General features: G+C 40.0%; 1 protein-coding gene across 3 annotated transcripts; it reads left to right on the top strand.

Moving 5' to 3' along the window:
- Window positions 1-48,951: 48,951 nt before the first annotated feature.
- On the top strand, window positions 48,952-134,171 carry Pls3 (plastin 3). 3 transcript variants are annotated; one of them, XM_048335760.1, is made up of 17 exons: window positions 48,952-49,072; window positions 91,325-91,407; window positions 92,565-92,645; window positions 105,636-105,799; window positions 112,929-113,058; window positions 114,239-114,371; window positions 117,444-117,525; window positions 118,550-118,715; window positions 121,169-121,311; window positions 125,009-125,104; window positions 126,558-126,753; window positions 128,545-128,623; window positions 129,664-129,778; window positions 129,998-130,131; window positions 130,988-131,111; window positions 131,326-131,450; window positions 133,869-134,171. In XM_048335760.1, exons 3-17 carry the CDS (start codon window positions 92,573-92,575, stop codon window positions 133,999-134,001), a joined length of 1,893 nt encoding a protein of 630 aa, XP_048191717.1. In that variant the 5' UTR covers window positions 48,952-49,072; window positions 91,325-91,407; window positions 92,565-92,572; the 3' UTR covers window positions 134,002-134,171. The 3 variants fall into 3 exon arrangements, with proteins under 3 accessions (XP_048191717.1, XP_048191719.1, XP_048191718.1); XM_048335762.1 differs by lacking the exon at window positions 48,952-49,072 and adding an exon at window positions 79,052-79,114; XM_048335761.1 differs by lacking the exon at window positions 48,952-49,072 and adding an exon at window positions 80,958-81,168.
- The last annotated feature ends 10,008 nt before the right edge of the window (window positions 134,172-144,179 follow it).

Here is a 144,179-nt window from a genome sequence, read left to right as displayed (position 1 = left end):
GAAGTGTGTCCAGGCCATGAGTTTAAAGCCCCAAGACCAACATACAGAAAAATGTCCTCTTTGAAGAACAAATAGCTTCCTGAACGGAACTTCCTTAACAAAGACCCAGAAATGCGACAAATCAAAGAAAGGATGGACAAATGGGACTGCATCAAACTGCAGAGCTTCTGCAGGGCAGAGGACATAGCTCGCAAGATGAACAGAAAGCCCACAGATTGGGAAAAGATCTTTACTGGACATACAACGGACAAAGGCCTCATATCTAAAATATATACAGAACTAAAAAAATTACATTCTTCCAAAACAAAACCGCAAAGAACCAATAGCCCCCTCATCAAGTGGGCTAAAGACTTACAAAGAGACTTCTCTGATGAGGAAATGAGAATGGCCAAGAGACATATGAAAAACCGCTCTACATCACTGGCCATAAAAGAAATGCAAATCAAAACAACATTGAGATTCCATCTCACCCCAGCAAGAATGTCATATATCAAGAAAACTAACAATAACAAATATTGGAGGGGATGTGGCCAAAAGGGAACCCTACTTCATTGTTGGTGGGAATGTAAACTGGTTCAGCCACTCTGGCAAGCAGTATGGAGATTCCTCAGAAGGCTAAACATAGAACTCCCCTATGACCCAGCAGCCCCACTTTTGGTCATCAACCCAAAAGACCACAAACAAGAACACAGTAAAGCCACCCGCACAACAATGTTCATCACAGCACAATTTGTCATAGCTAGAATTTGGAACCAACCCAGATGCCCCTCAGTAGACGAATGGATCAGGAAAATGTGGCACATATACACAATGGAATTTTATGCCTCTATCAGAAAGAATGACATTGCCCCATTAGTAAGGAAATGGAAGGACTTGGAAAAAATTATACTAAGTGAAGTGAGCCAGACCCAAAGAAACATGGACTCTATGGTCTCCCTCATAGGGAATAATTAGCACAGGTTTAGGCAAGTCACAGCAGAGCATCACAAGAGCCCAATAGCTATACCCTTATGAACACAAAAGATGATGCTAAGTGAGATGAACTCCATGTTATGGAAACGACGGTAATATCACTGTTGCAATTAATTTCAACATGCCATGTAAGACCGTAGCTTCTATTGTTGATGATCCTCTTGTATCCCCTTTCTGTGTACCTGCACTATCTGTGTATCTTATCTGAGTACATTGGAAACCGTGTATACAGGTATTGTTATGCCAACTCACGAAACGACCACCAAGAAGACCACCAATACTCAGACGTTCCAAAATGCAAAAGCAAGGCAAGGCTTTATTCAAATGGGCTGCTGCCCGGGCCTCGTCCTACCCACCGACACAGTGGAGGTTAGGAGGAAGCCCCGAGCTGCGATTGCACAGGGCTTATAAAGGCAAAAAACAAAGTTACAGCAATCAGGTGTTCAAGCAAGACCAAAAACAAAGTTACAGCAATCAGGTGTTCAAGCAAGCAAGATTAGGACACGGGTACAAATCTGATTGGCTCAGGGCTCAAGGCATTCTAGGGGCGGTTAGAGTTAAGCATTCCCAGGCGGTTAGAGTTCTTGACCGGCCGGGCCCTAATAAGCTTGCCCTGGGTTTCCTCATAGTTTAAACAGACAACAAAACGGGGGCTGCCTGAAAATGGGGTTTACTTTAACTCTTCATTCCCCCCTTCAGTATTAGAACTAGGAAACTGAAATGGAATACCAAAATCGAGAGACACAGGGTAAAAAAAAACAAACGATTACAAAAGCAATACTTGCAAAACTGTTTAGTGTAAATCTACTGAACAACTCATGGGGGGAAAGGGAAAGGGGGAGGGGGAGGGGGGAATGAGGGAGGAGGTAACAAACAGTACAAGAAATGTATCCAATGCCTAATGTATGAAACTGTAACCGCTCTGTATATCAGTTTGACAATAAAATTTTTTTTAAAGAAATTGAAAAAAAAAAAAAAGAACCTCACACTTTCCTGCCAGGGCTAGCTTTGAATCTTGATCCTCAGATCTTAGCCTTCTGAGTAGCTAGGATTACTCGAACCTAGCTTTTCTAAGTAGTTTTGACCTGAGGATAGTTGAATTTGTAGGCATGGGGCCTTCAGCACTGGAGGACCCATTGCTCAACAATGAGTACTGATTATCTTATATCCACATATTTCTTCAACGTGTCATTTTGAAAGTTGTTTCCTGATATTGTGATATATATATATATATATATATATATGCCCATTGGTATATTACACCTCAAAGGCATTGGGATAGACAACCATAATTTGTATATTTTAGAAATAAAGAAAACGGAAATAGTTCCTTCTATTTTCAAAAAAAAAGAAATAAAATTTCCCAATTCATAGGTTAAAAGTATTTGGAGGATGGGTTTGGGGGAGGTGATTAGGATTACTGGAGGTCATGACAGTTCGGGCTTCCATAATGGTATAGTAGCTTAATAACAAAAGAAGAGGGACCAAGCTAACTTATTTGCAGCTGGGTGCTGGTGGCTCATGCCTATAATCCTAGCTTCTCAGAAGGCTGAGATTTGAGCTTGTGGTTCCAAGCCAGCACCAAGAAGAAAAAAAAAACATTCTTGGTCTGTCTTTAACATGTGATGCACTCTGCCATGTTGATACAGCAAGAAGGCCTCAGCACATACTGTCACCATGCTCTAGGACTTCCCAACTTCCACAAAAGTGAAGTAAATAAATACATTACTCAGCCCTTGATATTTAGTTAAAGCCACAGAAAATGCCTTAAGAGGGAGGGGGAAAGGAGGAGGAGGGAGGAGGAGGGATGAGGAGGGAGGAGGGGGAGGAGGGGGAGGAGGGGGAGGAGGCAGAGGAGGGGGAGGGGGAGGGGGAGGAGGAGATTTAGCAGTGGGATAAATCTCTTTCCCAGGGTATTGACAAAGCTGTTGACCCTGAGTTTGTTGAGATGTTAGAATAAAGTTCTTTTCATTTTCTCTTGTTCTACTATGGAGCATGCAGACATGGTTTTAAGGGGGACTGGAGCAGCAGATAATATCTATGACAGATTATGCCTGGCTTAAAGTCTAACCAAACACCTTACACAGGTCCAGCTGCCCTTGAGTCAAGCTACTGATTGTTTTTTAGCTGTGGATGGTTCATTCAAGGGGGACTGAAGCAGCAGATAATATCTATGACAGATTATGCCTGGTTTAAAGTCTAACCAAACACTTTACACAGGTCCAGCTGCCCTTGAGTCAAGCTACTGATTGTTTTCAAGCTGTGGATGGTTCATTCCTAGGAGACGCCTTAGCTGACGTCCAATGTGCTCAGCCAGTTATGCCTGACTTCCTGAGTAAAACCCACCTAAGCTCAAGATCGGGTAATCTATTATGATGAAGTCATCAGAAGAAAGCAGCAGGCAGGAAATTGATGTCAGTGAAGAGTTTAGTGTATATGGTATTTACTGAATACCACATGTTTCACAACCTCTGTGTTAGTCAGCATTCTGTAGAGGCGACAAAATACCTGAGACAAACAATGTAAAAAATATGCAGACTCACTTTTCAGAGGTGTCATTCCATGGTTGCTTGGCTCCACTGCTTTCATTCTGTGACAACGTCAAAACATCATGATAGGAAGCATATAGTGGGAGCAAACCTGTTTACACATCAGGGAAGCTGGAGAACAGAAAGAAAAAATGAGGCAAAAATCTCCATAAGTCCTAATGACCCACTTCCTCCAACAAGGCCCCATCTCTGGAAGTACTACCACACTCTCAATACTGCCACCATCTTTCACACAAGATCCAACACATAACATCCTTACAAAACTGCCATGTCACACTCCTTTTGATGGTGAGAAATCTGATGGTTCAATTTGTCACAGAAACCATGTACATATCACCAGGTAGCCCAGGATGGCTTTGATAACCTGATTGTTGTGCCTCAGGGGCATTATTATAAGTATGCACCATTCTGCCCTGGTTTAGTCAGTTTTGCTTCAAAAGTAAAATGACACTAAAAAGCTATTTAGTAAACACTAAACAAAGAAATAGTTCTGTGTGTGTGACAGAGTCCTCATAAAAATACTTTACCTCAGTTAAATGCTTTGTTAGACACCTGAATAAGTGTTATTTTTACCTTGCACTCTCAGAATATTGTTTGTGCCAGTACTGAGACTTGAACTCAGGGCTTAGGTACTAATCCCTCAGCTTTTTGTGCTCAAAGCTAGTACTCTACCACTTAGCCAACAGGTATATTTCTGGCATTTCCTTAGTTTTTTTGTGATTAATTGGAGATAAGACTGTCATAGACTTTCCTGCCTGTGTTGGCTTCAAACTGCGATCCTCAGAGTTCAGCCTCCTGAGTAGCTAGGATTACAGGCCTGAGCCACTGGCACCTGGCTTAGAAGTATTTATTATTTTGTTTATTTAATTTATGTTATTTATTGAGCTAGTGATCTTGTTTACTTGTTTTGATTTACTAGATCTTGAACTCAAGAACTTAGCTTTTTTCCTAATAGCAGGTACTCCACAACATGAGCCATATCTCTAGCCTCTCATTTCGCTGGTTAACTGGAGATATAATCCGTTGGACTTTTCTGTCCAGGTTGGCTTAAAATAATGTTCCTCCAGAAAAGTCTTTTAAGTAGGTAGGATTACAGGCTTGAGTCATTACGCTCAGGTGAGGCTAATGTTTTATAAAATAAATTGTGTGGCCCAACACTGTATATCAACCTTTGCCTAAGCCAGTTCTCTTACCTCTTCAGGACAGTCTGGAAGCCTTTAGACCTTAGATAGCAAATTCCTATTATACCTAGTGCCCTTTTCCCAATAAATACACATTATCACAAGTAACAATGTGTTTTCACAAGCACTACTGAGCCTGAAAACAGCCTCAGATTCCTCAGTGTTTTCTCTTTTTTTTTAAGACTGCCATTATGGATTTGGTAAACTTGACATCACAAATGAAACATTTTTAGCATCACTAGCTGGAGAACTTCCATGGCACTCATTGTACAAGGCCACCTGCGTGAGAAAATTAAATGGCCAACCCAGCCTCTGCTCATCACAGTCAAGACCTGCATGCCAACAGTGTCATTTAGTACCCATGCCTGGAAAATTTGGTGTTATTCATGAGTGTACTAAGTTCCAGAGTCTTGGAATATTTGACCAATTTCAAGAATATCCTTGGGGAGGGGGGAGTCATGGAGCTTGAACTACAGGCACTGTCCCTGAGCTCTTTTGCTCAAGACTAGAACTCTGCCATTGAGCCACAGCTCCACTTCTGGTTTTCTGGTGGTTAACTGGAGATAAGTGTCTCATGGACTTTCCTGCCCTAGCTGGTTGATTTTGAACTATGATCCTCAGATCTCAGCCTCCTGAGTAGCTAGGATTAGACATATGAGCCACCAGTACCCAGTCTCAAGTATATCCTTGAAGAGTAACTGAGATTTATTTTTTCCCTATTTTAAACAGGCAATGATATATGTATGATGTTTTAGCTCTGTAAGTAGAAAGCTGTAGCAGGACTGTAAAGAATGGGGTTGGCCTTGCCAAATACAGGCAGTTGCTGAAGTGGTTACTGGCTCACACCTGGGGTGGCCACCAAAGTCAACCTGGGCTTCCAAGCATCTACATTATTGTGTGCCTTTCTGTCATAGAAATTTAAACATAATATCAAACCAAAAGCTATTTTCTACTTAGTGACATATTTTCATTGCTTACTCAGTTATATCTGTTGTGTATTAAAGAAAAATATGTGGCTAGGTGCCAGTGGCTCATACCTGTAATCCTAACTATTTAGGAGACTGAGATCTGAAGAATGCAGTTTGAAGGCAGCCCCAGTAGGAAAGTCTGATACTCTTATCTCCAGTTAACCAGAAAAACCCATAAGGTGAGCTGTGGCTCAAGTGGTAGAGTGCTAACCTTGAACACAATAGCTCAAGGGCACTGCCCAGGCCCTGAGTTCAAGCTCCAGGACTGGTATAAGAAATAGAGAGAGGAAGGAGTGGAGAGGAAAATGATGAAGAAGAAGGAGGAGGGGGAGGATTAAGAGAGAGAGGGGGTGGAGGGGGATGAGGAGGAGCAAGGAAGGAAGGAAGGGAGGGGAGGGAGGGAAGGAAGGGAAGGGAAGGGAAGGGAAGGAAGGGAAGGGAAGGGAAGGGAAGGGAAGGGAAGGGAAGGGAAGGGAAGGGAAGGGAAGGGAAGGGAAGGGAGGGACGGGAAGGGAAGGAGGGAAGGAGGGAAGGAGGGAAGGAAAGGGAAGGAAGAAAGAAAGTAAAAAGGAGAAACAATGAAGGAAAGAAAGACTCCTGAACTAATTTTCCCCCCAAAGAGGAGGGAGGGGGTGGAGGGGGTGAGGAGGAAGAAGAAAGGAAGGAAAGAAGGAAGGGAGGGAGGGAGGGAGGGAAGGAGGGAGGGAGGGAGGGAGGGAGGGAGGGAGGGAGGGGAAAGGAAGGGAAGGAGGGAGAAAGTAAAAAGGAGAAACAATGAAGGAAAGAAAGACTCCTGACCTAATTTTCCCCCCAAAGAGAAATTCAGTGCTAAATGATTCATACCACCATATTCCTCCGGGCAATTCTGATGTGTACAACTTGGTTAAAATCGATGAAGCCTGAAGAATGATATGTCAAGTGTCCTGGAGGAAGATCACAGGAAAGCGTGATGAACCAGTTTTCAGGCTCATTAAATAAGAATGCTCACCTGCCCCTCACCTGTGACCTGTGCTTGTACCTCAGTGGAAAAATGCTTGAGGTCTTGAGTTAGACCCCAGTCATTGAAGAGACAACAGTGATTGGGGTGGGAGGCTTCCTTGGGCCTCTAAGACAGACATCAGTTAGGGCAACAACAAAGCTCCTCATACAAAAAAAAGAACAATCCTCCAGGTATCTTGTAATCATAATCTGACATATTGAATTCCCCCCTCCTTTTTTTTAAAACAAGTGCTTAAAGGTAATAAAAATATAAATAAATACAAATAATAGTGGGTTTTTTTTCCCAGTCCTGGGACTTGAACTCAGGGCTTGAGCACTGTCCCTGGCTTCTTTTTGCTCAAGACTAACACTCTACCACTTGAGCCACAGCTCCACTTCTGGCTTTTTCTATATATGTGGTGGTGAACCCAGGGCTTCGTGTATACAATGCAAGCAGTCTACCACTAGGCCATATTCTCAGCTCCTGGTTGTTTTTGTTTTTTAAAGAAAAATCAAAAGGCATCCTGACCTTCTCCCTACTGTCACAGACAGTACTGCTTTAAATAAGGATGTGTCAAACAGCTGGTCAAACAGAAAATGGAAGAGCTGGGGCCTGTGGAAGAGAAAGGGTTCAGCGTATATGACGACAAAGTCTGGCAGCCACATAGCTGACCAATACAGCTGACAAGCCACTCTCTTGCTTTCTGTCCTCTTCATCACAGGAATTAATTTCCTCAGGATCTTCTCCAATCCTATTATTCTTGCCTAATACACAGACGAAAACTACAAAAGTGAACCCAGGTGCCACATCTCAGGGATTTACAAAAAGAAAAAAAGATGACTGCTTACTGAATTTCCTATTTTTGTAATGATATTTCACATTCTGTTGACGACTGAGTCAACGCAAAGCAGTTAGTTGTCTTCAGGGAATGGTCTCTAAGGACTTTGAACTCCCTATCCAAGGCTGTTACAGCTCAGAGCTCATTCTTATAAAATAGGCATGAAGAAACAAGGAAGTCAGATTTCACAGGTGGAAATATGGGATGTGATTTGAAAAATCAGTCTGAATAGTGGTGGTGCTTAGGATCTGCTTGTAAGACAGGGAAAAAGGAGTACGGGGTAGGGGCTAGGGCTGTGTGCGGCTCAGTACTATAGCCTGTTGCCAATTCTGAGGTAGGAAAACCACTTTAGTCCATGAGTTTAAGGCCAACCTAGGCAACATAGAAAAATGTATTTCAAAAATAAAACTGTTTCTGGGCACTGAGCGCTCACACCTGTAATCCTAGCTACTCAAGAAGCTGGAATCTGAGGATCACGGTTCAAATCCAGCCAGGCTTTCACCTGTGAGACTCTAATCTGTAAGCACAAAAAAGTCAGAAGTAGAGGTGTGGCTCAAGTGGTAGAGTGGTAGCCTTAAACAAAAAAGCTCAGAAACAGTGCCCAGGCTCTGAGTTCAAACCCCTGAACTAGCACAAAAATACAAGTAATAAATAAAATAAAATTGGAGGGCATAAAACTAAAATGGTCAACAATAACGTGGTTTTATCTGTTTTCTGTATGTGACAGTAATAAAAGTATCTACCTCATAGAGTCTGATAATATACGGAAACGATTTAACATGATGCATTACAAATGCCTAAGTAGGGTTACCTATTACGGTCAGTGTATGAATTATAATACTGACTGCTTTGATTTTTAGCATGTTTTGTGAAAATACATTTAAAACTATTTCAACACAATGAAGAAGGTAACCCTATAATTTATATGTAATCCCATTGCATATATTTAGGGTTCAAATACCAGAATGCTGAAAATGCACAATGTTCATTCATGTGGCTGTTTGGGAAAAAAATGCCTCTCACACATAACACTTTATGGGTTAAAAGTTTTTCCCGGGGCTGGGGATATGGCCTAGTGGCAAGAGTGCTTGCCTCGTATACATGAAGCCCTGGGTTTGATTCCCCAGCACCACATGTATAGAAAACGGCCAGAAGTGGCATTGTGGCTCAAGTGGCAGAGTGCTAGCCTTGAGCAAAAGGAAGCCAGGGATGGTGCTCAGGCCCTGAGTCCAAGGCCCAGGACTGGCAAAAAAAAAAGTCTTTCACATACATGTTTGCTTAACACAATTACTCTCATTAGAGAATTCGATAGAATTTTCCAATTGTGTAATGAAGCTGCAATTCAAAACTGAGTTTGGATCCTTATTTCACCTCAGGCTATATTACTGTTTTGTAGAATTCACTATACTTATTGGATATCTCAAGCAGGTATATTTTAGAAAAGCTTTAAGTGCACAAAGGAATATCTAAGAGTCTGTATCATACATGTATGGAGAAATTTATAAGACTTAAGGTAAATGGTGGAATAGGCATAAGAGAACACCCATGTGCTCAAAGCTTGAAGGAAATGTAGGGCTTTCCTGTGGAAGGCCCAGACTGGAAATTTCATCATCCAAGCTCTAAAACCTCAGTGGTCAGAGATAAACAGGGACTTAAGACAAACCATATTTAAGTAAGATCATTACCTGTAACAAAATTACGAAAGGTGCTACATATGGGGGACTTCAAAAATCCTTGGTGAAAGGGATTTTCATTTCATGCTGAAAGCTGTTCTTTTTCTATCATTCAAACCACTTCAGGAGCCATTTGCTTTGCCACTGAGTAAGATTGTTTTCCTCTCCTTTTAATGCAATGAAATTGTCCAAGGTTAAAGCTCATTATAAAATAGAAATGCAGGAGTAGCATTAGGTCCACTTTAAATTTGTCACTGTAGAAATCATTTCACACACACACACAAAATGAAGCTGTTTACCCACTGAAAACTCTGAAGAGACCTTGACACATTTCAAGATTCAAAAACATTAGCATGAGGCTGGGGATAGAGCTCAGTGTTAGTTGAGTGTTTGCATATCACATACAAGGCACAGGGTCCAATCCTTAGAAATATATACAACTTTAGTAACTCTTCAGAGTCACTAAAAACTTGCAATTAAAGCAAAGGATTTCACATTTCTTGAACTTTTCACTATTCAAAATGGTTCCAGTTGTGAGAACATAGTTACAATGATGGTCTCTTTATGTACATATCACTATGAAATCATTTACCAGTTAATGGGGCTGTAACCACAAGTAAATTTTTTACTAGTGGATATAATATGTAGGCAAGTAGATTAGATTAGATGCTGGAATTAATGGGAAAAAGAAAGAGAAGGATGGTTGTCCAGAACATTATGTTGTTTTATATGTAACATTACACAGTACATCACTGTCTATTCATTTAGTTCGTTGCAGTGATCCATTTTCAGTCAGCCCTCTCAATGCCTATAGCTAGGACTATAGGCATGAGCCACCAGACTAGATGTTCATTTTTCTACATGTCCTAAATGATAAACACCAGAACTAGAACATGAGTCATCACCTATTAAGTACTAAGTTTTATAAAGAAAGAGACTGGCCAACTGTTGGGGGACAACTAGCTCTTTAGTTTCTCTGATGAAGAGGTTTACTCCAGTTGTAATTGGTTACTGCAAAAAAATATATAAGGATTTCCATTGTATACAACTTTCTGATTTTAAAAATAATAAAGCTAACAACTAGAAGCCAGTTGTGGTAGCCTGTACCTGTAATCCTAGCACACAAGACGTAGCAACGGGAAGATCCCACACAGCTACAGGAAGATCCTGAAAATGAAGCCAGCCTGAGTTACATACTAAGACTTTCTCTCATGAAAACAAACCAAAGTTACAATTAGTTAAATGCTCTCATTGAGCACAAGTGCTCTCTCTGTGCTACCTTATATTAGAAGAGAGAATTAACATCACAGCAACAATGATTCTTACAAACATTGAACATAAAAATCTGTGTTTTGCAATTTGTCATTGCTAAAATATGGAACCAACCCAGATGCCGCTCAGTAGACGAATGGATCAGGAAAATGTGGTAGATGTATACAATGGAATTCTTCGCCTCTATCAGAAAGAATGGAATTGCCCCATTTGTAAGGAAATGGAAGGACTTGGAAAAAATCATTCTAAGTGAAGTGAGCAAAACCCAAAGAAACATGGACTCGATGGTTTCCCTCATAGGGAATAATTAGTACATGTTTAGGTTTGTCATAGCAGAAGATCACAATGGGCCAATAGCTATGCCCTTATGAACACATAAGATGATGCCAAGTGAAATGAACTTCAAGTTATGGAAACAAGTGGTATATTATTGTTGTAACTATTTTCTTTTTTTATTTAATTTATTTATTAATTGAACAAAATTTTTTGACAAGGTGTTGTGCACAAAGGGTACAGTTACATAGTAGGGCAGTGTGTACATTTCTTGTGATATCTCACACCCTGTTTTTCTAACCCTTCTCTAGGTCAGGTAGACATATATGCAATATACAATGTATCAAGAACATATACAGTAGCCACGTGGCCACGCCCAAGAAAGTTCGCCTAGGGCTTTAAATGTAATGTCGGTATTAGACAATATGTCGACAGTAGTTTTATATGAACGTACATACAGAGCTTTTGAGCTATTGTATTCCCCTGAGAGGTCAATTTTTGACCTTTACATGTTGAGTAATTGTTTGGTTTTAGTTACATAATGTTGGGTCGCTGCCCCAATCCTGTGGGGAATACTATTTGACAAGCAATTTTTGGTTTCACAGACTTGGTCTCTACTATCTCTCCATCTCCCTTTGTTAACAGTCATATATCAGGGAGATCATGCCCCTTTGTTTTCTGTGTTCTAGGCTTGTCTCACTCAACATTATTTGTTCGAGTTCTGACCACTTCCCTGCGAATAACAATATTTCACCATTCCTAATCGCTATGTAGTATTCCATTGTGTATAAGTACCATATTTTTTGGATCCATTCGTCTGTGGAGGGGCATCTGGGTTGTTTCCATATTTTGGCTATTGTGAATTGTGCCGCGATAAACATGGAAGTACAAATGTCTTTTTGATATCTTGGGGTTTGCTGTTTAGGATAGATGCCTAGGAGTGGTATGGCTGGGTCATAGGGTAGGTCTATGTTGAGCTTTTTGAAAAACCTCCATACTGTTCTCCAAAGTGGTTGTACTAATTTGCACTCCCACCAACAATAGAGAAGGGTTCCTCTTTCCCCGCACCCCCTCCAGCATTTGCTGTTGCCTGAGTTCAGGGTATAGGCCATTCTAACTGGGGTGAGGTAGTATCTCAGGGTTGTTTTTATTTGCATTTCCTTTACTACCAGGGATGTTGAGCATTTCCTCATGAGTTTCTTTGCCATTTTTCTTGTGAAGTCTCTCTTTAGCTCCTTTGCCCATTTCCTAATAGGTTTATTGGGCTTGGAGGGGCTTAGTTTTTTGAGTTCTCTGTAAATGACAGATATCAGGCCTTTGTCTGTTGCTGTGCTGGTAAATATCCTCTCCCATATGGTTGGCTATCTTTCTATTTTGGTGGCTATGTCCTTACCTGTGCAGAAACTTTTTAATTTGTAGTAGTCCCATTTGTTGAGTCTTTCCCCTATTTGTTGTGCCCCTGGGACTATACTCAGGAAGTTCCTTCCTGTACCTATAAGTTCTAGCGTCTTTCCTACTCTGTCCTTCAGTAGTTTCAAGGATTCAGGTCTGATATTGAGGTCCTTGATCCATTTTGAGTTGATCTTGGTGCATGGGGATAGGCTTGGGTCTACTTTGAGTTTTCTGCATATGGCTGCCCAGTTCTCCCAGCACCAGTAGTTGAAGAGGCTATGTTTATTCCATTGTATGTCTTTAGCTCCTTTGTCGAATATCAGCTGGCTGTAAGAGTGCGGTTTTATTTCTGGATCTTCACTTCTAATCCAATGGTCTTCCGATCTGTTTTTATACCAATACCTGTTTATGCCAATATCTGTTTTTGTTATGATGGCCCTGTAGTAGAGCTTGAAGTCTGGTATTGTGATACCTCCTGCACAGCTTTTTTTGCCTAGAATTGCTTTGGCTATTCTAGGTCTTTTGCTGTTCCATATGAAATTTATGGATTGGTTTCTCTATTTCAGTGAAGAATGTGGCTGGGATTTTGATAGGGATTGCATTGAATTTGTATAACAATTTGGGCAATATGGCCATTTTCACTATATTGATTCTGCCTACCCATGAGCATGGGAGGTCTTTCCATCTCCTTGTGTCTCCTTTGCTTTCCCTTAGTAGATTTTTATAGTTTTCATTAAATAGGTCCGTCACATCCTTGGATAAATTGAACCCTAGGTACTTTATTCTTTTTTTGGCTACTGTAAATGGAATTGTTTCCATATTTCCTTTTCTTTTTTTTTTTTTTTGGCCAGTCCTGGGGCTTGGACTCAGGGCCTGAGCATTGTCCCTGGCTTCTTTTTGCTCAAGGCTAGCACTCTGCCACTGAGCCACAGCGTTACTTCTGGCTTTTATCTATATATGTGGTGCTGAGGAATCGAACCCAGGGCTTCATGTATATGAGGCGAGCACTTTACCACTAGGCCATATTCCCAGCCCCTCCATAATTTCCTTTTCTGTTTGTATATTGCTGGTGTACAGAAAAGCTGCTGAATTTTGTGGATTGATTTTGTAGCCTGCCACTTTGCCAAATTGGTTTATTAGGTGTAGGAGTTTGGGTACTGAGTTTTTTGGGTCCTTCAGATATAAGATCATGTCATCTGCCAATAGGGATAACTTGATTTCTTCCTTGCTGATGTGGATCCCTTTGATGTCCTCCTCTTGCCTTATTGCTATGGCTAGGGATTCCAGCACTATGTTGAAAAGAAGTGGGGAGAGTGGGCATCCTTGTCTTGTTCCTGAGTTTAGGGGGAATTATTTAAGTTTCTCTCCATTTAATATGATATTAGCAGTTGGTCTGTTGTATATGGCTTTTATTGTTTTGAGGAATGTTCCATCTATTCCTGTTCTCTCCAAAGCTTTTAAGAGGTATGGATGTTGTATTTTGTCAAAGGCTTTTTGGGCATCGACTGAGATAACAATGTAATTCGTAATTTTAGATCTGTTTATGTGGTGAATTACGTTGATTGATTTACGGATGTTGAACCATCCCTGTGACTGTGGAATGAAGCCTACTTGGTCATGATGTATAATTTTCTTGATCAGATTCTGGATCCTGTTAGCTAATATTTTATTGAGGAGCTTTGCATCTGTGTTCATTAGTGATATTGGTCTGTAGTTCTCTTTTTTTGTTGGGTCTTTACCTGGTTTGGGAATGAGTATGATATTAGCTTCGTAGAATGAGTTTGGGATTTCTCCCTCTGTTTCTATTTCACAGAAGAGTTTGAGGAGTATTGGTATTAGCTGATCACTAAAGGTTTTGTAGAATTCGTTGGTGAATCCATCTGGGCCTGGGCTTTTCTTTGTTGGGAGGTTCTTGATTACCTCCTGTATCTCACTGTAAGTTATTGGTTTGTTTAGTTGATTTATTTATTCTTGGTTCATTTTGGGCAGTTTGTACTTCTCTAAGAATTGATCCATTTCTGTAAAATTATTGTGTTTTTCTGAGTAGAGGTTTTGGAAATAGCTCCTTATGATTGAAGATCGTGTGTACTTGTTGTAATTTTTCCGGTGGAGTCCTTGATTTTACGTATATGAGTCTCTTCTCTTCTTTTTTTTTGTAAGTCTTGCTAGGGCTCTGTCAATTTTATTTATTTTCTCAAAGAACCAGCTTTTAGTCTTATTTATTTGTTGAATGGTCTTTCTATTTTCAATCAGATTTATCTCTTCTTTAATCTTTGTGATCTCTCTCCTCCTAGTCGTTTTAGATTCTGTCATTTCTTGTTTCTCCAGTTGTTTTAGTTTCATTGTGAGGTTATTCACCTGCTCTGCTTCCATTATTTTAATGTGAGTGCTGAGGGCAATGATCTTGCCCCTCAGTACTGCCTTAGCTATGTCCCCATAGGTTTCTTTGTGATGTGTTTTCGTTGTCATTGTGGCTTATGAATTCATTGATTTCATCTTTAATTTGGTCTGTGGCCCAGGTTTTGGATAGCAGTGTGGGGGTTAGCCTCCAAGAGTGTGTATAGCCTCTGTGGTCTCCTTTGTTATTGAGGGTTACCTTTAATCCACTGTGATCAGATATAATACATGGGATGACGTCAATACTTTTGTATTTGCTGAGGTTCTTTGTGTGGGCTATGACGTGGTCTATTTTGGAATATGATCCATGGGCTGCTGAGAAGAAGGTATATTGGGTCTCTGTAGGGTGGAAGATTCTGTATAGATCTGTCAGATCCATTTGGGATATGGTGTTACTTAGGTCCTCAGCTCCCTTGTTGATCCTCTGGGTGTTAGATCTGTCTCTTGGAGAGAGTGGGGTATTAAGGTCACCCACTATGATTGTGTTTGCGTCTATCTTGTTCTGTAATTCTGTGAGAATTTGCTTGACATATGTAGGGCCTCTTTTGTTCGGTGCGTATACATTTATCACCGTGATGTCTTGATTCTGGATTTTTCCTTGTATTAGTATGTAGTGTCCTTCTTTGTCTTTTTGAGTTGATTTTAATGAAATGTCCAGCTTGTCTGAGATCAGGTTGGCTACACCTGCCGTTTTGGTAGGTGCGTTTGCTTGGTAGATCTTGCTCCATCCTTTCATTTGGAGCCTGTTTTTGTCTCTTGCTGTAAGGTAGATCTCTTGTAGGCAGCAGATGTCAACTTTTTGTTTGAGGATCCATCCTGCCAGTCTGCTCCTCTTTATCAGAGAGTTTAAACCATTTATATTTAAAGAGATCAAGGATAAGAGTGTTTTTTCTCCTTCCATTTTCTTGTTGGGCTGTTTTTTCCTCTTTTTTTTTTTCTTGGCTTTAGTGAGCTGTTCTTTCTGTTGGTCTTTGGCTATTGTAGTTTCTTTCTGTTTCTGTCTATGTGTGGAGATTCTCCAGCTCTGTGTAGGTTTTCGGCTCCTCTTTTTTACTTCTTTGTGTTTTCCTGTGTATCTCCACTGCTTCTGGCTGCTGGTTTTGCTGGGTTCTTGATGGGGTATTGGGTGTTGGAGTTCCCAGCTCGCTATTCAGTTGGAGCGAGTCAGGGTGCCTCCCTACTGTGACTGCGCCATCTTCAATCCGTTGTAACTATTTTCAACATGCCATGTGAAACGGTGCCTTTTTTTTTCTTTTTGTTTTCCTCTTGTATTCCCTTCCTGTGGTTTTACACCTGCTATCACTGTACCCTGGATACTGTATATATGTGCATTAGAACTAGGGAAGGGAAAGGGAATACCAAAATCGAGAGACAAAGGATTAAAAGACAAACCATTCCCAAAGCAATACTTAAATGTAAGCCAACTGTACAATTCATGGGGGGAGAGGAAAAAGGGAAGCGAGAGGGGGGAATGAGGGAGGAAGTAACAAGTTGGATAAGAAATGTACTCACTGCCTTACATATGAAACTGTAACCCCTCTGTACTTCACTTTGACAATAAAGAAGAAAAAAAATCTGTGATTTGTTTTAAACAGTATTTGACCTATTTTGCTGGGTTGAAAAAGTCAAATCTCTCTTAACACCAGTACCATTTTTTGGCCTCAAATTAGTCCAGTTTTTTAAGGGTTGAGCGTTAGTTCCATTACTGTGAGGAAGACCTGAGATAATCAACTTACAAGAAAAAAGGTTTATTTTACCTCAAAGAAATGGAAGTTCCATTCAGTGCTCAGTCTGCTGCTTTGGGGCCTGTGTTGAGGCAGAACAACATGGTAGGGAGCATATTTTAGAGTAAGTGACTCATCACCTTAAGCTGGGTGCTGGTGGCTCATGCCTGTAAACCTAGCCTCTCAGGAGGCTCAGATCTGAGGATGGTGGTTTGAAGCCAGCCCCAAGAAATAAAGCCCAGGAGATTCTTATCTCCAATAGACACCAAAAACAAACAAACAAAAAAACAGAAATGGAGCTGTGGCTCAAGGTGTTAGAGCATTACCCTTGACCAAAAGAGCTCGGGGACAGCACCAAGGTCCTGAGTTCAACTCTCATGACCGAATGACAAATAAGTAAGTAAATAAATAAATAAATAAACTGTTTGCTTTATAAAGCCATCCAGGAGGCAAATAGAAGCAGAGATTGTGTCATCTCCTAGAGGTTCAACTATTCCTAGTAGTATTACAGACTGAGAACCAAGCCTTTACCACGTCTTTAAAATGTGAAAAGGGTGTGTTTCGGCTTCTGCAGTGGGAAAGAATAAATGTGCAATCACTTGTTCATGCATTTTTTTAACCTGCTGAAAGAAGTGAAAATTGAACTTGCCCTGAAATGTAACAAGTAAAGTAAGCTTCTGAGTTATATTCTGATACATGACATTTTCTAAGGACAGGGGGATTCCATGTGTGCTCTTCCTATTTGCTTTGGGTGTTCTCTAACTTTTCAATTAAAGTGCATTTGCTTTTGACTCAGTCCTTTCCCTTTCTGCTTGGGTCCAATCCCCACCAAATTCTGGCAAGTACTTCATATTAAGAAGAGAAGCATGGCCTAGCATTTATAGATGAGGTACTTGTGTGTAAATGACTCAACCCAGATAAGCAAATGAAGAGCAGTTGGACCAGCACAAAAAGGGGGCCTACAAGGAGCTTTTTAGACACTTGTTTTGCAGAGAAGTGTGGGGTTTAAGAGTAATTCATTTATGAAATAAATGGTCTTTTTCACATAAGATCTTTGAAGGAATTCAAAGAAATCTTGTAAGCTGAGCAGACATTCAGGATTGAGAAAAGATTGAAACCCAAGGGCTAGAAGCAAACTTGTTTTCTATAAATTAACCAGCCTGTTGGAGTGTTATATCATCAACCCATGTTCTTTAAGGTTAAGATGATAAAATTATGTAAAAAAATTGCTGTTTCTCTCAAATTTGAATTTCACTAGACAGTCTATAATTTTATTTGCTAATCTGTCCGGCCTCATATAGTGTCCTACTATCATATCACTTCAAATTCTAACAAGTTTTATAATTTAACATTCTTTATTTTTGTCAGTCATGGGGCTTAAACCCAGGGCCTGGGCATTGTCCCTGAGTTCATTTTGTTCAAGGCTAGAGCTTTACCACTTTGAGCCACAACACCACTTCCAAATGAACGTGGTTAATTAGAGATAAAACTCTCAGACTTTCCTTCCCCTGGCTTTGAACCACAGTACTTAGATCTCAGCCTCCTGAGTAGTTAGGATTGCAGGTGTGAGCCATCAGTTCCCTGCTCAAAATTTCACATTCTTTAAAGAACAAAGTTTTTGTATAACTGCGTGGAGGGGAAAAAAAATTGTGCCTTTCCTTGATTACATTTTAAAAGGGAAACTGGGCTGGGTGTAGTGGCACACAGGAGATCCCAAGGCTGGAGGCCAGCTGGGAAAAGAGAAATTAGTGAGATCCCATCCCAACTAACCAGTTGAGTCTAATGGGTCATGTCTGTCATTCAAGTTATGAAGGGGACACAGATAAAAGTATCTCCGTAGGAGAATAATCCCAGGCAAAAAGCTGACACTCCATCTGAAAAATAACAAGATTTTTTTTTAAAGAATCTGTGGCTCCAAACCCCAACAACACCAAAAAATGCCAAGAATATTTTTCCATGCTTTTCTAAGTGTTCAGGACAGAAATAATGTGATTTACAGAAAAATTCAATAGGTTTGTACATTTTTCAGTCCAGTCTTTCTATACTTTTTGTTTGTTTTGTCAGTCATGGGGCTTGAACTCATGGCCTGGTCTTTGTCCCTGAGTTCTTTTCATTGAAGGCTAATGTTTTACCACTTTGAGCTCCACTTCCAATGTTTTGGTAGTTTATTGGATATAAGAGTCTCACAGACTTTCCTGCCCAGACTGGCTTTGAACTGCAGTCCTCAGAACTCAGCCTCCAGAGTAGTTACGATTACAGGCATGAGTCACTGGCGCCTGGCTTCTTTGTATTTATTACTAGACATCTGTTACTATGAGCTTGGGCAAAGGGGGCTAATTCAAGACCATGCTGTTGCTGTTGCAACTGTGTGGACAATGCAGACTCTGTATGTGCTTTGCATGTGCTAAGCAACAGAGGGTTAACCTCTCTTTCAATGTTGCCACTCAAATGGATGTTTACCATCTAAAGTACAGGGTACAGAGGGAGGAGAAAGGCCACCAGGTCATTACGCTTTGGTGGCATAAGACCTATAATTTTTTATCCTATTCAATGCCAATAACCCATTTATTAAAGAACAAAATTGGAAATTCTCCACTTAACTCTTCAGTTTCATTTCATTTCTACAACCTAAGGAAAAGAAAGAAGACCTTACACAAGGAACACTACAACTGTGGTGCCCAGAGGCTGCTGTTATTCATCCACACTGCATTCATTGTTGACACAATTGAATTGCATTTCTGCTCTATACTGACTTGAAAGATTTTTTTTCAATCTTATTGCAGAAGGAAACTGACATCTCATTTGATGAGTGATTAAAGGAAACTAATTACATGAAGTTTTCAGCCTGGAGCAATCTGTCCCTTCTCTGAAGACACATTACATTTCCTTGTATATGTACCCTCATTCGCCCCTTGATCTGATGTATTTTCCCAAAGAAGAGTGTTACTTATTTATTGATTTTATTTATTTATTTTGGGGTGCTTGTGATGAGACCCAGGGCCTTGTACATGCTAGACAAGCACTCCCCCACTGAAATATAGCCTCAGCTCAACTTATTTACTCTTCACAATTTCTTAGTTAAATAAATGAATGGATGGATGGATGATTAGTTTTAATTTTGTTCTATTAAATATGATCAGAGGTGTTCAAAGATGTGTGTAAACAAACATCTCACAAAGGGAGCCTTGTCAATAAATAAAGAAGTTTTAAGTTAAAATTTTAAAACAGGGATGATAAATCACTCTTGGAGCTATGTGTATTTTTCAGTGGTACAGCATATGATAAACCTGTGGAAGGCCCTGGGCTCCATCCCGGGAAGGAAGGAAGGGAAGGGAAGGGAAGGGAAGGGAAGGGAAGGGAAGGGAAGGGAAGGGAAGGGAAGAAGGGAAGGGAAGAAGGGAAGGGAAGGGAAGGGAAGGGAAGGGAAGGGAAGGGAAGGGAAGGGAAGGGAAGGGAAGGGAAGGGAAGGGAAGGGAAGGGAAGGGAAGGGAAGGGAAGGGAAGGGAAGGGAAGGGAAGGGAAGGGAGAAGGGAGGGAAGGGGGAAAGGTAGGGAAGGGAAGGGGGAAGGGAAGGGAAGGGAAGGGGGAAGGGAAGGGAAGGGAAGGGAAGGGAGAAGGGAAGGGAAAGGAGAAGGGAAGGGAAGGGAGAAGGAAAGGGAAGGGAAGGGAAGGGAAGGGAAGAGAAGGGAAGGGAAGGGAAGGGAGAAAGGAAGGGAAGGGAAGAAGGGAAGGGAAGGAAGGAAAGGAAGCGGAAAGGAAAGGAAAGGAGGGAGACTTTTGCATATCTGCCAGTTGACTTGAATGTGACCCAAAATGAAAGACACTGGATAGAAAAGTTGCTCTGATACAGGGCATTGGTTTCTCAGGCCTGTAATCCTAACTACTCAGGAGGCTGAGATCTGAGGATCATGGTTTGAAACCAACCTGGACAGGAAAGTCTGAGACACTCTTCTCCCCAGTTAATCACGCCTGATGTGGAGCTATGGCTCAAGTGGTAGAGTACTAGCTTTGAGCACAAAAGTTCAGACACTGGGCTGGAAATATGGCCTAGTGGCAAGAGTGCTTGCCTCTCATACATGCAGCCCTGGGGTCAATTCCCCAGCACCACATATACAGAAAACGGCCAGAAGTGGCGCTGTGGCTCAAGTGGCAGAGTGCTAGCCTTGAGCAAAAAGAAGCCAGGGACAGTGCTCAGGCCCTGAGTCCAAGCCTCAGGACTGGCAACAACAACAAAAAAAGCTCAGGCACAGTGCCCAGGCCGCGAATTCAAGCCCCACAACCAGCCTCCCCCCAACACACAAATTGGAATGAGGGAAGAGGAGATATGGGGAAAGAAAAATTCACCTTGACTGCAACAACAGGAACAATAATGTATAATGTGAACTATAAAGGAAGAGGGCACAAAAAAGTAGATTATTTTAGAGATTCTTCTCAGAGTAGAAGACTCAGGGAGTCCACATTATATTTAGGAGGACCAAGGATAGAATTTTAGGTTAGAAAAATGTCCTCCATTCCAGATTAAGGGCTCCTTCCTTCTAAATAAAAGGTAGATGAAGGGAAAGACTAAAACTACCAAGGAGGAATTGAGGATCCTTTAGGATCCAGCCTAAATGAATGCACATAAGCACTCATTTTGTTTTCTTTGTATTTCATTAGTTGGCTGAAAATGAACAGCAGGCACTTGCTATATACTAGTCACTGTGCTAAGTTCTTTTTCTATTTTCTCTTATTTAATCCTCAAGTAACTGTGCAGGTGAAAACCTTCCCTGCAAAAAAGACAAGAAAGGAAAAAATAATGTGTGCTTCTTCTAAGGAGAATAGCCCACCAAATATAGGCCATCCCTCCTCTCTTTCTTCTCTATTTCACTACTTCAAGTCCTTCTGGGGGTGTTATTTCTTGCTCTAAATTCTGCAGTTGTCAACAAAGAGTCATTGGTACCTGGTACCACATTTCCTAGGTGCTGAATTCACTCAGGTGAATGAGTACCTGTTAACCCCAGCTGAGGTGGCAGGATCATTTTAAATCTATTGAGTTATGATTGTATTAGAACACAAGAACATTAAGTTAGTACAACTCCCTTTCTGATTAATGTACTAGTAATCTTGCACTGGCTTCAGACTGGCCCTCTTCCACAGACTGACAAACTGGTTTCAGACCTTTAACCTCAAGTCCTCAAATGTTTGCTCTTTGTCCTTTTGTCCTTTTTCTCCATGGATCCATTGCTTAAACTTCTCCGTTGTCCTAATGTAGAAGTTCCCAAATTTGGGGGTAACTCTGAATCATCTGTGATGCTTGGGATCTGGGTTGGTAGGTTTATACAAGCAATCTAGATGATTATTACATATGGAATGCAAAGAATACTCTTGAAGAAATGCTGTTGTAGCTTTTCAGAAGTAATGCTACTATCTGATCATCCTCAAAGTGAAAATGCTGAGTGTTCTTCAGTTTGAGTATTGCTAGACCTTCAATTACACACATAAAATAAATTATGATTCAATTAACAATGCTGTTCATTGCAATAAGATGTCAGTATCACAAGCCTTTACAGAAGACTAAGAATCTTTCCACACATGGTCCTCTTTAAAAGAAATTACACTTGCATTGCCTTAATAATCAACCCTTACAAATCTACCAAAAAAATATTTCAAAGGTACAAAGTGTAGCTGTAGATGTATTTTCAGCAGTGTAGGAAAAAACACATCATCTTAAAGTTTATAAGCCTGATTAATCAAAACAGCAAAAAAAATCTATATTGAATATGAATGGGATTTTTAAATATGTAACCAATGGGATAAATCACACATGCAAAATCAATAGCACTGGACTACACAAAAAAAGGAAAGAAATGGTTTGCAGGGATGGCTCAAATGATAGAGCATTTGCCTACCAAATGTGAGACCCTAAGATCAAACTCCAGTACCACCCAAAAAAATAAAACTTGGGGGAAAAATGAAGCTCAAAAGCCATTATTAGCTGGATGCCAATAGCTCATATCTATAATCCTAGCTATTAATGAAACTAAGGTCTGAAGGTTGCAGTTTGAAGTCAGCCTGAGCAAGAAAGTCTGTGAGACTTTTATCTCCAGTTAACCACCAAAAATCCAGAAGTGGAGTTGTGGCTAAAGTGGTACAGCACTAGCCCTGAGCTAAAGCTCAGGGGCGATGCCCAGGCCCTGAGTTCAAACTTCAGGTCATACACACATACACACACATTATTTTTTTATTTGCTTTATTGTTTTAGAGGTGATATACAAAGGGGTTACATTGACATAAGTCAGGTAATACATACATTTCCTTTCATACAGTATCATCTGTTCATTCATTCTCTCCCATTCCCTCCCTCCCTTCTCCACCCTCAAGTTGTGTAGTTCACTTTCATCAATGTCCAGTGAGCTCCATGGCTACACTTTTTCACCCCTTTTCCTTAGATTCTACACAGTCACTATTAAACAAGAAATTCTAATGGACAACACACAAACCAGGAAAATACTTGTAGTGAACATTAAAACTATGTCAGACAAAATATAAAAAGCACACAAAATCAAAAAGGCAATATGCAGAGAAAAATGAATATGAGGCATATGTTGTGATACTGAGAATTGAATCCAGTTCCTCATGCGTGCTAGGGACATACTTTACTGCTTCAGCTACAACAAAGCCTTTTGTTTTGTGTTAGTACTCAGACGTGAACACAGAGCCTTGCAGTATTAGCATTTTCACTCAAGGCTAGCACTCGACCACTGGAGCCAAAGCTCTACTTCTGGCTTTTTTCCTAGTTAATTGGAGAGAAGATTATTGCCTGAGGTAGCATTGAATCTAACCTACATTATCAAATCTCAGCCTCCTGAGTAGCTGGACTACATGCATGAGCCACAAGTACTAATTTCCTTTTTTATTAATAAATATTTTTTAAAGAAAAGTCTTGCTGCCATGTGTAACTGTAGCTTCTATTATTGATGATCTTCTTGTATCACCTTCCTGTGGTTGTACCTACACTATCTCTGTATCTTATCTGAGTATATTCGAAACCGTGTATACTGGTATTAGAACTAGGAAATTGAAAGGGAATACCAAAATCGAGAGACACAGGGTAAAAAAAGACAAACAACTACAAAAGCAATACTTGCAAAACTGTTTGGTGTAAATGACTGAACAACTCATGGGGAGAGGGAAAGAGGGAGGGGGAGGGGGAATGAGGGACGAGGTAACAAACAGTACAAGAAATGTATCCAGGGGCTGGGAATATGGCCTAGTGGCAAGAGTGCTTGCCTCCTACACATGAAGCTCTTGGTTCGATTCCCCAGCACCACATATATGGAAAACGGCCAGAAGGGGCGCTGTGGCTCAGGTGGCAGAGTGCTAGCCTTGAGCGGGAAGAAGCCAGGGATGGTGCTCAGGCCCTGAGTCCAAGGCCCAGGACTGGCCAAAAAAAAAAAAAAAAAAAAAAAAGAAAAAAGAAATGTATCGGGGCTGGGGATATGGCCTAGTGGCGAGAGAGCTTGCCTTGTAAACATGAGGCCCTGGGTTCGATTCCCCAGCACCACATATACAGAAAATGGCCAGAAGTGGCGCTGTGGCTCAAGTGGCAGAGGGCTAGCCTTGAGCAAAAAGGAAGCCAGCGACAGTGCTCAGGCCCTGAGTCCAAGGCCCAGGACTGGCCAAAAAAAAAAAAAAAAAGAAATGTATCCAATGCCTAATGTATGAAATTGTAACCTCTCTGTAATTCAGTTTGATAATAAAAACTTAAAATAAAAAAAAGAAAAGTCTTGCTAATTTTCTCAGGTTGGTCTCATACTCTTGATCCTCTTGACTCCACCTTCCAAGTCACTGGAATTACAAGTATGAACCTCCATGCCCAGTTTATATTTTTTTAATGTTCAGCATTTAAAACACCAGAGAGACATACATTTTGTCAATCATATTAAGAACTGCTAAATAACTATTTTGTAGATAGTGCAGTAAAATGGACTGATGATAAGTATGTAAACTGGTATATATTTAAGCAATAAAATATTATAACATTTTTTGAAAAATACATAATCACACCTAGTAAGTTACATTGGAGGAATCCAGTCTAATGAAATAGCTAATACTTCAGACAAAAAGTTAAGTGTAGGATTATTTTAAGAGGGAAAAATTAGCATTGAACTAAAGAATAAACAAAAATGGTATAGCCACAGATCATAAAGTTATATAACAATTTTTTGGCAGTCCTGGGCTTGAACTCAAGGCTTAGACACTATCCCTGAGTTTTTTCAGCTTGAGGCTAATGCTCTGCCACTTGAGCCATAGCTCCACTTCTAGGGAGTTTTTTTGGTGATTAACTGAAGGTAAGAGTCTCACACTTTCCTGCCCAGATTGATTTTGAACTGAGATCCTCAGATTTCAGCTTCCTGATTAGCTAGAACCTGGCTGTTAAATTGCCATTTAATGTGGTATTTTGAAATATTTAATGGAACTTAAAAGTGTTTTAATGTAGAGGCATGACCCCAGTGGAAGTACATCTGCCTAGCAAGTATGACACTCTGAGTCAAAAACCTAGTGCCACACACACAAAATTCAAATGTAAGAACGCTTTAAAAAGCCAGATACTGCATTTTATATGTAATATTATCCTAATTTTCTTTGTAAGCTATTTTTACATTCACATAAAAACTGGGAATAAATATATCAAGATGCTAACAGCTGTTATCTCGGTATACATATTTTTATTTTCCTTTCAGTACTTTGTTAGTGCTAACAATGACCATATGCTACTTTTATAATGAAAAAATGCACTGAAAGGTACTTCAAAAGTCTCTCTGTAAACATAAGGGGAAAAAAGGAAACGTTGTCAACTTAATTAATTTATAGTTTGCAAGTGACAGAGAACACTCACCATTTGTTTCTGTAGAAGGCACTGGAATTCACTTGTGGAATGTCCATGACCTTACAGTCTCAAGACAACTGCTTATCTGTCTCCCAAATTGAAAGAGGAGGATGTAGAGAAAAGACAAAGGTCTCTGGGAACAGATGTCTGAAGGGAGATTAAACAATTATCAGTATAAAATAATGGAAATTTTTACCAAGGATACTTAGTCTAACTTTTTTCTAGTTTAGAATTCTTGAACCAAACTGTTCCTCCTTTGTACAAACTGTTACACCAGTTGATCAACTTAAGCAATACCATTAATACTTCGGAGTCTTTTTGAAGAGAATAGACAGTTGGGGATAAGCCCCATGAATGTTAGGCAAATGCTCTGTCACTGACATATGTTCTGAGCCCCCATGAGTCCTTTGTGTGTGCTGGACCTGGAGCTTGAATTAAGGGCCTCGGCAATGTCCCTGGGCTTCTTTTATTCAAGGTTAGTGCTCTACCACTTGAGCCACTTCTAGCTTTTTCTGAGTAGTTTATTGGAAATAAGAGTCTCATCTACTTTCCTGCCTGGGCTGGCTTCCAACTATGATCCTCAGATCTCAGCCTCCTGAGTAATTAGCATTATAGGCAAGAGCCATTGGTCCCCAGTTCCCATGAGTTTTTTAAATTTAATAGCAACAATTTGTCTACAATATTTTAAATTGTTATCATATGATATGATATGAAATGTTATCATAATGTCTTATTCCCTTCTTGAAAGTTGGATGCTTGGTTAAGGGTTAATTTTGAGAATCAAAAGAAAGAAAAGGAAGCTGGATGCTGGTGATTCATGACTATAATCTTGGCAAATCAGGAGATTGAGATCTGACAATCATGCTTCAAAGCCAGACCAAGCAGGCAATTCCACAGGAATTCTATCTCCAATTAACCACCAAAAATCTGGAACTGAACCTCAGAGACAACACCCAGGCCCTGAGTTCAAGCCCATGGACCAATGCATGCACATCATGCTAGGCTACTTGACCTACCTCATCAAAGACCACTTTCTTTAATTAATTAATTTCTTTATTTATTTATTGTCAAAGTGATGTACAGAGGGGTTACAGTTTCATACGTAAGGCAGCGAGTACATTTCTTATCAAACTTGTTACCTCCTCCTTCATTTTTCTCCCACCTTTCCCACTCCCCAAAGACCAATTTTGCCTGAGAAAATACCAACAAATGTTAGTCATGTATCCATATTAATTTTGTAATTGATACAGGAACTGAGAACACAGAAATAACTCTAGTACATCGTTTGCTAACAAAATACTGAACTAAAACCAAAATTAGTTCATCTTGATATCAGCACAAAAATGGCCATATTGGAGGTTGTTAGTTAAACAAAATACTTTGGGTAAAAGGAAGGTAGAAGCAAGGTTTATCCCTCAGTTCCATAAGAGGGTATTAATTGGCTCCCATATTCAGAGTAGGAAATTTGACTTGGTGAGTGTAGTCCCTTCCATACTTAATAGGATGCAGGTCATTGTTAAGGAACTCACCTAACAGGCTTGAAGCCAGAGGCCTATCCTCAGCAAAACGAAAAACAAAAGCAAAAGCAGAGACTGACTGCCTATAGGGAAAGGCTATAGTGTAAATTATCTGTGAAGCCTGTGTAAGGGGAGATGGTAGTGGTGATGAAGGATCACTCAAATAACAGAAAGGAATGGGTGAAAGACCTAAAGGAGATAACTTGGTCTGTTATAATTCAGTACACATTTATTGAGCCGGGCATTGTGTAGGTGCGACAAATACCCAGAAAGAAGGCCTTGCCTAAATCATTGCAAGGTCACATAGGGATAGACCTGTGAATCCAAAAGTATAGTCAAAAGCTGAGTGGCGAAGGCTAAACATAGAGCTCCCCTATGATCCATCAGCCCCACTTTTGGGCATCTACCCAAAAGACCACAAACAAGAACACACTAAAGCCACCAGCACAACAATGTTCATCGCAGCACAATTTGTCATAGCTGGAATTTGGAACCAACGCAGATGCCCCTCAGTAGATGAATGGATCAGGAAAATGTGGTACATATACACAATGGAATTTTATGCCTCTATCAGAAAAAATGACATTGCCCCATTCGTAAGGCAATGGAAGGTCTTGGAAAAAATTTTACTAAGTGAAGTGAGCCAGACCCAAAGAAACATGGACTCTATGGTCCCCCTCATAGGGAATAATTAGCACAGGTTTAGGCTAGTCACAGCAGAGGATCACAAGAGCCCAAGAGCCCCTATGAACACATAAGATGATGCTAAGTGAAATGAACTCCATGTTATGGAAACGACGGTCATATCACTGTTGTAATTACTATCAACATGCGATTTGAAACCACAGCTTCAATTATTGATGATCCTCTTGTATCCCCTTCCTATGGTTGTACCTGCACTATCTGTGTATCTTATCTGAGTACATTGGAAACCGTGAATACTGGTATTAGAACTAGGAAATAGAAAGCGAATACCAAAATCGAGAGACACAGGGTAAAAAAAAGACAAACGACTACAAAAGCAATACTTACAAAACTGTTTGGTATAATGAACTGAACAACTCATGGAGAAAGGGAAAGGGGGGGAGGGGGGAATGAGGGACGAGGTAGCAAACAGTACAAGAAATGTATCCAATGCCTAACCTATGAAAGTGTAACTTCTCTGTACCTCAGTTTGACAATAAAAATTTAACAAAAAAAAAGCTGAGTGCGACAATAGCTCAATAGCTATGTAAGAATGATCATAGAAGATGATGCTGAGTGAAATGAACTCCAAAATATCTAAACAAGAGGTTTTTTTATTATTGTTTTTATTTTTAATGTACTATGTGAAATGTTTTTTTTTCTTTCCTATGGTTTATCCCCTGTTGTTACCATATTTGATTTCAGTACCCAGGGTATTATTTATATATTTATCTGAATTAGGGAAGGAGAACATCAAAATGGTGAGACAAAGGATAAACCAATGCAATGGAATCTATAATTCAGGACTTAGGAGTAGGGTGGAAAAGCACAGTGGAATATCTTAAATATTCTATTTTGCACAGTAAGTTTACATATCTGATCATTTGCATTTGGCTTCAGTAAAGGAGAATAGTTCCTTTTTTTGTGCCTTCCAAGAGGATCCTGAATCAGTTACACTAACAGGAATTTTAAAGTTTTGTTGTTCCCACATTTTAAAAATTAGCATTAGTTCACTATATACTGGGGGGGGGGGGTCATTTTGAGATGTCCATACATGCATACTACGTACCCTGATCAAACTCATCTCTCCATCACTCTCCCTTATCCTCCTTCCCAAACCAATCTCCACAAGCTTCACTGATGCATTTTCACAACACTACGTGATATATTTTTGACCATAATCACACTCCTTCACCTTCTCTGTTCATCCTCTTCACTCCAATTAGTACTCACACCCTGGATAGGACCTGTTTTAAATTCCTGTCATTATTTTTTAAGTATATGCTAATTATTCAAAAGAGTTTCACAATGCTATTGCTCACAAGCCCAGAGCTTTTTTAAAAGTCTTTTTTAAAAATTATAATAATGAAGTTGAAGGGATTAAAAACAAGAAGGAATTAAAGTGACACTCGCTAACCAGTCATTTTTACTTTTAAGTAATTTAAAATATGAAACATGAATATTCATCACTTAACGTCTCACAGAAAGTGTTTCAATTGAGTTGTTCTTAGTACAAACTAACAGTCATGCCTAGGATGAGTATTAAACCTTCATGGATGTAAGTACAATGGTCTGTTTTAGAAGATCAGAAAAGTAGAATTTGTATTTGAAGGATTGACCCCCATCCTATTGCCTCAGGGGCATACAGGCACCAAGCAAAACCTCAGGTACAGGTGAATTTGCTTTGATATGCAGGCAGGGCAATTTACCTAGGCCCTGCTGTAAACAATCCATTGTGGGCCCAAGGAAAAGCCACCAACTTCCTAGACCTAGTGGTGCTTTCAGTAACCTCTGCCTCCTTGCTCAAACCCTGTATAAGCCTGGTCCCAAATTCACCCCCAACCCTGTGAGAAGGTCTGTGCCCCTCTCTGTTCCTCAATAAACAGTCATCTGTTCACGATTTTTCCCTTCTCCTCCATTTTCCTAACAGTATTGAGATTGAAAAATGTTACTTTTAAGTTTGTTAATGCTTAATCCCCATACAGTATACAACCATTGTCATGAGCTTAATAGTTTTTAATGGAAATAACTGAAGACAGAAATTAACTATGAATATTTTATATAATCTTTGTTTTGTGTGTGTATGCAAGTCCTGGGGCTTGAAATCACGGCCCACGCATTGTCCTTGAGCTTATTTTTGCTCAAGGCTAGCACTCTACCACTTAAGTCACAGCTCTAATTTTGGCTTTTCAGTGGTTAATTGGAGGTAAAAGTTTCACAAACTCTCCTGCCCAGGTTGGCTTCAGATCTCAGCCTCCTGAGTAGCTAGGACTATAGGCATGAACTATTAGTGTCCATCTTACTAAATCTTTTTTTATGGCAGGGCAATACTGGGGTTTGTACTTAGAGCTTTGGGTGCTCTAGGGCTTGAGCCATGCTTTCAGACATTTTTGTTGTAGTTATTTTTTAGATAAGGTCTTTCTTTTTACACAAAAACATTGGACTACCAGCCTCTGATTTATAGATCTTATAGTGGCTATAACGACATATGTGCATGGCCAGCTTTGTGTGTTGATGTAGTCTCACAAACTGTTTTGCCCCAACTGGCTTGGAACCCCAGTCCTCCTAATCTTCACCTTCTTTGTAGATGGGATAAAGTTGGGAGCTACGACTTACCTTCAAATAGTCTTTAAGATAAAAAATTGTTAACGGTTATACATTTCTTAAACTTGCATATTTTATGCATATTGTTATAAACTATATACCAATTATCCTTTTAGAAATGAAAATGCATTTCTAATTATTAATAAAATGTTATAAGACATTTGGAAATACTACAGCATTATGGATAAGCAATGAGTCCAATTTAATGACTGTGCATTGAAGGCTTGCTTGGCTATTCCAAACCTTCAGAGGTTTTCTTTCCTCCACAAAAAATTTGAGTAGATATAAATATTAATGAAGGTATTGAATTATTTTTGAAAAAAATATAGTTAATTTAAAATGGAAAATAAAGTATAGGAAATTTAATATTCTTAATTAATTCTGAGCAAATAGTTACATGCTTTACTATTTTTAGCATTGCAAGCCAAATTTCAAAGAAGAATACTAGGGAATTTGTTCTAATTTGCACAATCATTCTGTGTATCTGGGGGTGGGCACCTCCAGGATATAAACATAAGATATCAGAGCTAGGGAAAGCTGGTACATATGGGTCAGTACAAAAGCAGGCAGGGAATTTGGTCAATATGGCTTCCAGATGGTAGGATAAGTTGATAAACCAAAACCTGTCTGAGAACAAAATGGGGGCAGACATGTACAAATGAATGAGGCAGCAAAAAGGACAAAAAAAATGAGAAAATATGAATGGAGCAGTTTATCTTTGGTACCACAACCTTACAGAAAACAGAAAGATGACCCAACAATAAAAAGCCAGGGAACTGATGGCTCACAGCTGTAAACCTAGCTATTCAGAAGCCTGAGATCTGAAGATCATTGTGTAAAACCAGCCCGGGCAGGAAAATCTGAGACTTTTTTTTTTTTTTTTTTTTTTGCCAGTCCTGGGCCTTGGACTCAGGACCTGAGCACTGTCCCTGGCTTCTTTTTGCTCAAGGCTAGCACTCTGCCACTTGAGCCACAGCGCCACTTCTGGCCATTTTCTGTATATGTGGTGCTGGGGAATTGAACCCAGGGCCTCATGTATACGAGGCAAGCACTCTTGCCACTAGGCCATATCCCCAGCCCCCCTGAGACTTTTTTTAATCGATTGTGGAGCTTCAAATCAAGGCTTGGCACTGTCCCTGAACTTTTTTAAATAAAGGATGGTACTCTACTACTTTGAGCCACAGCGCCATTTCTGGTTTTTCTGGTGATTCACTGGAAATAGAGTCTCACGGACTTTCCTGTGCAAGCTGGCTTTGAACCACAATCCTCAGATCTCAGCCTCCTAGCATTATAAGCATGAGCCACTAGAGCCCAACTTCATGAGATTCTTACCTCCAATAAACTACTGCAACAAGCTGGAAGTGGAGCTGTGGCTCAAATGGTAGAGCACTACCCAAGGCCAGCACACACACACACACACACACACACACACACACACACACACACACACAGAGCTATCAAATTCTCACTATTTAACTCAAGGCCAAGTTCTGTAAGGAGGATGACCCTAGAAGACGGCCAAAATGGTCTATGCCACAGACTGTCTTTCTCTACCATATTTCCTTTCTAATAAGCCTTCCACACATACTTACTTACATTTACATCTTGCCTGAAGTCTTTTGCCAGATGCAAGGTCCGAGTTTGTTTAGCAGCCTTATATGTCCTGGTAACATATTTAGTACATTGGTTGGGAAGTTAGGGATCAAGTATACATTTTTTGACATGGACACATAGATGATTATAGTATTTGGAGTTAAAGGAAGTACTGTATGTTGCAGCAGTAGCTTAGTGGCAATGTGCTTGTCTGGCAATGTTGGTGCTCTGGGTTCAATACCCAGCACCATAGAAATAATAAAGCAACTACTGCTTATCCTTAATGGTTTGTGTTCTATACTTATGCCCTGGGTGGTATTTCTATTCTGTAAAAGTTGAAATTTACACTAATCCAGTGATTCTGTGCAAGTATGTGTATGTGTGTGTGTGTGCGTGTGTGTGCGCACACATGTACATGCTGATATTGAGGCTTGCACTTAGGGCCTCCAGTCCTTTCTTGGGTTTTTCTGCTCAGGGCTAGTGCTCTAGCACTTGAGCTACAGCTCCATTTCCAGCTTTTTTCTGGCTAATAACTAATAAGAGTTCCATGGACTTTTCCTTTCGGGCTGGCTTCAAACTATAATCTTCAGATCTCAACTTCCTAAGTAGCTATGATTATAGGCATAAGTTACCAGTGCCCAGCCAATTCTATCATTTTAACAAATAGTACTGAAGAGGAACTTAAAAGGAAGGAAATAAAAGGAGAATTAAGAACTCAATGTAGGGGCTGGGGATATGGCCTAGTGGCAAGAGTGCCTGCCTCATATACATGAGGCCCTGGGTTCGATTCCCAAGCACCACATATACAGAAAATGGCCAGAAGGGGCGCTGTGGCTCAAGTGGCAGAGTGCTAGCCTTGAGCAAGAAGAAGGCCAGGGACAGTGCTCAGGCCCTGAGTCCAAGCCCCAGGATTGGCCAAAAAAAAAAAAAAAAAGAACTCAATGTAGTTTAGCACTGGTGGCATATGACTGTAGTCCTAGCTACTCAGGAGACTGACATTTGAGGATTGCAGTCCCATCCCAGCCTGGACAGGAAAGTCTGTAAGACAGACTCATCTCCAATTATCCACCACAAATCTGGAAATGGAGCTGTGGTTCAAGTGGTATAGTGCTAGCCTTGAACACAAAAGCTCAGGGACAGTGCCGAGGCCTTGAGTTCAAGTCCCAGGACCAACACACACACACACACACACACACACACACACACACACACACTCACATGCACTCTACCAGGGACACTGTCTCAAAACTTTCTGCAGAGCTGCTGTTCAGGTTTCTCTTGCCTGGCTTACTTTTCTAGTCCTTATCTTGAATTACATCCTTTAATTCTTGGAATTTACATTTCCTTTGCTGACACTACTTGTGTTTTTACACTCAGGCTTCCCCTTCTCTTTCTTTTGTTTGTTGAGCTCACTTTGTTGCCCAGGATGGTCTCTAACTCCCCTAGCTCCTCACCTGGAGCTATCCTCCAGCTTTAGCCTCCCCAGACCCCTAGAGCTGTGACTGGCAAGCTCTTACCACACATCTAGACAGTCCCTCACAGTTTATTTCCCTTCTATAAGAAATCAACAGGGGCTGGGAATATGGCCTAGTGGCAAGAGTGCTTGCCTCTTACACATGGAGCTCTGGGTTCGATTCCCCAGCACCACATATATGGAAAACGGCCAGAAGGGGCGCTGTGGCTCAGGTGGCAGAGTGCTAGCCTTGAGCGGGAAGAAGCCAGGGATGGTGCTCAGGCCCTGAGTCCAAGGCCCAGGACTGGCCAAAAAAAAAAAAAAATCAACAGTTGGAGGTGAGGTTTACCCACTTACATGACATACATTAGGTCATTGTCAGGGGAGGCATCACCCTTAAAATTAATAGAAAATAATAATTCTCAAAAATGCTACCAGTTAAAGTAACTTTATAACAATACTTGGAAAGAAGTAAAAGGTTAGGGCAAACCATTGTGTTCTTGGAGGCCTGTTTTACTAGTCTATAAAATGAGAGAGATGGTTGTAACAGTAAATCTAATATAACAATCCCATTGCATTATCAAATTATTTTATTCATTGAATGTGATTTTTTCAGGAGTCTCTGTATTAAATAAGATGAAAAGCCAGGCTCGTTCCTGTAACCCTAGTTACTCGGGAGGCTGAGATCTGAGGATTGTGGTGTGAAACTAGGCCTAGGCAGAAAAAGTCTCTAAGACTCTTGTCCCCAACTAACTACCAAAAAGACAGTTGTGGAGCTATGGCTGAAGTGGTAGAGCACTAGCCTTGAGCAAAAAAAAAAAACTAAGTGACAGTGCCTGGGCCTTAAGTTCAAGCCCCAGTATTAGCACAATAATAGATAAATTAAATTAAATTAAAGTATCAGCCTTATGCTTTAGAGGTTTTTCTTATAAACGATTTTATTTTATGGTGTTGGGATTTGAATTGAGGAATCTGCACTTGCTTGACTGGCTTGGATGCACTCTGTCGCTTGAGCTAGTTTTTTGACTGGTTATTTTGAAAATAAGAACTTTTCTGCCTTGACAGGCTTCAGACCTCAGATTGTCCCATAGCTCCGCCTCCTGCATAGATATGATTACAGGTGTAAGCCACTGGCATCTTGCCAAACATCTATTTTCAAATATATTCAATTTTCTTAAAACTTCTTCTTTATAATTTATGTGATCCATAATTCAGTGTTCATCGGGTAGGACAATTTGGGCTTGTAGCAGAACGTTTCCTGAAAATTTTTTTAAATCATGCCTCTGTGTATATTCTGTCAATTGAACAGTTGAAAATCTGTGATTTTGTATTTCTAGCAAATGACTGTTTTGTACTAGTATTCTAGCACTTGTATAGCATGCAAGAAGCACTGAGTTCAATCCCCATCACCTCCAAACAACAAACCAGTAACTGATTTGACAAAATCTTTACCTGAGATTATTCTAAAATTATACAGAACACAATCTGAAAATAAAACATTCCTTGTTTTTAGTCCTTTTATTGTTTCTTTCTGTACTGGTACTGTGGCTTGAACTCAGGGCCTGGAAATTATCCCTGAGCTTTTTGTCTCAAGGTTAGTTTTCTACCACTTGAACTACAGCTCCATTTCCAGCTTCTAATGGCTAATTGGAGATAAAGAGTTTCACAGACATTTCCTGTCCAGGATAGCTTCAAATTGAGATGCCCAGATCTCAGCCTCCTGAGTAGCTAGGATTATAGGCTTGAGCCAATAATACTTAACAAAATTGACGGTTTCATTTGATGAAAAGCAAACATCGTGGGTAGAATTATGAGAAAATAAATGCACTCTATTATAAACAGTGAATAGTGTATTACCCATCAATGTGTGCTCTTCACCTGTTTTGTGTTGTTATAACAACATACTTTTGTCTGGGTAATTTATAAATAACAGAAAATTATTACTCATCATTCTAAAGTCTGAGAAGTTTAATATTAAGGCACCAGTAGATTCCAAGGTAGGTCTTGGGAATGCCATTAAGGAAGGCTCTACCCTTATGACCTAATCACCTCCCAAACTTTCTATCACCTGACCAGGTTTCATCATATAAATTTGGTTATCAGGCACATTGGACTGATGATAACTGTTTTCTGTAGTGCTCATTTTCCATGGTGTTTACATGTGTGCTTATTTCTTAGTACAAAAATAGTGTTTCCTACCAAATCCTCCATCTCTAATCACATCCCATAGTGTCAGACATGAGAGACAGAGTCATCTCCTCCCCCAGTACACCCCAGTTCTAACATCATTAACCAAAATGATCTTGAGCAAAAGTTTCTGATTCTGCAAGCATTATTTTTCTCACCTGGAAAATGGGAAGAATTTTGCCATTCATGGGAGAGTTAATTGTATTAAATGAGGTAGCATATACGAAGTTCTAGGAACCATGTCACCTAGAAGCAAGTAGTGATAGCAGTTGTCATTTACAGTTCGTCTACAATACCATTTCACTGTTATGATTACATTCAATCTTGGAAAGTCAAAAAGGAAAGAGTAGATAGCCAGCTGTCGGTTGTTTTAGTAGTGAAGAGTATGAAGCCCTGAAATTATGAGAGTGCTCTTTTCTATTTTAATTTGTTCAAACCTTCAGCCATGAGCTACTTTGTAGCTGAATGTTGTATTTTTCAGTACAGCACTATCTAGGTAAGCCAAGCCTGGGGTGAAATAAGTGGAAAAATCTAGACAGGACTTGGGTACACTACAGGCTTTAGGCCCCATCTATTGCTGCCTGTGTGTGAATGATGTTTTATTGGCATAATATCAGGCCCAATTACTTATTTATTTTCTATGAATATTTCCATATGACCACAACAGAAGTTGCAATACAGACAGTGTGGTCTTTATGCAAAATATACTTACTACACACAGACTGGGGTTGTAGCTCAGTTGTGGAGTACTATCTTAGCATGCTCCAGGCACTGGTTTTGCTTTGATTTGATCCATAGCACCACTGGGGGGAAAATATGGTTCAGTCCTTTACAAACTTTGATGACTCCTGACTTAAATATTCCTCATTTTGATCTTATTTTACCTGATGTTCTTCCCAGAGGACTCCTAAATCATATTTTTAATGTTGAGCCACAGCCAAGTAACAGTGGCTCATTCCTGTAACCCTAGCTACTCAGAAGGCTGAGATCTGAAGAATGCAATCCAAAGCTAGCCCGGAAAGGAAAATCCATGAGACACTTATTTCAAATTAATTACCAAAAGATTGGAAGTAGAGATGTGACTCAAGTGGTAGAACACTAGCCTTGAGGAAAAAAACAACAACAAACACCTCAGGGACAGTGCCCAAGCCCTGAGTTCAAATCTCAGGACAGGCACAAACACAATAAAATGTTTGTCCAGAGTCAGGAACAATGGCTCATTCTATATTCTCTAGAAACTGATATGTAGGATCATGGTTGGAAGCCAGACAAGGCAGAAAAGTCTGGGACACTCTTAAATATCAAAAAGCCAAGCTGAAGACATGGTTCTAACGATAGAGCAGTAGTGGAGAACATTTGAGACTCCTGTGTTCAAATGCCTAGTATTGGGAAAGAATAAAGCTTAGTTAGGCTTAGTTGTAGTCCTGCTCTATTCCACCCACTATTTGGCATTTTGCCTATCCTAGTGCTACTCAGAGAGTAAAAGGAGTCTTCTTTGAGTGGCTAGCTTTGTGCTATTTGTGCCCTTGTTCATGTGACCCAGTGGCATTGATAAACGAGTAAAAAGCATTCTTGGTGACCAGTCTTTTAGATCAAATGTCCATGTACCTTTACAATTGAAAGTTAGAAAAAAAGGTTACATGATTTTGGTAAATAGATCCAGAAAATGTGGTATATATAGACAATGGAATTCTATGCCTCTATCAGAAAGAATGATGCTGCCCCATTCATAAGGAAATGGAAAGGCTTGAAAAACATCATACTAAGTGAAGTGAGCCAGACCCAAAGAAACATGGACTCTATGGTTTCCCTCATAGGGAATAATAGTCCAAGCAGAAGTTCACAATAGCTCAATAGCTATGTACATATGAACACATAAGATGAATTTCAAGTTATAGAAACAAGTGGTATATCATTGTTGTAATTATTTTCAACATGCCGGGTGAAACTTTACCTTTTTTTTTTCTTTTTCCCTCGTAATCCCTTCCTGTGGTTTTACCCTTAATATCATTGTATATGATTTTAGTATGCTGGATATTGTATATATGTGCATTGGATGTAGGGTAGGGAAAAGGGAATACAAAAATTGAGAGACAAAGGATAAAAAGACAAACCAATGCAACAGCAATACCTACAAAACCATATAGTGTAAACCAACTGTACAACTCATGGCTGGAGAGGGAAATGGGGAGGGGGAGGGGGGAAATGAGGGAAGAGGTAACAAGTTGGATAAGAAATGTACTCACTGCCTTACATATGAAACTGTAACCCCGTTGAACTTCACTTTGACAATAAAGAAAAAAAATTACAGGATTTAAATAGACAAATTGTCAAATCTTTTTTAAGAGAACAGAAGCAGCAATATGTCATCATGTGCTATCCTGTTTCTTTAAGATTTTTTGAGTTTAATGCTGCAATTTCCAATCCTTTCTCTACTTGTTCCTTAGCTTTTTGTTCCTGGTGCTAAACATCCTAGTTCTGTCATTCTGCCTCCTCTCTGTCTGTTTCTCTCTGTTTCTCTGTCTCTTTGTGTCTCTGTCTGTCTGTCGCTCTGTTTCTCTTCCCCTTCTCCTGTGTCCAGTGCTGGGGACCAAACCCTAAACTATATCCCAGCCCTTATCACTCTCTCTCTCTTTTACAAAAAATATAACAATTTTGTTCACATAAAATTCAAATATTTACATTGATGCATTTAAATAGTACACTTCAATGCCTATTCTAGTCAATTTGTAAAGTTGTGTAACCACACAATTTACTTCAGGTTTTTCAACACCTCTAAAAAGGAAGCCCACTCCCCATTAGCAGTAGCTTCCTATTTTCTTCCTACCATCCACCTCACCAGCTCCTAGCAACCACTAATTTCCCTTTTTGTTCATTTCATATAAATAGAATCATTCAATTCATGGTCTTTTGTAATTGGCTTCTTTCCATTTGTATAATGCTTTCAAGGTTTATTCATGTTATAACACTGTGGATCTCTTTTTAAAGTTGCATTTTGCATACTTAGCAGACACAGACGCAAATATTTAACAATGAGCATTCTTGAAAGAACTGTGATCATGTTTTAAAATGTGATTTTGTACTTTCTTCCTGTCTCTCTGTCTCTGTCATACACACATACTTACATATACATTCAAGCATTGCAAATCACATATAATAGATGGGATATATCTGTTTCTGTAGGAACCTGATTTATGGTGTAGAGAATCATGGCATGGTGTGAAATGTGTTTTCCAATTTATACAGAAGTATCTGGAGTGTATCTTTTGCAGAACTTTCTCATCAGAAACCACCAATGTCTAAAATTACATTCTGTTGAAAATTTAAGTTGAATATTTCAGCAAAAAAGAATGGTTCATAATCCAAATACCCCAAAATGATTAAATTAAGACATGTGTTTGATGTAGTGCACTCATTCTGGTGGGCTACAGGCATGTTTATCTGATCCAAGAGCAAACTGTGATGTATGCCGATGAGTTATACAGATTTCATGGGGTAGTATATTAATAAGGCTGTATCTAAGATAACTTGTGTCAGTGGCTGGTAGCTTACGTCTGTAATCCTAACTATTCAGGAGGCTGAGCTCTTAGGATTGTGGTTCAAAGCCAGCCTAAGCAGAAGAGTTCATGAGACTTATCTCCAGAAACTACTAGAAAAGCACAACTGGTGTTGTAGTTCAAAGTGGTAGAACATTAGCATTGAGCATTAAAGCTCAGGGACAGCATCCAGGCCCTGAGTTGAAACCCCAGGACCAACACAAAAATAATTAATTAATTAAAGTAACTGGCAATTTTTCTGTATCCAAAAGCAAGCCTTTCTGCAACTTATACTTCACATTTTTAATCTCTAAATATATAACAAATAGTACCTCTTTTGCTCATGCTGAGTAGTACTGGGGCTTGAACTCAGGGCTTCACACTCTAGCTTAGCATTTTTTTGCTCAATTACTTGAACTCTAACACTTGAGCCACACTTTCACTTACAGAAGTCTCTCAGATTTGTCAAGCCCAGGCTATCTTCCAACCAGAACTGAGATCTTAGCCATTTGAGTTGATAGGATTGCAGACCTGAGTTACTGGTGTCAGTTTAGCCCCTTCCCCATGATACCCATAGGAGATCAGTTACAGGCACCTATAGATACTAATATCAGTGACTGTTCAAGTCCTTTGTATAAAATGGTGTGGCATTTGCATAGAGCTTCTGTGTCGCTTCCTGTGTACTTTCTATCTACTCCATGTCTCATAATACTAAATACAATGTGTACTAGGTAAATAGTTATATTGTTTGGGAAATAATGACCAAAAGCAAGTTTATACACATTCAGTGAAAGTTATACATATTGCTTAAAAATTATAATTTTTTTAAATATATTTTCCAGGGGGGATTGGAGGGAAGGGAATGGTAAGAGAAAAATGAGGGAGGGGGTAGCAAGTGAGACAAGAAATGTACTCAGTACCTTACGTATGTAACTCTGACCCCTCTGTACATCACCTTGACAATAAAATTAAATTCAAAAATACATAAATAAATTTAATTGGAAAAAAATATTTTCCATAGCTTGTTCCATAAGGTTAGACAAGGAGATGGCCAGAGGATGGAAGGCTTTTCCTTTTGAAATGGATTAGAGAGCTCCATCTTCTTAAGAAGGCTGTTTGCAGGGTACTTTAACTTCAGGCAAATCCTCAGCTTTTGTTTTGTAGATTCTAAGTGAGAGCCCAGAAAGAAATGCCAATCTTCCTTTTGTTTTCTTCCCAGGAATGTTTTCCCCCCCTTTCTATTTAGCCTTTGAACATTTTACTCTTCAAGTGTCCTTGAGGCCCAGGGCACACAGGGTGCCCTCTGGGATGGCTCCAAATCCCATCACTGGCCTTGTTTTCACAATCCCTGAAGCACCCTACACATTCCACTCTAGTTCTTTGCTTCTGATTTTGTTTGCATTAATTTTGCTATTAACATTACACTTAATTCCTCCGTGTGTTGATACTGTGTGTTTTCTATACTGCTTATGATAATTTAATGCTAAAACATCACAGACACTTAAAAGACTCCCAATTCCTTAAGAAAGGTTGACAGTCCACTAAAATAAACACTGGTATTGTAAAGAGATGGTGGAAGGAAGGGAAGTGGGTTAGATGAATGAAGAGAAGGGGGGGAATGAATTTATAAAAAAAATTCAAGGCATATCCTACTAAATTTAAAAGAAAATGAGGGAAGGGATGGGGTTGGGAGGGATAGGGGAGAATGATGAAAGTGGTGTCATTTATTGATCACAATGTCTTGTACAGTACTCACAAATTGCTTGGTTGAACATCAATACATTTTGTAAGCCCAATAGGCCCCTCTTCCATAGCTTGCCATGCTCCTTTCCTAAGCAACTCTAGGCCCATTTCTCTAGGACAGTAAATAATTAGCCCCTATGTCCCTTTACCTTGAGATAGCACTCCTTTGGAGCAACTATAGCCATACAAGGCAGCAAGATCCCCTAAAACTTACAGGCCATATAGGTCACCTGAGATGGCACTCCTTTGGGGCAGCTATTAACCTTATAAGGCAACAAGATCTCCGAAACCTCCAGACTCTATAAAGGTCACCTAACACAATAGCCGGCACTTCTCACTTCTCTCTGGTGAGAAGGGGTCTTGCTGGTTCCTTTGCTGGCGATAAACCTTTCCTTTGTTCTTTTGTACCTGGATGTCTGGGTGGTTCCGGCAAATCTGTACAAATTCAGAAACATTGAAATCATTCCTTGCATTCTCTCAGACCACAGTGGAATAAAATTAGATCTCAAAAAAAAAAAAAAAACCACCATAGAAAATCCTGCAACTTGTGGAGACTGAACAACATATTGCTGAACTGCCAGTGGGTCATTGAAGAAATCAGAACAGTAACTCAAAATTTATGGCATTTAACCAAAATGAGCACAGAAAATACCAGCTCCTTTGGGACACAGCAAAGGCAGTACTCAGAGGAAAAATTATAGCTCTGAGCACCTACATCAACAAACTGGAGAAATCTCAATCCAACAAGTTAATGAAGCGCCTTAAGCTCCTTGAAAAAGAGCAACAAGCCAAACCCCAAGCCAATACACGGAAACAAATAATTAAAATTAAATCAGAATTAAATGACTTAGAGTCTAAAAAAAAAAACATGAGAGAATCAACAAAACAGAGTTGGTTCTTTGAAAAAATTAACAAAATCAACAGACCCCCTAGCAAATCTGACCAAAAACCAAAGATAGCACACCCAAACAAACAAGATCAGAAATGAGACTAGAAACATCACAACAAAAATAACCAAGATTCAGGATATAAGGGAATATTTTTCAAACCTATATGCTAACAAATTTGCAAATCTCGACAAAATGGACGAATTCCTAGCAAAAACCGTTATTTCCAAACTTAATCAAGAAGATTTAAACCTACTAAACAGACCCATATCAAGCAATGAAATAGAAACTACAATAAGAGAGCTCCCATCCAAGAAAAGCCCAGGACCAGATGGATTCACAGCAGAATTCTTTACAGCTTTCAAGACAGAACTAAAACCAATATTTCTCAAACTCTTCAGTGAAATTGAAAGTGAAAGTTCACTACCAAACACATTCTATGATGCCATTATAACACTTATACCAATACCAGAGAGAGACTCATCAAGGAAGGAGAACTATAGACCAATTTCTTTGATGAACATTGATGCAAATTTTCTCAACAAAATTCTGACCAACTGACTTCCACAAGTCATCAAAAAAATCATACACCATGATCAAAGTGGATTCATCCCAGGGATGCAAAGCTGGTTCAATATATGCAAGTTAATTAACGTAATTTACCACATTAATAGGAACAAGGTCAAGAATCACATAATTATTTTCTTAGACACGGAAAAAGTGTTTGATAAAATCCAGCACCCATTTATGATGAAAGCTTTGGAGAAACTAGGATTCCAAGGAACATTCCTGAATATAAATAATAAAGGCTGTCTATGTCAAACCTACAGTTAGCATTATACCTAATGGCGAAAAGTTAAAGCCATTTCATTTAAAATCAGGAGCAAGACAAGGAGGTCCGCTCTTTCCACTCCTCTTCAGCATAGTACTAGAATTCCTAGCCAGAGCAATAAGGCAAGAGGCAAATATAAAGGGGATCCAAATAGTGAAAGATGAAGTAAAACTCTCTTTGCAGGTGATACGATCCTGTATTTAAAGAACCCGATAGACTCTACTCCCAAGTTACTTGAGCTGATACAAAGCTTTGGCAAAGTAGCAGGATATAAAATAAATCCTCAAAAATCAATGGCTTTTCTGTATGCCAACAATGCAAAGAAAAGGAAAGTAACTGCTTTTGCGATAGCCTCAAAAAACATAAAATATTTAGTATTAGCCTTAACCAAAGAAGTGAAAGACCTTTATGATGAGATCTTTAAAAACCTGAAAAAGGAAATTAAAGCAGAACTAAGGAAATGGAAAAACCTCCCACGCTCCTGGGTTGAGAGGATTAACATCATGAAAATAGCAATATTGCCAAAGGCAATCTCCAAATTCAATGCAATACCCATCAATATCCCAATACCATTCTCTAATTAAATATAGAAAGCAATCCAGGAATTCATATAGAACAATAAAAGGCTCTGAATAGCAAAAACAATCCTGAGTAGAAAGAACAGTGCTGGAGGAATTCCAATACCAAATTTCAACCTGTATTACAAAGCTATAGTAATAATATAAAAAAAAAGAACAGCTTGGTATTGGCACAAGAACAGGCCTGAGAACCAATGGAATAGAACTGAAGAACCAGAAATGAACCCACAGGCCTGTGGCTACTTAATCTTCGATTAAGGAGCTAAAAAATAAAATGGAAGAATGACAGCCCCTTCAACAAATAGTGCTGGCAAAACTGGTTCGACACCTGCAACAAACTAAAACTAGATCCTTCCTTATATATCACCCCGTACCAGAATGAATTCCAAACGGATGAAAGACCTGGAGGTAAAATCAGATACCCCGAAAACACTACAAGAAGGAATAGGAGAAGAACTTGGGTTCCTTGACACAGGTTGAAACTTTCTTTAAAAAGGCCAGAAACACAACAAATCAAAGAAAAGTTGGACAAATGGGATTGCATCGAACTCCAGAGCTTCTGCACTGGCAAAGGACATAGCTTGCAAGATAAATAGAAAGCCCACAGATATCTAAAATATATGTAGAACTAAAAAAATTAAATTCATCCAAAACAAATCCTCAAAGAACCAACAGCCCCCTCAAAAAATAGGCTAAAGACCTAAAAAGAGACTTCTTTGAAGAGGAAATGAGAATGGCCAAGACACAAATGAAGAACTGCTCAAAATCACTATCCATAAAATAAATGCAAATTAAAACAACACTGAGATTCCACCTCATGCCATTAAGAATGGTCATTATCAAGAAAACTAATAACGGGGCTGGGAATATAGCCTAGTGGCAAGAGTGCTTGCCTCCTACACATGAAGCTCTAGGTTCGATTCCCCAGCACCACATATATGGAAAACGGCCAGAAGGGGCACTGTGGCTCAGGTGGCAGAGTACTAGCCTTGAACGGGAAGAAGCCAGGGATGGTGCTCACTCAGGCCCTGAGTCCAAGGCCCAGGACTGGCCAAAAAAAAAAAAAAAAGAAAACTAATAACAACAGATGCTGGAGGGGATGTGGCCAAAAGGGAACCCTACTACACTGTTGGTGGGAATATAAACTGGTTCAACCACTGTGGAAAGCAGTATGGAGGTTCCTCAAAAGGCTAAACATAGAGATCCCCTATGACCCAGCAGCCCCACTTTTGGGCTACCCAAAAGATTACAAGCAAGACCACACCAAAGCCACCAGCACAACAATGTTCATCGCAATACAGTTTGTCATTGCCCAAGTATGGAACCAACCCAGAAGCCACTCAGTAGATGAGGATCAAGAAAATGTGGTACATATACACAATGGATTTCTATGCCTCTATCAGAAAGAATGACATTGCCCCATTCGTAAGGAAATGGAAGGACTTGGAAAAGTGAAATGAGCCAGACCCAAAGAAACATAGACTCTATGGTTTCTCTCATTGGGAATAATTAGTACACATCTAGGATAATCCTAGCAGAAAATCACAGTAGCTCAATAGCTATGCCCATATGAACACACAAGATGATGCTAAGTGAAATGAAGTCCAAGCTATAGAAACAAGTGGTTTATCATTGTTGATATTTTCAACATACCATGTGAAATTATGCCCTTTTTCGTCTTTCTTTCCCATGGTTTTACCCCTGATACCACTGTAACTGATTGTGGTGCTCTGGATATTGTATATATGTGTATTGGAATGAGGGAAGGGAAAGGGAATATAAAAGGACAAATGATAAAACAACAAACCAATGCAACAGCGATACTTACAAAACTATATGGTGTAAACCAACTGTACAAATAATGGGGGGAGGGAAATGAGACGGGGGAGGCGGGGGAAAATGAGGGAGGAGGTAACACGTTGGATAAGAAATGTACGCACTGCTTTGTGTGTGAAACAGTAACCCCTGTGTACATCACTTTAACAATAAAGAAATGGAAAAAAATTAAATGAATTAGAAAACTGAATTAGAGTTGGGCTCATGCTTGTAAATCCGTCTATTCAAGAGGCTGAGATCTGAGGATGATGGTGCAAAGGCAGTCCAGTAAGGAAAGTATGAGAGACTCTTATCACCAATGATTTATTAATAATGGCAAAAGTAGAGGTGTGGCTTAGGTGGTAGAGCTCTAACCTTGAGCAAAAGCAGCTCAGGGACAGCACCCAGGCCCTGAGTTTAAGTCCCTGGACTGGCACTGAAAAAAAGAAAAGAAAATTGATTTAGTGTTGAATTGATCAGGATTCTTTTAAGATGTTCCTTCTATTGTATAAAGTTTGGGAACCAAATCATATTTTAATAAACTATAAAAACATGAGTTTAATATTTTTTGTCAACCATGGGTCTTAAACTCAAGGCCTGGGTGCTATTCCTGATCCCTTTTGCCCAAGGCTAACACTCTGCCACTTTGAGCCATCAGTGCCTGGTGATTTTAATTTTTTCTTTTTTTCCTTTTTAGCTCTTGTGATTACATTTACATTTTTCTAGACTCCAGGGTTTATGTTTGTTATATTTTTCCTTATTTATTGTAAAGATGATGAACAGGGGAATTACAGTTACATAAGTAGGGTGATGAGTATGTTTCTTTTTGTACACTGTTACCCTCTCCTTCATTTTCTCCCGCTTTCCCCTCCCCACTCCTCTTCCCCCCATTTTATACATAGGATTACTGCTAGCAGCTTGAAATCCAAATGCTATAGACTCCTGAATGCTGGGATTACAGGCCTGCATAATAGTGTTTGTGTGTGTGTGTGCGCGCGCGTGCGTGTGTGTTGGTGCTTAACCTTGAACTCAAAGCCTGGGCCCTGTCCCTGAGCTTTTTCCACTTAAGGCTAGTGTTCTATCACTTTGAGTCACAACTCTACTTCTGGTTTGCTGATGGTTAATCAGCAATAAGAGTCTCATGGACTTTCCTGACCAGAGTGTTTGAATTGCCATTCTCAGATCTCAGCCTCATGAGTAGCAAGGATTACAAGGCATGAGCCACCAGCCCTGGGCTAATGCTTGGTTTTAAAATGACATGTTTAACAGTGGATAAAAAGAATACTGACAACCTACTCTAGGAAAATTTCAAGAAAAATTCAGACAATATATATGTCATAACCCCTGGACTAGACAGTGCAGAATTTGGGAAAAGCAGAAAAAAAGGTGGGGACAAAAAAATTGAGATGTGTATATGGGAAGGAAGAAGGCCAGATAAGCTAGACGGGGATAAATCCTAAAGGAAAATATGGACACTCATATAAAGTTCAATGAGGACAGGAAGAAGTAAGCAGTGCTGTCAAAAGTCTGTGATATTGATTTTAAGTTATTTATTTCAAAGTTATGCTGAGTTGAAAATTGTAGATGGAAGGAAAATGTCAGGGAAAGACCTATATATAGCTTTTTATTGCCATTGTTTTTACAAGAATAGGCCTATAAAATAACCATTAAGTCCACAAACATTTACTGAACTGAACTTGTCTGTGATAGGCAGTCTGCAAAGCTCTATGAAGATGAATCCCAACCTACCAACTCCAGAAGCAGCTGGCGGGGGTGGGGGGGGGGGTGGGGGGGAACCCTGAAGATCATCCTTGCAGGCTTATTTACATAGATAATAAATAGACTGTCAACTTTGCTAGCCTTGTGAGAGATTCCACACAGGTAGAATCTCAAAGCAAGAATCCCAAGGCAGACAAATATTTCTGTGAAAGATTACAAAGAAACTGCAGTCTCAATGGAGTTTGAAGCCTGAGATCCTTTCAAGGAAAAATGCTAAATTTTGAAAAGACCTTTCAGATTAGAAGTAATAACACAGTAGCTTAGTTACATCACATTGACTATCTCAGTAAAAAGGAGTTTTACCTGCATGATCCTGCTGATCTTGTTCAATAGGGATCTAGACCAGAACTGAAATAGGGGCTTCTATGCTTCAGGCACATTTTATCTGTTGGAAATTTACTGAGATCTAAGAAACCAGGTTGTTACCTTGAAGCTTTGAAGGATGTATAAAATGACATTTGGCGAAATCCCTCCTCCCTTTTTTCCCCATGTGTGTGGTGCTGGTGATGGACCCTAGTCTACCAGTGAGCTACATTCCCAGCCCATTTGACTGAATTCTGACATACTCACTAGTGTCAGAAAGAGGTACATGTAAATAATATACATAAAGGATTGTTATAGTTTTAATTATTTTAATTCTAGAACTTGTGAGCTGTAGTGGTGCATGTCTATAATCCCAGGCACACAGGAAGTGGAGGTGGATCTCAATTCAGGCAAAAAGTTTGAGGCCTTGCCTGAAGAATAAAGTAAAGCAAGAAGGGCTGGGGTATGCATACGTGGTATAGCCAAAAGCAAGGTTTTGAGTTAAAATTCCAATACTGCTCTCCTACAAAAATTCTAGAATTTAAAAAAGAAACTAAAAAGCAATGCTAAGTTAAATGAGACAAATATACCTACACTGGAAAACCCTTTATGCTATTAAGTCTACAATTTAAGTTTCAAAGAAAGTGGGAGCTCATCAGTAGTGACTGACACTAAAAAAAAAGGATAGAAAACCAAAGGATCATATTTAACGTGTAAAGGATTTTTTTTAAGAATTCCTCTGACCACACTAAGTGTTAAGCTAGTTATTTTAAGCCAGAAATCTCATTATATCCTACTGTAGATGTGCTGAAAACACTGCATGCTCAACTCAATCCCAACATATTCAAGTCAGGATTTTTGTGTTGACCCAAACCTGACCTAGTACAAAATTTCTCCTAGCAGAAATTTAATGTTTTGGAAAGTATGATTGCCCTCTTACTTCATTTTCACCTTCCTGTGCCTTTCACAAGTTCTGCCAGTTGATTAATCATTAATTAATATTTAACAAGTCTTTTTCCAAGAGCCAAATCATCCTCTTGGTAGTCTAGCATTTAGCCAGTATACGAACTCCCCCATTTCTCATTTGAGAAGTCCTAGCATTCACAATAGGTCAATTTTTCTAAGGAAACTCACAGCCACAGATGAAGTAGGGGCTCCTTTATAAGACAATTCAATTTAAGACTACCTTAATTTAGCATTTTCCTGGTGTGTGTACAAATGGGATTTAACCTAACCAATTTTACAACTATCCCCAAACATACATTTTCCTGAATAAAAATGGTTGAGTGGAACAGAAAAGTGCTTAGAACTTTTTGCTTCTCCAGCTTTTCTACAAGCCAATCTCTTTACCAGATCTTGGAGAATATCTCCAACTTGGGCTCTCCAGCTGATTTTTGAAGCTAGGATGAGCCAAAGGATTGGAATGCAGATATGGAGGAGAAAACTGCGAGTCAGCTAAGAGTTGGAGGCAAGATGGTAGACAGTGGGGCTAAAATGGAACTCTGAGGAGCTAGAGCATGTCCCCAGGTCACTGACTGCCTAAAGGAGACTGGTGAGAATTGAGAGCCAGTTTCCAGTTAAACAAGTAGAACAGTCACTCCCACCTCCACCTCTCACCCCTCGCCCCAAGGACAAAGCTATCAAACAGGTGATTTCAGTAGGCAATTTATTTGGTTCGAGGCCAAAAACACGAGAGACTTGCTGGGTTTATTGAACTATTTTGGCTTTGTGAAGAAAGGGATGAGCTGGGGTGTGGTGGAAGATGCACATGCCTAATCTAGCACCTGAGAGGCAGAAGGCGGAGAATCCGGAGTTTCAAGCCAGCCCAGGAGTACACAGTGAGACAGTCTTTGAGAACAAACAAAAACTAAGAAAGCGTTAGTAGCTGAGGTTTCCCTCCACGTGGTTTGGCACCTGGGCTGATCAGAGCAGATGAAACCAGCACTGAGCCTTTCATTTCGGAGATTCTCCTCCCTCCCCCTTCCAGGGAGAGGGAGGCGCTGCACCTCCTCCCGCCCTAGACTTAAATAGATGAAGCTCAAACTTGTTAGGACATTTCCATCTTTTTTTTTTTTTATTGTTGGTGTTTTGTTTTCTGAACGTGTACTCCAAGCTAAGCACTGTGAACTTACTTAGGCCACGTAGAGAGGGCAGAATAAGGGTCTGGAGACTGGACAACAGCTAGCACTCGTGTACAATTCCCATCCCGCCAAAGTGCCCATCCCAGTGCCTGTTCCCTTACTTAGCTCCCCACCCAGTTGATGTGACAGGCTCACCGCCCAATCCCCTTTCTGGTTCCCAGGCGGACGGCTAGCACCACCGGAGCCAATGGCGGCGGCCGAAGGGCCAAGGGGGGCTGGAGGGAGGGAACGCTCGCTTTAGAACCACAGCCGCAGAGACTGCGAGGAGCAGAAGTTGTCTGAGTGCGAGGTGGGCGGCTGTGGGGGCCAGACCCGGGATCTCGGCGACTTTACGTAAGTGTTCGGTAGCGCTGGCGAGACTGAATGGAGCGGGTTTCCTGGGCATGGGAAGGAGTGCATTTTCGGCAGAGCATCTCCCGGAACCTCTGCCGGAACGTGCCTTGGACCAGTGAAGACGGGGGGGGGGGGGGGGGGTTGTGCAAGGCGGGGAAGGGGGGGGGGTTGGGAGAGATTTCAGGGTGCCCTGGTGATCTTTCGTAAGAAGGATGTGTGGGAGTGATTGAGGGTTCCCCATTACCCTCTTCGGCCCCTACTTATTGTGTTAAGTCACTTTAGAAGATGGTGTTTTTTTCTCTCTCTAGTTACTTTTAACTTGTTGCCCACCTCGGACTGGAGACATTGACGCCCACCTTTGCCCTTATGCCAGTTCTGAGCGCCGAGGTCCCCGAACTGGAAAACCAAGTGCCTAACTTCCCTTTGCTGTCCTTTTCCACCTACTGCCATTCCCCCTCCCTCTGGCCGCCGCCGGACTCAGGAAATCCCGGAGCCGGCAGCGGGGCGACGCCTCCAGCTCCCGCTGCTTTGGCTGCGGTTGACCTGGGCGTTAAGCCGCCGACCCCAGGGTTCCAAACGGGGCGGAGCCGGGCAGGGCTGCTGGAGCGCCTGGGTATGAACCTAGCTCTCCCTGCCTGCCTTAGGCCGGCTTCCCTCCCGGCCATTGCCTGGGGCGTCTCGATCGCCCAGAGTCGCCCTCCCTATGAGTAAGCACTTTTTTTCCCCTTGTATATCCGAACATCTCTGGCCCAGCTAGGCAGTACCTTTCCGTTCTCCTCTTCCCCCAGAGGCACGCCGCTGCCCAGCTTCCTTCTTTGCCTCCTTAGGCTTTGCAGTCCAAGCGCGAGGTCAGGGGTGTAGCACCCGAAAGATCCTTGGACGGCAGGCATCCTGGGACACTGAGCCCCAAGGGGCGGCGGGAGCAGATTAGGGTCGCCCCTTCCCCAGCACAGCTGCACTTGTCGATGTTTACTTTTCTCCCCTTACAGTTCTTAAGCTCTCTAACCAGAGGCCCTGAGATGCTGACCACCCCGGCCCTGGCTTCTTGCCAGTTCCCTAGTAGTTGCCGCTGACACAGTAGTGTTCCTGCGGGTTGTGATCCCCACCCCAGGTCGTCCCCTGGCCCTCAACCAAACTTCACCCTAATGAAAAGCTGAGGTGGGGTTAGTACTCTGTGACACTTACCATCTATGAGGCAGTTTCTTGTGACGCATCTGAGCGTGTACCGCATCCCTGGGGGTGTGGAAACTTGAACTAAGTTGGGAGAAGCAGTCTGAAACCATGCCTGGCCTGGTCGGAAGGATAAGGGGGAAAGATTCCTAAGGTTGGTCACTATGGTTAGAAGACGTGGAGGAAATGGGGGGAAAACCCAACTACTGAGCAGTAAACTGGGTTGTCACTATGATTTAGGAGCCTAAATTTCATCCTAGAGTTGCAGTTTCCAGTAAATTACAAGTAAGTGGTCGGCAGCTACCCCACATTGGCTTATTAGCCTGATGAGCCTCAAAGTCTCTTAACGTCCCCAGGGTAATGGTCCCATGATTTCTTTTGACAATAAAACTGGGCCATCATAGCTGAGGACCATATTTCGAAGATTACTTCTACCAAAAAGATTACCTCTACCAAAAAGACGTGTAACTCAAGTAGCCCCCTTCCCTCCTGGGAGTTCTATTTGGATTTAAATGTGAATTTGGACTTCTGATTTTATCCCAAATAAAAACAGGAGTGGGTTTTTTAAGTAGGCACTTGAAATAATGTTGAGACATAGATCTCTCCCCTTGCAACCACATTATGGCTTTAGCGAAAAAAATCTGATTATTTTCTAGGAAAGTCAACCTTTTACTCCTACCCCATTTCCTTCAGTTTTACCTAAGTCATATCCCATAAGATAATTCATAAGTAATAAGCACCATCTATATTCATTGACATAGTGTTTAATTTTAAATGAACCATTCTCTACTGTGGCCATCTATTTAAAATGGTGGATAATCCTTGGTTTAGAATAAACAATTGTGGATTGGAATTAATTGGTTTAGAAATAGTGCAGAAACAGTTTACACTAAAATTTGACCAATAAAGTTAGTTGGGTTTGCTGGCCTGAGGTTTCATTACAGTAATGAGAGGCTTTAAAGCAACTATCCCATATTGTCTGTCCATGTGGGCCAACTTAAGGTCACTGTTGGGGGGGGAAACGTGGCAGTGTTGCTATTTAAATAGCTATTTGCATAAATTGCACAGTATAAAAACAAGCAGAGACAACTCAGGTCAGGAGTTTAAAACCATTCCTTATTTGTAAATGTACATCTAATTGATAGATATTTATTCCTTTTTTGTACATCGAATTGATAGATATTTATTCCTTTTTTCTGAGTGTGTGCCGGTCCTGGAGCTTAAATTTAGGGCCTGTCTTTTTTGTTGGTTAATTTGAGATAGAGTCTTATAGACTTTCCTATCCAGGCTGCCTTTGAAGCCTTTCCTGCCTGACTACCTTCAAACCTTGATCCTCAGATCGCAGCTTCCCCGATAATTAAGATTAGAGGTGTGAGCCACCGATGCTCAGAAAGATATTTATTCTATAAAATGGGGCACAAGCAATAACATTGAATTTGGGATATTTAAAAGGTTTTGGCTTTGACTTTTTTCCTCCTCTCATGCTTTTTTGTTTTGTTGCAGCAGCCACTGAATGACATTAGCACTTAATTTTCTTCTGGGCCTGAGTTTCTAAGCCTGAAAACTAGAACTTGTATAAAGTGCACTCTGGTGGCACAGATTAGCTGGAAGTAGATTTAAGCAGCACCTGAACAACTGGAGTTAACTGCATGGTAGATAGACCCCCCTAGTGGAAGTGAGATGACAGTATAATTTTAGATTGAACTAATAAGTGTGTACTGTTAAATAAATAAAATAAAAATAAGAGGGATACTATTACCCAACTGAGTTGCAATAATAGGCAGCTCAGTTCGTTGTAAAATGTTAGATCAAACAAGTCAAAACAGAATCCCCACTAGGGTTTAGTCTACAGTAGTTCATTGTTAAGTTCATATCCATGCATTTAAAAATCACTCTCACTATTGCTGACTTCATTTTGTAGTGGCAACCATCTAAATAATCTCAATTTTTTGTAATTAAAATGAGGAGGTTGTGAGTTTGATTCTTAATTTCTACTTTTAGACTCTTTTCTTTACCTGGGTGAAAAGTAAAATAAATTACACCCTGCCTGATGTAATACAATCAATCTTGAAGTCTAAGTTCCAGTTGCAATGCTGCTTTTTAGAGTCTAATTGCTAAAAATGACGAGTTCTATGACACTCAGAGTAGAAGGGTTAGTAATACCCATTGAGTAATATTTTGAGTGAGATTAAGTCTCTTTTACCAATGGTTACACACACATTAGACTTGACCATGGCTGTTTAAACTGGCAGAATGTCAGTATCCAAGGCACTATCAGAACCCCAATGAAATTTTGCTCCTAGGCAAACAGTGTGACTTGGTGAAAAGAAAACGCAGCTTGGCCATGGTGCTTAAGCACTGAAGTGATTATGTTTGGTAATAGTAACAGGAGAAAAGAAGCAAGTCCACTAATTATTATTCCATGTTGTTTTAGGTGTCACTTGAACTTGGCTTTTTACAAAGTTTGCCTATATTTCTCTGAGCACATAGGATAAAGATGTAAATTTACTTCTCTATTTGATATAACCTGAACTAGATAGAATGTATATAGCAAACTTTTCTTGTTTGGCTCCAATTCTAAGAATAGCTTGCATAAAATGAGATTTGAAAATGAATGTCTCTTAATACAGGACACTTTGGGTATCTGTTTTTAGAATTATTGTATACTTTCTCATATGGTAGTTTCTCTTTTTGGGAAAAGTAATGTAGTGGGGCAGCTTTGATCTGTGAGAATAAGAACACTAAGATTAGGGCCCAGCTGGGTGATGTTTTGAGTCTGCATAATTATTGCAGAGTGATGTACCATGTAATATACGCTCAATGTGGTGGAGGATTCAAAAGCTTTTTGGATACATTACAATGTTGAGTGTTCTTTTAGATAGCCCTGTTCATGACGGGCTGTTTTCAGTTATAAGAGCTTTGGTTAATTTTATGGAAATTGTCTCATCATGCAATCAATTTTAGGAGATGGTCTCATAGTTGGATTAATTTATTGTAGTTACAGATGTGAGAAAATTTCATATTTGATAGTGAATTAAAAAATTATTGTCAAAACACCTCAGGGGGGACAGGGGGAGGGGGAGGGGGGTATGAGGGACAAGGTAACAAACAGTACAAGAAATGTATCCAATGCCTAACGTGTGAAACTGTAACCTCTCTGTACATCAGTTTTATAATAAAAACTTAAAAAAATTCTAACTTAAAATAAAAAAAATTATTGTCAAGATGATGTACAGAGGAGCTACAGTTACATACTTAAGGTAGTGAATATATATGTATATATATATATATATATATACATTTCTTGTCATACCCATTACTCCCTTCCTCATTTTTCTCCTGCCGTCCCTTCCCCCAACCCCCCGTGCTTTCATCATTTTTAAAAAATCTTCCCCTTGATGGAAATTGTCATTCTAGTCTACAATGCTTATGACCACTATGATTATTAACAATAAAACATTTCCTTCCAGATCGGGTGATATATACATATACATTTCTTTTTTTTTTGCTTAGTGTAATCTGTTCCTTCTTTTTCTCTCATTTCTTCCCTCCGCCTTGCTGCCCTTGAGTTGCTTAGTTTGCTCTCGTCAGTGTCCATTGCAGCTGTTGGCCCCCCTGTACTGTATTTTTTTTCACACGTTTTCCATTCATTCTATGACCTCTTCCCAGCTTCCTTCTTGATAGTGAATTTTAACATATTCTTAGCACTCGAAAGAAAAATAGTATAAATTGTTTTACAGGCAAAGAAGTATCGCTATTATATGAAAATGAAAATACAGAGGGAAGAATATGTTGGATGTGGGCTCAGAGGATTCTGTACATGATTGCCACTGACTCAGAGTTTGACCACCTTGAGAAAATCACCTACAATTATTCCACACATAACTAACATTGAGTGTGTACATGTGCCACATACCAAGCATTTTATAAATGAGGAACTCATTTATAAAATGAAACTGGTACAAGGAGTTAGGCTGGCTGGATTTTCCTTTTTAAAAATACTTATAATCTGGAATTTGAGTCAGGACTCAAGGAATACGGCCCTAGCCTAGTAAGCATGAAGACCTAAATTCAAGTTCCATTACCTCAAAAAAAAATCTGGTTGCTTTCTGTTGTATTAATTAGTTGATTTACCACAGCTTTTGTTTTGTGGTGCTGGGAATAGAACCCAGGACTTCACAAAAGCTAGGCAGGTGCTGTACCACTCAGCTTATTTCCTCAGTCAGTCACTGATTTTCCAAATGTTAATGCAACTGTATGTGCCTTGATTCCAAGTACATAATTTTTCAGGAAGGCAACCCCACCTCCCAATGGCTTCTTCTAGGCCTAATGTTAGCTCTGTCAAATACACAGACACCTTTTATATCTTTTGTTAAAAAGGATTTTTGAGGCATTAAATTTGTTTTATAATATGAGAAAGCATAACTTTTCTCTTCAAAGCTTAGAAATGTTTTTGATGACAAGGAGAGAGTGGTGTTTATTGGAAAAGGCAACAGGCCTGGAATTCGAGGTCTTTTAGTCCTCTGCAGGCTGGCCAGATGGGTGATTTTTCAGTAAATCACTGAGGTTCTCTGGTCATATCTGGGGCTTGCTTTATTTTTAAGCCATCTGTTTCTAATCTACTCATTTCATAGGCATGCTGAAAGGAAAAGTGAGTGATATGAAGCTTTGGCTCTTTAGCTGACAGGTGTTACATGAATTCAACATACTGAGCTGTACATTATAGCTACACTGAGGTTTTAATAGGACTTCTCAGAGGAGCTAGGGCATAGCTCAGTGGTAGAGAACTTGCCTAGCATGCATCAGGCCCGGGGTTCCATCCTCAGCATAGAGAAGGAAAAAAAGGAAGAGATTATTTAAATCTTACCATATTTTGGGGGGAAGGGAAAAAATAAATCTTACCATATTTTTACTTGTCTGTAAAGGTTCTCTAGCCATCTAATTTTACAAGCAAAAATGAAAGAAAGCCAGACATAATGTAATGAAAACTAAGAGGTAACAAGAGAATAAAAACCTCGACGTAATACTTTCTTATTTTTCTTTCCTCATATTTTATAACCTGTTAAAGTCATTAATTTCATGGGTTTTCTCCCATCTTGGCTAAGTCCTGAGTGATAGTTTGTTCTTTACTGGAAATCATTAGAGTCTATCGGTGTATCCAACAGGAGGCTTTATCTAAAAATGCTCATGAATACTCAGGTGTTTCCCAAGATGTAGGTATGGAAAACACTTCGTAAAGAGACAATCAGTAAATGTTCTATGACACCAGTATTAGAAACAGTGGGAAGTGAATGCAGATTTTCCTTTGAAAAATAAACATACTGGACTTAGATAACTTCTGAGGAAATTTTCAGCCTTTACTGAGAAATTATTAACTTGGAATTAATCTGCAGTATTTATTGTCATCTTGCTGATAATGTGATGATTATAAAACTATTTTGTTTAATGTGCTTTTTTTGTCGGTCATGGGGCTTGAACTCGGGGCCTTGGCGCTGTCCCTAACCTATTTTACTCAGGCTAAGGCTCTGCCACTTTGAGCCACAGCTCTGCTTCGAGTTATTGTGTGGTTAATTGGAGATAAGTGTCTCATGAGGACTTTTCATCCCTGGCTGGCTTCAAACAGCAATCCTTAGATCTCAGCCTCTTGAGTAGCTAAGATTACTGGAGTAAGCCACCAGCACCCAGCTTTACTGTTTTTTACATTGTTAGTTAAAATTCTGTGTGATAAAATTTATTTGTGAAATGATAGCAGATAATTAAAATGAAATAAACAGAAAACCCTGAACTAAGACTTTTGTAAATAGAACTTTGATTTCCTAAGCTATGTTATATATACAGACACACAAACGTAAACATACACACATTCATGTTTATTTATATAATTTGTATTATACACTGAAATTTTAAAAGTTTTAGTTTTTATAAAATAAATGGTAGAGCAGTATGATCTATTTGAATGTTCATGACATAATCTACATAATAAGCTCTAATTACATTGTATTGTACTAAGATTTGGCATTGTGCAATTGACACATGAAAAACTGTATTGTTTGATGTGTCTACTGCCCCCCATCCCTGCCCCAGCACCTGTTTTTTTCGGTTATTACATTGAGAACATGTTTGAGTATTTTGGAAAATGTTTTCAAAAATCACTGTATGATATACTAAATGTTGGCTATATGATTTTTTTTACTAATTTCATATTGTTGGACAAATAAATTCTTTCCAGATCTTATTGATCCTGCTTCAGTGAACATCTCTGGGATGTTGGATCATGCTGGGCCCTGGTGGCTCACGCCTATAATCCTAGCTACTTTTGAGGCTGAAATCTGAAAATCTCCGTTCACAGCCACCTTGGGGAGGGAAATCTGCAAGATTCATATCTCCAGCCAAAAGTGGAGCTGTGGCTCAGAGTAGTAGAGCATGAGCCTTGAGTAAAAGAGCTCAGGGACAGTGCCCAGGTCAGGCCCTAAAACTGACAAAAAAATGTTGAATTACATATGACTTTAAACTGGACTAGCTTAGATGAAGTATATGTTTCAGAACTATCTTGACTTATTCTAATCTGGTTAACAGGTGCAAAACAGGATGAGGTTGGATTGGGTGGACAATCCTAGGAAGTTTGACTTTTGGAAAAGAATAGGGGAAGGGAGACAGATTTGTTGTCAAATAGCCTTTAGATTTCAAGTTGCTATAAAACTCAAGAATACGAAAATTATTTATGTCTGTAAAAACCATCCAAAAGACACTTCAAAAAAACCTGCACTTGGTTCTATGACTGGTGAGGGGCTCTCTTATTTCAAGCTATTGATCTGCTCAATTACTTTGATATCATTTAGTAAACTTTGAGCTAAACTAAAAGTTTTCTATTTCATTCAGATTGCTGCATAATAGATCTGGAAAAAACTGATACAGCCACTTCCTTTGTGCCTATACACTTTGTGCACATTCAGCAACTAACATGTGGCTTAAAAAATGTTTTGTATATTTCAATGGTTTGTTATGCATTGAATAACTAAACCTGAACTTCTCTCATGCAGCTTCATGGACTTTTCCATGGTGTTTCTCTCCTCCTCCTGGTTTACTAATGTACTGATCTGGACAGTCCATGATGACCAGGAAGCGGCATGAAAGGGTTGCCTTTCATGAAATATATTCTCATTGCTTCCTTTTTCTTGCCCCATCACCTCCTTCTCTTCCCTCCTGCCCTGCCTTTCCTCTCGTCCCCTGCTTTTCTTCCCTCCCATTTTCCTTCTTTTCCTAGTCCTCCTCCTTGCCCTCTCTACCATCACTGCCACTGCCGCCGCCTCCTCCTTCTCCTCCTCCTCCTCACGGGTTGGGGGGTGGTGGGCTCTTTTGTATGTACTTTTTCATAGCATAGATTTTTAACATAAAATATGAGTTGTGATGGCTTTGCCATTTCAAACCTCTGTGGGAGGTTTCTTAACTCACCACACCTCAACTTTCACATGTATAAAATGGGAATAATACCACTTTTCAGTCTTATTTCTAGAACTAAATTTATAAACTAACTGTAGTAGATGTTCAATAAATGTTTCCACTTATGCACCATTTAATGTCCTTAATTTCCTTTGTCAGATCTCTCTATCCATTTTCCTTTAACCCTTTTTTCCCTGTGTGACCTTCAAAATTCAAAAGAATGCTTTAATTTTAGTTTTATTTAAGGACTTTATTGCTTTTTACTGGGACTATGTAGAGGATTTCAGCAGTCTGTTTGAGGAGCTTTGCTTAGCTCAGAAACCTGGTTATCATTTATTTTATTATTTTGTGAGGAGATTCCAATGAACACTCTAAAGAACTCGCATTCAAAGGAAAATTGGAAGCATGGCTCCTAATAAGTTGCAGATGCCATTATAAACACATTGCTCCTCACAAATACAGCTTAAACAGGATGAAAGGTATAATTACTATTGATGCTCAATTTTCTGGGCAGGGTAGGTGGTAGTCTCAAGTTTTCTAGTGTTTCCACAATAATAGAAATGGTAGGAATGTGAATGGTACAGAGTTTGCTTTTGACAAAAATAGTAGAAACAGGCAAAAATTGATCAGTGAAAACTTTAAATGCTGAGAAGAAAGGGGGTTATAAGTAAAATATTTTTTCAAGATGATGTACAGGGTTTAGGAATGGGTGAATTCAAACCATATTTTTTGCCAGTCTTGGAGCTTCAGGGCCTGGGCACTGTCCCTGAGCTGCCTTTTCAAGGCTAGCGCTCTACCACTTGAGCCACGGTACCACTTCCAGCTTTTTCTGAGTAATTTATTGGAAATAAGAGTCTCACGGACTTTCCTGCTCAGGCTGGCTTCAAACTGTGATCCTTGGATCTCAGCTTCCTGAGTAGCTAGTATTACAGGTGTGAGCCACAAGTACCTGGTCCATGCTAATGTTAGATTTACAATTTCTATATTTTCCTCTAGTGGACATTTTTTTTTCTAGTGGACATTTTTTAAAGCAAAGTTCAGGAAATGATGAAGGATAGTGATACATGCAACAAATTTTAAAGTAGTTTGTGGATCTCCAGTTTAAATTGTGAGCCATTTTTGTAATAAAGTTCTAAAATTTATCATATAAAATAATTTTAAATTGTTTTATAATTTAAAAATAGGCTCATTTTCCTGAAGTGTAGATGATATATTGACAGATTCACATTCAAAAAATATAAGCCATACATTTGACAGCTTATCCTAAATTAAAGTGTTCCAGGTTTGCTTGGACCTCAGGAAAAAAAGCAAGCTAAAATGTTTGGAGGTAGAACTGGCAGGAGAAAACACTCCCAGTCTATAGCTTTGTATAAGTATGAATGGAAGTTGGATATGTCAAATGAGTAGTTTCAAACATGTATTATTTAAAAGAAGGCTGTAGGCCATTGACAAATAAACTCAAGAAACCTTCAAAACGTTGTGCCCAGATTTCTAATGTATATATTGAAGTAGTATTAATTGCAAACAGAATAGTATTTAGCCAAGAAGGTGAGGACCACTGCTGAGACTTACATATGAATGTTTTCATCATACATTCAGCTAACAAAGTTTTTAGTGAAATGCTATGTACCAGTAGTTCATGCCTGTAATCCTAGCTACTGAGGAGGCTGAGATCTAAAAGTCCATGAGATTCTTTTTCTTTTTAAAAATTTATTGTCAAAGTGATGTACAGTTATATATGTAAGGTAGTGAGTACATTTGTTGTCAAATTTGTTACCTCCTCCCTCATTTTTCTCCCACCTTTCCTCCTCCCCAATCCCCCCCACAAGTTGTACAATTAGTTTATAACATATTGTCTTGGAAGTATTGCTGTTGCATTGGTTAGCCTTTTACCCTTTGTCACTCTTTGCAAAAGGTTTGCCATAGCTTCCTGAGAAAGGAAAGACAGTGATGTTTTGTCTTTGGTGCAAAATCTTCATGGAAATAGGAATTTAGAAGCTAATACATTCCAGGTACTGTACTATCATCTTGATACCCTAATTCTATCCTTCTGGGTTTTTTTCTTTTCTTTTGTTTTTTTTGTTGGTCGTGGGGCTTGAACTCTGGGCCTGGGAGCTGTCCCTGAGCTCTTCAGCTCTAGGCTAGCACTCTACCACTTCCCTATCCTAATTCTTTTTTTTTTCCTACTTTTTTTTTGGTCTGTCTCTCCTTTGCAAAGAATTGGCTTTTCCCTTGTCTTCCAATTGTCATCCTGGAAGTCTTATCTTCCAGCTCTCCTCAGGGTTGATCTATTTTTTTCTTTTTTTTTTTCAACTTTTTATTAACAAACTGATGTACAGAGAGGTAACAGGGCTGGGGATATGGCCTACTGGCAAGAGTGCTTGCCTCGTATACTTGAAGCCCTGGGTTCGATTCCCCAGTACCACGTATATAGAAAATGGCCAGAAGTGGCGCTGTGACTCAAGTGGCAGAGTGCTAGCCTTGAGCAAAAAGAAGCCAGGGACAGTGCTCAGGCCCTGAGTCCAAGGCCCAGGACTGGCCAAAAAAAAAAAAAAAGACTTTTCAGAGAGGTTACAGTTTCATATGTTAGGCATTGTATACATTTCTTGTACTGTTTGTTACCTTGTCCCTCATACCCCCCTCCCTCCTCCCCCTTTCCCTTCCCCCCCTGAGGTGTTCAGTTCACTTACACCAAACAGTTTTGCAAGTACTGCTTTTGTAGTTGTTTGTCTTTTTTTACCCTGTGTCTCTCAATTTTGGTATTCCCTTTCAATTTCCTACTTCTAATACCAGTATAGACGGTTTCCAATATACTCAGATAAGATTACAGAGATAGTGTAGGTACAACCACAGGAAGGTGATACAAGAACATCATCAATAATAGAAGCTACAGATACAGATGGGACGTTAAAAGTAGTTACAACTGTGATATAACAATCGTTTCCATAACATGGAGTTCATTTCACTTAGCATCATCTTAGGTGTTCATAAGGGTATAGATATTGGGCTCTTGTGATGCTCTGCTATGACTTGCCTAAACCTGTACTAATTATTCCCAATAAGGGAGACCATAGAGTCCATGTTTCTTTGGGTCTGGCTCACTTCACTTAGTATAATTTTTTCCAAGTCCTTCCATTTCCTTACAAATGGGGCAATGTCATTCTTTCTGATAGAGGCATAAAATTCCATTGTGTATATGTACCACATTTTCCTGATCCATTCGTCTACTGAGGGGCATCTGGGTTGGTTCCAGAGTCTAGCTATGACAAATTGTGCTGCGATGAACACTGTTGTGCTGGTGGCTTTACTGTGATTTTGTTTGTGGTTTTTTTGGATAGATACACAAAAGTGGGGTTGCTAGGTCATAGGGGAGTTCTATATTTAGCCTTTTGAGGAATCTCTGAACCGCTTGCCAGAGAGGCTGAACCAGTTTACATTCCCACCAACAATGAAGTAGGGTTCCCTTTTGGCCACATCCCCTCCAACAATTGTTATTGTTAGTTTTCTTGATATATGACATTCTTACTGGGGTGAGATGGAATCTCAATGTTGTTTTGATTTAAATTTCTTTTATTGCCAGTGATGTAGAGCACTTTTTCATATGTCTCTTGGCCATTCTCAATTCCTCATCAGAGAAGTCTCTTTGTAAGTCTTTAGCCCACTTGATGAGGGGGCTATCGGTTCTTTGCGGTTTTGTTTTGGAAGAAGGTAATTTTTTTAGTTCTGCATATATTTTAGATATGAGGCCTTTGTCCATTGAATGGCCGGTATAGATCTTCTCCCAGTCTGTGGGCTTTCTGTTTATCTTGCGAGCTATGTCGTTTGTGGTGCAGAAGCTCTGCAGTTTCATGCAGTCCCATTTGTCCAACCTTTCTTTGATTTGCAGCCTTTCTAGGTCTTTGTTAAGGAAGTTCTATCCTGCGCCAAGGAGCCCAAGTGTTTCTCCTACTCCTTCCTTCAGTGTTTCCAGGGTGTCTTTTGATTTCGAGGTCTTTAATCCATTTGGAATTGATTTTGGTGCAGGGTGATATATAAGGATCTAGTTTTAGTTTGCTGCATGCGTTGAACCAGTTTTGCCAGCACCATTTGTTAAAGAGGCTATCTTTCTGCCAAACTATTATTTTAGCTCCTTTATCAAAGATTAAGTAGGCATAGTTCTGTGGGTTCGTTTCTGGGTCTTCAATTATGTTCCACTGGTCTTCAGGCCTGTTCTGGTGCCAATATCAAGCTGTTTTTATTACTATAGCTTTATAATACAGCTTGAAGTTGGGTATTGTAATTCCTCCAGCACTGTTCTTTCTTCTTAGGATTGTTTTTGCTATTCTAGTTCTTTTATTGTTCCATATGAATTGCTGGATTGCTTCCTCTATTTCATTAAAAAATGGTGTTGGGATATTAATGGGTATTGCATTAAATTTGTAGATAGCCTTTGGCAATATTGCCATTTTGATTATATTAATCCTCCCAATCCAGGAACATGGGAGGTTTATCCATTTCCTTAGTTCTGACTTAATTTCGTTTTTAAAGCTTTTAAAGTTCTCATCGTAGAGGTCTTTCACTTCTTTGGTTAAGGTTATTCCTAGGTATTTTATGTTTCTGGGGGCTATTACAAAAGGAGTTGCTTTCCTGATTTCAGCCTTGGTCATCGGGTCGTTACCATAGAGAAAGGCCGTTGATTTTTGAGGGTTTATTTTATATCCTGCCACTTTGCCAAAGTTTTGGATCAGCTCTAGTAGCTTGGGGGTAGAGTCAATGGGGTTCTTTAGGTATAGGATCATGTCATCTGCGAAGAGAGAAAGTTTAACTTCATCTTTTCCTATTTGGATCCCCTTTATATTTTCTTCTTGCCTAATTGCTCTGGCTAGGAATTCTAGTACTATGTTGAAGAACAGGGGACAGAGTGGACATCCCTGTCTGGTTCCTGATTTTTCACCATTTAGAGTTATGCTTGCTGTTGGTTTGTCATAAACTGCCTTGATTATATTCAGGAATATTCCCTGGAATCCCAGTTTCTCCAAGGCTTTTAGCATAAATGGGTGCTGGATTTTATCTAACACTTTTTCCGCATCCAGAGATAAAACCATGTGGTTCTTTACCTTACTCCGGTTGATGTGGTGGATTACATTAATTGGCTTGTGTATATTAAACCGAATCTGCATTCCTGGGATGAATCCAGCTTGATCGTGGTGTATGATTTTTTTGATGACCTGTTTTTTTTGTTTTGTTTTGTTTTTGCCAGTCCTGGGGCTTAAACTCAGGGCCTGAGCACTGTCCCTGGCTTCTTTTTGCTCAAGGCTAGTACTCTGTCACTTGAGCCACAGGGCCACTTCTGGCCATTTTCTGCATATGTGGTGCTGGGGAATTGAACCCAGTGCCTCATGTATACAAGAGAAGCACTCTTGACCCTAGGCCATATCCCCAGCCCCTCCATGAGATTCTTATCTCCAATCAAGCACCAAAAAGCCAGAAGCTGCTCAGGTGGTAGAGCTCTAGCCTTGAGTAAAAGGCACAGAGAGTGGCCAGGTCCTGAGTTCAAGTCCAAGGACTTGTACACAAATGCTACAGTGGAGAAAATGAATTTAAATGTGGTATTTTTCCTTTTTCTTTTTTTTCTTTTTATTTATTTATTTATTTCTTTATTTTTGGCCAGTCCTGGGCCTTGAATTCAGCGCCTGAGCACTGTCCCTGGCTTCCTTTTGCTCAAGGATAGCACTCTGCCACTTGAGCCACAGCGCCACTTCTGGCCATTTTCTGTATATGTGATGCTGAAGAATCGAACCCAGGGCTTCATGTATAGGAGGCGAGCACTCTTGCCACTAGGCCATATCCCCAGCTAAATGTGGTATTTTTTCTTAACATAAAGTAATTTCTAAATTTAAAACTTTTTTGCCAGTCCTGGGGCTTGGACTCAGGGCCTGAGCACTGTCCCTGGCTTTTTTTAGCTCAAGGCTAGTACTCTACCACTTGAGCCACAGCACCGCTTTGGCTTTTTCTGTGTATGTGATGCTGAGGAATCGAACCCAGGGCTTCATGCATGCTAGGTAAGCACTTTACCACTAAGCCACATTCCCAGCCCCCAAATTTAAACCTTTTGTAGACAAAGACATTCATTTGTAACCCAACGTAATCAAATCTAAACTAAGAACAAATCACATTTAAACATTGTTATTTCTTTGCAATAATGACTGCATTCTAAAAACGAGCCCACTATGAGTTAATTTTACTTAAATAGAACATTGCTCAGCATATAAATGAAGGTCAGCAGACACCAGTGTCTTGGAATAAAATAGCCTTTTGGCAAGAAAATGAGCCACACCCCATTGAGTTTTTGCAAAAATAAAATTCTTTCCAGCTTTACCAAATTGTACATGTTGTGCACAGCATGTACTTCTGCAGTAGTTGGTTCTGCAGCTGTGGAAACATCTATGAATGCAGAAGCCACAAAACAGCCATTTACCATCACCTGAACATCCAGCTCTGAGACTTCGTATAGTCATTTCTTGAGCTTTATCTGAATCACCAGAAATGGCAAGAAACTACAAATATAGTTGATGCCTTGATTTCCTGGTTGAACTTCATATTTGTCACAGATACTAAATTGGACTGTAAAACCTGAGATTTCCAATGTGACGATTTTTTTTATCTGACAAGAGGGGACCTCAGCAATGTACTATCTCTGTTATACGTGGTTCTCTTCAAGGGCAGTAATAAATTTTGGCCATAAACCTCTGCAAAGAGCTGTTAGGGAATGAGGAAATTAACCCCTCTATGCTCCTACTTTCTTCACAGTGTGCCAGACCACAGCAGGTCTAAATCTCCTTATACATAAGTCATCCTTCCATATGCAGAGGCTATTGGTTCCAGGAACTCCCTGAATTACCAAGAGTCATGGATGTTAAAGTTCCCTAAGGAACTTAAAACTGGGTTATATTTGCATATAATCTACTTATATTCTTCCATGTACTTTGTTTTATGTGCTGTTGAGGATGGAACCCAGGGTCTAGTGGGTACTAAACATATAGCTGCATTCTCAAACCAATCCCATAGAATTTAGTCATCTGTAGATTATTTAATACATAGTACAATGTAAAAGCTATCTAAATAGTTGGTATACACTGTATAGTTTGAGAAATAGTGGCAATCAAAGTGTACCTGTTCGGTGCAGCCAGTTTTTTGTGAATATATTCTGCTGATTTTTTAACCTAACCATAGATGTGGAGTCCTTGTATACAGAAGGCCAAATATATATTTGAAAAAATGAAAATGAATGGTCATGACTCATCCTTTCTGATAAAGATTAATTGACTTTTTTGGGAGCAAAAATATAAGAATGAGGAATTATCCAATAGCCATAGAAAAAAATGAATCCAGTTTCAACTACAGCATCATTGCCCTCAGATCTCCCTATCTAGCATCACTACAGCCCATATTCTGCCATTTATCTTCTGAGCTCAACCCACAGAAAAGTTCCTGGAGCTAGACAATTTACTGTTACTGAAAGTTAGAACAAACAACACCGTCTCTGAAAGAAAGGAGAGGTGCCCCTTGAGAGAGGAAGGTGGGCAGTAAAGTCCATGAGACATATGCACACTAAATTACCAAAAGCCACAAAGTGCTGTGGCTCAAGTGGTAGAGTGCTAGGCTTTAGCAAAAGGAGCTTGGGCAGCACTCAGGCCCTCAGGTCAAATCCCAAGACGCGCGCGCACACACACACGCGGTGGGCGGGGGGAGGACTGGATGTCAGTGCATTTCCTGGTGACCTATTTAGAACTTCCTATACAATTACTTCATTCCTTTCACGGGTCTTTGTTAAATTGTCTCCAATATGTCTGCCACACTAAGATAAATAAAACAATGTGCTACCATTTGATGAACTCAATGCAGTCACTGATTTTACAGATGAAGCAACTGAGGCCTGATTTTGATTTATCCTAGCATACAGTGTTCAAGGCCATTGGTGAAGGAGACAGTCTCCATTACTGGAGAACCTGATTTTAGTAATAGACCTAATATACCACTATTCTGTCTGTATATGTAAATATTACAGCCAGGATCCAATATTGTTTACTAGCAATGTTTCTTCCTCTTTGAATCAGTTTATCCTAACTAATATTTTCTTTCACCTGTTAACAAGATGGCAGTAGACATGCCATGTCATTAATATCTCCAAAATTCAGCATCTGGCAGCTCTTCCCAAGCTAATCGAAATGCATTAGCAATAGCAGTGCAGTGAGTAGGAAACTATTTTTCTAGGTCATATCTTTAATCTGGAGAGCTGGTGCTCTAACAAAACTGAAGCCCTAACACTGATATTAAAGCATTTCCTATACAGTAACATATCCAAAAGATTGGCAGAACTTGAATTCTAATATGTTGAAAATATATTAAAAGGTTTTACCATTCCTGATTTCTTCTAAATTAGATTTTATTACGCTCTCAACAGTCAATTAGTGTGTGTGTGTTCATGCACGTGCGTGTGCGAGCGTGCGCGCTATGTTGGCTGGAACTCAGGGCCTGGGCACTGTCCCTTAGCCTTTTCACACAAGGCTGGCACTCTACCACTTGAGCCACAGCTCTCCTTGTAGCTCTTTGGTAGTTAATTGGGGATAAGAGTCTCAGAAACTTACTGCCAGGGCTGGCTTGGAACCACAATTCTCAGACTTCAGCTTCCTGAAGAGCTAATATTGCAGTTATGTGCCTGGCTCAGAAGTTTTTAAATGAAAATATTTTATATTCTCAGGCTTCAATTATTCTACAGAATCAAATCTTAAACACTACAAAAATATTGAGTAAATTCCTTGATTTAACAGAAAACTTGGAAATTTACTGTCAGGTTAAAAACAAAAAAGGCTCCTTGGCTAAAAACTGGAGAAACTCTACCTGTTGCTTTGCAGCAAAGGAACATGAAACATTATGGTTTCATTTCTGTCTTCTTTTCTCAAGATAAAGCTTTTCTGGCTTTTTTGTTTAATGATTTGGGGTGGAAGGCACAAAACAATAAACCTTCTGATCCTTTTTTCCCAGCCTGTTTATATTCAAAAATGACTTTTATTATAATTAATAAAATAGATCATTCTTGGCTGGTATCAGAAATATGGAATTGGTTGGTTTGGTTTACAGAAGAGAAATAGAAAAAAATCACAGTCCATATATACTTCCCTGAGTATAGGCAGCAGAATTATTTTTCTATGGTGAAAACTTCCCTAAGTTATATAGCATATGCCTAGTAGTTTCATCACAGTCATAAGCTTCCTCCACTTACTCCTAACTCTGCTTAGGTAATAGATACAGTAAATGTGAATTGTACTTTGTAATGAAAAAAACATGTAATGGAGAATGTGAAGCCTGGAGTGGTGTTGGATACCTTAATCCCAGGCACATAGGCTGAAGCAGGAAGGTCACAAGTTTGATACCAGCCTGAACTATATAGTGGAGATACTATCTCAAGAAGAAAGAAAATACTGTGGATTGGAATATAGATCTTGGTGAACTACTCGCCTGAGCATGTGTCCTGGATTTGGTTCCCAGCACTGCAAATAACAACTACAAAAAGAATACAGTACTCATCATGAACAGTTAACCGTTTGTTTGTTTTGTTTATCCTGATCCTGGGGCTTGAACTCGGGGCCTGGGTTCTGTCTCTGAGCCTCTTAGTGTTCAAGGCTAGTCCTCTACAACTTGAGCCACAGCTCCACATATGGTTTTTGAGTGGGCAATTGGAGGTAAGACTCTCATGGAGACTTAGCTGCCTGGGCTGACTTCCAACCATGTTCCTCAGACCTCAGCCTCCTGAGTAGCTAAGGATTAGCAGGTGTGAGCCACGAGCCACACCTGGATTTATTTGGATTTTTATACTTACTTTATTCTATTTTTGACAGAGTTGGGGAGATGGTACCTAGACATTCGCATATGCTAGGCAAGTGCTCCATCACTGAGCAAACCCCCTAGCTCTTTTTCTATTTTGTGAACTCATTCTCCTCCTCCTCCTCCTCCTCCTCCTCCTCCTCCTCCTCCTCCTCCTCCTCCTCCTCCTCCTCCTCCTCCTCCTCCTCCTCCTCCTCCTCCTCCTCCTCTCCTCCTCCTCCCCCTCCCCCCCCCCTCCCCCTTCCCCTCCCCCTCCCCCTCCCTCTCCTCTTCATCCACCACCTTCTTTTTGGAAGTACTGGAGTTTGAACTCAAGGGCCTTGTTCTTGATTAGGAAGATGCTAACCATTTGATCTATTCCACTTTTAGGTTCTTTTTTAGATAGGCTCTTCTGATTTTGCCTAGGGGTCTGCCACTGACACTGATTCTTTTCACTATGCCTGCTAGTAGCTGGAATAACCCTATTTGTTTGTCAACATGGAGTCTTTTTATTTTTTTGCCTGGGCTGGCCTTGAACTGTAATTCTTCTGATGTCTGTAATCCTGCTCCAGAACTGTAATCCTCCTCCCAAATATCTAGGATGTAGGATTACAGTTGTGAGATACATATTCAGCCTATAACTCATTTTTTTCCTGTCACATTTTTTTCTTATTTATTATCAAAGTGATATACAAAGAGGTTACAGTTTCATATGTTAGGCCTTGGGTACATTTCTTGTACTGTTTGTTACCTCCTCCCTCATTCCCCCCTCCTCCCTCCCCCTTTCCCTCTCCCCCCATGAGTTGTTCAGTTGGTTTACACCAAATGGTTTTCCAAGTATTGCTTTTAGAGTCATTTGTCTTTTTATCCTTTGTCTCTCGATTTTGGTATTCCCTTTCACTTTCCTACTTCTAATACCTGTATATACAGTATCCAGTGTACTCAGTGTACTCAGATAAGGTACAACCACAGGAAGGGGATACAAAAGGATCATCAACAATAGAAGCTACAGTTTCACATGGCATGTTGAAAGTAATTACAACAGTGATATAACAGTCGTGTCCATAACATGGAGTTCATTTCACTTAGCATCATCTTATGCATTCATAAGGGGATAGCTATTAGGCTCTTGTGATCCTCTACTGTGACTAGCCTAAACCTATGCTAATTATTCCCTATGAGGGAGACCATAGAGTCCATGTTTCTTTGGGTCTGGCTCACTTCACTTAGTATAATTTTTTTCCAAGTCCTTCCATTTCCTTACTAATGGGGCAACGTCATTCTTTTTGATAGAGGCATAAAATTCTGTTTTGCATATGTACCACATTTTCCTGATCCATTCGTCTACTGAGGGGCATCTGGGTTGGTTCCATATTTTAGCTATGACAAATTGTGCTGCAAGGAACATTGTTGTGCTGGTGGCTTTAGTGTGTTCTTGTTTGTGGTCTTTTGGGTAGATGCCCAAACGTGGGGCTGCTGGGTCATAGGGGAGCTATATGTTTAGCCTTCTGAGGACTCTCCATACCATTTTCCAGAGTGGCTGAACTCAGGACATTACACTTGATAAGTAGGTAGCCATGCCTGCAGCCTCTTTTTTGCTCCGTTTGTTTTTGAGAGAGGCTCTAGATTAGACTATGAACTTTATTTATAGTCCATACCATTGCTGAATGTGGCAACCATGCACCAATATGCCCATCCATTTCTGTAGATATAGAATCTTGTGATTTTTTTTTTGCGTGGGCTGTCCTGGAACCTCAATTCTCCTGACACTAGCCTCCCAAATAGCTTATAGATGTGAGTCACTGGTGCCCAGGTATAAGTTGATTTTGAAACCAGTGAATTCTCAGAGCCAGTGAACCTGAAATGGTCTATCCCATCTGGAGGAATGAGCTAAAGACTTAATTTAGCCAATTTCTGACTTGAAAAGCTGGGATGGGGACAGGTTGGTTACAACTGCATGGCTGACTTTTTGTTAACAATGTGATTTTATCACATGAAAACCACAAAATCCCTTTGACTAGTGGCAAAATTCATTTTAATTACTCCCTTTAGTTGTACCAAGTTGCCAAATAAAATATCAACTGAGCAAGAATGGTCAGTTACATCCCAGTGTGTTAATCTGAGCAAGCATAGTGTTACATTTATACATGCTACTCTATCTTCCAAGAAATTCAAAGCATATCAGCAAAAATAAAGCAAGTAAAATTTGTAAGGTCTTCCCCTTAAATTTGAGTGATAAGGGCATATAACCACTTTAGGAGACCAAGATATTTTTGCAGCCAATCTTATGGATAAATCTACATTGTGTTCAAGACTCTGTGTTGGGCCAAATTTAACAATGACCATTATGTGTAGAAAATAGCAACCATTGTTGCTGAACTAAACTCTCTGGAGATTTAACAAAAGTGAATTAAGCTAACAAAACCTTCATGGCAGCATAACCAAAATAAATTGACCAGAGAAGAGTGGGCTAGAAATAGGACCGTAGAATTGATGAATTAATTATACCTGGTGAAGCAATCCTAATCTCTATGTAAAGCTGAAAGCTGCTTGTCAGAATGAGTAGTTCCCAGAGTGTGCATACACTTGGATTTCTCAGAGAGACATATTTGTGGATGCACCTAATAAATATTCAGGAGATGCCAAGTGGGCCCGTGAAGGACTAACCTCCACTGAACAGAAGTGAATTTGTGTTTCCTGCATGTGTACATATTTGCAAGAATTCCATGGAGAATTAGACACCTAGTAAGGTTCTTGAAGTGAATATTGGCAATCTTTAGGATGTTTTATTAGAAAATCAGGCAACAATTTTTCTCTATAAATTTGCAATAACAGCAGAAGTCAGAAAATATTTTCACATGCAAATAGAGCTGAAGCACCTCCTGGGTACATTTAACACTTTGAGGTGATGGCAGCATCGGGTAACAAGTAGAAACCTGAGCTTCAAGTTATGCTTTGTTGGAGTTAGTCATTTAAAGGGGATTTGCTATGTCTTCCTAAGAACTGACAAGGTTAATCTTGCACTAGGGCAAGCCCACAGGAAATGCTACAGTGGTCCTTTCTTTTGAAAGTTGCTTTTGTTGTTCTTGGTGAGGTGAAATACTAGTCATTTTAATGTTTGGAAACTAAAGCAGTAGTATATTGGCAGCTTAAATAAGATTTTTTCTTTTCCTTTTTTGTGGGGCAAGTTTGAATTTGTTGAGTGCTTAATTTTTTGCCAGGAATTGTCTTAAATGCTAAAAATACATGGCTAGAGGAAACAAAATCACTGCCCTTGTATAGTGTGATAAATCTTTAAACTATAGAGGACTTTAAACCCCGTTGGTGGTATCATTCAGCTTTTAAAGACCTTCATTGAAAGAGTCTTGAGAAGTCTTGCACATTTTCAATGATTTCAATAGGGAGAAATCAGTCAGGCTCTAGTGGCTCATGTCTGTAATCCTAGCTACTCAGGAGGCTGAGATCTGAGGGTTGCAGTTCAAATCCAGGCAGGGCAGGAAAACCCATGAGACTTATTTTCAATTAACCACTAAGTAGCTGGAGTAGGAGGTGGAGTTGTGGCTCAAGTGGGAGAGCACCTGGCTTCAGCACAAAAGCTCAGGGACAGTGCCTAGTGCCTGGGCCCTCAGTTCAAGCCCGGAGACCAGCACCTCCCCTCCTCCAAAAAATAGGGACAAATGAATAAATGGTATGGAATGCCGAGCAAGAAATTAGAAGCTTATCATGTTTTCTTCTTTCTTATATTTCATGAATCCGTGTTGATGCTTAGACTGCTTGAGTAGCTGAGAAATGTTTCAGTTTAACTTTTGGGTTTATCTTTAGAATAGCCTGAATTTCTATGGAGGAGTGGAGGGACATAGAGAACAGATGAATGCAAAATCACAGACGTTGGTAAATGGACCTTCTGTCTTGTGAAGAATGATAAAAATCTTTACATGTATTTCATGCTCACTATGGAAAATGGGCATATGGCTTGGTTATTTTTTGCCTGTGTGAGTAGTACAAGAGCTGACTCAAAGGAGATGACATAGAGGTTCCTACCCTAAAGTGAAATCTGATGACGGGCTGTGGTGGAAAAATGATGTGGTCATGGCCATGTTTGCTCACATCTCTTAATTCATTTCCTTTTATAGAGGAAAAACCAAAGAAAGCCTCACTACTTTATTATTTTTAAGTTACCTTTTAAATTTTTCTTGCTCATACCATTTCCTCCCTTTTCTTAAAATTCCATTATAATGATTCACAGGTCAATTGGCTCAGGTTGTGCCTTTTTACAGTCCAAGCAAGTATCATACCCATTTCAAGGAGTTAGTATCACTAATCTATATTCATCATACGAACATCTATGAGCATACCCACTTTGAGTAAGGGGAAAGGCATGTTTCATATTTCTTCTGTATCCTTATGTCATCCAGTCATGCCTTTTGTAAACCATGCTCAACCAGTATTACCTATTGGATGAATATAAGCCAGGAATTTTGGTTTTGCTTTCCAGAATACAAAATACATTCATAGAAAATTTAAAAGCTTATTTTTATAGAAATGTTTAAACATATGTAAAGTAAAATAGTTTAATGAAGCTCCTAGTTTCATGTGTATGTGTGTATGTGTGTGTGTGTGTGTGTGTGTGTGTGTGTGTGTGTACTTTCACTTTTAAATATTCTTGGTTGCTTTGTACAAGAGAAGGGAAATTCTTGCTGCTTACTAAAGAAAAATCTGGTTTGCTATATACAAGCTGCATATCAAGTTATTTTGTAACACATTTTTCTATGTGCCTGTCCTAGGATTGAATTCAGGACCTGGCCTTTGTCCTTGAGCTCAAGGCTAGCATTTTACCTCTTGAGCCACAGCTCCACTTCCAGATTTTTGGTGTGATTGATTGGAGAGTATTTCTCAAGGACTTTCCTGTCTTGGCTATCTTTGAACCACAATCCTCAGATCTCAGCCTCCTGATTATCTATGATTACAGGCCTGTACCACTGACACCTGACTGTTGGAAAGCTCTTTGAGAACTTTAGATCCTACTTCCCCCCAAAATTGAGTTGCTGCTAAGGTAGCAGGGTTGTTGTTTTTCTTGTCATATCCCTTCCTTTCCTCCTCTCTCCATTTCTCTTCCCCTGGCCCACCTATTCCTGTTCCCTCATCCCTTCCTTTCTTTGGGTGCTCATCCTGGGGTTTGAACTCAGGGCCTGGGCACTGTCCCTGAGCTTCTTTTGCTCAAGAGTACTGCTCTGCTACTTTGAGCCACAGCTCCGCTTCCAGTTTTCTGATGGTTTATTGGAGATACGAGTGTTAAGGACTTTCTTGCCTGGGCTGGCTTCAAACTGCGATCCTCAGATCTCAGCCTCCTGAGTAGCTAGGATTATAGGCATGAGCCACTGGTACCTGGCTACGCATTCATTTTTTAAATGAGACCTTCAGAATAGAAAGGTGTAGAACATATGAGTTATTTCTTTGTGTGTTTTATTAGCTACGAACTGAGCCCAGATGTCTTCTGTTAAATCATTCCCTGCCCTGTGTGTTTTTCAGTTAATGATTTTGGGGGAAGTCATACTTCAAATTGTTTTTGAAGTCATTTATGGTGACACATGCTTGTAATTGCAGCACTCAAGACGATAGAGGCAGGAGGATCTTGAGTTAGAAGCCAGCATAGGCTACGTAGTAAGACCCTGTGTCAAAAGAGAAAAAGTCCTCAATTTATTTCAAACTTTTGTTTTTCATGATGAAAAGCACCCCCAAGTACATAATTTAAAGTCAGTAAAATTCCTAATTACTTTAAAATTTTGAACTGGGTGCTGGTGGCTATGCCTATGATCCTAACTACTCAGCAGGCTGAGATCTGAGGATAATGGTCTGAAGCCAGCTTGGAAAGTCTGGGAGAGTCTTATATCCAAATAACAACCCAAAACTCAGAAGTAGAGCTGTGGCTCAAGTGGTAGAATGTGAACCTTGCGCAAAAAAATCTCAGGGACAGAGCCCAGACCCTGAGTTTAACCCCTAGGATTGGCACAAAATAAAATTGCAGGACTTGGGGTGTAGCACAGTGGTAGAGTGTTTGCCTAGTGTTTGCCCATCACCAGCATTATAAACAAAAGAAAAGAAAAACAGAAACCAGATCTACTTGCTTGTTGAGATTGACACATTTATGCAACATGAAGTCCGTGTACCTAATACTGCTTCTAGTTTAACTTTCCTAAACTTTCCAATATGATTCAGAATTTTACCAGCAGCTGCCTGCCTGTTAACTTGGCAGTTCTTTTAGTTTTTACATCCCTGTGTTTGCTTTCTTTTTTATTTTTTATTTTGGCAGTACTAGGGACTCAACTCAGTGCGTTGCACTTGCTAGACAGGTGTCCTACCATTTGAGCCATGCCCGCCCCCAGTCCATTATTTTTTTGCTGGTCCTAGGGCTTGGACTATGAACCTGGAAACTGTTCCTGAGCTTCTTATGCTCAAGGCCAATGCTCTACCACTTGAGCCACAGCACCACTTCAGGCTTTTTTGATACTTCGTTAGAGGTAAGAGTCTCAGGGACTTTCTTGCTCGGGCTGGCTTTGAACTGAGATCCTCAGATCTCAGCCTTCTGAGTAGCTAAGATTACAGGTGTGAGCCACAAGGGCCTGGCAACAATCTGTTTTTTGAGACAGGGTCGTGCTGTGTAGCCCAGACTTGTCTTGTGCTTGGGATCTTCCTGCCTTAGCCTCCCGAGTGCTAGAATTATAGGCGTGCACCATTGTACCTGGGTAATTCCCTGTGATTTGATGGCTCATCCTCTGTGAGTGTAACGCTTTTTTTTTTTTTCAAATGAAATCACAAACTTGGGTAAAATCCTATTTGAGGAAAAGGAAAATAGAGCATGTTATCAAGGTGCAAGCACATTGACACAGGCCTCTAATATAGCTGTCACATGGAAGTAGTATATCTAGCATTAAAAGTTGGAAAAGCCCTAAAAAAATATTAAGTCTAGATCTTGTGTTCTAACTGCATGTTACACTGATCCCCATATAAAACTCTCAGAAGACTGCTTTGGGTATATGTCTTTTCATTCTACCCTAAGGGGTGTGTGCATCCATAGGTATAGGTGTGTGTGTGTGTGTGTGTGTGTGTGTGTGTGTGTATTTTCTGGGTTTGTTTGTAATACGAGAGAGAGAGAGAACACGCTTGATTCCCATTGTTTTTCTTTCGTTTGCAGTCATCATGATGAATTTCTTTTTTTTCTTATTTATTGTTAAAGTGATGTACAGAGAGGTTACAGTTTCATATGTTAGGCCTTGGGTACATTTCTTGTACTGTTTGTTACCTCCTCCCTCATTCCCCACTTCCCCCATCATGATGAATTTCTAAAGCAGCACAGATGCTGTCTTCGTTCTATTACCTGCTTGTAAAACATAAAACTTATTTCACAATCCTTGCCACCATCTTCTATTCCCGAGCCAATTTTCATTAACTATAATAAAAACAGATTCTGTTCACACATGGAATCACAGCCACATGGGTTCACACACATACAAGTGCAGGCATACTTCTCTTCCTTGCACCCACACATATTCCAGATATGGTCAGAATAAGCCAGGGATGAAAATTTGTATACTACTGATGAGCAAGAGCTTTCTATTTTTTTTCTCTGTCATGGAGCTTGAACTCAGGGCCAGCCTGGGCACTCTCCTTGAGCTCTTTTGCTCAAGGCTAGCACTCTACCACTATGAGCCCCAATGCTACTTCCAGTTTTTGAGTGGTTAACTGCAGGTCAGAGTCTCATGGGGACTTTTCTGCCCAGGCTGGCTTCAAACCGCAGTCCTCAGATCTCAAGCTCCTCTGAGTAGCTAGCATTACAGGTGTGAGCCACCAGCACCTGGCTAGAAAGAGCTTCCTTCTCCTTTTTCATTTTTTTTAGGAAATATCCTACCCGACATTTAAAGTAAAAGATGCAACTTTTGTTTTCCTTTTTAATTAATGTTTTCTTGACTTTTGTAATGCCCAGGATGGAATCCAGGTATTCTTGCATGTCAAACGTGTACATGGATGTACATACCTCTTATTGTAGAAAGGGAAGACACATACCCAAAACAGTTCCGTGAGAGTTTTACATGTTAGAACACAAGATATAAATTTGTATTTTTTAGTGTTTATCCAACTTTTAATGGTAGATATACTCTCCATGTGAGCTATAACCTCAGCCTCAAAATTATGTGTTAAGGAGAATAACCATTTTTAGAACTTTGACTACAATGTTGTTCAGTTGGAAACAATATTCATTGAAATCAATGAAGAAATTTTAAAAATCTGTAACTTGGTGTTGCTATTTTCCTCTTACCAAACATTTGTCTTTAGCCAAAGGCCAGTGGCATACTCCTTGCGATCCTAGCTACTCAGGAGGCAGAGATCTAAGGACTGTGGTTTGAAGCCAGTCTGCATGGGCAGGAAACTCCATAAGAGACATCTCCACAGTTAACCACCAAAAAGCTGAAGGTGGAGCTGTGGCTCAAGTGGTAGAGTGCTAGCCTTAAGCAATAAAGCTCAGTTACAGTACCCAGGACCTGAGTTCAAGCCCCAGTACACACACTCTCTCTCTCTCTCTCTCTCTCTCTCTCTCTCTCTCTCTCTCTCTCTCTCTCTCTCTCTCACACACACACACACACACACACACACACACACACACACACACTATTAGCCTTTGAGGCCAGAATTTGGTGGTTCATAAACCCTAGTTATTCAGGAGGCTGAGACCTGAGGATCACATTTTTGGGCTAGTCAAAACACAAATCTGAAAGACTCTTATCTCCAATTAACCAACAACAACAAAAGAGAACTGGAATCATGGCAAGTGATAGAACCTCATCTGTGAGCCAAAAAGTCCAACAAGAGCCAGAAGCCCTGAATTCAAGCCTGGATACTGGTGTGCATGTACACACACACACACACACACACACACACACACACACACACTTTGAGTTTGGAAAGCTTTGTCTTCAGACAGACTGCAGGCAGACAGTGCTGCGGCTTGTTTCTAAAATGGAGAAATTGAGAACATCAAAGAGTCTCCATTGGCATAGTGAATCAGAAGCAAAGTCAGATGGAAAATGTGTCCTTTGGCTCCTGCTCCTGTGTTCTTTTCGTTCTGCATCGTGGAGCTCTCTGATATCTCATGCAGATATTGAGATGGATGTGATAAATGAAAGCGCTGGACGTGGTCAGTGATGAACATAAAAGAACATGGTCTGCTTCTTAATGAGAACTGTTCAGTTTGATCCTCTTTATGACTGAAGGCGCTATTACCTCCTTATGTTGGAAGTCAGTGATCATAAGATCACCTGTTTTTATGATCGCCTGATTTGGGGTTATTTAAAGGTCTGGAGTGTACTGTTTCTCTCACTTTCTTTGATTCTCCTGAGGTAAGTAGAGCCGACTGTAGTATGTATGTTTGGATGTTTGTTTCTGTGCTAGTACTGGGGCTTGAATTTGGGGCTTCATGCTCCCCTTGGCTTTTTTTCACTCAAGGCTGTTGTTCTTAACACTTGAACAATACCTCTACTTCTAGCTTTTTGCTGGTTAATTGGAGATAACCGTCTCATGAACTTTTCTACTCAGGTTGTCTTCAAACCACAACTCTCAGCTCTCAGCCTTCAGAGTAGCTGGGATTACAGGTATGAGCCACTGCTTCTTGGCCTTTTTTATTTGTTTATGCCGTACTGGGGCTCACACGTTTTTAGCTTTTTTGCTCTTTTTGCTCAAGGCTGGCGCTCTGCCACTTGATCCAAAGCTCCATTTCGGGCTTTTTGCTGGTTAATTGGAGTCTCATGGGCTTTACTGCCTGGGCTGGCTTCAAATCTTGGTCTTCTGAAATCAGTTTCCTGAGTAGCTAACATTACAAGTGTGAGCCGCCAGTACCTGGCCCGTTTACTAATTTGCTCTGTGTTAGTATAGAAATGGTATTCTCAACCTAGCCCAGTACTATTAATTTTTTTCTGTTCTTTCCCATAAATGGCACTCATAATAAAACAATTGTTTCATTTAGCAGTTCATTGATTAGATTTCCCAGAGCAGTTTAAAAGCAAATTTTAATAATAAGAGTAGTTTAATAGCCAGGCTTTTGCCTGTAATCTCAGCTACTCAGGAGGCTGAGATCTGAGGATTGTTGTTCGAAGCCAGCCCAGGCAGAAAAGTCCCAGTGCGACTTTTATCTCCAATTAACCACTAAACAAAAAGCAGAAAGCACTGAGTGGTGCTGCAGCTCAAGTGGTAGAGCACTAGCTTTGAACCCAAAGAGGCTCAGGCCCCAAGTTCAAGTCCTCCAACTGACAAAAAGAAGAGGAGCAGTTATAGCCAGTGTCAGTGGCTAACACCTGTAATCCTAGCTACTTAGGAAGCTGAGATCTGAGTATCAGGGTTGGAAGCCAGCCCAGGCAGGAAAATTCATGAGACTCTTTATCTCCAATTAACCACCAGAAAAACTGGAAGTGGAGCTGTGGCTTAAAGTGGTAGAGCACTAGAGTTGGACACAAAAGCTCAGGGACAGCGCTCAGGCCCTGAGTTCTAGCTCCACGACTGTCCAAAGAAGAAGAGCAGTTATCTCATCTAGTGCTTACCTTATACAGGCTCTGAAGTAAATTAATGGTCTATGGCAGATCATTAAAGCTTTCTAATAATGTATAAAATAATTGTTGTTATATTGAGCATAGTTATCATTATTACTATTATTTTCAGTGTCCTGTATAGAATCCAGTATCCCATGCATGCTAGGTAAGTATTGTTCCACTGAGTCACATCTTTGGCTCACCCTAGATAAGAAAAAGAGGCAGTAGAGTTGAAGCAACTTGCCCAAAGACATATATAGAGCATAGTAAATTGTAGAGCCAGGTTTGTGAACCAAGCTTATAAAGGTGATATACAGGGGAGTTACCGTTACATAAGTCAGATAAAAAGTACATTTCTTTTTGGACAATGTCACTCCTTCCCTCCCTCCTTTTCTCCCAGTTTTTCCTTAGCTTACATATCAACAGAAAGGAAAAAAAAGTATGTAATGTAAATAAACATTCCCTTCACTAGGCTTTGGACTACAAATATTATGTGTCATTCAAAATGAATAATAGAGAACATAGCGATCTGAGACAAATAATTTGCCTTTCTGAGTAATGTGCTTGTCTATGGATGGGTGACTTCGACACTGGGGAGAAGCTGTTCCACGCATTCTAAAATAAGCAGGTTACTTGGCTACTGCTCAAACTCTAAATAGGTATATAGGTTGTAGCTATTTGACCTGAACCAACTTTTAAATTCCTTTGAGTCCTTGTAGGGTTTGAAAAGTGGAGCTGAAATGGAAAAAAAAAAGGTTTTCTCTAAATACTGTGTATGTTAGAATTTATTAAATCCCTAGCAAAGGAGTGCAAGGCGGACAGGAAGACGATCCGTAAGTATTGTATCATTCTTTTGTCAGGGTGTTCTGTTTCACTAGCAGGAAGTGTTGTGACTTGTTCTCTAAAGATGCAATTGTAAGAAGAATGTTGGGTTTCCAGATTTCAAGTTCTGGGCGTGGAGAAGGTTCTATTAGCCCAGCGAGAAAGGAAACAGGTTTACTCCTGTCGCAGAAGGGTAACTATTTTAATATTATTTTGTTAGGCTGTAACTTTTAGATTACTAAATATTTAAGCCGAATTTTACTTTGAGAAGCTTAATTCCTACTATTTATTTGGGTAAACATTTGGAGTCACCTTCTAAATGTTATTCATCCAAGTAGAATCAAATTTGTTTTCAGAAAAATGTTTGAAGTTTTGAGTTAACCTGTTTAGTGTTTGTTTTGGTTTTTTATTCCTCCCTTTATTTTGTAAATGCCGTAGGCACTTTGCTCTTTTTAAAAATTTATTTTGGTGTCCTAGTTACATAGCCATACTTATCCAGTTAGATACTCCAAGGTTTAAGTAATAGAAATTATTAATGTTTAGAAAGAGGAGAAGAGAGAAGGCAGGATTTCAGAAGCCTTTGATCTTTGTTGATTTTTTTTTTTTTTAGTGACAGAAACAGAGGTGGCTGTCCTGCTGGAGCATGCCATGATTACATTAGTTTTTCTGCTCTTACAAAGTAACTTATGTCAAACAGTTGTCCTGATGTTAATAATTTACAAAATACAGGAAAGTCTTTGGTGATGAGATTTAGGTGACATTCCTGTGACAAGGCAATGACAATGACTTCCAGTGCTCATTGATCAAGCAGGGCTTTCTATTGTTCAAAGTAGATAACTGGATGTTTTTAGTTCTCCAGATTTTTGTCGGCACAAAGGAAGTATTGCTAGTTCATAGAATAAATCTGAATTCTGAGTTAAGTATTACCTGAGATTTCTTTTCTTTTTGTGCCAGTACTGGGGCTTGGATTTGGGACCTCCACACAGAGTTTTTTTTTGTTTTGGGGTTTGTTTTTTTTGGCTCAAGGCTAGTGCTCTACCATTTGAGCCAGAGCTCCACTTCTGTTCTTTTCCTGATAGTTAATTGGAGATGGGAGTCTCACATACTTTCTTACCCGGTCTGTCTTTGAACTGGTACCCTCAGATCTCAGTTTTCTAAGTAGCTACTATGGCAGGCATGAGCTACCAGCATTGGGCCTCAGATTAGTTTTTCAAAACCTGCAGGAATGAGCAAAATATAAAATACAGAAATCTGGTGCTTTCAATTAACAAGTACAATATTTGAGAGCACATCCAGTGACAAAATTATCTTTCTGCTTAGCTCAAATTGGTAGCTGAATCCTTGTTATATCTGTGTTTCCCAAGTTGTAGATCATAATATTCTATAGTGTTTGAAGCATACTGAGTAGTCTGAAATTGTGCGTGCATGTGTAGACGTGTGTGCATGCGCACACGCACACATACCCACACACCCTATATCTGAATATTGCTCTTGGCTTCACTCAAACATATATGTTAGTTTTTTTTAAGAGAGTACACTGGAAACTACACTGGAAATACCCCTTAGGTGCTAGGGTTAATTTATTTCATTAGCAGCAGCTTTGTTTTCCCATAATTTATTCAGATCTATTTTGTAGGGTATAGAAATTTGCTTGGGAAATACAGGAGGAATTATAGGTTTTAAAAAGAAGTGTGCCCCATTTCAATCCTAACTTTGGTAAAAATAGGAGAAGGGGTATGATTTCCTTGTGCTTTTTAGTTTGACATATTTATTTCATTATTATGACATTAAATACCTCCAAAGTTCAGTATGACAAACATTTAAAGAATTTCTTCAATGTAAGTTAAATTGAGTATTTCTATTATTGGGTTCTATTAGTAGGCTTATTTTAAGTAGCTTGCTTTTAGATCTTTGTTTTTGAAATACAAAAAGAGGAAGGCAAACTTTTACTTAAAATGGAAGTATAGGATACTGCTCCAGGAAGTGACACAGGATTCAGCACCCGTCAGTTTGAGTGACTCATAAGTATTGGTACTAGGGGGAAAATCAATGCAAATCTAGCCAGTACTATTGTGGCGTAGAATAGAGGTAGTTCCAATAAGGAATTCATTTCTTAATAGCTCTGAAGGAGTAAAGTCATGAAGTATCTGCAGTGTACCTTTAAATATTCCAACTAGAGACATAGATAGGCAAGATAGGAGAGGAGAGAAGAGAGAACCAGAAGAGACAAAATTAAATCAAGCAGGGGTGAGTAAATCCTCCTAATTGTAGAATCAGAAATGGGTTCATGGGTGTTTGTTGTACTATTTTCTCTTACTTTTGTATGTATTGAAAGGGCTCATAATGTCGAAGTATAACTTGTAGCTTGAACCAATTTGCATTTATTTCTAAGTGTTAGCTTTTATCTACAAATTGCAAACATGTTGCAACATGATCGGTGCATTGTAAAGGTGAAATGAAATGTGTTGCTTATATGCCAGAATTATTGCCAGTAAGAATTGTCTCTAAACAAACCTCTCTGTTTGACTTTCAGCTAAATTCCAAAAACAGGTTGCAAACCTCTTAAACAGTTTTGTAATATCTTGAAGTAGTAAATGAGAGTAGTTAGGTAAAGCATGATAGCAGGTCAATTGCATGTGAAGAATGTAGAAATGTTGCTCTAAGATTGGGTCAAAGCTTTTTCTAACAGTGTAGATGGGTTTCACTGGTTTATTTATGTATTCATTTATTGTTTTTTATTTATTCTAGGATTGGGAATTTAAGATGTTGTGTATGTTAAGCAAACATAAACTACACCACTAGCCTAGTATATGTTTACTTGAGACAGAGGTTTGCCATATAGCCTAAGATGAACTGGAACATGTGATCCTCCTGCCCAGGCCTCCTGAGTATGAGGGTTACAGAGGTCTGCTTCACCACACCTGCTGGCTCAAACACACGTTTCTCAGTCCACATGAGCTAACTACATAGCCTGCACTTACCCTATTCATCCCCATTGGCATTTGGTTGTTTTTCTGACAGTACAGGGGATTAAACCCAGTACCTCCCACTTGCTAGGTAAGTGCTCTACCACTTGTGCCATATCCTCAAGCCCAACTTTTTTTTGCACTGGCTCTCCCCCCACCCTTTCTCTCTCTCTGTCTTTTCTCTTTGCACTGTTTATTTTCTCTATTTTTCTCTCTGTTTTGCACTGTCCCCTTCCCCTCTCTTTCTTTCCAGTCTTGGAGTGGTGTCCCTGAGATTCTTTTGCTCAAGGCTAACACTCTAGCACTTGAGTCACAGTGCCACTTCTGGCTTTTTCTGGGTACTTTATTGGTGATAAGAGTCTCACAGACTTTCCTAGCCAGACTGGGCTTTGAATGGCAATCCTCATATCTCAACCTCCTGAGTATCTCAGATGACAGGCTTGAATCACCAGTGCCTGGGGTGAATAACCCCCTTTTTGTCCCAAGACCAGCCAAAGAAAACCCCCCAAAACTCAAGGACAAAACCCAGGCCCTGAGAGTAAAATAAATTAATTAATTAAAATTAATTAATTAATTAAAATAAGTAAATTAATTAATAATAAAACAAAGGGAAAACTGATTTTATACATCAAAGAAATACAAGATGAGTAATACAGCAAGCTTAGTAGGTAAGACTTTTTATTTTACCTTACATATGTCCCTGAAATCTTACACAATCTTATCTGACATGACATTTTTACATTTATATTATTTTGGTCAAAATTTATTGTAGAAGTACAGTATCAGTGCAACAAAAGTAAAAAGAAAATGCTATCAATTGTCTTTAATGTGATTAAATATGTCCTCTCTTTAGTTTTACAATTTGTGGCCAAGGTATCATGAAAAATTCCCAGATCTAGGCCCGAGAAATACCTTAGTAATAAGCAAAAATCTGCTGTACATGGTAAATATTGGACTCTTAGAAGTTTCTTCTCTGCATTCACTCCAATAAGCAATTTTACTTCTCTGTACCCATACTGGGGCCTGAACTCAGAAACTCGAATCTCCCTTATCTTTTTCTGCTCAAGGCTGACACTACCACTTGAGCCACAACTTCACTTTGGGCTTTTTAAAAGCTACTTAATTGGATTTGTTTTCCAGGGCTGGCTTCAAACCATGATCCTCAGAGCTCAGCCTCTTTAGTAGCTAGGATTACAGGTATGAACTACCAGTACTTGGCCCAACAGGCAATTTTTCATAATGCTCATATGCCATAATTAGTGAACAGTAAGTTGTTCCTTCTATTTTAACCTTTCTGAAACTTTCAGAACTAAGAACCTAGGATAGAGGGAAAGGCTTTTGGGGTTCCACTGCCTTGTTTTGATGAAATGACAATACACACACCCTGTTAAGTTACGGCATTTATGGCTTTACCAAAGTCCTATAATTCTAAAAGAAGGCAAACAAAACTCCAAGCATTTTGGCCCTTGAGCAAAGTCCTGTAAGAGAAGGAATCCTGGCTGGGAATAGGGCCTAGTGGTAGAGTGCTTGCCTCACATACATGAAGTCATGGTTTGATTCCTCAGAAGCACATATATAGAAAAAAACAGAAGTGGCGTTGTGGCTCAAGTGGTAGAGTGCTAGCCTTGAGCAAAAAGAAGCCAGGGACAGTGCTCAGGCCCTGATTTCAAGCCCCAGGACTGGAAAAAAAGAGATAGATAGATACATGAATGTTTGAACTTAGAGTGAGACCAGGTTGTTAGCAGTGGTGTAGTGGGTGTAGCTGTTCACAGTACTTAGCATCCAACAGGCTCAAATTAAGATATGTGGAGTGCAGGAATGACTTAAAGCAAGAAAAGCATTGCCATGCTTATTTCCTTTTTTGTGTTTCTTATCTGGTGTGGAAGATTGAACTCAGGGCTTCTCTCTACCACTGAGCTATACCCTCAGGCTCCACATGCAATTTTTCAAGAAGCATGAGCTGTTTTACCTTCAGAACATACACCAATGTTTGAAGAAAGAACACGTATAACTCTGTATAGACTCTGAATAGTTTAGACTCTTTATAGAACCTGTTGTCCACATTCTGTATGTTTATAGAATGGTAGGTTTTATTATTTCAGCTAAAGTTTAAGTAAATTATTTTTTACTTTATCCTTTAAATAATGGAATATTACTTAAATTAATATTAGCTAGAATGGTCCCTATCTATTTTTACAGGTATTATATACATATATTATATTGTATAATATATAAAACAGAGCCTGGCTAATATTGTTTTTCTGATTTTACAGAAAGCAAATAGGCTGCGAGATATTGAGTAACTTGCCTAAAGTCACACAGCTAGAAGCAGGCACAGTAGCTCTTAAAACTCTCATGGACTTTCCTACCCAGACTGGCTTCAAACTGCAATCTTCAGATCTCAGCCTCCTGAGTAACTAGTATTACAGGTGTGAGCCATCAGCCCCTGGCTAGAATAGGGGGTTTCTAGGCTGTAGGATTCAGAGATGCAATCCACCTAATAGGATATGGCATTGGAAAGAAAGCAGCCTTTAACTGAATAATTAGGACCGTGAAAACTGCACTGAAAGGTTGGAATTTCCTTTTGTATGGAAGGATCATAATATTTCTTCAGAAATGAGAATGTGAAGAATACACAGGAGAGACACAAGAAAGATCAGCTCCAAGGCTACTGAAGTAGACCAGACTGCAAGCATAAATGGGGGATTGTATGCTGGACACTGGGGGCACTTGCCTGTAATCCTAGCTACTCAGCAGGCTGAGATGTGAAGATTGCGGATTGAAGCCAGCCTCTGCAGGAATTCCTGACACTCTTCAATTAACCATAAAAAATAAGAAGTGGAGTTATGGCTGAAAGTGCTAGCTAGCATTGAGCAGAAAAGCTAAGACAAAGTGCCCAGGCTCTGAGTTCAAGCCCCAGTGCTGGCACCAGAGGAGGGGGGAGAGGGAGAGGGAGAGAGAGAAGGGGAAGGGGGAGAGAGGAAGTGTGAGAGAGAGAAGGAGAGAGAGAGAGAATGCAATATGATAGAAGAATATCACCTTTTGGAAATGAAAAATCTAAAAAGCTTGGGGGTTGACTCATCTTTCTGATGGCCAAACTCCAATTTCCACTACTGGAGACTGAGACTAGAGTAATTGGAAATGAGGTTTGGTTTGGCAAATGGAAGAGTTAGGGGGTAAGGGGGCAAAATAATGAGGCCAAGTGTGTGACTCACAGGTAGAGCACTTGCCTAGTGTGAGGAAGGCCCTGAGTTTGAGATTCAGCTCCACAAAAATGAAAATGAAAAAATAAACTGGCCTAAGCTCAACTGAATCATTGCTGACTTTTCTTCTGCCTTGGCCACTTCTGAATTGGCCTCTGACCTTCTGTAACTGTGTTTGTCACTAACCTTAGGCCCAAAGCCCCAGCCACCCTGTCTGTCTGCTTCTCAGATACCATCTTTTTGAACACTGTCGCCAGTGATGTCTAAATGAGAAATTCCTCTCTGAGCTCTAAAAGTTCATCTTAGAAACTGTTTCCTGACACCTGCCACTCACTCTGACTGTGGTAGCTCTCAATGTTTCTGTTGGCTTTTCTATCTGTTTTTTCCTCTGGAAAGTAAGCTCTCCCAGGAAAATGGGGACTTGGAGGTCCTAGTTGTGTATATTTGTGGCACCCAACATAAACCTAGGACATACTGAGCCTTCAGTGATGTCCTGATGAATGAACATAGATGCAAAAGTGGGCAGAGGTGCTAGACATTCAAGCTGAAGTCTTCTGAGGGCATTGGAAAGCAGCATGCTGGTGCATGAGTGTTCACAGAGTAGACAAGCTTGATTTAGTCCAGCAACGTTTACCGCGCATGGACCTAGAGACTCAGCTGTTGACTTGCCTAACTAGGGAGGAGGCAGGGTGGCAGTTTCTGTTGGTAATGGGAGGTATGTAAAGTGTGGGCGTTCCAAGACAATGCCTGTTTTGGATGAGGGCAGGTGACAAATAATAGCCTTTTAGGTTACCGGTTGTGGAATTGTTCACACACAATCGTGGTTGCCTTGTTGAGTTCCCCTTCCTTTTGCAATGAAATAATGTATTCTTCCATGTTCTGTTTACCCCTTGTTACCTTCTTTCTTCTTATGCATGTATTTTCTTCTTTTATGGATATATTGTCCACTTTTTATGTGTTCAAGCTTTCTTTCCCCTAGCATACTAGTAGCTGGGTTTAAGTCTGGTCAATAACCTTGTGTTCTGATCCTGGGGCTTGAACTCCGGGCCTGGGAACTGTTACTGAGCCTTTTTGCTCAAAACTAGTGCTCTTTCACTTGAGCCACAGCTCTACTTCTGGTGGTGTGTGTGTGTGTGTGTGTGTGTGTGTGTGTGTGTGTGTGTGTGTGTGTGTGTGTTTAATTGGAGATAAGTCTAACGGACTTCCCTGCCTGACTTGGAACCCAATTCTCAGATGGCAGCCCCCTGAGTAGCTAGGATTACAAGTGTGAGCTACCAGCACCCAGCTGTTCTGCTGCTTCCTCCCCCTCTTCCTCTTCCATCTCCTCCTCTCCTCTTCCTCCTTCTCATCCCCTCCTCTCCTGTTTCTTCTCCTCCCTCCCTCTTTCCCTCCTTCCCTTCCCTCTTTCCCTCCCTCCCTTCCCTCTTTCCCTCTTTCCTTCTTCCGTTTTTCATATTGAGGATGGACCCCAGGGTACTTGCTAGGCAAGTGTTATAACACTGACCTTCCATTCCAAGCCATATCCCTATTTTAATGCTGTAATAGCCATTCCATTTCAAAAAACATTTTCATAATCCAAGTTGGTTCTTCACCCAGGAGTTTCCCAGTATGCACTGACTCCCCTTCCTGTCCACCCTGCCTAGGACTTACTAACACACTAGTAAGTAGCTACATTGTTGAGTGAAGTGCATTCCTAAATTTGAGTGCCTTAGGAAAGGAAAACAGGCAACTCTTCCTTTTCTCCCTCAAATACATTTCAGAATTTGAGTAATAGTTTCAGGTTGTCATAGGTATAGGAGGTTCTCAGTGGAAGACTTTGTGTTCAGGGCTTATGTATGGTTAAATGAACCAGTGGCGTGGTTTCATAATTGCTGTATTGTTAGTCACATGCTGTAATTAGGGATGACTTCATAGGCATAAGATTCTTCTATGGGTGACGCCCTGAATTCGTACCCAGTTGTACACCATATCCTTTTATGAAAAGAAAACAAATAAACAAGGTTTTGTTTGCTTTGGGTTTATTACCTTAGTTGAAAAAATCTGATTTCCTGTGTGTCTGATGTTTAAGGCAAGAGGTTTTGCTTTTTTTTCCCCCTGCCCTTTGGGAGCAGGAGCAGGCTGGAATTAACAAAAAACTGAATTGGAGATCAAAGTGTTTTGCACACAAGAGAACTCAAAAAAAATCTAAAGATCCTAGGTAGCTGTTTTTTTTATTAGTTATTTCATTTGCTGAATTGCAATGGAAGGAAAATATATTTGTTTTTTTTTTTTTTACTATCAGCTCTCTGTGTGTGTCTGAGTCTCTGTCTCTCTCTTATATAATCAATTTCACTTTTGAGAAAAAACAGATTGGGAGGGAAAAAAAGTGCTATTTCCCAGTCAGCCTTTTCTTTTTCCTGTCAATCTCATATGATGAAATTGGAGTTCAGTTTGTATTCAGCAAGTGCTATTTACTTCCTGCCTCAAACTTTTATATTCCATTGCTCATGAGAAAATGTGCAAATTTAGGAGGAATGTCCAGCTGAGAGCTATTTTGAAAAGAGATCCTAAAATGAAAATGGGTTTCATTTTTGCGGATTTGCTTTCCTGTGTCACCTGTGTGCTCTTCCACTTGTTGATAGAAACTGCCCTTAGGAAGAAGCCAAAGTGAGGTTAAAAAGTGACTGACAGGTTTGCTTGAGGTTCATCTTTCTTAAATCATGATGACTAAAAGCTTATGAGTTTCATGTATGAGGAAGCTTGGTTACACTCAGTAATGAATAGATAGAAGATAATGAGATAACACTCCATGTATCCCATTTAAAGGGCTAGCCAGGTGCTGGTGGCTCACACCAGTAATCCTAGCTACTTAGAAGGCTGAGCTCTGAGGGTTGCAGTTCAAAGCCAGCCTGGCCTAGCCAAGCCTGTGAGACTTTTATCTCCAGTTAACTACCAAAAGCCAGACGTAGAGTTGTGGCTCAAGTGGTAGAGCACTAACTAGACTTGAGCAGAAAAGCTCAGGGACAGCACCCAGGCGCTGAGTTCAAGCCCCATGAGTAATAAAAATAAGTAAAAAGAACTAGTAGCTAACATTTGCCGGTCCCCTCTCAATTGTGTAAAAGCAGTTCTTCATCCTGTATTGTCTTTCACAAAGAATTTGAAGCGGCCATTTGTGCTTTGTAGGTTCCAATGTAACTTTACCTGTGGCACCTTTAATGTTCATGACGATCCTGGATATATGGATGTTGCTATTTTCAGATGAGGAAACTAAGATTCAGTCTGAATAAACTTGCTCATGGACACACTATTATGAAAGAGCAAAGTCAAGGCACTAATTGATGTCTTCTGACTACAGATCCAGCACTGTGTATTTACTTTCCAGTGATCAATTTTTTTTTCATTGCTGGTGCTCAAATTCAGAGAGTGATTGACAGATGTCAGCATGATATTTGAGAAATCAATTTTCCTGAAAATCGCAAGGAAAGTGGATTAATGGGAAAATATTCCTTGGCATGAATTACTGGTCAAATAATTTTGACCTTTAGCTTTGGCAAATAAAGCACAATAGTCTTTCCTTTATAATGTACTATGTCCTTGGGTGAGGAGCCACAGCTTGGCAAGAGTACTCTGGATTAAGTCGTGTCTGGAGAGCAGTAATGAGGTCAAATTTTTCTGTTTTGCTTGTGAACTAGTCTGGGATGTTTTTGTTGCTTTGAAAGAAGAAAAAAGTTCTGTAGTACAATGAGTGTCCCATGGAGAGGAGTATGGTATTCTACCACTTGAGACACACCTCCACTTCTGGCTTTTTGGTTTTAAATGGAGATGAGTCTTACAGACTGTTCTGCCCCGGCTAGCTTCAAACCATGATCCTCAGATCTTAGTCTCCTGACTGGCTAGGGTTACAAGCATGAGCAAAGAGCTTCCCTAAGATTTTAATGTTTTAAAAGCTACAGTTAGGGCTGTGACTAAGTTCATACCCCAGCAATACTTTAGAAAAATGAAGACAAGCTAAAAATATATTTGAAGTAACTTCTCAATGTAGTGAAATAAGAATTTTTAGGAACAGCTTTATACCAAAGAGAAAGTTAAAAAAAAATTACTGTTTGGACATATAATAAAATAACAAGGGGCTGGGGATATGCCCTAGTGGCAAGAGTGCTTGCCTCATATACATGAGGCCCTGGGTTCAATTCCCCAGCACCACATATACAGAAAACGGCCAGAAGTGACGCTGTGGCTCAAGTGGCAGAGTGCTAGCCTTGAGCAAAAAGAAGCCAGGGACAGTGCTCAGGCCCTGAGTTCAAGCCCCAGGACTAGCCAAAAAAATAAAAATAAAAAAATAACAAATAATAAAATCCTGTGGGCTTTTCCAGGTTATTTGATATGATTTTTTCTCAAGATACCATATATTGCTTGATTTCCTTAAAGATACTGTCAAGTGCCCTTGAGTAATTGTAATGCTAAAATTATTTTTTATTCATATGGGGAGTCTACATGTACTAACTTAGAAAATCAAATGACAGATTTAGGAACAGTAATTCCTATCAATCTGACCACTGGTTATATTTTTCAGTTTGACTTTATAGGGCTGGGGGTGTGATTCCTTGGTAGTGGATGTGCGTAGAGTGTATGAGGCTCTGGGTTCATGCTCAGCATCCAAAATATTAATAAATAAAATAAATAAATTTGACTTTATGTATTTTAGTCTTGACTCAGGTATTAAGATGTTTGTTCCTTTGGGTTTTTGAGACAATATTTCTGTAGCCCAGACTGGCCTGGACCTCTAGAATCCTCTGCTGTGCTAGGATTACTAGCCCAACCTCCAATTCTTTTCTTTACTCTTCCTTAGTTGTGCCTCTTCTTTGCTTGTTTGTAGTATTGAGCATGGAAGTTGTACCTCTTCACATTGCCTGGAGATGGAAAATCTTAGTTAAAAACCTAAAATAAACAACTTTAGATTTTTTATTAAGATAATTACAAAGAAGTAAGCAGTTGGAAAACTTACATATGTATGTTTTTTTTGTGCACTGGGTTAATGTTTTGAAGCAAACTGGTTAGTACCTTAAATTGGTTTCTATGAGATCTAAGCAGTTCCTAGTTTTGTAAGAGGAACAAAAGAATTGCATTCTCAGCTTCCCTGGGAAGGAATTAATAATCCTTAGGGTCTGCCAAGCCTTTCGCTCTCTAAAAAGTGGCTATTTCTACCTTTTATTGCAGCCACAAATTCAGTTTATGTCATATTGTAATTATTTACATTTTCCTCCCCAGATTGTAAATTCCTCAAGGGCAGGAACTAGGCACAGAACACATGCTTAAAATATGGATAGAAGGGGGGAGGCATATTGGTTAAGGGGTATGAGCAGCAGGGAAGGAGGTTTCTGCCTATTCATCCTTGTAGTCTACAGAGGGGAGAAATGGGAGATAGAGATTGGGTGAGATTTCTGGTCACTTGGAATAGCAGATCCATCGTTTGTCTTTTTTTTTTTAAGTAAGGCACTAGTGACTGAGCCTTAAATTCTAGCTCCTTAAGAAGCTGGGATCTGGAGGATTGCAGTTCAGAGCCAGCCCAGGAAGAAAAATCTAAGATATTCCATTTTCAGTTAACCAGCAAAAAAGCTTGGCTGGAAATGTGGTTCAAGTGGTGTAGTGCCAGCTATGATAAGCACAAGTTCAGTGCTCTGAGTTCAAGCCTTGATGCCAATAAAACAAAAATTGTGTAATAGATTTCCTTAATTCATTAATTTTTGGTGATGCTGAAGATAAAATTCAGGCATGTTCTCTACCACTGAGCTACATCCCCAGCTCTCTGACTCGTCTTTTCTAATTTTCTTTATCTGTATAATAGTGATGTGGTAGTATGAGAAAATAATCAATTGTTGATGTTGCGTTTTTTTAATTACATATCTTAAATTATTGCTGACTCAAAGTGTTCATCCTGTAAAATGTCTTTAGTGATGAAAAACAAAGCACATTGTACATTTTCACACTTGCAAACTTTCATGTCATTTTGTACATGGTGTAACGCATGGAGACTGGTAATAATGTTGTACTGAAAATGTGATTGCTTAAAATATGTCTGAAGAAAATTGGAATAAATCCTATCAAGTATTTTTGTAACTGGAAGTGTTGAACATCATCTCAGTTAACTATGGACTACTTTGAGATTACAGCTTCATTTCTGGAAAATTATTTTTACACTTTATCTTTTAACAAGCCTATTTTATATCTAACTGAAGATCTTTCTTTACCTAATAGAACTGAGACTCCTCTGAAAGGTGTTTGTACTCAGCCTACCTGCAGACAACTGGTCTGTCTCTAGAGATATTCTGAGATCATAGGTAAGAAAAGTTTATGAGCAGTTGGTGAGTTTTGTGTTTTTGTTGTTGTGTAGTGATATAACAAAGTTTGAGGGAGGCAGATCTCACACAGTGGTCTGAAATTTCAGTCATGCTGCTACCAAAACACAAAAGACTCTCTTTGTCTCCTAAAAAATTGATAAACCAGGGCACTGGTGGCTCCCATCTATAATCCTAACTACTCACAAGACTGAGATGTGATGATTACATTTCAAAGCTATCCAGAGCAGAAAAGTCCTCGAGATTCTTATCTCCAATTGACCAGCCAAAATCTATTAAAGTGGTGGCCTGGCTCAAGTGGCAAACACCAGCCTTGAGCAAAAAAGCCAAGTAAGAGTGGCAGGTCCTGAGTTCAAGCCCCAGTACCTATATTTTAAAAAATTGTAGCCATTTCTATGCAATTCTTTCTGGGTAAAGAAAAACTTATAGTATCATGGCCATTTTTTCATTTGTCTAGGATTGAAAAACCTGACTTTGAATTCCATTTCCATCATCCTGATGAGCAAGCCAGTCATCTACTAGGAAAACAAAGGGATAAGAATATTTCCCTCACAGGACCATTGAGAGGGTTCAGGGAATTAACCTATATAGGCAATTATCTAATGCATTTCTTGGTACATAGATATCAATGAATGAATTTGGTTAAAGTATAATTTTATTGAGTGTCTCAAAGTCCTAGGTTCTGTGAGTTGTTCTACAGTAAGAAGGACACAAGTCCTCAGGCTCAAATACAGGGAGATGACCAAGTCACACATGCCAGTGTGATATTTGAAAGTCATTATTTTCTGTGAATGACTAGGACTAGATTGTCTTAATGGGGTAATGATATTTTACACAAATTGCAACTGGTCGTCTAATTTTGAACTTTTAAGCTTTGGTATATAAAACTGATATGCCTATTTCCTGTCATTGCTGGATATGTTGGCCCTTTCACTCTTTGTCATTTAAGATCAAAAGGAAGACTCAGAAATACTGTTTTCTAATTAACTTTTGGTAAATAAGGCCCCATTTGCCTTATTATGGGTTTCCTACAGATAGAGTAACCTATTCTGATTTTTCCCTACATGAGAATTTTAGGAGAGTATTTATATTCATGACAAACTTTTTTACAAGTCTGAACCTTTTTGGTTTCTCTTTAGATCTTTAAATGGATCAGATGGCTACCACTCAGATTTCCAAAGATGAGCTTGATGAACTCAAGGAGGCGTTTGCAAAAGTTGGTGAGTGTGTTTTGTACTATTAACTTTAGGAAGGCTATCCATATTTGGTCTCAAAGTTATTTCTGTAAAAAAAAAGGCATGAATGATTAATTCTGAGCCTTAAGACAGAATAGTAAAGATAGATGGGAAAGCCTGGCACTGGCGGCTCACTTCTGTAATCCTAGCTACTCAAGAGGCTGAGGTCAGGGGCTGGGGATTTAGCTCAGCGGAAGAGCGCCTCCCTGGTGAGCACAAGGCCCCGAGTTCGATCCTCAGCTCTGGGGAAGAAAAAAAAAAGAGGCTGAAGTCTGAAGATTGAAGTTCAAATCCAGCAGTATGTGAGACTCCTATCTCCAATTAGCTACCAAAAGGCCAGAAGTAATGCTGTGGCTCAAGTGGTGGAGTGCTAACCTTGAGGAAAAACAGTTCAGAAACAGTCCAGGCTCTGAGCTAAAACCCCGGGACCAGCACTAAAATAAAATAAGTAGATAGTGCAGGCCAGGTGTCGTGGTGCATGCCTGTGATATTTGTAAATTCAGCATTGGAGACTCTGAGGAGGACTGCAAGTTGGAGGCCAGCTTGAGCTGTAAATAGAGACTGTCTCAGCAAACAAAACAATTGCTCAGCCCTCTAAAATAAGCAATATAGAGTTTTAGAAGTTACACTCTGACTCAAATTGATTGTGCATCTGGTGCTCTACCACTTGAACTATGCCTTCAGTCTAGTGGTTTGTTGATTATTTTAGAAATGGGATCTCTCAGACTTTTCTGTTCAGGCTGGCCTTAAGCCACCATCTCCTGAGTAGCTGGGATTAGCAACATGAGCCACTGGTACCTGGCAGTGAAGGGTAATTTTGTTGTTTTTCTTTTCTCTCTTTTAGTCTGATGATGATTGTTTTAGGAATTTATTTCCTTTGACCTCTTTTCTATTCATCTTTTGGTGTTGGGGGCAACTTAATTTGTTTCTTTAGGAATAGAATTATGCTGTACTTTTAATGTTGTAATTGTTTAATTGCCAATGCTTAATTTCTTAAATTGAAGTTGTTAAATACAGGCTTTGTCCTCAGGTGCACTATCTTGGGAGTGTTTGTGTGCAATGCTTTTTAAACGTTTGTGTACAATGCTTCTTAAAATTTGAACCTAATTGAGCCTGGTTCCTTGCTTGTAATCCTAACTACTCAGAAGCTGAGATCTGAGAATTGCATTTCAAAGCCAGCCAGAGTAGGAAAAAGGCTGTTCAATTCTTATCTCCAGTAAACCACCAAAAAGCTGGAAGTAGAGTTGTGTCTCAAGTGCTAGCCTTGAGTGAAAAAACTAAAGGACAGCACCTAGTCCCCAACACAAATAAACATATGCAAAAATAATAATAGTAAAGCTTATAGAGATATATATTTATCTGATGGGATGTGGTATACTTTTATTAGCCAAAGAGCTTCATTGCTTAAAAAAAAACCTGAAGTAATAGGAATAGAGTTGGCTAGTTTTCTCCATGGGGGGGAGAGAGTTAAATTGTAGTAAATAAGGGATTAATTAGAGGTCTGACTATACAAAAGGGTCATTGGGGAACAGTTGTTAAGCAGAGCTTAGGTCAGCAAACAGCTTTCGCACTGTGAGTCTTTCTGAATTTTCTACCAGATTCCTGTTAACATATATGCTGTAAATAATTCTGGAGTCCAAACTTTCTGCCTGTTCTGAGTGTTACTCTTTTGTATTCTCTCAATGTGTAGCACTGTGTTACACACATGTTAGGTTTTCAATAAATATTTAATTGATTATAGTCTAAGGAACTCGGCAGTCTTTGATGTACTGTCACTGTCAACCATATACCCAAAGGGTCTTTGTTATGACGATTTTCATTATAGTGGAATTTATTATTAAGGCTTTTGGCCATCATACTGTAGCACATAAAATTTCTCGGTATATATATATTCAGCATAACAAAGGCTTGTGTATAGTCTGTCTTGTAGAAATTCATTAAAAGGCTTAGCTGAAGCTTTTGATTTTCCATAAGAATCTTTGTAGTTTGCAGTTGCCATTAGCTACAGAGCCCTCAGGCAACTATCAAAGGTGTTGTGGAATTTTTTTTTAATTCGGGTGGGGGGGAGCTTGAATTTTTTTAGAAAGGCTTTATTAACTTATTTTCCTGTCTCCGATGGCTGTTTCCTTTGGGGGGAGGGCTATTCTGTTGCCTTCAATTGTGACAAAATATGGAAACCATTAGATGATTTCTCCCATCTATTCAAAATAATAGCCTTGATTATCTCCTTAGAAATGCAGCAAAATCATAGTGTGTAGAGAAAATCTCTGTAATTACCACTAATTACAGGTTTTGTTCAGTCAATTAATAGTGCTTTGAAATTCCCTAGCAATAAATTGAGCATTAGGATTTAAAGTTCTCCTTTCACTCGCTTTCTGCACCTGCTTAGTTTTAAGCTTCCATCTCATATAATTATTTTAATTTTCTCAACAATTGTTTCCAGCATTTCCTCTGTGGGATAGCAGACAATTTAACTCTTCTTTCCCACCTACTTCATCATGGTTCTGTTTTAATTTATTTGCTGCTATGCTGCATAACATTTCTTTTTTGTTTTTGAGGTGGGTACACAGGCTTGAATTCAGGGTATAGGCACTAGTCCTTTGCTTTTTCATTCAAGCATGGCACTCTACCACTTAACACAGCTTTACATCCAGCTTATTGGTGGTTCATTGGCAATAAGAGTCTCTTGGACTTTCCTCCCCAAGCTGACTTTTGAGTCACCATCCTCAGATCTTAGCCTCATCAGTAGCTAGGATTAAAGGTGTGAGCCACTGGAGCCTAGCTATAATTTCTGTCTAAAGAAGAATAAGGGCAGGAATAGTAGTTCAGGCCTGCAATCTCAGTTTTCTGTGGTCCTAGAATTCATAAGACTGAAATAGTGGATTGAGAGTTTGAAGCTAGCCTTGGCTACAGAGCAAAATTGTCCCAAAGAAAAATTGAAAACAAATAAAATCTTTTCAGAACACTTAAGAAGTGAAAGAAGAAGCTAGAAAATGCTTTTTTACACACTAAGACTCATTTTTCTATGGAAACTAGTAGTCATTAGCTTTACTACTTGTCAAAAAGACAAACTTAAGGAAAGTTTTCCCCTAGTTTTACTTTAGTACTGCACAGAGATACTTCTATTCATCTCCTCTCCTCTCCTTCCTCTCCTAGCCTCTCCTCTCTGGTCCCCTGTCCTCTCCCTTCCTCCTCTCCCACCCTCCTCCCCTACCTTTCCCCTCACCCCTCTCCCCCTCCCCTCTTCTCCCTTTCTCGCCTCTCCCTCTCTTCTAAGCACACTGTCATAAACTTTTTTAAAACATGAAGTTCAGCACTTTTGAAATAGAAGGATGATGGAGTTTCTTAAATGACGAGGCATAGTGTGGGTGTGTTCTTTTTGAGGTTGCCCACCACACGAAGCAGAAAATATTGGTTGTGGTGATTGTAGCTATAGCAAATTTCTCAGCCCAGAAAGCTGACTTGCTTCAGTTACTTGATATTCTGTAGTATATATAAACCACATCAGGAGGATGCCACAAAAATATGGTGGTTTAGCAGAATTTGCTTGTTGTATTAAATAAAACACCAGGCACATTTGTTTAATTAGACCTTAAGAAATTCAGACTGTGGGATTGGGGATGGAGCTCAGTAATAGAGAGCTTGCCTAGCATGTGCAAGGCCTTGAGATCCATCTCCAGTGTACTAAAAAAAAATAAGTAGGCAGGCAGGCAGACAGACAGACAGATAGGTAGATAGATTCATATGTGCACACATACATACTATTACCCAGCTACAAACCCAAGAAGTAACAGGGCTCATTCACTGTGCCACCTGATTAAATCCCTGTCTGCAATTTTACAAGTGGATGTATTTGGACAGTCTGAAAACAGTACACTGGCAGCATGGAAGGCAGTAAGTGTACCTGTGTGAGCATGCCCATGTGAGAAAGTATGTAGGTATTTTTTAGAGTTGGAGAATGGCAGCATGATGAAATACAAACTGCTAGAATATTTGTATTTTCTACAGCCTAGTCTTAGCCATGTAAACTTGTTTAATACTGGCTGAATTTGACCTCTACTCTTGGAAATTTATGATTGAATGCTGCTGTGGCAAGTTGTCATTTACCTTTAGCTGGGACTCATGAAATTGCCTCTTGGATTTGCTGGCATGAGCCACCTTCAATGGAAGCTGTAAGAGGCCTACCCAGTGTTTAAGCATCTGGAGGTGTTTAGCAGCAGCCTTCTCTCAAGTTTTAATGCCGAATGAAAGCTTGACTTTACTACCTAGATCTTAGGGTGGAATATCATCTAAATTCTTTTGCACAAATCTTTTAAAATCAAGTTTGTGGGTATTCAGGATCGTGTGTGTGTGTGTGTGTGTGTGTGTGTAAATCTACCATTAGACATTTAGATTCCTATTGTCATTCTTTTAGTGCTAAAATTTCATGGAATATATTAGTCAAACTAAAGTGAATTTTGAAGTTTTTGAGAAGCTTTTATACTTCATTAGTCATTTTCTTCTTCCTCCTCCTCTTCCCTTCTCCTCCCTCCTCCTCCCTCCTCCTTCTTCCTCCTCTTCCTCCTCCTTTATTTTTTTGCTGGTTTTAGGACTTAAACTCAGGGTGTGGGCACTGTCCCTAAACTCTTTTGCTCAAGGTTAGCAGTCTGTACCACGAGCCACAGCTCTTCTTCTGACTTGTTTGTGTGTGGTGGTTAATTGGAAATAAGAGTCTCATGGATGTTCCCAGTCTGTCTTTGAATGGTGATGCTCAGATCTCAGCCTCCTGAGTAGCTAGGATTACAGGCATGAGCCACTGGTTCCTGGCTAGTTTTCTTCTTTAAGTCCTAAAATTCATTATCTTGAGGTGGACATTAGTAAAGATGCGACATTTGTTACAGATGAAGACCCACAGTATACAGCCTTGTTGTGAAGAGCAATATCACATTTAGACAGATTCAAGGATAGTTTTACACACACACACACACACACACACACACACACACACACACACACACACACTTAACTTGGGGGCCAAAGAAAGACCTTGTCTTTCTTACTGAGGGATTCCTAAAACAAAGTAGCGCCCTGAAAGATCTATCTGAAGTGACAGATTGCAGCACGTACCACTTGAACAAGGGCAGTGTAAAATAGCAGCTAAAATGAAAACCACTTGAATCCTGGCTCAGCTTTCTCCAGACAAGCACTTAAAATAGCTTAAATAACAGGATGCAAGGGGAGGGAAAACATTGCCTTTTAAGGCTATGCATTCTTGGTGTGATTCAAAACTGCCGGAACATGGCTGTATAATAAGTTTATTTACTTTGAGGTTACTTGGGGGAGGATACTGAGGGAGGTAGCTGGCATTTCAACTAATACTTGGTAAAAGAGAAATAATGAGATTTCCTTTTGAACAAAATGCAGATGTCAACCTACAATGTGTCATCTGAGAAAGAGAGGCATGGAGAGACAGAATTCCCTGTAACTGTAGCAAAACAGATGGCTCTTTGCTGGTAAATTCGGCAGCCAGTCTGAGAGAAAGATGAGTTTGTCTGGTGTTGTATTAGCAGCCTCTCCAGGACTTTTTAAAAGGACACTGCCCTTCCTTGTCTTTAAAAAATACTTTAAAAACATACTTGGGGTATTTATTAAAAAATAAGCTAGGTACTAGTTGCTCCAACCTGTAATCCTAGCTAGTAAGGAGGCTAAGATCCGAGGATCGTGGTTCAAAGACAGACCAGGAAGGAAAGCTCATAAGACTCTTATTTCAATCAATCATCAAAAAGCCAGAAGTGAAGGTATGGCATAAATGATAGAATGTCAGCCTTGAGTGAAATAGCTAAAGTGAGTTCCGAGCTCAAGCCCTAGTACTGGCACGTGCACATACACATGCATGCGCACACACACACACACACACACACACACACACACACACACACGTTAGCACTTTACTTTCTGCCAGAATGTTGTTTAGAAATTAGGTGGTGTTTTTCTTTTTCCTGCTGCTTGTTAATGTCTATCCATTCTTACCACCTTTTCTGAACCAAAAAGTCGAGACAGGGCTGGCAGAAACGCTGAGCCTGCTCGGCATAATGTAGGAGGTGGCTGATAATTCCTATGTGCTCCCTAACGTGTATGAAAATAGGAGGCTGGCACAGACAACCCTTCCAAATACAGAGCCTTTTAACCCAATGCCAGGGTATAGATAGAATGGGTCTCACCATTTTGGCAGCTTTAATGAGAAATTAAAGAGCTGCCACTGTGCCAGGTGGTTGTGATCTTAGTTTTCAGTCAGTCATTAAAACTGCTTTCGATCTATGTCCCTATTTCCTGGGTCCATTTATTATTACATTATTGTGTATATGTCAAAACAGACTAGGAAAAGTTCACCACCACTAAATATGATTTAAAGCCAGGTTCCTGCCTGTAATACTAGTTTCTCAGAAGGCTGTGATCCAGAGAATCATAAATTGAAGGCAATCTGGACATAAAAGTTACAAGAATTCATTTCCAATTACCAAAATGCCAGGGCTGGAGGTGTGATTCAAGTGGTAGAGCAAGAGTGAGAAGCCCTGAGTTCAAACCCTGGTAATATGTGCATGTGTCACGTGTGCACATGCGCGCGCACACACACACACACACACACACACACACACACACACTGAAGTTTTGAGCTCCTAGTTAATAGTGTCATTGATGGCATAAGTGCTTTCCAAAATGCCATTACGGCTGGGAATATGGCCTAGTGGTAGAGTGCTTGCCTCGCATACATGAAGCCCTGGGTTCGATTCCTCAGCATCACATATATAGAAAAAGCCAGAAGTGGCGCTGTGGCTCGAGAGGTAGAGTGCTAGCCTTGAGCAAAAAGAAGCCAGAGACAGTGCTCAGGCCCTGAGTTCAAGCCCCAGGACTGACAAAAAAGGGGCTACTTCGAATAAAATGCCATTATGCTATCTCATTTTCGAGCTTTCCAAAACACAGGAGATCCCTGATGCTGCTAAAGGCTGTATTGATATGTTCTTTTCTTTTTAAAAAATAAACTAACTATTGAAAGTAAAATTAGCCATGAAACTCTTCTTAAAATAATTGCACGCTATTTTATCTTTCAAGTCTTTTACCAGCTGGGAGATCTAGTAAAAAGAATTGCTAACTGCAGCCATTTTAGGGCCTCTCTGCTTTCTTATTGAAACGGAAATCGTTTTCTTCAAAATATGTGATTTGGGAGCTGTGATAAAGGCATCCTACAATTTACTACATTAAAATGCCTTTGATAAGCTGCAGCAAATTTGGCATGTGAGGAGTAGGAAGAGATCAGGGTTAGGTAGAACTTTTGAAAAATGACCCATGTTACTCTCCTTTGCAGAAAGAGAAAGAGCTCCCAAGTGATTCAAAGGTTTTAGAAGGATATGAGAGCCAAAGGGCTCTGTCTGGTAAATTTCTGTCTTTGGCATTCATCTCAACAGTAGGGATGATGTGGGCCTTGGAGACTGACTTAAGCTAAGCTGGTTTCTTGTTTTTGTTTTGTCTAAGGTTTTGTATTTGAGAAAGGTCTTGTTAGATTGCCCAGGTTGTCCTCAAACGCCAGGTTTCAAATGATCCTCCTGCTTTAGCATCCTGAGTAGCTGGAACTATAGACATGCAGCACCATGCTGGCTAAATGAAATTGTGTGTGTGTGTGTGTGTGTGTGTGTGTGTGTGTGTGTGTGTGCGCGCATGCACACACGCGCACGCACATGTATGTGCACGTGCTGGTCCTGGGGCTTGAACTCAGGACATGGGCACTGTCCCTGAGCTTTTGTGATCAAGGCTAGCATGCTACCACTTGAGCCACAGCACCACTTCTGCCTTTTGTGTAGTTCATTAAGAGTCTCAGAGCCTCACAGACTTTTCTGCCCAGGCTGGCTTTGAGCCTTGATCCTTAGATCTCAGCCTCCTGAGTAGCTAGGATTACAGGAGTGAGCGAGCCCGCCTAACATGGGATTTCTTAATAAATCCATGGTAGGTGTCTGCATTTGGCATTTGACATTTGTCCCTGTACTTGTGTCCTCTCTCCTGGGTGTGTGTTCAGTTAGAAAACTAAACTACAGATCTGCAGGCTTCTGGATGAGGACAAGATTAGAACCAAGGGGATGAGACTGAGAGTTAGTTAAGGATATTCCTGTCAGGCTTGGGTTTCCTGAGGTGGGAAATAAAAAGAATTAAAAGAACCTTTATGAAGAGATGTGCAACTTAATAAGAAAGATAGTCACATGATGACAAATTCCTATTCTTCCCACCCCATTTCCCATGTTCCCGTCCCTTACTACAAGCATCTGCTATTACTACCCTTGCTTTGAAATAGAGTTTCCGCATGTGGTTATTTTATGTTAGTTATATTTTAGGGTGGCTACTTCCTGGCAGCTTTTAATCACATCAGTGAGCTTACTTCTAATTAAGACTCAAGAGAGTTTTTGCATAGAGTTCAGACAAACATTAGTTTTCCCTGTAATACAAGTAAACCACCAGATAAACTCTCAGGGCTTGGGTCAGTTTCACGCAGCTCTGAATTCATTATATTTTTCCATAGTTAAATTTAAAATAACTCTACCTTCCACATCTGTTGGATTACTGAGAATGTGAAAAGAACAACTACCTGTTAAATAGCAGGCTGAATTTTGAAGAGTAACCAAAGTTTGAGCTATGCTTAGATACATGCCATTTCAGAAGTCAGAGAAAGGAAAATACATTTTAAAAGATATTTCCTTAACTGAAAAAAGTGAGCTTGGCTATTTGTGGCTGAAATCTGAAGGATCACAATTTGATGCCAGCTTTGGCAAAGTAAAGTTCTTGATACCCAATATCAACCAAAAAAGTTGGGCATGATGGTGTCTGCCTGTCTTTCCAGCTATGGAAAGAAGCATAAAATAGTAAGATGGTGGTCCAAGTGTAGGCCCAGGCAAAAAGAAAGATCCTATTTCAAAAATAACCAAGGACATGGAAATATCACAATGAAATCTCCCCTCCCCCCAAAAACCTAATATGTCGTAGAATTAACATCAGTGTGCAAAAGAGCTTGAGGCATGACTCAGCGGGAGAGTGCCAGCTAAGTAAGCTTGAGACCCTGATACTTAGCAAGGAAAGAAATGGCGTTAAGGGCTATGATTGTAGCTCATAATATAGAGCCGAGGCTTGACATTATAGCTAAATACAACTTCAGCCTTTGGACTAGAGATATAGTTCCATGGTAAAGTGCTTGCTTCGAACATGGAAGGCCTTGCGTTCAACCCTCTGCACAACAGGAAAAAGTAAAGGATTTCACCACCTGTCAAAGGTAGTATGAAATGGTTTCATATAGGATCTTACATGTTTTAGTGAACGATCACACTCAGACAAAAATTCTTTGTATGTACTCTGCTGCTGACCTTGTCTCTCATTCTGCCAGAGAGGCTCTGGAGCACATCACACACACTTCTGTGTCACACGCTGCATTTGCTACTTCCCCTACTTCAACGCTCTTCCTCCTCATAACCACCTTCCACATGTAATTCTGGATTCAATGCAATTTGCAAAGTTGTCTTCCCTGACCATTCTGTTTAAATGCCTCCCCCACCCCCAATGTTATTAGAACAGTTACTCACCTTCAGCACTGTTTACATTTTTTTTTTTTTGGCCAGTCCTGGGCCTTGGACTCAGGGCCTGAGCACTGTCCCTGGCTTCTTCCCGCTCAAGGCTAGCACTCTGCCACTTGAGCCACAGCGCCGCTTCTGGCCGTTTTCTGCATATGTGGTGCTGGGGAATCGAACCTAGGGCCTCGTGTATCCGAGGCAGGCACTCTTGCCACTAGGCTATATCCCCAGCCCCAGCACTATTTACATTTTGACCTGCATGATTCTGTGTTGCTTAGGGGTCATGTGCATAGTACAATATTTTCATCATCCCTGGTCTCTACCTATTGGATAGCAGGAGCATCTTCTCCCTGCCCAGCTGTAGCAATAAAAGAAAAACTCTCCAGCCAAGAGTGTGGGGGCAGGGAATCCCAGAGGGAAGGAGGATCACAATTTGAAACCAGCCCAGCGAAAAGTTAGTGAAACGCCCTCTCATCTCAGTAAACAAGCTGGATATGGTAGCACACATCTGTAATCCTGACTTTACAGGAAGTGATTCAAGGCCAGCCCTGGATGAAAAGCATTGAGACCTGATCTAAAAAATAACTAAAGAAAAAATAGCTGGAGACATAGGTCAAGTGTTAGAACACCTACCTAGAAAGTGAAAGGCCATGAGTTTAAATACCAATAATGTCCCATATTGATTATATTGTATTATATATTATGTATTATTATATTATAAATACATTCTTTGGGCTGGGGATATGGCCTAGTGGCAAGAGTGCCTGCCTCATATACATGAGGCCCTGGGTTCGATTCCCCAGCACCACATATACAGAAAATGGCCAGAAGTGGCGCTGTGGCTCAAGTGGCAGAGTGCTAGCCTTGAGCAAAAAGAAGCCAGGGACAGTGCTCAGGCCCTGAGTCCAAGGCCCAGGACTGGCCAAAAAAAAAAAAAAAAAAATACATTCTTTTGTTGTCTGTAATTCTTGGCCTCAAGAACAGTACATGGGGCTGGGAATGTGGCTTAGTGCTAGAGTATTTGCCTAGCGTGCATAATTCCTCAGCAGCACATAAACAGAAAAATCTGGAAGTGGCACTGTGCCTCAAGTGGTAGAGTGCTAGCCTTGAACAAAAAGAGGGCAAGGACAGCACCCAGGCAATGAGTCCAAGCCCCAGGACTGGCTAAAAACAAAAAAGAACAGTATATAATAGAGGTTTTGTGTATGTGTGCCAGTACTAGGGATTGAGCTCAGAGCCTTGTGCTCTTGCTTGGCTTTTTTGCTCACACTGGCAGTCTACCACTTGAGCCACACCTTCAGTTCTGCCTTTTTAACTGTTTAGTTGCAAGTAAGAGTCTCTTGGATTTGTCTACCTGGGCTGGCTCTATACTTTGATCCTCAGATTTCAGCCTCCTGAGTAGCTAGGATTATAGGCATATGTTACCAGCACCTAGGTCAGTTTATTTTTCTTAATTTTCATATCTGATATTGCTGGAGAAAGTAAAAATTTATTTACTGAAACTATATACTCAAGTGGTTACATCTGCTTGGACATTTGCCCTCTTTTTCATCCAACAAACTTTCAGTTATGGATCAGGATTTTATTCTCCAATTTTAACATTCATTTAATCAGCAATTTATACATACTCTGTTAAAACTGCAGTAGCACAGAAATAAAAAGGATGTTTATAGAGTCATGATGAACATCTGCTTGAGTCAGTACCACATTTTTATGAACTCTTTATTCATGTTGGATTAATGTTTCTTTATATTAACTCAAAGTTGGCCCTTAATGTGGCTGCTGCATTTCAGGTGTGTTTTGAAATAGAATCATATTAATTCAGAAAACTTTTATATTTGTGAGAGTAGGAACAGGAAGGCATGATTTCAGTAGAAGTTGTTTTATACCATATTGGTGTTTTATTGGTGTAAAATATATTTTTGTTCTTTTAATTTTTCGTTTTAGTGGAACTGGGGTTTGAATCCATGGCATTGTAAGTTATTAGGCAGATGATCTCCCACTTGAGCCACACTCCCAGTCCTATTTATAATTTTTAATGTATAGTTTTTAGAGGATATTCTAGGTAGTACAGTCTGGCCTCAAAGTCCTATTGTATCTAGCTCTGGAATTCTGGGATTATAGTCTTGTGCTACCAATGTACTAATTTTTAAAAGTGGTCTTTGTGGGGCTGGGGATATGGCCTAATGACAAGAGTGCTTGCCTCGTATACATGAAGCCCTGGGTTCGATTCCCCAGCACCACATATATAGAAAACGGTCAGAAGTGGTGCTGTGGCTCAAGTGGCAGAGTGCTAGCCTTGAGCAAAAAGAAGCCAGGGACAGTGCTCAGGCCCTGAGTCCAAGGCCCAGGACTAGCCAAAAAAACAAAAACAAAAAAAGTGGTCTGAGAGTGTGTGTGTGTGTGTGTGTGTGTGTGTGTGTGTGTCTGTCTGTCTGTGTCTGTCTGTCTGTCTGTCGTTTGAATTCAGAGCATCACACTTGGTAGGCAGGAATTGTACTACTACAGCATGCCCCCAAGACCTTTTGCTCTAGTTGTTTTGGGGGGTATGGTCTCAACGTTTTGCTCTGACCAGCCTCAGATCATAATCCTCCTAGGTATGCCTCCAAAATAGCTGTAATTATAGGAATGTACTACCATGTCCAGCTCATTCTGCATTTTAATAATAGTGTTATTAACCAACCATGCTTTCTTACTATCAGTGATACTATTTTTTTGTAAGTCATGGGGCTTGAACTCTGCACTCGGCACTGTCCCTGAGCCTCTTCGTCCTCAAGACTAGCTCTCTACCACTTGAGCCACAACACCACTTCCAGCTTTTTCTGAGTAGTTAATTGGAGATAAAAGTCCTGCCTAGGCTAGCTTCAAACCATGATGCTCATATCTCAGCCTCCTGAGTAGCTAGGATTACAAGCATTAGCCACTGGTGCCCAGCTGATACTGTCTTTAAGTAAAGTTTCTTGTCCACTGTTTAAAATATTGGATAACTGGATGCAAGTAGCTCATACAAGTACTCCTAGTTACTAAGGAGGCTGAGATATGGTGATCACACTTTGAAATCACCCCAGGCAGCAAAGTCTGGGACACTCTTATCTCGAATTCAGAACTGAAACTGTGGCTCAAGTGGTAGAGCGCCAGCCTTGAGCAAAAATGAGCTCAGAGACAGCTCCCAGGCTCAAATCCTAGAACTGAACAAGAAAAAATATCACTAGGTTAGATGGTGTGAAATCTTGCACTTTGAATTAAAATGTACATTTTCTTTTCAAACATTCTTATGTTCCAAACAATAAGAAAATATTCCAATTAGGCAAGCTTATGAAATAAACAAAAAATGATGGAAAATACTATGAAATAACACCTCCTAACATTTTTGCCCCTTTTTTTTCTAAAGATCTCAACAGCAATGGGTATATTTGTGACTATGAACTTCATGAACTTTTCAAGGAAGCCAACATGCCATTGCCGGGCTATAAAGTGAGAGAAATCATTCAGAAACTCATGCTGGATAGTGACAGGAATAAAGATGGAAAGATAAGCTTTGATGAGTTCGTTTATGTAAGTATATGAAAATTTACAATTTGGAGAAATCACCATTGTTCCTTTGTCTTGTGGGATCTTATAGTATAAATACTATTGTATTAACTTGCCAAAACATGTCACATTAGCAATCTGCTAACTAGGTACATTTCTGTCATTGTGCCCACTCTGTTCAGTTAGTTCTTTCAATCGTGTCTTAAAAGAACACTGTCAGAAAGAAAGCTCCCTGTGAGAAAAGTGACCATCTCCTACCAGGGTGTCATTATAGGCGTCTTTCAAAGTGCTAAATGACAGCCTTGAAATGATCTTTCTCTCCCATGGTGAGTAGTATGCCCCACAACTTTAATGATACACCCCAACTCAGTCTTAGGAACTTCCTGAGCTAAACTTGCTGATTAAATCGACATTTTCTTCTCTTGTGGTAATGGTGTTTTAACTGTACCATTTTCTCTAGGGCGCTCATTTTGATAATGAAGACTCAGAAGCATATCTTTTTAGTCCATTGGGAGAGACATTTCAGGTTTTTTTTTTTGTTTTGGAGCATCTGTGTGGCAGGCACATGGCTCTCTATTAAAGCCTAACTTTTACTTGCTGACAGTTGAAGTGGAGGGTCGAGTTTTTTCTAAGACCCCAGCCATTGTCAGTCTATATTTATTGACACAATATTGATATTTAAAAAGAGCTTTTGGCTCTTCTCTCTGTAAAGAACATACCATAACACAATTTATCAGTTTGGGTTGTTCTGAGGCAAGATGTTGCTATGCGGCCCAGCCAGAATCCTCCTGCTTCTGTGTCCTAAATGCTGGGACTATAGGCAGGCAATCACCACTCCTGGCTCCTTTCACATTTTATGGATTACTTTTTACTATTTTAAGACTAGATTTTATTAGGCATTCCTTTCAATAAATTACAAACTAGCGACTACTGCCCAATACTTGTCTCAAACTTCTCAGCATTCCTGTTGGTCTTTTCCATGGTTTATTTTATTTTTTCATAAAATTCTCATGTTCTCTCTGATTAGAATTAGCTCCTTAAGAACACTGCAGGTTCGGAAGCGTAATGATAAAATCATGGTGTCTACTCAGCTGTCAGTGTTGCAGGGGTGGGGGAGGGTATTAGCTTTTTTTAATGCAGATTTGGGTTAATAATATAGTTCTTGCCATTTTTCTTTCCAAATACTGATTTCCTCCCACCATTTTTTTTGTCTCCAGTTTGGGCCAAAGCCTTTTGCTTTGAATTCTGTGTTCAATAGTAAGTTGCAATTGAGGTACACAATTTGAGCACTTGCATGTTCTCTGCTGTATAACTTGCTCCCCTTGTAACCGCATGTTGAGTTGTGAGTTGAAAGCAGCTCAAAGAATCAGTTAACTGTGATACAACTTGCATCTAGAAAGGACAGGCCTCAACCATTAATCTTTGTAGTAAACAAAATTATGGAAATGTTGGCAAGAGAAAGAATCATAGGAAAATTTTAATTGAGTGTATTTTTGAAACATGACCATTTTCATGCAGCTCTTAGTGGCTTTTTAAATGAAGAGGGAAGATAACCTAAGTATATTCTTTAAAAGTAAAGGAAATGAAGCCAGGCACCAGTGGAGACTCTATCTCCAATGAACTAGCAAAAATCTGGGCTGGAGGTGTGGCTCAAGTGATAAAGCACCAGCAGGTGACCAAGAAAGCTGAGTAAGAGCACAAGACCCTGAATAGAAGCCCCAGTATTGGCACAAAAAATAAAATAAAGAGGATGCATAATAATTTTGGCAACAACAAAGAATTTTAAAAACCAAATTATTACTGAGAACATTTTTTAGGTTAAAATAATTTTTTAGACCTAGAAAGAGTCAATATGCTTACACTTATTTTTCAAATGAAAACAAACTTGGATTTCTAAGAAAGGAAGTGACTATGCCAACATTACCTGGAAAGAAGTGGCAACTACAAATAAAATCAGTTTGTATTTATTTTGTGGAAGGATACACAGAAGGCAGAAAAGAGTCCCAAAGTTACTGTAAATCTCAAGTACAAGAATAAAATTTAGGGGCTGGGGATATGGCCTAGTGGCAAGAGTGCTCGCCTCATATACATGAAGACCTGGGTTCGATTCCCCAGTACCACCTATACAGAAAACGGCCAGAAGTGGCACTGTGGCTCAAGTGGTAGAGTGCTAGCCTTGAGCAAAAAGAAGCCAGGGGCAGTGCTCAGGCCCTGAGTCCAAGCCCAGGACTGGCAAAAAAAAAAAAAAAGAATAAAATTTAGGCTGGGAATGTGGCTTAGCGGTTGAGTGCTTGCCTAGCATGCATGAAGTCCTGGGTTCGAGTCCTCAGCACTACTTATACAGAAAAAACCTGCAGTGGCGCTGTGGCTCAAGTGGTAGAGTGCTAGCCTTGAGCAAAAAGAAGCCTGAGGTCCTGAGTTCGAGCCCCAGGACTGGCCCAAAAATGAATAAAACTTAATAGTGTGCTTTTGTTCTAAGCATTTGAAAATGAAATTACTAGATTTTTAAATAGTGGTACTGGAGTTTTGAGAACTCAGGCTCCTGCTTGTTGGACAGGTACTCTGCTTGAGCCACGCACCCAGACCTTTTTTTCCCCTTCATTTGGCTCCTTTTTTGCTTTCTTCCCAGCTGGCTTGCATCATGATCCTCCTATTTATGCTCCCCACTATTGCTGGGATGACAGCCATGTGCCGTTATTCCAAGCTTTTTCTGTTGAGGTGGATCTTGCAAGCTTTTTGCTTGGGCTAGCCTTGAACTTCAACCCTCTTAATCTCAACTTTCAGAGTCGCTAGGATTATAGGTGTGAGTCACTGTGTCTGGCTTAGATTTTTGTATTTATGAAATGATGTGATTTGGGGAGAAGCTGATATGGCAATAAATTCTTTGAGCAGTGATCAGTATGCTAAACTCTCATTTTTCATAATGAGAATCTTGTTCTTATATAACGACAAAAAGTTGTTGTCTCAAGGGATGTTTGTAATAGTTCTAACTTCATTAAATAACACAGCAAAGTTCTTAGATCAGTGCCAAGTATATAGGAAATACTACATAGGTGTTAGTCGTTGACATTATTTCCATTTTATTTATTTATTCATTTGAAATAGAGTCTTACCAGGTTGCCTATGTTGACTGGAACTCTTGGACTCAAGGGCTTCTCCTGCCTCAACCTCCATAGTAGCTGGAACTACAGGCATACCATAATACATGGCTGCTGTTTTTAAAAGCAATATTCTTTTACTACTTCAGGACTATAAGAATTTCCAGAGAAAGGAAAAATTCAAACCTAAGTATGTTGGAAATAAGCCCCATATAGTAGATGCCAGGCAATGTGGGTTTTTTTCTGCATTTGTTTCAGAAGTCCTTCCTTCATAAATCATATGCCTCCGGGTTGTTTGGGTTTGGCCACTAGGCCTATGTCAGGCTCATTTTGGGATGTGAAGAAGCTAGCTTCTTGCTGAGATGGCACTTTGAGAGATGGATCTTTGAGGTGATGGCACTTATGAAAGGACAAAATACATTTCCCAAAGGAGACTGAAGGAGGGGGAGTGGTCATTGGTCTGTGGGCAGGGCTCACCAGGAAGTCTTCACAGATGATGAAGCTAATCCTTCCTCATGGATGAACAATGGCACCAAGCAGTGAGCTCATCTGGATCCTTGCACAAGCTTGAAAAGCTTCATTGAGAAGACTGAAGCACAGCAGTCAGCCTTGTGCTCTAACTTCTGAGATTCTGGCGTAGTTAAAGCTTGTATTCCAATAGCTTTATTACCCAATCCAACAGTTGCTTTAAAGTACAAATGAAGAGGTGAATTCTCAATCAATTTAGTAGATATTAGAAGTTTTTATTCTCTTACATTTAAAGTTATAATCTAAGAAACAGGAAAATATGCAACTAACCATTTGGGCTTACCTGAAATAATGTATTTAAAATATTTAGAAAGTAGGGGCTAGGAGTAGAACTTAGTAGAGCATGTGCATATTAACTGAACCTGCACAAGATCTTGGGTTTCAGTCCCCATCACACCACAGAAATAAAGGGAAAGGAAAGAAAAGTGAGGGAGGGAGTTGGAAAGAAGGCATTATGAGCTTTTAAAAAAAATGTTATTATAGGGCTGGGAATATGGCCTAGTGGCAAGAGTGCTCGCCTCGTATACATGAAGCCCTGGGTTCAATTCCTCAGCACCACATATATAGAAAACGTCCAGAAGTGGCACTGTGGCTCAAGTGGCAGAGTGCTAGCCTTGAGCAAAAAGAAGCCAGGGACAGTGCTCCCTGAGTTCAAGGCCTAGGACTGGCCAAAAAAAAAAGTTATTATAAAGGTGATGTACAGAAGGGTTACAGTTACATAAGTCAGTAATGAGAACATTTCTTTTTGGACAGTGTCACCCCTTCTGTTACTGTCTCCCAGTTTTTCCCTTCCATGCCCTCCCACAAGTTGTACAGTTCATTTTCAACATAGTGTCTAGTAACACTGCTGCATTTGTTCATCCTTTGTTTCTCCATTCGTGTAAACTTAAAAAAAATTATATTCTTTGTACTTCATTCCCAAACGTAAGAAGTTATACTAGACTATAGAAGTCTTCACATTACAGTACAATACTTGCTCTTTTTTCTCCTTTTTCTTTTCTTTTTAATCATCCCATTTTCCCATGGCACATGCAAGTCGGGATCTGTCAACTGAAATTGTGTTTGTTGAAACAGCCTAATTTCTAGCAGGCTATAATGCTTAACACAAAAGCATTCATATAGAGAAAGCCAGCCTAGCACATCACTGGGAGTCAGTTGTGCCCATTGTAGTGTCATGTGGTAGGGCAGGAATGAGGAAAGGCCACCTGACAGATTTTAACTTAATCTACAATGTTTAACTAAGAGACGCAGGGTTGCAATGAAACTCTTGTCTTCTCACTGTGCCAGGTGCCTTCTTATCAAAAAGGGAAGCTATGGATCAAAACACATTCTAATTCAGGCTTTGCCACATTCCAGAGAGTGACGCGATTGTATTTGTTAGGCTTGAATAATTGAAAAGTTCCCTGCAGTAGTCAATTCAAAAAGGAGTCAGTGCTGTGGAGAAGAAAGTGGGTTCATCACTTGCACACAGTATCTAAAGTTATGTGTATGTGCATCTTCTGTATGTAGATATAGGCACTAAAAATACTATCTGTAAAATTACTGGTACAATATGATTATATAAGATAAAGCTAAACAAAATGAACTCCAAGAGATGGAAACAGGAGGATTTTCTTGTTGTCGTTATGTTTAATGTACTAGGTGAATTTCCTTTGGTGTACCCCCTGTGGTCACTGTATATGATTTTGGTACTCTGGATATCTTATATATGCTTATCTGAACTAGGGAAGGGAAAGAAAAATGAGGGAGGGTGTAACAAATAAGACAAGAAATATACTCACTACCTTATTATGTAACTGTATCCCCTCTGTATATCACCTTGTCAATAAAATTTAATTTAAAAAAATTACTGGTACAGCACAGACTTGCAGCTCTAGAAGCTGGAAAAGCTTAAATCAGTTATTTCTAGATGAAGTCAAGCCATGCTTTAGAAAGGTAAGGGGATGAGAAAGGTAAGGTGTTGAGATGATGCATGCAGCAAACTTTGTATAAATTGCACTGTCACTTGCTCTGATGGACTAGTTACAAAATGGCACCTTCCTTCTGGCAGTCTTGAGGAAGGCTTTAGTATCTCATGGGCTGGATTTTTTCATCCTGAACTGCTATACTGGCTACAATCACGCTGAGATGAGAATGTATCTGTTTGTTGACAGCATGAAAGACCTTTGAATTACTTTACATTTCTTCAGCAAAAATTCCATTACAGTGTTTCTTTCAATAAGGTACTTAAATGAGGGTCCTAAACAGCATTTCAAGGGAGTTTCATGAAGTTAATGCACGTTGCTTCTATGTGACTGGAGGTAGTGCTGTACCTTGGTAGATCGAGGTCAAATTTGGAGGTATTTGGGGAATATATAGAGACCCCATTAGAATGCCCACCCAGTCAATCAAGTAAGTGAGCCAGGATGTGAAATTTGCTCTGTTGCAACCTGTTTTATACAATTAGAGTGTGCATATTAACTTGTCAGCCCATGCTTCCTATTGTGAAGAGAAGCTAGGGTTGGGGTTATAGCTCAGTGGTGCAGTGGTTACCCTGAATGTTCAAGGCCCTGGGATCTATCCTCAGAAACAGTGAGAGAGGGGCTGGGAATGTGGCTTAGTGGTTGAGTGCTTACCTAGCAAACATGAAGGTCTGGGTTTGATTCCTCAGCACCACGTAAGTAGCAAAAGCTAGAAGTGGTGCTATGGCTCAAGTGATAAGAGTCCTAGCCTTGAGCAAAAAGCTCATGAACAGTGCTTAAGGCCTGGGTTCATCAAGCCCCAGGACTGTCAAAAAAGAAAGAAAGAGAGAGAGAGACAAAGACAAAGAAGAAAAGATGGTAGAGAGGGAAGGAGAGAAACAGATTTTTCAAACCCTGATTCCCCTGCAACTTTTGGTTAAATGAACTCTTTCTTGAGCTACCTTTATGTTGTACTTTGTTAAAGCTTTTTTTGTTTGTTTTTTTGCCAGTTTTGGGGCTTGCTCTCAGGACTTGAGCACTGTCCCTGAGCTTCTTTTGCTCAAGGCTAGCACTCTACCACTTAAGCCACTGCACCACTTTTGGCTTTTTCTGTACAGTGCTGCTGAGGAATCGAACCCAGGGCTTCATGCATGGTAGCCAAGCACTCCATCACTAAGCCACATCCCCAGCCCCCACTTAGTTAAATTTGGGCCAGAAATGTTACCATTCTTTACATCAAGAATTCAGGTTAAAGAAGAGAAATGAACAAAGCTACCCTTCTGTATAGAGAATTAACAGATTGACCTGTGCCTTTCAACCACACTACGAGCTTGGAGCTTACGGGGATTCAATGCATGTATCACTTCATGGTTTTGAAAAGTGTGTGCAATTGACTTGGAGCTTCTTAGTAGCACTATGATAGTACTTATTTAGCATTGCAAAAACTCAAGCCCAATTTTCCTTTTAACACTCATCACCTGGGGAAAACAATAGGCGATCAAGATCTGAAAGAAGATAAATATGCTTATTGTTGTGCTTGAATTGTCAATCAACAACACTGTTGTTGTTGTTGTTTTTTTTTACTAGATTTTCCAAGAGGTAAAAAGCAGTGATATTGCTAAAACTTTCCGCAAGGCAATCAACAGGAAGGAGGGGATCTGTGCTCTGGGAGGGACTTCAGAGCTGTCCAGTGAAGGGACTCAGCATTCCTACTCAGGTAATGGACTCCAGGTGATGGAGATGGGATGTGCTAAATTAGAGTAGCTACTCAAAGGTCATGAAGGGAGGGTCCTAATTAAGAAATCCACAAAGCCAGGTGCCAGTGACTCATGTCTATAATCCTAGCTGCTCAGGAGGATGAGCTCTTGAGTACTACAGTTTGAAGCCAGCCCAGGTAGACAAGTGTGAGAGAATCACATCTCTAATTAACCAGCAAAAAGCCAGAAGTGGAGATATGACTCAGTGGTGGAGCATCCATCTTGAGTGAAAAAGCCAAGCTAGAGTGGAAGGCCCTGAGATCAAGCTCCAAGACTGGCACAAAAACAAAATAAAGAATCCCAGCCAGGTGCTGGTGGCTCCCACCTGTAATCCCTAGTTACTCAGGAGGCTGAGGTCTGAGGATCAAGGTTTGAAGCCAATTTGGGAAGAAAAGTCAATGAGACCCTTAACTGCAGTTAACCACAAGAAACAGTAAGTGGAGCTAGGGATGAAGTGGTAAAGTGCTAGACTTGAGCATAAAAGCTCAGGGACAGCATGGAGGCCCAGAGTTCAAGCCCCACAACAGGCCAAAAATAAATAAATAAGAAGAATACCACTGATATCCTTGGTTAAATGCACTTGACCTTGGATCTACTGCCATAAAGTTAATAGGTTTTTATTGTTTTTTTTTTTAGCTTAAGAAAGACACGATTCATGTCATGATAGAACATATTACAATACAATTATGCAATGCTATAAATGTAATTTTTGTACTAGTACTGGGGCTTGATCGCAGAGCCTGTGTGCTGTCCATGAGCTTTTTTGCTCAATGTTAACACTTTACCATTTGAGCCACACCTCCACTTCTGGCTTTTTTGATAGTTGATTGGAGGGTTTTTTTTGTTTTTTTGGTTTTTTTTTTAATACGAGTCTCATGGAGTTTCCTGCTCAGGGTAGCTTCAAACCGTGATCTTCAGATTTCAGCCTCCAGAGTAGCTAGGATTACAGGCATAACCCATCAGCACTTAGCTTATACATATGATTTTTCAAAGACTTTATAAATAACTTCTCTAAGGAAGTCTAGTGTACAAAGAGGATAACCACATATTTGTTCAACACTGCTATTACTACTATTTTAGGGTTTGGGGGTCAAAAGATTAATACAGAGTATGAACTGATTTTTTTGTTCCTAATTTTAGAGGAAGAAAAATATGCTTTTGTTAACTGGATAAACAAGGCTTTGGAAAATGATCCCGACTGCAGGCATGTTATCCCCATGAATCCAAATACCGATGACCTGTTCAAAGCTGTTGGTGATGGAATTGTTCTTTGGTAAGATGCTAACTTGTTTTGTATACAGATTTCCAAAGATGCCCTTCCATAAACTTGCTCAATTTGTTTCTGGATGCTTGGCAGTTCCATCTCAGGAAAGAAACAAAAGGAGAATTACCTCTCTTCAGTCCCTTTTGTTTTGTTTCATCTCTTTAAGTCTTTCTCTATAATGAAAACTGTCAGAGACTGGGATATTCTCTATAGAACAAAATCTCAGCATCCATTTCTTCTCATCACTGAGCAAGCAGAACATTACTACCTCGTTCATTTAAGTATGTCAGTATCTATTTATTCTGAAATGCCATAGCTTAAAGGGAAAAAAAGAGGCTACCTTCAGTTCACTCTCTCCAGTGACCTATTTTTGAAAAAAGCTCTTGTCACTGTGGCTGCCCCATAGCCAGCAGGGTCTTGGCAGAAGTGATGGGAAAACCTCAGCATTCTCTGCTGCTGCTTTTCTTTTCAGAGGCAGTGTAGCCCAGTGGTTAAGAGCATGCTCCATGGCTAGTAGGGCCAGGTTCAAATTCAGGTTTGTACACTCAGTAGCCATGCAGCTGTAGACTAGAATAGTCAACTCCAATGTGTTTTAGTTCCTTTCTGCCATGAGCATTCTTAATCCAGAAATCTGAAAGCCAAAATGCTACAAAATCTGAATCATTTTAATATGACACCACAAGTGGACTGCTCCACACCTGACCATATGTGACAAGTCACACTCAAAATACAGGTGCACTAAAATACTATATAATATTACCTTCTGGGCCAGGGGTAGATCCATGGTACAGAGGGAGCTTGCCTGGCATGTCTGAGACCGTAGCTTTTATCCCTAGCACCACAAAAAAAAATCAAAATTACCCGTTGGTTATGTATATACAATATATATGGCACTAATGGAATTTGTGTTTGACTTATGTCCAATCCTCATAATAATCTCATTATGTGTATGGAGATATTCTGTAATCTGCAACACTGTGGTACCAAGTGTGAAATATGTACCTTCCACATCCCCAACCCCATGCGGTAAAATTTAGACTGAGACTCTAACATTTTAATTCTTTATAGTACTACCTCTAAAAAAAATTTATGGTGAGAGTCCCAGTAGCTATGGTCTTATGAGCACATAAGATGATGCTAAGTGAAATGAAGTCCATGTTATGGAAACGACTGTTATATCACTGTTGTAATTACTTTCAACATGCCATGTGAAACCGTAGCTTCCATTGTTGATGATCCTCTTGTATCCTCTTCCTGTGATTGTACCCACACTATCACTGTATCTTATCTGAGTACATTGGAAACTGTATATATTGGTATTAGAATTAGGGAAGCGAAAGGGAATATCAAAATCGAGAGACAAAGGATAAAAAGACAAACGACTCCAAAAGCAATACTTGCAAAACCATTTGGTGTAAACCAACTGAACAACTCATGGAGGGAGAGGAGAAGGGGGGGGGGAGGGGGGAATGAGGGAGGAGGTAACAAATTGTACAAGAAATGTACCCACTGCACTGCCTTATATATGAAACTATAACCCCTCTGTACATCACTTTGACAATAAATAAGTAATTATTCAGAAAAAAATTATGACGAATAGGGAAAATCATGCGTCTTTTCCATATACTATGTACGTACATAGAACATACCATGTTCCATCTACTATGTATGTTTGAGGCCCTGAAGTTCAGTTCTCGCCACCAAATACACTTAAATAAATATATAAATAAATAGTACCAAATACAAATTTACTTTCTAGCCAGATACTGGTGTCTCACACCTGTAATCCTGGCTCCCTGGAGGCTGAGATCTGAGGATCACAGTTTGAAACCAGTGAAGGCATCGAAGTCCATAAAACTCTTTTTTCCAGTTAACCACCAGAAAACTCGAATTAGGGGTGTGCCTTAAAGCAGTAGAGCCCAACTCTTAAGCAGAAAGAGCTCAGAGGTAGCACTTTGGGCCTGAGTTCAAGCCCCATGACTAACAAAAGAAAATAATTATTTTCTTTCTAATAAGTGACAGACTGTAGCCTAACTAAACTTTCTTTATGCCTCCACTGCATTACCAGTAGCATATATCGCGTATGTAGCTTCATAAGTCACTCACAAAACATGTGGTAAAGGGGGCTAGGAGTGTGCCTTATTGGTACGCTGCTTCCCTAGCATTTGCAAAGCACTGGCCTCCAGTCCCAGCACCATGAAAAAAGCAGAAGTAAGACATGATTAAATGAAACAATCTCCTGCTAGGATGGGGCTATAACTCAGTGATAGAAGATGAGGTGAGCCTCATGTGTGAGTCCCTGGTTTTCCCATAGCATCAAAAAACTCTGCTCAACAATGGAGAGTAAAATTTAAATATAAATTAAATAATGTAGAATAGTTGCAGTGTGTATTGTTTAACATATTTGTTCATGGAAATGTTTCAGTATGCAGATTATTCATTTTCAGAATATAAATAATACAGGGCTTGGAGGGCTTATGTGGCTGAGTGGTCGTCTAGTAAACTGGAAACCCTGAATTTAAGCATCAATATTTCAAAAATTGTAACCCTGAGAAACTATGTCCCTATAGAGTCCCAACTACTACTATAAACATTTTGGTAGTGTTTTGGGTGTTGGTTTTGGTGGTGGAGATCAAAAGCCCAAAGTCTTCTGTATGATATGCAAGCAGTTTGCCACGAAGCTTATTATATACCTTCAGCTCTGGTCTTTTCTCTCTTTTTTTGCCAGTCCTGGGGCTTGGACTCAGGGCCTGAGCACTGTCCCTGGCTTCTTTTTGCTCAAGGCCAGCACTCTGCCACTTGAGCCACAGCGCCACTTCTGGCCATTTTTTGTATATGTGGTGCTGGGGAATCGAACCCAGGGCCTCATGTATATGAGGCAGGCACTCTTGCCACTAGGCCATATCCCCAGCCCTGGTCTTTTCTTTTTAGCATTTTTATTTGTATAGTTTTTATTGTGATCAATCAACATGATGAAATTCATGTATTACATTTCTTGTTTAGAGCACATGAAACACATGCTATAAGGCTTATAGACTCTTTAAGAGTAATTTACTCTTTTTTTTTTCATTTTTGTTGCAGCAAAATGATCAACCTTTCAGTTCCTGATACAATTGACGAACGCGCGATCAACAAGAAGAAACTTACACCCTTCATCATTCAGGTATACCCTGTTCTCCACTCTTGCTATGAAACTGTGGTATAAAAATGGGAAAGCTTGTTCTACACACTGTAGTCACCACATAGGATCTCACTTATTCCTCAGAGTGAAAACTCAAGAAGTCCATAAATTCACCAGAGGTTAATATGATAACTGTGTTGCAAATGCCTACCTCATTTCAAAACCCTATGATCTTCTGGTGATAAAATGTTTCCAGGCAGCCACTACCACTTCATACCTGTTATAAACCCAGCTACTTAGGAGGCTGAAGATTACAGTTGTATTCCAGCCTGGGCAGGAGAGTCTGTGAGAGCTTCATTTCCATTTAGCCACTAAAAAAGTCAAAACTGGAGGTTTGGCTTAGATGGCAGAGCACCAGCCTTGAGTGGACAGCACCCAGGCCACAAGCTCAAGAACAAGTATTTAAACCCTTCATGAGTTGGTCTGTTTAAAGGAATGGAGGGCTGAGAATGTGGCTTAGTGGTAAAGTGCTTGCCTAGCATGCATGAAGCCCTGGGTTTGATTCCTCAGCACCACATAAACAGAAAAAGGCAGAAGTGATGTTGTGGTTCACATGGTAGAGTGCTAGTCTTGAGCAAAAGAAGCTCAGAGACAGTGCCCAGGCCCTGAGTTCAAGCCCCAGGACTGGCAATTTTTTTAAAAAGGAATGGAACATTCTTTTTCCATTGGATGGATATTAGACTATTAAATGGTAAAAAAAAAAAAAAAAAAAAAAATCTCCTCAGCCACAGGCATCCCAAACCTTGGGCTATAGAGATCGGTCATTTCTCGAACTTGACTTGGGTGCATGCCATACTTCTGGACTCTCATTTAGATTTTTTTTTTGAAATATGACACTACCCACATGGATATGTTTACTGTGGCCACTTGGGCTTTTCCTTTAGTGTCAGCACAATTCAGAAGGGGCCAAATAAAACATTTGAGTGTTATTTTTCAGTGAAAAATTTCACTGGGAAAAATGGAAAGGTCAAAAAGCAAGTGTAATAGTAATTTGGCTGTCTTGCAGGAAAACTTGAATTTGGCCCTGAACTCTGCTTCTGCCATTGGGTGTCATGTTGTGAACATTGGTGCAGAGGATTTACGGGCTGGAAAACCTCATCTGGTGTTGGGTCTGCTTTGGCAGATTATTAAGATCGGTTTGTTTGCTGACATTGAGTTAAGCCGGAATGAAGGTAATGGAACACAGTCATTATTTGGAAAGTGGTTTATTGGGGGTATCTTTCTGTTCATACAAACTATTATACTTTCACTTAAATTGAGGTGATAAGATGATAACTAGAATTAACATAAGATAATGCTATAGAGTTATTCAGGGAAACAGTCTAATTATAACTCTTCTTTTGTAGTAATTTACATTTGTCTGGCACTTTAAATTTTATCTACAATAAAGATACGAAAGTAATGTTCCCAAGTCCCCAAAGGTAACAGCCTTTTCTGTAGGGTCCACACAACCTCTACTGCATGACGCCCCTGAGCTCCATGGTAGGCTATGTCCTATTATTTATAATTCCTTTTACATTCTGTCATAGATTTAGACTGCTTTCACAGTCTTGCCATCTATCTTAGTGTTCCTCTATTTCCTGAGCCAGAAAAAACAATCCTCCATCCTTTTAACCGCATAGACTTCTAGATTTCATTGTTTACAGAGTGCATGTTTATATGCAGTTCAATGACCATCAGGCAGTAGGCAGTACTCTAAAATGTGAAATGTTGAGTGCCCCTCCAAATATTCGTATTTTATTCCAGAATCCCCAGAATCTCTCCCATCATCATGGTCCTCAATTCCTTTGATGGAAGATTATATATTTGGGATTCTCCATATTTTTTAAGGTCTCATAGTATCTGCCAAGTCCTATGTTGCACATTTACATATCCTAGGACTGGCCATTGCACATTTTTAATCTACTCAGCAAGTCTTGCTTCTTTTGTGTGATACAAGGAATAGAATCCAGGGCCTCGTGCATTCTAGGCAAATTCTCTACCACTGAGCTAAATACTCCCCTAGCTCTAAAGGTTTTGCTTGGTTTCTGTTTTTTTCTTGATGAGAGGATCTGACAGTTACCTTGTTTGATCTTTAACTCCCAGACTCATATACTAGCACCAACCAGTATGTTGGGAACAGAGAGGTGCCACAAAATTCCAGCTGTGACCCACTACTCTGCCAGACTTGGTGGATTCCAATATATTAAAGGATCTAGAAAGAAGCTTCTCTAATAGTTTGTCCGTTTTCCCCTTATTACTATTTTTAGTGCTGCTTTTATTTTAAAGATTTTTTATGTTTACTTTTATTTACTTTTTTCTTTTATTTTGGGTTCAAGTGATCCTCTCCCTGAGCCACGCAAGTAGCAGTGACGTATGCCCACAGGCCTAGGACTAAGATGATATTTTTGAATGAATAAAATTGCTCCAGTTAGCTGGGCGTTAGTGGCTCTCTCCTGTAATCCTAGCTATTCAGGAGGCTGAGATCTGAGGATCGAAGTTCAAAGCCAGCCCAGGCAATAAAGTTCTTAAGATTCTTATCTCCAATTACCCACCAGAAAATTGGAAAGTGGTGCTATGGCTCTTTAGTGGTAGTGTTGGCCTTGAGAAAAAAAAAAAAAGCTCAAGGACAGCACCTGGGCACTGAGTTCAAGCCCCATGACCAACTAAAAAAATTGTTCTAGTTGCTGACATTCTTCATATCAATGTTAGCCTTTCCTAATTGATAGAAAGTGGGGAAAGAAAATAAAATTATATTGGCTCATGAAATAAATTAGATATGTAGATGTTCAGCTGTTTGATTCTTTCCAGCCTTTGATTTGGGGGGAAATGGGGAACTCAGAAGGAGGGCTCTCTACAAATGGACACGCTGCTTCTGATCTTGCTTAAATGACACAAATCTATCAAAGATGATCTTTGCCTGATAGAGGTATGATTTGAACTTCAGAAATCAAGTAGTACTAACCTTCTTGTCCAACATTTTGTCTTTCATTTTATGGGAGGCAATTATTTCATAAGAGCTAGCCAACTTCTTGGATTCGAAGTCTTTCTTTCATAATGGGGATGGATCTCAGGGCCCTACATACACATACTAGTTAAGCACACTACCACTGAACCACTGCTCCAGCACCTCTAGATTGCTTTCCTCAAAAATTCCCCCAATTTTGGATATTCTTCTCCAATCCCTGTTTTAAAACTACTAAATTAGGACAGTTAATGCAAATATCTAATTATGTAGAAAATATTAAAGTCTATAAATGTTAAAATCTTAATTTGGTATTTACAATGTTATATGTTTGCTACGCATTCTCACAATACTATGTCTATATTAGTGTCACTCTGTAAAATAATTATCTACATATATATATTTACTTATTAGATAGACTCATGAAACCAGAACTATGCTATACTAGTTCCTATATCTCTGTTACTTAAGATAGTGTCCAAAAGACTGGGTGAAGCTGGGCATGATAATACACACCCAAAAGCCCAGCCCTTGGGAGGCTGCGACAGGAGGATCATAAGTTCAAGGCTAGCTTGGGTAACATAGCGAAACCTTCACTCCAAAGAGAAACAAAAAGGTTCAGTAAACTTGGCATGACCCTCTGTCATAACATACACTGATTGAAGTTTTTATTTTCTTCAGCGCTGGCTGCTTTACTTCGAGATGGTGAGACTTTGGAGGAACTTATGAAATTGTCTCCAGAAGAGCTTCTGCTTAGGTGGGCAAACTTTCATTTGGAAAACTCAGGCTGGCAAAAGATCAACAACTTCAGTGCTGACATCAAGGTAACTGCAAAGAACCAGGATGTTCAGAGGAATATAATGACCTAAGGAATTGCATAGCTCATAACAGGACAGTTCTAATGGTATCACTATCACCAAGCCATGTTGCCTCTTGGCCTTGATATGGTAGATTTCATTTTTTTAAGTCCTTTTGATTTATTAATCTGTACTCTTAGGGGCTCTGGCATGCCAGGCAAGCATTGACCACCCACCACTCCAGGGCTTCTATGTAGATTTTAGAAGAGAAGTAGCACCAAATAAGTAATGTGAGCACCAAATCTTATTCATGCTATGAAAGTCAACACCTTCTAATGATAATGTTTTATATTCTGCCTATTACTGAATATGGAGTTTAAAAGTTGCAACATGATCCTTCTGTTCCTGCCTTTCTCATGCAATGGGCCTGTTAGAAAAGCCACAAGGAAGAGCCAGGTGCAGATGGCTCATGCCTATAGTCTTTGATGCTCAGGAAGCTGAGATCTGTGAGTGGAAGTTCAGAGCCAGCTTTGGATGGACACATACATCCATAAGATTATCTCCCATTAGCCAGCATAAAGCTGGAAGACAAGGCTCAATGGTTGCACACCAACTGTGAGTGAAAAACCTGAGCAAGAGTACAAGGCTTTGAATATGAGTCTCAGTATTGGCACACAGACAAAAAGAAAGAGAAAGAATGAGAAAATAAAGTGGAGACATCCACATTACTGTCACCATCTCTGTTCTTGGTTAGTGGTTTTTGTGTGTGTTCTGGTCCTGCGGCTTGAACTCAAGGCCTGGCCTCTGTCCCTGAGCTTTTGTGCTCAAAGCTAGCACCGTACCACTTGAGCTACAGCTCCATTTCCAGCTTTTTGCTGACTAAATGGATATACGAATCTCTTGGGCTTTTCCTGCCTGGGCTGGCTTCGAACCGTGATCTTTAGACCTCAACCTCCTGAGTACCTATGATTACAGGCATGAGCCGCCAACACCTGGCTTCTTGTTTAGCTTTGTATCTGTTGTATTCTCCCATCTGTAGAAGTTGATTTCTTGAGGAAGTGGTGAGTGCCTATTATTTCTCTGAATCCTGCCTCAGCCCTTGTCCTAGTACCCTTCCACTGAGTCTGGCCTCTAAAACAAGGCCTGGTACATAAAAGCCTTGCAAATAGTACTGGAGCTAGATTGAGCTTTCATACTCACTACTTAGCATGAACAGTCAAGGCAAAAATCTACTGAGGCAGGAAGGCATTGGTAACATTCACTTACTACATGATGCCTTTGGCTCTTTACATAGAGAGGGACCAAAATAGGTGCAAGAAATACAGTTGATTCCCACATCTTTGCATTCCACATATGTACATTGAATATATGGGAAGCAAAGATAGACAGATAGACAGACAAATAAATGGAAACCTGTCTTACTGAACATGTACAGACTTAATTCTCTTGTTGTTACACCCTAAATAATGTAGTATGCCAACTATTCAGTTAGCATTCCCATTGTAATTGGCATTATATCTACAGGTGACTTAAAGAGTATAGAAGGATGTGTTGTACAAATCCTACATCCATTTACAAAAGATGCTTGAAGTATGCTTAAGCTTGCTTTTGGTGGGGGAAGGGCATGTCCATGAGCCAATTCCCCCATCATAACACTAGAGAACTTCATTGTTTCATTTTCCTCAGTTGACAAGACTCTCTTGAAACTGCCAGTGTAGATACAAGGAACAAACCAGAGGGTCTTTACCAGCTGTCACTGACCAGCAGGGATATGAGCACAATTTCTTGGGATACTAACAATGCATTCCCTGGTGAGAGGAAGCTGTGGGATATTTGCTGTACTGAATTGTTTTTTGAATGAAATTAAGGATCCCCCTAAAGTATAAGACCCAACTGACCCAATCTCCACTTTCAACTTATGCCACATGTCCAGCCGGGTATATTCCACCTCATATTTGATGTGTAACCAAAACCCCATTTATAAATGGGTTTCATGTACTGGGACATACTTTCAATATATGAAAGAAATTTAAAAAGAAAAAGAAAAGTAGTTTTCTTTTGAAAAGTGAAGAATGATTTGATAATGTGAAAAGTAGCTTGCAATTTGTCTAATCCAAGTTTAAAATTTTTTCCATGGGGGCTGGGAATATGGCCTAATGGTAGAGTGCTCACCTCATATACATGAAGCCCTGGGTTCATTTCCTCAGCACCACATAAACAGAAAAAGCTGGAAATGGTGCTGTGGCTCAAGTGGTAGAGTGCTAGATTTGAGCAAAAAGAAACCAAGGACAGTGCTCAGGCCCTGAGTTCGAGTCCCAGGACTGGCCAAAAAAAATTCCTCTGTTGAGTGCCTTTCAGGCTAGCAAGTGCAGGCTGCTGGATCTGTGCTTCAGTGTTCTTCTTCAATGTGCTGGATTAGATGATATATGATTGTTGATGTGTCTTTAGTGAGTAAGTGGAAGGGAAAGCACTTTCCTAGCTACAATGCACCCTGAGTGTTAGGAACTGGGCTAGCTTCTCCCAAATTACTCTGAAGTGGCTTTCACTCACTGATTCCCCCTCCCCCCTTCTTTGAACCATTTGTAGCACTGAAATGCAAACTCCCTTCCATAGCTGGTTTAAGATGCAGCTTTTGTGGGCAGCTCCTGGTGGTTTCCTATTTGGCAGGTCTGGCATAAATTCACCTGAGATTAGGACACACATGGTCTACAAAACTTATTATCAGAAACACTTCTGATACCCTGGCTGAACACTGGAAGCTCAGTAATAGAAAACTGCTATTGGTGGATAGGTAGCATTCTGATGGAGCAGGATTGAAGAATCTTGACTCCAGTTTTTATATGTTCTAGAGAGTTTTATTTGATGGGTATGGAGACACTTAGCATATTTGCACTTGTTACAATGCTTTCCAAGATATATACCATGGAGATTCCACAGAGACTAATTCATCCCTCCCGTCCCTATAAACTAATTCACTCCTCCCAACCCCAAGATGAGCAATTCTGCTTTGTTTTTTATGTATTCCAGAGAAGAGAGTGTCCAAGAACTTAAAACAAAAGGGAAGCTTGAGGCCGGGGGTATAGCTCAGTACTAGAATGTTTGAACTTGTCCTGCAGAGGACAAGCAAGGAAGGCCATGAATGAGGAGGGGAAGGAGGAAGAGGAGAAGAGAGATTATTTAAGTATATTCCAATCCTAAAAGGTTAACTCTATAAAGAGTTAAATGTTATTCTACCAACTGTTTCTCAATGAAGACTTCTTGACATTTAAATGTGTAGTTAAATATATATTTTAACATAACAGATGTCTTCTCCATAGGTTATGATATATAGATATAGATATATAGTGTCTTGTAATAATATAACCTATTTATTTTCTCTTTCCCTATGCTTCCTGGATTTCTGGTCTACTACTTTTTCCATGCTTTTTTTAATCTATCAAGCTTATTGACTTCAGTAATTCAGTGAAGGTACAGAAGAAATATTTATTAACATTATTGATGACTTCAATAAGTTGTACAGTCAATCCAGTTTATCCATATTCACACTAGACAACAGTTTGCTAGATGCATTATGGGGTGGGGCTAAATTCTGCTAGATTTGAAGACAGATTTGTGCCATATAGTTTCACAGAATCTGATGTGCATATCTTTCTTAACATGGCACATTAGGACACATTCATTCTGTGTAAATGTGATCTCACTGACATTTTCAATTCATTTGTAGGATTCCAAAGCCTATTTCCACCTTCTCAATCAAATTGCACCAAAAGGACAAAAGGAAGGTGAACCACGGATAGATATTAACATGTCAGGATTCAATGTAAGTATAGGTACTCTTGAGTTCTACAGTCTTACCAAAATTGTTGCCTATTTCTTATGAATAGAAGAATTGTGATAACTGCATGTAGTGGTGTTAACAATTTTAAGCATTATATTTTAAAGTATTATTATATATGTAACTCAAGGAGGAAAAGATAGCTTTATTTTATTTGACAAATAGTGAGTTCCAATAATCATGATGGTATTCATTGATACAGATGATAAAAACCATTCAAATCAAGTAAGGGAAATAAGGACTGGCCACTAGCCATTTGCAAGTATTTGGATTATAAACACAGCAACAGACTTAATGATTACATTTTTATATCTAAATTGGCAATGTTTTGTATTCAGAGTCATGTGAAATATGTTTACAAAATCCTGATCTATGAAATCCAATTTGAGGAATCAGTTAGGGACCATGTTTCCTGATTATGTCTGTATATTGTTCAGTGACTTTGGGCAAGTTCCCTCCCCAAATTAGATTTCACTTTGCTCATCCATTTTTAAAAGTTGGACTAAATTAATTGTCCCGGTTTTTAGAATTCTGGATTTCTCTATACCTATTACATACAAAATACATTTTCTACTATTCAAGAAAAGTCCATGTATGTATTATATTATGCAATTGGTTTCATTGATCAAACTAAAACTGAATTTATAACTGACTTATGTGCTTATATTCCTATCTGTATGGTAAAGGCAAAATACTTTGGCTCGGGTAATTCTTGATAGATATAAGGGACCAGTGTTTGCACAAAGGGAGCTGTCTGGGATGGCTGGGAAGATGAATGCACATCTAGGTAAATGCGACTGATTCTAATACACTCCATCAGTCAATTCTCAGCCTTCCTAAACCATTCTGTTCTTTGGGGCTTCCTTCTCAGAATCCTTCTAGGATTCTCCTAACAACCCAAGAATTGAGTACAAAATGCTCTGACATTTGATGTCATACACAATCTTGCTCTATTTCTCTTGGCCTGTGTTATTTTCCTTAAATTTGTATTTCCTAAGTCTCTTTTCCTAATACCATCCAAGTACCTTTAGTCATTTTATAAAAACAAACACCTTTTTTCCAGTATCACTCACCATTTTCAACTATACACCTTCCTTAGAACCTAATTTGAAAACATGAGCAGTTTTAAATTTATGTAAATTTCTGTCTTTCAAAAAAATCTAACTTAGCCCCTTTGGGGGCATAAGAGATGTAATTAATCCTAATTGAGTTCAATTTAGTGAATACTTAGATGCATGGTCTGGCGCCATCTGTGCTCTTTAAGGGTACTGCATGTTCTCCTGAGCCACTTTCCTTCTTTTTTTCATTAAAACGTTTTACAATAAATACCATGTGTTGACTAAAAGAAAGTAGAATTATCTTACCAGCCTATAATTATAGGGAAAATTTATATCTTCGTAAGGACTTTAAAAGATGTCATTTTATTTTACTTCAACAGGAAACAGATGATTTGAAGAGAGCAGAGAGTATGCTTCAACAAGCAGATAAATTAGGTTGCAGACAGTTTGTTACTCCTGCTGATGTTGTTAGTGGAAACCCCAAACTGAACCTAGCCTTTGTGGCGAACTTGTTTAATAAGTACCCAGCGCTGACTAAGCCAGAAAATCAGGATATTGACTGGACTCTACTAGAAGGTAATGAAGTTTTGCAAATTCAAATGTGTAGGGTGTAGAGTAGAAATATAAAAGACATAGTGATATCATAATATTAGTTTAATCAGATCCATTGTCCTCTTGGCTTTAACAAGTGAATAAAGTAGACAAATTAAAAAGTAGAGATGGGTGAGTAGAAATGGGAGGCTTCTATATAGAGATAATAATGCAAGTAAACCAGGCGCTGGTGGCTCACTACTGTAATCCTAGCTACTTGGGAGGCAGAGATCTGAGGATCATGATTTGAAGCCAGCCCGGCAGAAAAGTCCCCATGAAATTCTTATCTCCAATAAACCACTCAAAAACCAAAAGTGGTACTGTAACTCCAGTGGTAGAGTGCTAGCCTTGAGACCAAAGAGGCTCAAGGACAATCCCCACAGCTGACTCCCCCCCCCCAAAAAATGCAAGCAAATTTTTTAAATAAAGAATACTGGGTAGAAGTTGAGATCAGTGGTAGAGGACCTGTCTCATGTGCTCAAGGCTTTGAATTCCTATGTCTGCCTGTTACTTTGAAGTATGCAAATTTGAGGAGCTACTGGAGAAATATTAACGGAAAATGGAATTTTATAAAGTTTGTACATCTCTATAGGGCTAGTGACATAGCTCATTTTGAGACCCTAGGTTTACTCCCATGCACTGCAAAAAGGAAAGAAACCAAGTCAAGTACCAGTGGTTCATGCTGCAATTCTAGGAGGGACTTAGGAGGCTGATCTGAGGATCATGGATCAAAGCCAGTCAGGGCAGCAAACATACCAGACCCTTTATTTCAATTTACCAAGAAAAACCTGGAACTGGAGGCATAGTTCAAGTACAGAGTGACACCTATTAGAAAACGAAATTGAACAAGAAGATCTTAAGGCCCTGAGTTCGAGCCTCAGTACATGCATACATACACACACACGCACACACACACACGCACACACACACACACACACACAATGAAGAAAGAGAATGTAAGGAAAGGTACATAAACCTAACTTGCTTAACGGTTTGCAACGGTATGGCTGAATTGTTTAATTTTGAAATAAAAAGAATTTTAAAATGTTTATTTATGGGGCTGGGGATATGGCCTAGTGGCAAGAGCGCTTGCCTTGTATACATGAAGCCCTGGGTTCAATTCCCCAGCACCATATATACAGAAAACGGCCACAAGTGGCGCTGTGGCTCAAGTGGCAGAGTGCTAGCCTTGAGCAGAAAGAAGCCAGGGACAGTGCTCAGGCCCTGAGTCCAAGGCCCAGGACTGGCAAAAAAAAAAAAAGTTTATTTATGTTGTTTATGTTTATGTGGTACTGAGCAATCAAATCCAGGGCCTCATGTATGCTAGGCAAGCACTCTACCATTAAGCCACATCCCAACCCCCCCTAAGAAGAAAGAATTTTTAAGGTATAAATGTAGACAGAATGGGGCTGGGAATATGGCCTAGTGGCAAGAGTGCTCGCCTCGTATACATGAAGCCCTGGGTTCGATTCCTCAGCACCACATATACAGAAAAAAGCCAGAAGTGACGCCATGGCTCAAGAGGTAGAGTGCTAGCCGTGAGCAAAAAGAAGCCAGGGACAGTGCTCAGACCCTGAGTCCACACCCCAGGGCTAGCAACAAAAACAAAACAAATAAACAAAAAAATGTAGACAGAATATAGTTAGAATGCTTAGGAAGTTCATACTGGATAAAACCTATACATATGAATAGAGCAGATCAAATCAGCTAATACATAGTTTGATGCTATCTGTACATATACAAGACATTTAATGAATGATTCAATATTGTTTGTAGGAGAAACTCGTGAAGAAAGAACCTTCCGTAACTGGATGAACTCACTTGGTGTTAATCCCCACGTGAATCATCTCTATGCGTAAGCCATCCTACTTCTGTTGTAAACAGGAGCATCAGGGATGTGGGCTACATACATAAGGACAGCACTAATGATTTTCAAGATAATTTGTAGCAATTTTTTATATTGGAAAATGTCAAATGATGGTTTCTATCATCATTTTCCTAACATAAAAAGCCAAATTCTTCATTTCCCTGGTCACTGTCTATAAGTGGGAGGATGTATGCGTATTTTTATGATATGCTAGGGCACAGGTACTTTAGAGTCCAGCAGACCATCAATGGTGCCTTGGGGCCTTTGGCTCACAGTTCTCTCAGCCTACAATATTCTTGGCCCACATATAATGTCTCATATCCTTATTTTATTCCATACAACACAGTGGCTTCACCTGCATTTAGTGGTTCATATTCTTAGCAATTCTATATCCTCCTTGTTTTCCAGACTGCTGCCTAGCACTGACCTAAATTCGCTAAACACTGGCCCTAATTCTGTGTTTTTTGTCATAGCACTTCAGTATACTCATATCATCTCTTTACTCATATACTTGTTTAGTGGTCACCCCTCCAAGTGTAATGTAAGGAGAGATATTCCCAGACTTTAAAACAACATCTTGGCTGGGTGCCAGTGGCTCATGCCTATAATCCTAGCTACTCAGGAGGCTGAGATCTGAGGATTGCGGTTCAAAGCCAGCCCAGGCAGGAAAGTCCATTAGCCTCTTATTTCCAATTAACTACCAGAAAACCAGAATTGGTGCTGTGGCTCAAGCGGTAGAACGCTAGCCTTGAGCTGAAGAGCTCAGGGAGCACGCCCAGGCCCAGAGTGCAAGCCCCACAACCAACAAAAAACAAACAAAAACCCCCCAGCATCTTGCTTGCCAAAAGGCACTGAATTCAGCAGCCTTAACTCTGTTTTCAGCACAGACTGATAGAAAATATGAGTCTTTTGTGTTGTGGCTTTTATTATGTTTTTAACAGTGTAATGTTAGTTTTTAACAGCAATTTATTTAATTAAAGGAATTAAAGTCTAGCTATCTGTAATCACTGATTTTTTTTCATCGTTAGTGACTTGCAAGATGCCCTGGTAATTTTACAGTTATATGAACGAATTAAAGTGCCCGTGGACTGGAGTAAGGTGAATAAGCCTCCATACCCAAAACTTGGAGCCAACATGAAAAAGGTATGTAATAAAGTTACCACGTGTCTTATTAACACACTATTTTTTACTCTCGACCTGCTTCTTTCATTTTCTTAAGCTCTGAAGTTGGGGCTTCTCCAAGACAAGAACTATGTCTTCTTTTACATGCAAATACTTAGCAGTGTACAATCCACACAAATGAGAATGCAGATTAAACAAGCGGAAGTTTTGAAGCATTCATTTCCTTTGGTGTGTCTACAGCTCGAGAACTGCAACTATGCCATTGAATTGGGGAAGCATCCTGCTAAATTCTCCCTGGTTGGCATTGGAGGCCAAGATCTGAATGATGGGAACCAAACTTTGACCTTAGCTTTAGTATGGCAGCTGATGAGGAGGTACAGTACACACTTATTAGCTCTTTAAGCTCCACTGTAATGCAGTATAACACTCCTTTTACCACTGTAATACCACTTTTCAAATAAGTAAGCATGTGCATGAGTATACTTTTGTACCTAATTTAAATTGTGGCATGAATTTCACTCTTAAGTTATATCTGAGCTGTCATGATTCCCTTTTTACCTAGAAAACCTGACATGCGGACCTAAGCTTCATTTAATATTTGAAGTTAACATGAGCTATATAGCAGGGACCTTCTCATAAAAAAAAAGTCTTCAGGATAAAATATGAACATGCCCGTGTACCCATTTGGAAGTGATCTCAACATTAATGCTAAAAACATTCATTATGACTGGATGCAAGCCAAAGCATAGCTCATTTGAAGTCCTTACCACTGTTAGAATACCATAGAATGTGTCTGCACATTTAAGCACCATGATTCTTGTTTCTACACTACAAAAGGTAGATGAGGAACAAGCCACTATTCATTCCAATATTTTTCACATAGCATGAATGGCTTTCCTTGAAATCTTTACTCTTTTAAGAAAGATACCATAAGAAGGCATCTTTCTAGCCAGGTGCTGTTGGTCACACCTGAAATCCTAGCACATTGAGGAACTGAAATCTGAGGATTGCAGTTCAAAGCCAACCCAGACAGGAAAGTCAATGAGATTCTCATCTTCAATTAGCCACCAGAAAACTGGATGTGGAGCTGTGGCTCAGAGTGGTAGAGCACTAGCCTTGAGTACTATTGCTTAGTGAGAGCACCCATGCCCTGAGTTTGAGCCCTAGAAGAAACACAAAACAAAAGACTGCTTTCTGATGCTTGCAGTTTTTTTCTACTGCTTCTCTTAGATACACCCTCAATGTCCTGGAAGATCTTGGAGATGGTCAGAAAGCTAATGATGATATTATTGTGAATTGGGTGAACAGAACATTGAGAGACGCTGGAAAATCGACTTCCATTCAGAGTTTTAAGGTAAGAAGCTATATTGACTATTACATATTCTGTTTGCTAAAATAGTATCTATAATTTGGAAGAACTCCCTTTGGTTTTGTCAGTGCTAATCATTCTCAGGCTCCTGCTATGATTTCCTTCTAAGTTGCTAGGCTTTGTCTTCAGCATTTTATGTAAGAATACACATGTGAAAGTGTACATCTTGGAATTCTTAGCTTGTTTTCCTTTCTACTAGGACAAGACCATCAGCTCTAGTTTGGCAGTTGTGGATCTAATTGACGCCATCCAGCCAGGCTGCATAAACTATGACCTTGTGAAGAGTGGCAATCTAACTGAGGATGACAAGCAGAGTAATGCCAAGTAAGGGAAACTAGAATCTCATGGAAAGAGCACAGGCTTTGCAGTCAGGCAGATATGATGGTTAATTCTGGTTCCATCACATCCTTGAGACCGGGGGGAAATTCTTTAAGGTTTTAGTAGTATTTAACAGGTGAGATATCATTCACACATTGTCCATTTCACCTATTTAAAGTTGACAGTTCAATAATGTAATGTGCTCACAGAGTTGTACAACCATCACCACAATCAATTTTAGAACATTTTCATCAGTCAAGAAAGAAGCTCCAAGCCGGGTATGTAGCTCATATCTGTAATCCTAGCAACTTGGGAGTCTGAGGTCTGAGGACCACAGTTTGAAACCCGCTGTGGCAGGAAAGTCTGTGAGACTCTTATCACCAGTAAATTACCAAAAAGGCAGAATTGGATCTGTAGCTCAAGTGGTAGAACACTAACCTTGAGCAAAAGAAACTCAGGGATAGTGCCCAGGCCCTGAGTTCAAGCCTAAGGACCAGCAAAAAAAAAAAAATAGAAGCAGCAGCAGCTCCATAGCAATTAAAGTCATTGCCCCCACCAAGCCTGCAATGACCACTTACCTACCTTCTACTTATTTGCCTTTGGGGGACTTGTTTTCCCTATCTGACAGTAATTTGTCCTTCAACCACCATCTCCCAATGTCCTCCTTCCCATAGCTTCCCAAACTTCTGCTGCCGTTCCACACCACTCTATGAGAGTCTACATATGCCTAGGTCCTTTGAAGAGTCTGCATATGACAGTACAGTTCAGCCACTAGTGTCATTTGCCTGAGTATGAACAAACCTGAAGAAGGTTGTAAGTGATTCACATCACCAGCATAGGCAGATCATCATGGCATTTCCACCATACTTAGATGGGAAAAGTGGCTTTGAGTCTGAGGTTCTCCGTTACTCAAATGAAGCCAGTACGGTTTACAGTAAAAATTTTTATAGAGATTGAAACATAAAAATGTATACGGCCAGGTTCCAATAGCTCAAGCCTATTATCCTACCTACTCGGGAGATTGAGATCTGAGGATTGAGGTTCAGAGCCAGCCCAAGTAGGAAAGTCTGTGAGACTCTTATCTCCAGTTAGCCATCAAAAAGCCAGAAGTGAAGCTGTGGCTCAAGTGTTAGAGCACCAGCATTGAGTGAAAAGAGACAACACCTAGGCCTAAGCTCAAGCCCCAGTATATATGTGTAGGCACAGACACACTTAGCATTGCTAGGCATAGTAGTATATACCTATCATCTCAGAACTTGGGAGTCTGAGGCAGGGGGATCAGTTTTGATGCCAACATGGCCTATGTTCAGAAACTCTTGTCTCAAGAGCCTTAGCTTTGTGTCTGACTTTTAAGGTTGCTTTAGAGAATTATAAAAATGATGTAGTATATGCTCTAAAGGAAATCAAGAACAAAGTTAAAACAATGGAAGCCTTAATCTAGAACTTTGGTGCTCATCTGTCTTATTCATTATTTTCCCCATCTTCTCTCTCTTTATTTAAATACATCATTGTCTTTTACTATGTCAAGTTGATCTTGCTCAATCTCATGTTGGCAGGCGTCTTACGGAAGACTGGGCCTTAAGTTTCTTATATTGCAACACTGCTTAGAAAGTTTCTTTTCTACGTGTCTCTTTCCTTCTTCACTCATGGCCTAGACTGTAACCTAGATCCATGATGCCTAATGAAAACCATACCAGTGAAATCTGAAAAATCCGCCCACAGCAATGCTTTCTTAAAAGCTAGCTAATGAGCAGTCCTGCAAGTTTTGGAGTTACGCACATGATTTCATTATTTGAAAAAATATACTTATAACAGAATAAAAATTTAATATCCATAAAGATTATAGCTGGAATGAACCTGGAAAGTGCTTATAATTAAGTGAGATGTGTTCTTGCCAGTTTCCCTAGCTGTGTATGTACAGTCCTTTGGTTCTATTCTTTGCTTGCCCTTTCTGGTCCTTAGTTCAGTCACTGTCCCCGGTAGATTCTCTTCTCCTGCTTAAATATTTAGAAGCACTTGCTGTATCTACCAAAGCAATTTGAATTTTGCATGTGGCATCATTTTCTGCTCCATATCTCTCAGTTCCCATAAGGGTGTCTTGAGAATACAACCAACCTAGGTAATTGCATGTAGAATTTCATTTCCGCATGAAGTCAGTGATTTACTCTCAATTCTAAGCTCCTGATAGAACAGATAAGTAAATAAATATTATTAGTCCAAAGCAATAGACTGTAAACACCTGCCTTCGCTTCCAAGCCAAAATAAAACAGAACATGTACACACACAAAATAAAATCCTGATTTGTCCTTTTGATATGAAAGTTTTGCATCTCAGCCAAATGATTATAAAATAGAAAATAGATGTTTCACAGTGTCCTTGACAGACAAGCATTTCTTTCATCTTGATTTTATTTTCAAAAAATAGGTATGCTGTATCCATGGCTAGAAGAATTGGAGCCCGAGTGTATGCTCTTCCTGAAGACCTTGTGGAAGTTAAACCCAAGATGGTCATGACCGTGTTTGCATGTTTGATGGGCAGGGGGATGAAGCGAGTGTAAAACAACACATCTCAATAAAACCAACCATGTTCCCAGGTGCATGATTATTAGTAAGTCAGCTATTTCCAGGTGAAGTGCTCGCGGCTTAAGAAATTCTTGGTCACCTAAAGGACTTTTCATTTTAATTAACAAGAGTAGCTCACCATGAGAGCCCTGAGGGGAATTTTCAGGAAAAAAAAAACAGCTTCTTTTTCCCCCCACAGTCAGAGTTGAATCTGTCAGGCATACCTAAAGTGTGTGCATCGTCAAAATATTTTCTTCTTTTCCTGGAATGCTATCCTTGACATCTCTCACTGCTGCGTATATTTCTCCCTGTTTCTCTCCCCTCTTAGAATGCCCATCTCTTGAGATTTGCTTAGATGGTTGCATAGGAATATTGTTAGCCAGTCATTTGTTTTCCATCTTGTCTGCTAACTCTTATTCAAGAACCATGGGCAGAGTTACATAGATGGAAGTAGTCCTTGCTTACTTGGTAGTACTGAAAATTTGCCCAAGTAACTGGCTGCACAGAATGAAATAGAAGCTTTTCTTATTCTTTTATTCTTAAAATCAGTATCTTTTTACAATATTCTTTCTACATGATCCTTTTTTGTACATTTAAGAATATTTTGATTACATTCAACAAGTCTGCTGATTTTGCTACTTTTTTAAAGGGGATCTTCAAGTGAATAAGTAAAAAAAAATATTGTCATAGGTAGAGGAAAAATGTACCCGAAATTTGCATCTTCCTGCTTATACCCAAGCTCGAAACAATATTTCGTCTTGAGTCTGTTAAACACATACTTATTATTTTTGAAACCTGTATCATCAAACCCTCTCTTTAAATTTAAAATGCTGTTGAATATGACATGTTTGAGAAGAGAGTGAGCTCAAAATTTAGATGGGATTCTGTAGGTTAAGTACACTAAGTGTATGTGTTTTCGTTTTACACTTATAACAAGAAAATGTGGTCACTAAAAAATAAAAATACGTAAGACTTAATGTACTCTTGCTTTGTCAAGCTGTTTGCTCTAGTTTTCAAAATCATTATGTTACTCTTAACTCTGGAAAAGTGATGTAATCTGGTAGTGATATAGTACTTCAAATAAAAGCATTTACATAATAATCAGTCTCTTTCTTTTGGGATGAGGCGTATTCTGTAACAGAATCTCACTGTATACCCAAGGTGGCCTCATTCCTGTCAGCCTGAGGGCTGTATGGGCCACTACACTCATCATTAGTCTTTTCTTCAGGCCTCTGACCCTAATGGTGTGCCAGTGGGGTTTTTTTGTTTTGTTTTTTGGTACTCCCCCCCTCCTTTTTTCCTGCTATATTCTATTAAATGCTGTTTAGCTTTTGAAACCAAACTAAAGGTATGAAATGAAGGATAGTACAAGTGGAATATCTTAGTTTTCTCAGCTTGCTGAACTTTCTTTGGCTCTGGTTATGACCCAGTGTAGAGCCTGTGGCATGTGGGTTCAATCCCCAGAATGAAAGTTAAAAGAAAAATTACACATCCAATTCTATCCTTTTTCTTTTTTCTCGTCTCCTTTAAATTTTTCTAGTGTCACTGTTGCAGACCCCAAAACAAAGGGGATCTGAAGAGCCAGGGAAGAGAATTGATGATGGGCAATATGTTTCAAAGTCTCAACTGTTGAAATTTGGAGCTGGCTCAGTCCTTGTGTTGTCTGGAGAGGGAAGAGAAGCTGTGCGCTGTAGGATGTGTACCAATATCATGTATCCTACCTGCTGATGTCACAACCACATCCCCAGTTGTGTGTGCCTATCTCAAGCCATGGCCTATTGGCCCCTGAGGCACAGAAACATCCCTGCTTGACAACTGCTGATTTATGGTTTTAAACTTGTGTGTGATAAATAATAAGTACAGCCCTTTGAGGATCTAATTACATGGTCATAGTATAAAATACTTTAGCTAGCTGTGATTGCACACACCTATAATCCCAGCTTCAGAGTAGCTGAGGCAAGAGGATTACTAGTTTGAGGCCAGCTTGGACTACATAGTATCAGAATTAGAGTCTGTATTTGTAGGCTGAAATTTTTAAAAGGCCTTTCAAAACATGCTACCAGTCCCAAAGACATACAATAAGAATGATTGATAGACATCAGCACTGGTGGCTCATACCTGCAATCTAAGCTACTCAGGAGGCTGAGATCTAAGGATTGTGGTTCAAAGCCAGCCTGGGCAGGAAAGTCCATGACACAATTATCTCCAATTAACTACCCCCAAACTCAGAAATGGAGCTATAGCTGAAGTAGTAGAGCACTAGCCTTGAGCACAAACGCTCAGGTGCAGCACCCAGGCCCTGAGATCAAGTCCCAGGACTGACAAAAGAAAGAATGATAGGGCTAGAGGTGTGGCTCAAGTGGTAGAACACTTGCCTAGCTAACTAGTACCACATACACACACACACACACACACACACACACACACACACACACATGCAGACGAATTTGACAAGTACTTTTGAAAAAACACTAAAAAAATAATGAAATACAAGAAAAGAAAAAATGTTATTTGATGGATTTTTAAAATGCTGAAATGGCTTTATAAATAAGATTCTATAAACATCATGGTAACTGATAAGGCCATTGGATGTGTGCACATGTGTGTGTTATCTCTCCTGTGTCCTAAGCGAGGGATGAATTTATTCCTGAGCCATGTCAGGCCCCAAGCTCATCTCATGACTTGTCTTCTGCCTTGAATTTTACATACTTATCCATGTTTCTCTCTTAAATGCTATAATCTCTTATCAGCAACTATGGCTAACCTGAAGCTATGCTCCTCCTGAGTGTCCACTTCCCACAGAGCTGGGATAACAGGCAAAAGTCACTGCATCCAGTGACTTTTAGGAAGTCCCTCCCCCGAAGTCATGTCTTTTTTTTTTTGCCAGTCCTGGGCCCTGGACTCAGGGCCTGAGCACTGTCCCTGGCTTCTTTTTGCTCAAGGCTAGCACTCTACCACTTGAGCCACAGTGCCACTTCTGGCCGTTTGCTATATATGTGGTGCTGGGGAACCGAACCTAGGGCTTCATGTATATGAGGCAAGCACTCTTGCCACTAGGCCATATCGCCAGTCCCTGAAGTCATGTCTTAAACTGTGATCCTCCTGATCTCAGCATCCCTCATAGCTTGAGATGACAAGCTTTGTCTAGCACTCTATGCGTGACCAATATTTTACCATTGTAAAATACAGAAACGTCACATCCATTTTGATCATTTCACCCTTCTCTATTTTCTTCCTGTGCCGTGAATGGACCCCAGGGGCCTCCTGCATGTTAATCATCAGTGCCACCCCTGAGCAAATGCCTAGCCTCTTCTGTCTGCCTTTTAAATACATGAAGATTATTCTTTGGTTGCTTATTTATTTGCTTTTAAAATAGTGTCAATAAGTAGTCCAGCAGACCTGAAACACAATCATCCTGCTTCAGCCTGAGTACAGGGATTATAATCTAGTTCCACAATGCCAGGCTTTTGGGAAAGATAAATATCTTGAGTAATTACTCTGTAAACCCGGTGTATCCCTTTAGATGATGCTTTAATTTGCACTTTACTAGGATTCCATCCATCCTGTTGTGCTTTGCTACTTCTGGAAGTCCTAGTGCCCTTAGCATACAGTTTCTCTTTTGTTTAGAGAATGTCTTTTTAGTCAGGGTGGGGGGCGCTGGTCTAGGGGCTTAAACTCAGGGACTGGCACAGTCCCTGAGGTTTTTGGTAGCGCACTCAATCATTTCAGTCACAACTCCATTTCTGGCTTTTTGGTAGTTAACTGGGGATAAGAGTCTGACTGGAATGGCTTTGAACCATGATCCTCACATCTTAGCCTCCTGAGTAGCTAAGATTACAGGTATGAGTCATTAAGACGTGGTGTTGGTACTGTATGTAGCACCAGGGGCAGAGAGTGCTTGCCTAGCATGAAAGCATAGAAATCACCAATTTCCTTTAGTAGAGTTTAATACCGGTGATGAGAACAAGAGGAATAATTATCCTTGACATTCCAGATCTGGTTTGACACTCAGTACTAGTTGTTGTTCTCCTATGAACATAAACAATTTCAGAAAGCACCAATGTCCAAAAGTGTACCTCTGTTAATAAAGTGAGACACAATTGCCTCAGCCACAGAAATGAGCAAACACCTCCATCTGCTGGCTAAAAGGAGTATTACTACAATATTTTGCATTGTGGAAGTTTTTAGTTGTGGAGGTGGAGATTTTGTTTTTTTGTTGTTGTTTTTTAGGTGGTACTGGGGTTTGAACTTAGGGCTTTGTGCTTGCTCTGCACCTCTATTTTTTAATCAACTGCAACTTTATCAATGAATTTAGTATGCTTTGCAATGTTGATAATGATATATTTTTAATAGTGCTGGGGATCAACCCCCAAACCCTCATGAATGCTAGATAAGTGCTCTAACAGTTATAGCCATAGTTAAGTAAATATATTCTCTTTGGAAACTGATGGCACAATAGCTTATATCTAACATTTGTGTGTGTGCGTGTGCATGCGTGCGTGTGTGTGTGTGTGTGTGTGTGCTGGTACTGGGGCTTGAACTCAGGGCCCAGGCACTGTCCCTGAGTTTTTCCCCTCAAGCCTTGATATCATTAAAGCCATAGCTCTACTTCCAGCTTATTTGTGCGGATAATTGGAGATAAGAGTCTCCTCGACTTTCCTGCCTGGGCTGGCTTTGAAACATGATCCTCAGATGGCACCCTCCTGAATAGGATTACAAGTGTAAACCACCAACCCCTGGCAAGAAAACATTTTATATTGCTAGTAAATATGTGGCTTTAAATTAGTCCTGGACATCAAAATGGTTTAGACGCCAGAAGTGGCGCTGTGGCTCAAGTGGTAGAGTGCTAGCCTTGAGCAAAAAGAAGCCAGGGACAGTGCTCAGACCCTGAGTTCAGAGATTCCTGGTTCAGAGATTCCTCAGAAGGCTAAACATGGAATTCCCCTATGACCCAGCAACCCCACTTTTGGGTATCTATCCAAAAGACCACAAACAAAATCACAGTAATGCCATCAGCACAACAATGTTCATCGCAGCACAATTTGTCATAGCGAGAATCTGGAACCAACCCAGATGCCCCTCAGTAGATGAATGGATCAGGAAAATGTGGTACATATACACAATGGAATTTTATGCCTCTATCAGAAAGAATGACATTGTTCCATTTGTAAGGAAATGGAAGGACTTGGAAAAAATTATACTAAGTGAAGTGAGCCAGACCCAAAGAAACATGGACTCTATGGTCTCCCTTATTGGGAATAATTAGTACAGGTTTAGGCAAGTCACAGGAGAGCATCACAAGGCCCAATAGCTATACCCTTATGAACACATAAGATGATGCTAAGAGAAATGAACTCCATGTTGTGGAAACAATTGTTATATCACAGTTGTAACTACTTTCAACGTCCTATGTTTATCTGTAGCTTTTATTATTGATGATGTTCTTGTATCACCTTCCTGTGGTTGTACTTACACTATCGCTGTAATCTTATCTGAGTATATTGGAAACAGTGTTTATGGGTATTGGAAGTAGGAAATTCAAAGGGAATACCAAATTTGAGAGACACAGGGTAAAAAAAAGAGAAACAACTACAAAAGCAATACATGCAAAACTGTTTGGTGTAAGTGAACTGAACACCTCCGGGGGGGGGGGGGAGAGAAAAGGGGGGAGGGAGGGGGGTATGAGGGACAAGGTAACAAAGAGTACAAGAAATGTATCCAATGCCTAACGTATGAAACTGTAACCTCTATGTACATCAGTTTTATAATAAAAACTTTAAAAAATTAAAAAAAATTAAAAATATTTAAAAAAAACAAAAACAAAAAGAAGCCAGGGACAGTGCTCAGACCCTGAGTCCAAGCCCCAGGACTGGCCAAAAAAAAAAAAAAAAAAAAAAAAAAACAAAGAAAACAACAAAACAAAACAAAAAAAGGCTGGAAATATGGCCTAGTGGCAAGAGTGCTTGCCTCGTATACATGAAGCCCTGGGTTGGATTCCCAGAACCACATAATATAGAAAATGGCCAGAAGTGGCGCTGTGGCTCAAATGGTAGAGTGCTAGCCTTGAGCAAAACGAAGCCAGCAACAGTGCTCAGGCCCTGAGTCCAAGGCCCAGGATGGCAAAAAAAAAAGGGGGGGGCTGGGAATATGGCCTAGTGGCAAGAGCGCTTGCCTTGTATACATGAAGCCCTGGGTTCGATTCCCCAGCACCACATATATAGAAAATGGCCAGAAGTGGTGCTGTGGCTCAAGTGGCAGAGTGCTAGCCTTGAGCAAAAAGAAGCCAGGGACAGTGCTCAGGCCTTGAGTCCAAGGCCCAGGACTGGCAAAAAAAAAAAAAAAAAAAAAAAAAAAAAAGCCAGAACTCAGATCCCTTGCTGTTATCTAAAATAATCATTTTTAAAATGCAGATGTTTGCAAAAATGCTCCATGGTTTCAGCTACAGTAGCAGAGACAGGTTAGCTATGATTTTGAACCAATGAAGTCCAGGAATTTTGAGAGATAATGTTTCCAGTTAAACACTCTTATAAAAATATTAAATGTAGGACACTGACAGGAACAAAAGCCTTGCAAGCAAATGTGACTGAATGTTCTAAGAGGCTCTTTTTTTTCAGTCCCTTTTCATACACAATGACATTGGCTAAGGGCTTCTGCCCAGTGTTCATAGAAGCCAATACCATGGTAGTCTGTTTTTTAAGGAGAGGATAGGAATCAAAAAAGAGCTCAAATCTGCCTCCTTGATTGGTTTGTGGAAGGGGGAGTGATGTATAGAAGGGAGAGGGGATAAGTTGCCTGTTGATTGGATAACTGAAGTAGGAGATTTGGGGTACTTGTGTGCAAGTATAAATAGTCAGCATGCCCTTCATAGGCCACATACTTCTTTTTCTGGTAGTTAGGCTGTACATTGGAGATGTCAAGCTTATGGTGTCAAAAAATCATTGACTGCCTGAGCTGTTTCTGTGCACATTTAAAAAAATGGTTCCGGGCTGGGAATATGGCCTAGTGGCAAGAGTGCTTGCCTCCTACACATGAAGCTTTTGGTTCAATTCCCCAGCACCACATATATGGAAAACGGCCAGAAGGGGCGCTGTGGCTCAGGTGGCAGAGTGCTAGCCTTGAGCGGGAAGAAGCCAGGGACAGTGCTCAGGCCCTGAGTCTAAGGCCCAGGACTGGCCAAAAAAAAAAAAATGGTTCCAACCCTTCAGGTGCATTTTAGAAGCCTTTCCTGAAAGGCAATTGAAGAACTTCGTTGTTTAAGGTATGTATGGCTGGGTGTGGTAGTGCATTCCTCTAATCCCGGTAATCTGAGGGGAAAAAAAAAGAATTTATGTCTGAGTATACCCAAGCCTTAGTCAATTTCAATATTATGTAAGTTGCAGTTCTCTTAATAGGGATAATAATATTGGCTAACAGGATCTAAAACATACCTCATGACTGATTTTTTAAAAAGTCATAAGTAACACAACCTCAACTGTGAAAGTAAACATGTTAGTCTAAATCCAACCAAGATGGTGATCCACAATCACATAGTCCTTGATGGACCTATTGACAACAAAATCAATAGATTCAAGAGTGAACTTTAAAAAAATCAGTTTGTGATGTAAATTGGGTCAGCTCTGCCTTCTCCCTTGGTAAGAGTCTGATGTGATTTAGAGTCACATTTGTCTTCCAGGCTCAGAGAGATATATTCTTCCAAACAGTAAGTTCCTTTATAGATAAAAATGCTTCTCACAAAAGGGTAACTTTGGGAGGACTGAGGGATTGAACTCAGGGGCTTGTACATGCTAAGCATGAACTCTACCACTGACCTATACTTCTAGTCCCCAAAGAGGAAATTCTCTTTTGACAGCTTCTCCCAGGCCTTCTGTTTCCCCCAACCCCCCACCCCCAAAAAATCAGTTTAAAATAACCCTTATGCCAAAGAAACCTATTTTAGAGTAGCATAATGTGACTGACTACAGTCATATTTTGGGATGTGTTTCCTGAATCCTATATCTTAAATGCTGTTCTGTTGTTATCATCAAGTGGGAGGATTCCATAAAAATTCAGCCTACAGCAAAGAAACAGAAAGCAAATGAAACTTCCAATTTAAGACTACATTCTCTCCAAGTAGCTGATAAACAAAAATCTTGGCTCTGGTGAAAATCTGGATGTCATGGATGAATTTACTATGAGCTGACTATCTGTCCTTGGCCAGCAGAGAAGAGCCAGGAACAGGTGGCTCATACCTGTAATCATAGCTATTCAAGAGGCTGAGATCTGAGCAATATGATTCAAAGACAACCCAGGCAGGAAAGTCTGTGAGACTCTTGTCACCAATCAACCACCAAAAAGTCAAAAGTGGACCTGTGGCTCAACTGGAAGAGCACTAGTCTTGAGCACAAAAGCTCAGAGATACCAGGCCCCAAATTCAAGCACAGGATTGGCACGTGTACACGCACACACACACAAACACACACACACACAGAGAGAGAGAGAGAGAGAGAGAGAGAGAGAGAGAGAGGCTGAGAAGAGCCAGTGACCCCTTACCAACCAGGAATAAGATAAGCCTGAAACTGTCATCCAGGCTTTGGTGTTAATACAAGGAGTACCTGTGCTCACAGCTAGGCTGTGACATCCCCTGTTGAACATGAACAATCTCACAAACCATCACCCAAAGCTACCTCTGTGACAGGAAAAGATCAAGGGAAATTTAAGATTATACTTACTGTACTTATGTCTTAATAAAGACTGAACATGAATATTGTGTAGACTACAGCAATGACGAACATCACCATTCAGCAAAGCAGTTTATGCATACAATGGGTCATGATCAATGTTACCCCTTTCAATAGTCTCACTCCTCCCAACCTACTGCTTCCCCTACTTTTCCTTTTTTCTTTTTTTTTTTGGATCTGAGGCAGAAACTCAAACTCAGTATCTGACACTTTCGCACTCTACCAACTGAGCCACACCTCCAACCCCTCACTTTGCTCAATTTTGTAGGATACTGAATTTTTTGTGTATAGGCCAGTTCTGCAGCTTGAACTCGGGGCCTGCACTCTGTCCCTGAGCTTTCTCATTTAAGGCCAATGATCTACCACTTGAACCACAGCTCTACTTCCAGCTTTTTATTAGTGGAGATCAGATCTTGCCCCAACTGGCTTCAAACCTTGATTGTCAGGGTTTGAAATTCTAGCCATAATATACACACTTATCTCGTTACAGAGATGTTTTTGGAGTTTGTTGACCCTAGCAACAACTGTACCCATCTCCAGGTTGTACCAGGACAGTGCCACAATGCACTACACTTTCTGCCTCTTTTTATGTGCTCAGCACTCGTTTCCTCCTCTTCACTTTCAGTTCACTCCTTTGTCTTTTCTGACTTTGTCTTCTCAAAACAAGAAATAGGCCAGATGCTGGTGGCTCATGTCTGTAATCCTAGCTACTCAGGAGGCTGAGATCTGAGGATTGCAGTTCAAAATCAGCCAGGCAGCAAAGTCCATGAGACTCTTATCTCCAATTAACCACCAGAAGACCAGAAGCGAAGCTGTGGCTCAAACTGGTAAAATGTTAGCCTTTAGCAAAAAAGCTCAGTGAGAGCACCCAGGCCCAGAGTTCATACTGCACCTCACCCCCAACACACACAAGAATTGTAACACATCTATATCATCCCTGGAAGGAGTGCAAAGTATTTAGCATGAAACTCCTGAAAGGGCTTAACAGTGAAGAATTGCTCGAAGAAGAAATTTGAATCAGTTCTGCTTGAGATGACCCATGTTCAGCAAGTTTGCTAAGGATTTCTAGAGGCATCTTTTGAAAAATATTTTTATACAAAAGTATAGCCTCAGAATTTGCCCTGTATTTCCAATCAAATTCTCATATCTCTTTCTCTACTACAGTGGTTTTCCTTGGAAGAATTTTTTTTTTTTTGGCCAGTCCTGGGCCTTGGACTCAGGGCCTGAGCACTGTCCCTGGCTTCTTCCCGCTCAAGGCTAGCACTCTGCCACGTGAGCCACAGCGCCGCTTCTGGCCGTTTTTTCTGTATATGTGGTGCTGGGGAATCGAACCTAGGGCCTAGTGTATCCGAGGCAGGCACTCTTGCCACTAGGCTATATCCCCAGCCCCTTGGAAGAATTTTTTAAGTGTAGAAATAAGGATATGTTTACCATTATGAAATAAATCTAGATGATCA

The sequence above is a fragment of the Perognathus longimembris genome, chromosome 28 (assembly GCF_023159225.1).
Source record: "Perognathus longimembris pacificus isolate PPM17 chromosome 28, ASM2315922v1, whole genome shotgun sequence".
Taxonomy (NCBI): Eukaryota; Metazoa; Chordata; class Mammalia; order Rodentia; family Heteromyidae; genus Perognathus; species Perognathus longimembris.
This window is presented reverse-complemented; position numbering and strand designations above follow the sequence as displayed.

Bases quoted from the DNA above. Each gene is read 5' to 3' on its own strand.
- Pls3 (XM_048335760.1), top strand. From the start codon at position 92,573: ATGGATCAGATGGCTACCACTCAGATTTCCAAAGATGAGCTTGATGAA. The intron at 92,646-105,635 runs GTGAGTGTGTTT...TTTTTTCTAAAG, and splicing joins GGAGGCGTTTGCAAAAGTTG to ATCTCAACAGCAATGGGTAT. The intron at 128,624-129,663 runs GTAAGCCATCCT...TTTCATCGTTAG, and splicing joins CACGTGAATCATCTCTATGC to TGACTTGCAAGATGCCCTGG.